The sequence below is a fragment of the Chelmon rostratus genome, chromosome 24 (genome assembly GCF_017976325.1).
Source record: "Chelmon rostratus isolate fCheRos1 chromosome 24, fCheRos1.pri, whole genome shotgun sequence".
NCBI lineage: Eukaryota > Metazoa > Chordata > Actinopteri > Chaetodontiformes > Chaetodontidae > Chelmon > Chelmon rostratus.
The window spans coordinates 9,848,034-9,969,929 of NC_055681.1; the positions used below are offsets into that span (position 1 = coordinate 9,848,034).

General features: G+C 44.7%; 6 protein-coding genes and 1 long non-coding RNA gene across 13 annotated transcripts; 3 read left to right on the forward strand and 4 right to left on the reverse strand.

The window, feature by feature from the left end:
• Positions 1–22,799: 22,799 nt before the first annotated feature.
• LOC121627331 (histone demethylase UTY-like) lies at positions 22,800–54,869 on the reverse strand. 2 transcript variants are annotated; one of them, XM_041966182.1, is made up of 30 exons: positions 54,382–54,869; positions 54,181–54,244; positions 44,201–44,309; positions 43,718–43,767; positions 43,128–43,186; positions 41,382–41,502; positions 40,968–41,022; positions 39,987–40,021; positions 39,081–39,174; positions 38,481–38,607; positions 37,811–37,909; positions 37,290–37,509; positions 35,546–35,683; positions 33,290–33,421; positions 33,105–33,176; positions 32,912–33,019; positions 31,931–32,308; positions 30,561–31,429; positions 29,524–29,653; positions 29,318–29,423; positions 29,003–29,208; positions 27,508–27,569; positions 27,272–27,346; positions 27,037–27,185; positions 26,793–26,907; positions 26,497–26,684; positions 26,208–26,349; positions 25,971–26,097; positions 24,595–24,765; positions 22,800–24,040 (listed from the first exon to the last, which is right to left on the reverse strand). In XM_041966182.1, exons 1-30 carry the CDS (start codon positions 54,558–54,560, stop codon positions 24,011–24,013), a joined length of 4,410 nt encoding a protein of 1,469 aa, XP_041822116.1. In that variant the 5' UTR covers positions 54,561–54,869; the 3' UTR covers positions 22,800–24,010. The 2 variants fall into 2 exon arrangements, with proteins under 2 accessions (XP_041822116.1, XP_041822117.1); XM_041966183.1 differs by lacking the exon at positions 35,546–35,683.
• Positions 54,870–55,104: 235 nt separating this feature from the next.
• Positions 55,105–59,343, forward strand: LOC121627332 (FUN14 domain-containing protein 1). Of its 2 annotated transcripts, none has more exons than XM_041966185.1 (5): positions 55,105–55,483; positions 55,977–56,142; positions 56,271–56,346; positions 57,413–57,547; positions 57,955–59,343. In XM_041966185.1, the coding sequence occupies exons 1-5, from the start codon at positions 55,459–55,461 to the stop codon at positions 58,030–58,032; spliced, it is 480 nt and encodes a 159-aa protein (XP_041822119.1). In that variant the 5' UTR covers positions 55,105–55,458; the 3' UTR covers positions 58,033–59,343. The 2 variants fall into 2 exon arrangements, with proteins under 2 accessions (XP_041822119.1, XP_041822120.1); XM_041966186.1 differs by having other exon boundaries at positions 55,116–55,483; positions 57,413–57,541.
• A 284-nt stretch (positions 59,344–59,627) lies between these two features.
• On the reverse strand, positions 59,628–62,396 carry cenpl (centromere protein L). Of its 4 annotated transcripts, none has more exons than XM_041966372.1 (5): positions 62,355–62,396; positions 61,343–61,505; positions 60,965–61,219; positions 60,183–60,758; positions 59,628–60,101 (listed from the first exon to the last, which is right to left on the reverse strand). In XM_041966372.1, the coding sequence occupies exons 1-5, from the start codon at positions 62,363–62,365 to the stop codon at positions 60,027–60,029; spliced, it is 1,080 nt and encodes a 359-aa protein (XP_041822306.1). In that variant the 5' UTR covers positions 62,366–62,396; the 3' UTR covers positions 59,628–60,026. The 4 variants fall into 4 exon arrangements, with proteins under 4 accessions (XP_041822306.1, XP_041822308.1, XP_041822307.1 ...); XM_041966374.1 differs by having other exon boundaries at positions 61,343–61,645; positions 62,355–62,385; XM_041966373.1 differs by having other exon boundaries at positions 61,343–61,645; positions 62,359–62,384.
• Positions 62,397–65,453: 3,057 nt separating this feature from the next.
• On the forward strand, positions 65,454–108,437 carry LOC121627235 (peripheral plasma membrane protein CASK-like). 2 transcript variants are annotated; one of them, XM_041966024.1, is made up of 27 exons: positions 65,454–66,305; positions 77,742–77,854; positions 81,811–81,916; positions 82,958–83,035; positions 83,163–83,235; positions 87,765–87,867; positions 88,736–88,911; positions 89,398–89,520; positions 90,039–90,122; positions 90,350–90,449; positions 92,879–93,000; positions 93,204–93,281; positions 93,463–93,543; positions 94,980–95,168; positions 95,807–95,885; positions 97,136–97,221; positions 98,637–98,705; positions 98,804–98,872; positions 99,136–99,171; positions 99,705–99,743; positions 100,105–100,301; positions 101,221–101,336; positions 102,448–102,528; positions 104,591–104,671; positions 104,929–105,131; positions 105,772–105,855; positions 106,677–108,437. In XM_041966024.1, exons 1-27 carry the CDS (start codon positions 66,241–66,243, stop codon positions 106,851–106,853), a joined length of 2,808 nt encoding a protein of 935 aa, XP_041821958.1. In that variant the 5' UTR covers positions 65,454–66,240; the 3' UTR covers positions 106,854–108,437. The 2 variants fall into 2 exon arrangements, with proteins under 2 accessions (XP_041821958.1, XP_041821959.1); XM_041966025.1 differs by lacking the exon at positions 99,705–99,743.
• LOC121627237 (probable G-protein coupled receptor 34) lies at positions 84,265–88,187 on the reverse strand. The gene is made up of 2 exons (XM_041966026.1): positions 86,194–88,187; positions 84,265–85,749 (listed from the first exon to the last, which is right to left on the reverse strand). The coding sequence occupies exon 2, from the start codon at positions 85,718–85,720 to the stop codon at positions 84,437–84,439; it is 1,284 nt and encodes a 427-aa protein (XP_041821960.1). The 5' UTR covers positions 85,721–85,749; positions 86,194–88,187; the 3' UTR covers positions 84,265–84,436.
• On the reverse strand, positions 88,232–121,614 carry LOC121627239. Its single transcript, XR_006008015.1, has 6 exons — positions 121,537–121,614; positions 119,200–119,335; positions 118,702–118,740; positions 101,153–101,277; positions 89,390–89,533; positions 88,232–89,061 (listed from the first exon to the last, which is right to left on the reverse strand). It is a non-coding gene; the product is annotated as an uncharacterized LOC121627239 (long non-coding RNA).
• LOC121627238 (nuclear receptor subfamily 0 group B member 1-like) lies at positions 117,031–118,157 on the forward strand. Its single transcript, XM_041966027.1, has 2 exons — positions 117,031–117,562; positions 117,765–118,157. Exons 1-2 carry the CDS (start codon positions 117,031–117,033, stop codon positions 118,004–118,006), a joined length of 774 nt encoding a protein of 257 aa, XP_041821961.1. The 3' UTR covers positions 118,007–118,157.
• Positions 121,615–121,896: the final 282 nt, after the last annotated feature.

The window sequence follows — 121,896 nt, forward strand, 5'->3', positions numbered from 1 at the left end:
AAGAGTTGGAAAGGGAAAGCAGGAATTGTAGGAAATATAGTCAGAGGAGAGGGAAATTAGCAACATTAGCTGCTAATTAGCACCAACAGGGTCTCATTTGTTTATATGAAAATATATTTTAAATGATGATTGATTGATGATGTATTGATGTTCAAAACACCACACCAGGCTGATCAATGTTGCAAAGTTTAGCTCCTTTCTTTCTTTCAACCATTTTTCATGACTTTTAGTTAATTCACCTGTTTGTTACTTTTACCAGACTGTTGTTTGTGCATTACTTTGTGCTACTATTTTTAGCCATGTATCCATTACTTTAAGCAAACGGTTTAGACGTCTCGGCTCACATCACATCGTTTTACCTCTGTATTACCTTGTACCAATTTAACTTTCACAAAATTAACGCTGATTTTTCATGAAATTATCATAATGTTCAGAAATGAATTGAAGCCAATGGAGTGCAGTCACATGTTTGCAAAAAGCTGAGCAATGACATGAAGTAAATGGACTGAAATGTGCAAAAATAAGACAATGAACGGTGTGACAAGAGCAATCCGAAATGTGCATCTTTACAGAAACGCATGCATTTTGTCCAAAGTGCTTCACCAAGTCGGACTTACTCGAGTACTTTGTCAGTGCTGATCCTGTAGACTCACTCAGCCTTCCGACATTTCGCAGACTTTCTGACTTCGCCTTTGGTCATTTACATGATAAAGTCAACCGTTCATTCATCTGACGCTTTCCCTGTTTGTTAGGTAATGTGCCAAAAGCGCCAAACGCCCCGGCATCGAATCTGATCTGAAAACAGCCGAGCAGCCTTTCTTCTTCATCACCTGCCTCCTCCTCCTCCTTTTCCTCCTCTTCACCACTTCCGCCCACGCTCAGCTTTTGTTGACTCTTGTCCTAAGTGAGTGTGTACTGCATGGGTTTTTTGTGCCATTTTATCATATTTTCCCCTTTTTTTCCATAGCCCTTGACATAGTTTGCCTGGAATGTGTCGCAGTATCCACAGTTTCTGCTCTTTGAGGCTTCTTCCATTCAAGACCTGGGAGCTGCTCAGGTACAGGAGGCGATTTGCTGCCATGTTACATCTTGCTGGCAGAAGAGCCATATACCAATATGTTGATTATCATCCTTAAAGAAACAAGAAATTGCTGCTTAGATTTGGTTCACCGGCATTCTAAATATATGTGATTTAGATGCAAATATACACTGGGAGTGGGTGTATCTCTCCTCACCCCGTCTGAGAAAACAAAAGAGGAGTTGGCAGGCTTTTAAAGTTTAAACTATAATCCATTACATGTTGCTGATTGGCATATTAAAACGGGATAAACAAAATGTTGCATTTGTCCATATCATCTTTTGGTTGCAAAATGAACGTCTACTCCAGCCCAGTTTAAGCAGGATTGTTATCATCATTAATGACTACAGTTAGCGGCTTTCTTCCCCATTCTAAATTCCCGGTGCACGCCAACAATGGAGTCCTTTTTTTTTAAGAGAATTTAATTTCTCTATCTGCACTGCGTTGGCAGCTTTTTCTCAGCAATTGCAGAAGACTCTGTGCAGGAATTAACCAACCAATTTCTGTAAAGCACAAACACTCTTCTCATCAGCGGGATTCACACTTGACTGTTGCCATGGCTCTACGAATCTGCCGATGTCTATCCGTCAAGGCCGCAGTGTTTGACAAAGATATTGTCTGGAACGATGATTCACTTTGCACTCAATAGCCAGGGTGTGTGTGTGTGTGTGTGTGTGTTGCTGCCTGTTGGTGTGTGCGTGCCAGAGCGCAGACTGTTCGGATTTGTGTTTGCCCACCCTCTCAAAGGAAACGAGCATATGAAAGTTCAACATAGTGTCTTTCTCGACAAGCAAGACCTCCAATAAAAGAGGATTAGTTCAGGATTTCTGTGATTCCTACTGTTCAACGAGGTTAACGCTCAATACAGATAATTCACCCAGTAAAACATGCATCTTCAAGCTGCAGTGAACATAATAATGCGGCAGTCCTCGGACTCGTTTCTACGGCAGTGTTGGAAATCTTCACGAACAAATAATATTCAGATTTTAGGCATTTTGAAGGAAATCCAAAAAGAACAGGTGCCGCTCGTTGTTTCTCACAAACAAATCCACCAGAAATCAGATGACTTTGTGACGGATTCATGACATTCTCAGTTTTATGTTGAGAATCTCACTGGCAGATATGAAATGTAGCGTTTCTTGTCTTTGTTGTAAAGGAGGCAATGTGGCTGTTCTTTGCCAGAGGACGCCCACACACCCCATGTGTTCTTGTTCGCTTCTCTTGTACACAAGATGCACGCGCGCACGCACGAACGCGGACACACACACACACGCAGAAATGCTTCAATATACATAAAATTTATAGTCTGCATCGAAATGAATCTGTCTCATTGTGGGAGGTGATGATGTTAAAGAATACAGTAAATACTGTGTCAGACAATCTATCTATGTAGTTTTCTTTTAAGGTGAAATATTTCCTGATATTTTCATCTTAGGAAAAAGATGACACTGTTAAAGTGTTATTAAAGTAGCCACACTTACATATATTAAATGTACTGAACGATGAAAAATACACAAAAATACAAAGTACAATACGACGCATGGCCAGTGTGACCTGCTGGGGGGCCCTTGGGCATAAAATTATAGACATGCTCCTTCGAATCCCCACCCTCCACATGTCATTATTGAAATTAGATGTTACATTTTTCTACATGTGGAACGGTGGCGAGCTGTAACCGACTGCGGGGAATTGTGACAATCTGGCCATCTGCCGTCACCATAACTAGATCCATAAAGGAAAAACTGATTAGACGCTCTCATTTCCACAATATATTGTGTAATATAATATAATATAATAATAAAGTCAATATAACACAGCATCATGGCATCAGTGTTCTTCAGCCTGGATGCAGGATTATTGAACAGGATCTGAAATCCCCTCCTGCTTTTCAACACTTTTATTAAAGGGTCTGCATCAGGCCGTTTTTGGAACTTTCCAGAACTGACAAGCTGTCTTTTCTCTCAGACTCTTTTTTCTTTCATTCTTCACACGGCGACTTTGGTCACTTTTTGTGCGTACAGCCGACGGGCGAGCCAGCACTGTCAATGCCTTCAGGGACTGTTTGAAAACTATGCGCCGTCATCTCCATTTGTCAAGATTATCACATCTCGTCCCTTCAGCTGAGGGCAGGCTCGTCACCCGCCTTTGAGCGCGACTGTTTCGTACAGCTCTTAAACTGTTTGCTTTCATATGTGTTCGGACAACATGTCCTACAGACGAGTTCATTTCAAGCATATCCTGGTCATCATCAACATTCAGAGAAGAAAATGCGGGCGACAGGCTGCACACCTCCAACTTCCGGATGAAGGAAGGAACTCCTTCTAGTTTCGCTGCATCCTGCTGTCTGCAGACTCATGCCGTGTGCAGCATAATTAAAAATATGATAATAGTTTGTTTTGCTGCCCCCAGAATTATATGACCTGCAGGATCAAACGACATTTGCTGTTGCACTTTAAAGGTATGACGAGAAAGCACCTAAGTTGCTCAGGCTATGGAAATTTTCCAGTGAGCAAAGCAGCATGGAAATTGGCAGTAGAACGTGAGGAACGGCACACATGAATAGATGATGTTATAAAATGGGAAACGGCTTTATTCATTGACTGACTGAGAGAGTAGCAAACTTTTATAGACCGGCATTATGCAGATCCTTCTTATTTTAAAAGCACTGATGTTAGGTCATGATCTTTTGTCCAAAAGCCTCTATGTCGTCTTGAAATAAACTTTTCTGTTGCTCTGCATTAAAGCTGCTTTTCATCGACAGTTATTCATGTACGTGCAGTGTTTTCAGAGCGGTTCAAACTGTTTCTAAGTGCCTCGACCCTCACAGACTATCGCCACTGCAAATCTAAATTGTTTGCTGCTTTTCAATTAACTCATTTATGCACTTCAGCATTTTTATTGTGGACCCTTAAATCCAATTAAAAGCAGAGTTTCCTACCTGTATCTCAGCACACGTGCTCATTCACTGAGGCTTATTTGCCCGAGGTGGATGGAAAATTCCAATACATTTGTGAACAGTCTGAACTTGTTCTTTTCTAATTTTGGTTAACAATCCCGCCTTTGCAAGCACAAAGGGTGATATATTTAGTGCTGGTTTATGACATGCTTTAATTCTTGGATTTCATCTCTCCTTTCTCTATCATCCAGGTTTGGTTTTTATATACAGTAGCTGCTTGTTCTAGTTGAATGCTCCATGGGGCAGCAGAATTAAAAACATCATATCCTGTGCTTTAGGAGATTTACTCTTGTTTTCAGACAGGATTAACGCTTAAGAACAATGCATGATCCACAATTCCTAATCACACAAAGTGGGTTACCTCAAAGATTATCCTGCCACATAAGTTAGTTATGAAGAACTACATTTTCTTGAAAGAATTATAAGAAAATAAGACAACACATCTTTTTCTTTGCTACAGCAAACAGATGGCACACTGTATATCTAAAGTACCACCAAGACAAGTTACATAAGACTGCCTTTCTCTCCCCAGTTATCACTGCATGCATCTGATTTATCTGCTAGATGATGAGCCATCCCTCCAAACAAAACCTCAAATTATGGAGGGAAATTTCTCGCAAACATCATTGACGAGCGGCGATTATGGGGGAGGATAGACCAGTTTTATTCTTGGGTGGGCTTCTTTGGGAAGTTGTATGTATGTATTCCCTGGGACAAGCCCAGGAGTCCTCAGCCATGTGCTGCTGTACATTAGCCCAGGGGTACTTTGAGCTAAATGCTCACATCAGAATGGTAATATGCTCACAATGCTAACATGCTTATATTTAGCAAGTTGTGTTTACCACGGTCATCATTTAGCATGTTAACATTTGGTAATTCGCACAAAACACATATATTACAAGCATTTTGTCAAAATGTTGCATTCGGAAAAACTAGAAGTTGAAAAGATGATGATGCTAGATAGAAAATCAAGTTCTGAATACTCGTTCAGGACATTTTAAACGAAACCAAAAACGTCAACCTCATGATGGCACTTGAGGAAAAGTCAGTGTTATTAGTGTTCTACCTCTGGGAACCATGAATGCCTGGACCGAATTACAGGGAAATCCATCCCGTAGTTGTCAACATGATAATCAATCAATCAATCTGGACCAAAGACAGTTTTAGAATATGCATCCGATTGTTAGCTATAGCTTTAGATTCATCCTCAAATCTCCAGCTTGACTCACCCACCCTGGGTGAAAAAGAACAGCTTCCCCTGCTGCTGCGGCGATGTGGCATTGATTTCAACAGTTCAATCTGAAAACACAGGTGAAATGGTGAAAAGTTGGAGACAGATGATTGGAAAGCTTTTGGGTATACTTAAAAACATATTTCTCCGCAGAGAACAAACAGATTTGAGTGATCTTATTTATGCTCCCGAGAACGCATGTTTGAAGCGGCTTCCTCCAAGGTCAGTGATCATTTATTCAGCGTGACTCATTTGCCTAAAGCACAAATTCCTTGAAAGTATGAACTCGTGTTAGAATGAATGTTGCTGCACTCACACTCGCGCCCCCACAGTCCTGCTGCCGCGAAGCCCACACACACGTAGACACACCGGGCATGCATGCACGTGCAAATACATGTAGTGCACACACACACACCTACACGAACACACACATGCAGACAGTGTGTGGAGGTTGTTCATGCATGTCTGGCAGAGTTGAGCTTAGTGGAGAAGATCTTTGATCTCAGCCAGGCAGCCAACCAGCTTCTCCACTATTTGCATTTAGTCTCCTGGGTCTGTTGGCTTCTTGGCCCCTCACCAGCTTCAGATGCAGGTTACAGAGGTAGCCAGAGGGAGATTCCCACACATTCCTATTTGGGAGAGAGTGTGTGAGTGTGTGTTTAAGGTTGCGTTTGTGTGATTTCACTGCATGCACGAGCCTGTGTTGTTGCAGGCTAAGAATATAGCAACGTTTTGTGTGTGTGTGGGTGTGTGTGTGGGCGTGTGCGTGTGTGTATGTGTAAGAGAGAGAATGAAGAAAGAGGCCAAGAAGCGTGAGTACCTGGGCCAGCAGCACATCAAAGTACAGCAGCCTGACAGAGAGAAAGAGTGTGTGAGAGAGGGAGAGAACGCGAAAACAAGGAGAGGAGAATAAGACACGAACAGAGGGAGAGAGTGGACAAACAGCGTGAGAGGAGAGGAACAGGGCGAGGGAGAAAGAGAGTGAGGCCTCTCCAGGAGGTCACTGAGTTTCTGGATCTCCGCTCCTTTTGTCCCACAGCACATTCCATAGCAACAATCTGACCAGTCAGCCAGGGAGCCGCAAAAATGAAAAGAAATATAGGGGGGGACTCACAGCCCACCTCGGGCTAGTATAGAAACGTTTGCAGAAGAGTTATTCTGCAGCGCAGACTTGATTTTAGCCTCTCCTTCCCCAAGGCCACGAAACAAATTATTCAAAGTTTTAATCGACTTGCTTCAGTGGCATTTAGATTACTGTGTCTTTGAATTATTTGTAGCTTCTGTTGGCCTTTCAAGGGTTGAAGATTGTTCTCACCTGATATTAACTGTTCATTACAAGTCATTTTTAAACTTAGTAGTTCATGTGATACCTAAAAACAGACATAAAACGCCGCCAAATGGCCGACATCACAGGCTGAGGCTTGTCACAGTGTATAAAGGGTTAAATCACAGACAGAAACCTTCTCTGCCGCTGTTCTGATTGACATTGATTGGCTGTATTTAGTGGTTTTGTGGACATTTCTTCCTCAGGTGTTTGGGTGGAGAGCTTTCTTGAATGCTTTGATTTCAGTCTCTAACCAGCTCTCCGCTGTGGAACTGCAACGCACGAATGCATTCTGATCGCAGCTCAGCTTCGACTCATTTCAACTGGTTGACATTATTATACAGGCACCTTCATCACAAGGACAGATCCAGCCTTCAACACATGAAGTGATTTCATTAAAGCTCACACAAAACATTCACCTTGTCGCACCGTGTGATCCTTTTAAACCAACAAAAAGATGCAGAGATATGCTGGTACATACATGGCTTTATGAATGGTAGTGTCACCCGCCATCCTTGTCCAGACTGATTGCCAAGACATTTTGTACAGACATTCACGGCCCTCAGAGGATGCATCTTAACGACTTTGTTAATCCCCAGACTTTTCCTTTAGCACCACCGTGAGGTTGATACACGTGACTCTTACTAAAATGTCTCAGATTGCTGTGAAATCTGGTATAAACATTCATGTTCCCGTCAGGATGAACTGTAAAAAAACATTCATCATGAATCAAATACCCACAAAGCTGATGTTGCTCCTGTCAACCTCAGCTGCACATTGTGTTTAATGCTAATTAGCATGCTAACACACTCAACTAAGGTGGTAAGAAATCCTGAATGTAAACATAAATGTGTTTGTTTGCTAGAAAACTCCACGGTTTCCTATTTTCCCTATTTAATTGCAACTGCGTTACCAGAAAGCCATACTTTGTAATATTTAGACTGTGTGTGACTTCCTAGTGCAGCTTTAAATTTCAGATGTGTTGGAAATGTTCTGCATCCTGTGCTTTCCTCACCGGAAGACTGACTCGCAAATCCTGAAAATAAGTCGAAATGAAATTGTGTAACACAGTTTTAGGAAGTGTCTGAAATGAGATGCAAAATAAATCTGATTTGTTGTTCAGTGAAGTGGCCCTTTAAACTGGTATTTTCAGCTATGCAAATCAGCGCTGCCTAAACACAGGAATTCTAGAAATTACCTATTGCTCACTGATTTCAGTGCTCTTAATGCATTTCCCTGCGCACCAAAGTCAGGGAGTTCGCTCTTGTTCCCATCGGTAATTTGAAATGTAATTACCCATCATTTTAGAGTGTTTCAGGAGCCTGACACCTACATCTCCCTCTCTGCCTCTCTTTCTTCCCTCCCTCTCTCTCTCTGGCTGTTTTCGTATGCTAGTGGAGGATTGTATATTTTCCACCCCCACACATTTTTGAGCACTACCCCTACCATTACCTATGTAAATGACTCGGGCTCAGACAGGCGGTTTACAGAACCACCTCTCCTACACCATGACTAAATGAGTGCTTTTACATGCGCACAGGATACCAGATCATATCTCTGCTCAGGTTATGTTGAGGAATATCTGTTTATGTGCATATTCCTATCTATATGTCCATGTGCGCATGAATGAGCATGCAGCGCATATGTAATGTGTCAACATGGTTCAAATAATATTAATGAGAAAGGGTGTTTAGGTGCATCTGTACTGTGTGTTAACACACATTAGCATGGAGCAGCTTGCATTTTGGGGTCATAATAATGTGCATATGAGCTTTTATGCTATTATAAATCACAGTATATATGATACTTCCACACTCAGACTCATCAAACATTAATGGAGAATTGTGTACTGCTTCAGTTTATGTGACTCATTACTTTGATTTGAAAACTGCTATAAAAAAATCAACCCTTTCTAAATATTTCTAATTTGTTGCTAATTGCTTATTAATGTTTGATAAATAATTCAATAATGCTTTTTAGATCAGATGTATGCCATTAAAGGGGGACTCCACTGACTTAACACATGAAGCTAATTTCACTGTATGTTAAGGTCTGAGATTAATGGCCTGGCTCCAGATGCAGAACACAGACAAACAGGCATGTGAAGCTAAAAGGAATTTATTGTCATAAAATTTGGACAATGTTCACAGGGATGTGATCCAGGTTGATCCAGGTGGGGAGCGGGCAGGAAGGTGACGTGAGTCTGTGGTTTCTTCAGGCGGCTAACCCGGAAGCAGCGAAGATCACACAAAGTGGCCAAGACTCGTTCCCAAGCAAGCAATTGCAACAATCTGGCGAAGACTGGTGAGGAGACCCGGGTTTTTATCCTATCTGGTTGATGAGTGTGGATTGGCTGCAGCTGTGGCGGCTGATTGGCACTGGGAGCAGGTGTAGGTGAGCCATGATTGCGGGGAAACGCCCAGTCAAAATGCCCCTAAATTTATATAAGACCTTCATGATATTATCACACTTTGTCACTCATGCTTTTGTGTTGAAGGAGGCAACAGATCCTTGTTTTGCACAGACCCTTTTGCCTGTCCACTTTTCAACCGTACCGCATTTTATTCTGCACTACTGTCAGCCTGCCAAGCAAAACAACCCGAAACTTCACAAGCTCGGTGTTCAAGATGAGATATATTAGTTTGGAAGGCATCCGCTGAGTATTTCAGAGTCTGCCGGTTTATTAATGAAGCAGGTCCAGCCCTGAAGACGGAGCAGGTGAGGCCAATATTATTACAATTGTTACAGTGTCCACACTAAAAAAAAAACACCAGACAATTAAATTCTTCTCCGATCACTTCCAGCACGAACACTGCCACTCCAAGTGTCTGACTGTGATCTGAATCATGGCAGAAGATGAAGTATCAGCTTTCTGTGAGGAAGACTGTCATCCAGTCCACTATCAGAGAAATTGCACAATTTATTTACTTTTCATCTTTGTCAGAGAGAATTAGAGGGGAAAATGGTATCAGAGGGACTGAAAGCAAAATGGAGAAAGAACCAGGCAAGATAAGGCCAGCGTGATTTATAGTCTGATGATTTTAGTCAAGCTCTTTTTGGCGTACGTTCAAAACATCTCTGCTTAATTGCGAAACTGGTTGACGAAGCTTATGTTGCTATCTTGTCTACAGATGTGTCCAGATGTAGTTCAGTGATAAGGCGAATGCTGCAAATGCTTTCTGATCATCTCGTCTGTCCACTGGAATGTGAGCGTGGCTGTCGCGTTTGTTTTTTTCGGATTGTCCCGTTCATCAGAGCGACACCTGGCGACACACCGTCACACGCTCCACAGGAGTGTTTTTCCATCCGTGAGCTCCAGCAGTTTGAAATTGTTTCCAGCTTGAAAAGCCGCCCACGCACCAACAGCTACCTGCGGACTACAGGCTTTTCAGAATGTCCTTGCTTTTATTTATACTTGTTTACATGCAACTGCCTCGTGCGCAGAGAGGAAGCATTATGAAATGCACGCTGTCAGTCAACTCCACCTGCCACCTCTCTCTTTGTCTGTCTCATGGTCAGATATTCTCATGAGCATAAGACTGTCGGATGGGGTAATCTAATTAAACAAAACTGACATCAATGTTATCTCTGATGATGAAATTAATCAACTGTTCCATCAATTTAAAATTAATCAGCTGCTTCTGATTCTGATAAACGGAGGGAGCCGCTCGTGCCATAGATTTCTAATCCAGAGAATTTCGGTTGCTATGCAGAAATCAGGATGCAGATGTCCAGATTATCCCACATGTGAAATCATAAATGGCTCCAGAATGCCTGAAAGATAAAATTACTGTGGTGGAAATTATCTTATTTCCTGTGAGAAACCCTTCTGTGAAAGGTGATGAGACAAACGCGTCTAACGAATAAAAAGAGGTTTACAGAGCAATTAGGCGCTAATCACGTTTCATCTGAAAGGACAGAGGTTATGCACAGAGCTGTATGAATGCTACTTTCAGTCTGTCAAAACACCAACCAGTCGTTAGGAACCTTCATCCAAGGTCGAGTGATATGAAGGCACAAGGCGGTTGCCTCCTCAGATGTGAATCACTTGGTCAAAATCTGGTTATATGATAAATTGACATTACACCGGTACCATCATCGACTAAAAATATTACAATCTGCTGCCTTTTTTTAATCCATTTTCAGCACTGCAGCTTTTTGTTGTTCGGGAGTTTTGTGTGTGCACATGCACAAGCAGCCAGTTTTTACAGTCTGCGGTGTGGAGTCGATGCTAAGAGCATTTCAAGTTAAGAAATCGCACATTTCCATTTGAAAAGACTGAATCTGAAACAGCAACCGATGCATGTGTTCACACTGCATGATGGAAATTAGCCGCCTCCTTTATAAATTGCGAGCTATACTTACACACACCAACGTGAATATGTGTGTCCCTGTGCACGTGCATGCCATGCGAATCCATTTGAGTGGCCGGCTGATGTTGCAAACCACTATACAGAGAGGAAACTAATGAGTGTATATTCATGTAATGATCATGGCTCGAGTTCAATGTTGCAAAAGTCAATGACGACTTCAAGAATTTTAGCCAAGATCAATATTTTTCCCTCATCTCAGCCAAATGTTTTAATAGCCAGGATCTAACAACATGCGTGACGCAGGATGTGAACCCGGTCGACACTGTCAGGGTCCGGAAGCAGGACCTTGAAAAAATGTTGCCAGCGGACGTAGTCCAGGCAGAGATTATGTCTTCTTCGAAACCTGTTTGCTTAACACAAATGAGTCGCACGTGGGTTCATTAGTAGGAGACGGGGTTGTGATTCAAGACTTGGGCATCAAGACGCTTTGCTGTGATTTCATTTGGTCCCACGTCTGGTGTAGACACCCACCATATCCACTGTAGTGGGGTTTTTTGAGGTGACGCGGTGGCAGCATGCAGCCTTCACACCATTAGGAGCATCCATCTTCACAGTGGCACAATTCTGTGGGTTGCAGTCTGATTTTTTGTGGCCATTTTGCACTGCTGGATACTAATACGACCGTAATTATATTAAAAGTAGCTCTGAGCTCATTTTCTCTTTTAATTTTACATCCATCTTTGTTGCTCGGCATTAAAACCTAACTATTATAACTGTGCTTTTGTCTGGCATCTGTCACCTGTCAATCAGCCTTCCTTGCCTGTTCAGCCACGGTGCCAATCACAGCTCACCACCCACTTCTTCTATTTTCTGCAGATGCACGAAACATGTATCATTTCCAGTCTGAAACCGTGTTTGCTTATTTGTTTAAATATGAATAATATATATATGTTTTATCCTTCTTTTCCATTTTAAAGCTGAAACGCTGTGTCTCTTAGCTCGCTGGCATTCGGTCGCGCTATGGGGCCTCAAACCGGTAATTTCTTTACTGTTATTAGATTTAACCCCTCGTGATGCCACTGCTGAATCGCCTGCATTCATTCTCATCTGATGGCTTCTCCGCCTCACACAGCAGCACAGGATGAATTTAGATCACTATTTATAACCCTGTTGCAGTGCAGGTTGCTCAGATTATCTTAATTCAAAATTAGCTTGAGCAGTGTCACACCTGTTTCGCTCGACTCTGCTTTATTTCGGATCTCCGAAGACTCATCAAATTAAAAAAAAAGGACTAAAAGTGAGTATTTCTGTCATGTTCTGTTACGCCGATGGCATCGCAACACGGTAAGCTGTTCACCAAAGTTGCCTCATTGCCTGTAGCTGCCTATTCTACTGCTCAGCCACCTGCTTATGCATATAATGGATGTAACTACTGCCATTACAAGCTACTCTGGGAGAATCGAGATGAGTCACAGGTGTTCAGAGCTCTTTGCTAAGGATGCTTTGCTGCCCTTCTTAAGACATGAACCCCCCCCTCGCCCAAAAAAAAAAAAAAATTACTTCAGGTGACACTGAAATGTGGGCTTTGCTTTTAATGGCCCTACTGTGTGTGTGTAGGTGTGCACACACATGCACACAATTGATGCGTAGGGGTGTGGAGTGGTCAACTGATGAGGCACTGTGGAGGCTGAGAGCTCTGGAGAGTGGTGTGTGGGTTGGAAGCCTCCTCTCCTCGCAGTCAAACACACACACACACACACGAGCTGGGGGAGGTGGAGGCAGCAGCGCTTGCTTTCGCCGGCTGTCCATTGATCAGTGGAGAGGTTGGTAGACTTAAAAGATCAGTGTAGAGACTGGTGGAGCGCAGAGAGAGGGATGGAGAGGAGGATGCTGGGGGTCCTGTAGGATACAGCAGAGACAGAGAGACACAGAAGAAGAGGAAGGGGGGGAGAGGAGAGAGAGAGAGAAAGAAAGACAGGCAGAAGCAAAGTGTGTGAAGAGACAGAGAGGAGGGCGATGGGAGAAATAAAGAGGCAGATCACGGCGTCTGGGGTTGCCCTGGGTTTTTAGCAGTCTGGAGGAAGCCTGCTGGTAAGCTCTTGATGTTTCTGTGTTTCTACGTGCCATGTATGTGCACATTCCCCTATTTGTATGCCTGTCTGTGTCTCGTGCTGCCCATGCTTCGGCGTTGAGCCACTGCAGAGAGAGAGGGGGATGCCAGGCGTTTGTCTCCACAGTGCAGCAGGCAGCGGCAGGAGGAGTACAAATCTTCCAGGGCTTGCCTTCCACTGCAGACAAAACCATTCAGTCTGTTATCTGTTCAATTAAAAACAGCGGCGCGCTCCGGGCTGCCGCCGCCGCCGCTACTGCTGCTGCTGCAGGATTCATTCAGACTCTGTGCATGTGTTAGTGTGTGTGTGTGTGTTTGGGAGGGCGTAAGGGTGGGAAAATCACACAGACACTTGCTCGCATTTTCAAGTTGTCGCCTGTGAGGAAAAAGAAGAGTGATATTCCCCAGATGCAGCTTCCGTGTGTGTCTGTGCATGAGCTGGCGTTTCGGTGTTTTCTACGAAATTGTCAGATTGGTGTGATGGAGTAGGAGGGATTGACAGACTGACTGGTGCTTTGTATTGCTCCATCACATCCAAACATGCCAAATAAATCACCATATGGGATCTTCTACATGTTGCCTGCGCTGCGGGCAATTTAAGAAAACAACCTTTTACACTGTACAAAAGCAATCACTGCAGCATTCCTACTACTCAATCTCAAGTTGAATCACAAGACATGTACTTTATGGTATCTCTGGTATCTCCTGGGGTAAACATGTTTCTTTTTTCATGACGATATTAGCATTAAATGTTGAATCTAATACAGCTCCAGCTGCAGTCGCTGGTGATGCAGTCAGTCTTATAAGCAGTGAGCTGAAGGGCTGAACCATCAGATGACCCTCACAGACCATCATTCAGAACTGCACTTGGATTTTTTATTATTTTTTTTTAAATTCTGTTTCATTGAAGAGGATTTATGAAAACACATGAGAGATCATTTGCGCACTTGTGGTTTGAAACAGTGGTGAAAGCATCAAGAAAACATGGATTTCTGTTGCTTATTCCTGATTGGCGGAGCTATTGTACACCAGCCAATAAAACGCGTGCAACTCGAGAAAGTAATATGCTGCGATTTTTGTGTGGCTTCAAATTCAGCTAATGTTCACGGCGATAAGAGAAACATTTTAAAGCAATTTCACCAAAAAAAAAACTTTTATTCCTATTAAAGAGACCAAACATAACGCCCAAAATGTATTTGAAAGTTATGTGTAAAAAAAATCAACTACATATAGGCAATATGAAGGTGTGATCCCCCTCCCCAAACTTTAGTGTCCTAGCTGATCACATATATTGCCAATTAATATAAACCTGTAAATTTCATTGGAAGCTCGGACTTGGATAATAGCCAATCAATTGCAGGGATTAGATATTATCACTCCAATGAGCCGACACTGATTTCATGCAACATTGCCTCTGAGCTCGCTTTTTAAACCACACTCACTTGTGGCTCGTTACACGACTCATCTTGCAACACACACACACACTGACACACACCCCTTGGACGTCCTCGGACCCCTGTTTGTGCACCACTGAGCCAACCAGCTGAAGAATCCCCCTTATGATATGGAGGCAACGCACGTTGACGTGTCGCGCTGCTCTTCCGACCTCTAGTATCGGTATGCGTCTTCTGCACACACACACACACACACACACACGCACATGCGCGCGCGCACACATAACGCACACCACTCTCATGGGGACATGCGGCCAGCAGACGCAGCCACGGTAAGTGGAGCCAGTTTTCTTACGGCACTTTATCTCCCGGAGGTGGGGTGGTGGGGGGGGGGTACAACAACTTTCTCCGCTCTCGGTTTGTCGTTGTTCTTGTTGCCCGTGTTGGAGAAATGGAAGTTTAACAGACTTTTTCTCGCTCGTCGGCACCGTTCCGCCGATCGCAGCCGATCCATGCAGATTGCGCAACGCGGCGTGTGATCGGAGTGAAAAACGTGAAAACAATTCGCCATTGTTGCTTTTATTCAACACTGGCGTTTTTTGCAAACGCTCACTTTGGCCGAAGTCCACCTCATCATCTCAGTTATGCTTTGCTTTGGCCATGTGGGGCTTCTCCAGGGAGCACATTTCAGTGTCTCCTCTTGGTTAAAAAGGGGATTTTCACGCACAAAGCCTGTCGTTTTTGAACCCGGAGCCACATTTGTGCTGTTGTTGAACAATCAGTTATATTTTTCTTTTTCACAACTTAAATGTTTCGCTACTTTGAGGGCTAAGTGTGCTGCTTGGTCCCCCCTGTGTGTGTGTGTGTGTGTGCGCGCGCGCGCGCGTGTGTGGAGGGGGGGGGGGGGGGGGGGGGCAATGCGCAAAGTGTGTGGTCTCCAAGCTCTCCACCCCCGCAGAGACGCACGGTTTGCGCGCACACACACATACGCGCACATGTCCGCACGCACACACAGGCTGAGTCTGTCACGGTCGGGCATGGATGTCTCTGGGTCTCAGGAATGCGCCCGGCGTTTTCTCTGTATTTTTCACATTAAGAGCAGTTTGGGAACCGCTCTCAAAGCCGCTTCTCTGAACCACTGCCACCCGCGGCAAGCGCGCGGCAATAAAACGCAACTTCCGGTTGCGTCTTTCACAATAAGGGTCGACTGGCTTGCGGTAGTCGCGCAAAGGTAGGCTAATGCTTTTCTCGTATGTTCTACACAGTAAATACTGCAATCAGAAAGTCAGTTACTGTTAAATGTAATGATTTACCAAACATTTTCAGATGTTTTTACTCATTAATTAATTAATATGCACATTTTAAAATGTCAAAAATGTTTGAAAAGTATGCGTTATTGCTATTTTTTTGGAGCTGGTGTTAATATCAACTTTGTATTTTCTGATCAACACTCCAAAATCCAACAATTATCAATATACTGTTCCGTTTAAACAAAGCAAAACAACAAAAGCTCTCCATCGAAAAGCTCCAACTAGGGAAATGTAGTTAATCGATTATCACAATAACTGCCGATCCGTTTTCTGCTGATCATCCATCAGTTGATCAACTAATTTCTTTGCGCTCTCTTGCACTAGGACTCCGACTCCAATTTTCTATACATAATTGTATTATAATTTCTGCAGGCTTCTGAGTTTTGGTAAAAAAAAAAAAAAAACAAAGTCTGAAATCGAGCAGGCATTGTGTATACATATACAATTTTAGGCCATTCAACACATTTTCAGTTTTGTGTCCATGTCACGGTTTCCGGTTTGTTCCTAACTCCAGTCAGCTTAATGCTGTAAAGGGGGGGTAGCCCCCGCCTGGAGAGGAGAGAGGGGGAAATTCTTGTGTTTTTGGTATGCGATTACCCAGCGGAGAACCCATGACTGAAGGGGAGGAGGACAAGGAGGAGGAGGAGGAGGACTGGGGTTGAGTTTAGGACACATTCCTTGCCTTCCTCTTTAAGTTAACCACATTATCGGAGCTGCTGACATGTTGCCTCCTCATATGACACCCATACGCTCCCAGCTGATGCCTTACAACAGGACAAAGTGGTCAGTTGACCTCAGTTTGATCCACTGATACCGCAGGAAAACGGGAACTCCTGGTAAAAAATACTGCAGTAATAGAAAAAATCATCAACTGGGGTTTAAAGGACCCTCTCCATGCTTAATAGTATTTGCTTTTAAACCTCACATTGACTGAGAAAAAAAGCAACACTCTTCCTCCTAATTTCCTAAAAAAATCCTCATTTCGGCACTCTATCGGCCATTTTTGTAGTTTCCTCTTGGATGCGTGCTGCTTACGGACTGGTCCCTTGTTGCTAACTTAAAGTTATTGGCTGGTAGCGGCACACAACAAACAGCGTTTTCTGTTTCCGTAAAGTTAGCTCGATTCATTTAACTTTCTTCTAGTTGTGTTTAAAAATAAAGTGAAGGCGACTGCAGGCTCGTGAAAAATGGCACGCTCTTGAAAGAGATGATGTTCAGTCCCGGCGATGAAGATCAACGTTCACTGTTTCTCAAAAACCGACTTATTGACATAAAAACCCTGTTATGGAGACGTGACACACACACGGCATGTTTTTGACACAGCTCCTTTAACAGCAAATTGTGCAAGAAAAAAGAACAAATAAAAACCCTGCATAACCCTGCCACTGTTCGGGCCCCACCCTTCCTCTGATAATTTGTATGTAGTCCCTTAAAACCTGCACCTGTGAAGCCTCAGGTGGTCAGGCACACACACACACTCAACCTAGTTTAGTGTTACCTTCAGAAATACAGCGACATTACATCTGACATATTAAATAGGGCTTGCCAGATTTGCATAAAACCAGTGGAGCTCTGCCTGTTCTTCAGCGCCTCTGTCGAAGCCGTAATCACCCACTCACTAATGACAATTACTATAATGGACTGATTGTTGGATTATACCACCAAAGTGGTTTTAGCGCACATCTGCATAATTGTTCTTAGCATATACGCGCCTGCGGGCTCCTGGCTGCCATTAGCTGTTGCAGAGAAGAGAGTGATTGAGGAGCCGTTCGATGCTTGAAGAACGGCAGCAAGCTGTGTGCCAACTGTGTGGGCGTTTTGAATGTGTGTGTCTGCGGAGTCTGTGCTGTGTGAAAAAGCACGGAGCATTGTCTAATCAAAGATTGTTTTTGCATTAGATTTGTTGTTGGCTAATGCAGGGGATGGAGCAGCTGCATGAGGGGGTCGTACCTGGGGCAAAGTTCACTTTCAGGTGTCAACTCAGGGGCCCTGAACCTGTAGCCTTCGGCTCAGTGGCTCCCAATAACCCGCACAAAAGACTGTATGAATGTATGAATCTGAAGCAGGATGTTTGAGGACGCTGAGTCAGTTTTATAAATAAATGTTCAGAAATGATGATTATACAAGTACACAAGTCATCCTCCATGAATGATGCACGCAAGCCAAGAGCCAATCAGTGACAGGATGCATCATTTTATCAAAATTGTACCAGCGAGGTTGCAGCTGTTAATAGTAGCGCCTCCAACAGGTCAGCTTTTTAAGCACATGAAAAGTTAAAAAATCATTTTTATGGCTTTTGTCTCCTCTTTGTGATATTAAATAAGCTGACTTTTTCCCATTTATAGTGACATTTTGAAAATAAAATAAGGATTCTGTATCAAAATCTAATAACTTCCCAGAAAACAGAAACTCCTCAATGACATCTTCATCAAATCTGCCTCTTCAGTTATATCGTCTTTGTTCAAATGCTGGACCTCGTCCAGCGTTCGTCAAAAATCAGATCCATGAAACTAATGCCACATGACCAACAGATGGACGGACACATCCATAGTACATGGGGGACTGTAGCAGCGTGAGCCAGATCAACAGCTGAACCCAGCTTCCCAGTTACAGTCCCTGTTTAAACATGCAGCGAGGCTTTTAGGGGGGCCAGGCTGAGCAGAGCAGCGCTGAGGAAATGTGTCGGACGTCTTCTTCGAACAAAAAGCCCTTATTTCTTCATCAGATTCAATAGTGGGGACTGAGTCAGCGTAGAGGAAGTATTTGTCTCTGCTGGTCGGTAGGACACCTGAAATCTGCACGGAGGCCACCGTCACTTCGTCTCCTCTTCTTTGCCTCTCGTTGCTCATCTCTTGAAAACAGGCCAACATCCCACACACACAAAATCATGCTCCCTCTTACTCTCCTTTTCTCTGAACAGCACTCTGTGCTAATTACTCCCCGTTTCCATAGCAATGAGTGGCACCTCTTTTTTTTTTTTTTTTGTTATCTTGGATGGCCCGTCGCAAACATGCCTCGCATCATTCAGCTGAGGCAAGGGTATACTGTTGAGTGGATTTTATTTTGCAGAGTGATCGACGTTCATCCCAAAAATATAAAAAACGTACAAATAAATGTTTTTCTTTTGTGATTCTTAAGGAACAAAACAACTGTAGTCATTTATAAAACAAATCTGTGGTTTAATTCCAGGGAGTTATTTTGTGATGAAGCGAGGTATGTTTTTGACTTTTCGACCCCAGTCAGTGTTTTCCTACATTTCCCAGAATGCCCTTTGACAGCTGGAGGTGGAAAGAGTAATAGCAACAGCAGAGTAATTGTTTTGCACCACTTACTTAAAGTGCATTCATCGACTGAGGTGACCACTGCTTTCTTTTGATGGTTCCGTGCTCTGCAATTAAAATTCAGCTTTAAACTCATTTTAGGGGACATTTTATCAAGTTATTTTGAAAGGATCTACTCAGTTCTCAGTGGATGTCACACATTAGGCTCCATAGAAGCAAGTCTGTTCAACGTAGTCACGCATAAACGTGTAACTCAACACTGAAACAAGTCAGAAATTTAGCAATTAGAGGGGGAAGAAGCAACACTGGGGTGGATTGGAGGAGTGTGTGTTTGCGCCTTTGAGTCAAACCTGAGAGAGGGATGGAGGGGCAGGAAGAGAGCGACAGCCTGACAAAACAAAAAAAAGGGTAGATTATCACAGCCTGACTGGCCCTCGGTTCATTACTCATTAAACACACGGGAATGTTGTCTCTCTGTGTCAGGGTAAATGGAGCAAGACTACAAAAGATAGGTTTAAAACTTTCATTTAAAGGATTGAACTTCATTTAAAATTCCACTAATTTAGTAGAGGAGTTTATATCAGGCCACCAGTATGCATAAATATCAGTAAGCCCATAAAACCATCACTTCTTCTTTAATCCATTTTTATGTGACATAAATTCACAACTAATTAATTTCGTTAAATTGTGCTGCGCAAGTAAAAAGTGGGTTTAGCCCTCCTCTTTGCACGTGCCTTAATACTACATTATTCTCAATGACCCTTGGTTTTATGAATGGGCAGCAGGAAGCGCTGCCATTGGCTGAGAGCGAAAGCCAATCCGGGAGGATCATTTGCAACAGAGGCGGGAGTGGATGAATGGGCGAGATTTTTGGAGGTCAGGGCCCGGTGTGTGTGCATCTGTAGGCGCGCGTGTGTGTGTGTGACCTGCTTGGTGTATTGCAGGCGTCTATACATAGCTGTGGGAAACGCAGGCAGACAATCATCCCGGTTAAAATTAGCAGTCAGGGCCACCTGTCTGCTTCTCACAAAGGCGGAAACGCCAGAGCAGGCAGGGCAGAGATGGAGGGAACAGGAAGGAAGGAGAGGGGGGAAAGAGGGACGACGGGGGGCATTGATCACACTGCTGGTTTAACTCCTTCTCTCGTGCTCTCTTTCTTTTTTTCCGTTTTTTTCCACACTGCGACACAGGGAGACATTGTTGGGAGGTCTGGATTCGAGGGTGGGGGGTGGTCGGGGGTCTGGGCCAAGCAGAGTTCACATACCTCTGTGCTGGATCACTGCCAGATTTCACAGAGCACATAGGTGGAAGATATAGGAGAGGAGTCGAAGGACTATTCCAACTTTCTGGGACTTGAGTCCATTGAACACCTTGTGTGATAGAGTTTTGGCAGCAGGCAGTTCTGCATCCTGTGCCGACACTGCAGCATACAGGATGTTAAGTAAAGTGAGAATATTATTTTTGCTACTTTTTTAAAGAATTGCAAACCCTTTTGCAACCTGCATCCCGCAGCCCCTCTCTCTCTCTTCCCCCTATAACGCCATTGTCACTGTATCACAGAACTCTGAAGTTTCCTGCCTTTGTCGTTTGAGACAGCCAACAGGAAGTCTTCATCTTCTTAACTGATGAAGACTTCCTGTTCTAAAACAAGCGTCTTGTTTCCCCGGATCACGATTTTTCAGCCCACTCTTGGTTTTGTTCCTGTGTGCCTCCGCCAGAGTAAGAGTTTGTGGGCTGGGAGTCAAAATGTGAAGTGTTGCAGAAAGACAATGCACAACAGCAGCGAAAGATACAGAACGTATCAGCTCTGCTTTATGACCATCGGAGAATTCGCTTCTTATTACTGCTTTCAAATGCTGAATAGAAAATGTTGGATTTTTAATTTCCCATCGGGGTAAACTCTGCTGTCTTGTTGTCTTACGTGCAGTTAAATCAAACTCCTCATATGATTAAAATGACTCTAACCATAACGTCTCTGTTTTTCAGGACTCCTGTCAGACCTCGAAGAGCAGATGGACGCTCCAGGAGAGGCGGTGGAAAGTCCATCTGTGGCAGTCAAAATGGACGCCGCAACAGCCGGGCTCAGGCGGCCATCTTGGTTTCAGAGTGGGAGCAGAAGGACTGGGCGGCGCTGAAAGGCAACGATGGAGACGAGGAGGGAAATCGCAGTTTAGTTTATTTGCCACATGCACCTCAACCTGAAAATACTCTTTTATTTAAAAAAAAAATAAATCTATCAATCTTTCAGCTCAGGACTTCAAATTTCAGCAAAAATCCTGATAATCATCCAAAAAGTTGAAACCTTTTAGCTGAAAATGAAAAATCAATTAACCCTCAGTCATGCTAGCACCTCAATGAGGCTGTACTGTCAGTCATGCTAACGTCAGTGTGCTAACATGCTGATGTTTAGCAAGTATTTACCAGGTTTAGCATCTTAGGTGTTGTGTGTTAGCATGCTGACATCTCCTCCAATTAGCACTAAACATAGTGTACGGCTGAGATTTATTGCTTTAGCGGATATTTGGTTCTAAACCAACGTACTGAACCAATTAAAGGTGACCTAATGATGTAAAGAATATTCGAATATCACTAAAGTCAAAAGTCCAAGTCAGTCGGACAATCTGGCTAACAGATGCTACGGCTAGAACCACACTGCTAGCTTGGCTAAAAGTCACCTGTTAACATGTTAGTCATTATCCTCGCCCAGATAATCAAACGTGCAGCTTTGCAGGACATGTGAAAAGGTTTTTAAAAGGTCCTGCAGAGCTGCTGAAGTATCTTACATGGAACATTTGAGTCCAGAAAACAAGCTTTTAACATGAGTATTTAACAGTATAGGTGCAAGTGGGAAACAGGCCTGTCTGCTGTGTCGTTAGCAACCCTTCCTCTATTTCTGTTTACATTTAAGACATTTACAGATGCAATATTATCATTTTTGGAGTATTGTTTTGTATTTGAGCTGCAGTATCACAGTATTCTGTGTTTGAAACAAACAAACAAAAAAACATTGATTACAAACTGTTTTCTTCGTCACATCCTCACCTGCATCAGACCGGCAGGGAACCTGCTTGTTTGTCATATTCTCCTCCACGTGAAGTCGTTTTCCTCCTCCTCATTTCCCCTCTTGGCTAAAAATGTGGCAGCTGGGCGGCCATTTTGGCTCCGGTGGGAGCCGCAGAGCCACGGGGCACCCAGCGGTTGCTCAGTAGTCAGTGTAGATCCTGTGGGGCTGGCAGCAGCTACATCTGGCTACTGGGTCTCCGCTGGCAGCCATGTTATTCAGGATTCACGACGGTGATGCAAGGGCTTACTGTTTTATCGAATGATCATTTGTAGCAGCTTTTCAAGTTTTGTTTGGGACTTTTGGACACAAGATGAGTGTATTATTTTCTGCGTATAGCTCCCACCCTCTGTCATCTTCTCTGCCATGCAGCTTTAACATTTCGAGAAATGTCTCGAAAGCCCACCCACTGTGAACAGAAAGGCCTTGAGCAGAGTTAATCCGAGTCTGCATGGATGGTTTTGATGACAGGATTTTTTTTTTCATACAAATGACATTTTGAGACACTGAGTTAAGTCCTGGACCTGGCATACAGTGTAGGAATCTGTGTGTGTCAGTCTACAGCTACATTGTCTGCTGGGTTTCAGGCCTATACTCACACACATCAATGGCTGCATAAAATATAAACGTATGCAAGTGTTTCTGCTGTTTTTATTATTACTTTGGGTATGTACTGTAAATGAGTTATCATGTGAATATATTAAAGCATTGTGGTGTGTTTGAGGAACCAAAAAGCATGGATAATTTGACAACTTTGTGTTTATTGACTCATAAAACATTCTTCAAACAATAAAACAATTTTAAATGTCCGTTTCTGTACAATGCTTGCTAAGCAATTTTATTTATATATAGAAAATGTAAGAGGAGTTGTGTTAAAATGACAAAACTCCTTCAAATTTAATGGCAGGTACTCTGGAAAAAATAACAGCATTCCATCAACAAATATTTTCAAGCAATAAATATGTATTTATAAATAGTGTAAATTTACATCAAGATTAGAAACATAACGAAACAAAAATCACAAATTAAACTTTATTCCATAAGTCTATGTGCAACCCATTCTCTTTGTGACTTGGCTAGTAAGTTTTTTTTTCCTAAATTTTTCTTTTTTTTTTTACCTAAGAAAAACAAAATGTCATAGTTTTGAAAAGAACAAGACAAAGATAAAACGTAAAAGCTGTAAAAAAAAAGAAGAAGAAAGAAACGACAAATAAAAGAAAGAAAATCACCTAAACTCTTCACATTACAAATTTTTTTTGGAGATTTTGCTGTCGAAACAGTCTTAAAATTACTACCATAGAAAAAGACCAGTTAGGCTAGTGCTCCTTAGAAGGAAAAACTGAAGAAAATCTGGAGGAAATTCTAGAAATCAAAGCCAACATTTCATCCTGTTACCAGAATAGAGGAAAAAAGGGGGAGAGAGAGAGCGAGAGAGAGAGAAAGGTTGTCAAGTCAGTAGTCTTTTACGGGTGGTGTTGCCAGTTGTGACAGTTAACAAGTATCTACAAAACATTTTTATCACGCATTAAGAATCCCATTCCCCCCCTCGTCCCCGTTTCCAACCGTTTTTGATTAAGTCCTCCATTAGAACAGGGCGGAACCATTGTCACTAAAGGGGTCTGGGAGGGGGGAAGGGAGAGGAGAGAAAGAAGTCCTGTTAGCGAGCTCAGTGGCGCCCCCTCCCCCCTCCTGGAAGGGCAAGGCTCCAGCACTTCAAACAGGTTGCATAGACAGACACACTCGGCCCCCCTCAGCCTCCAGCTGTCGCTATGGAGACCAGCCATGTGGTGAGGGTGGGGAGACGGCCTTGGCTTTCCTGAATATCAGAAATGGTCCGCGTATGTAGATCTTTGTTCTGTTTTTTTTTTTTTTTTCCTTTTTTTCTTAATACAAGGTCCTGTAAATGGGCTTCATGGCTCCACAGCAGAAGAAGAAAGAGGTGTCACCTAATGTCAAGATGAAGATGAATGAAGAGGAGGGGCCTGGGGAGGAAGATGATACATGAGAATTAGTCCAGTCGCTGGCTCGTCAGCTTGAGGCCTTTGCGGTCAACATGCCCACATGCCATAAACAAGAAAAGCAGCGGAACTAACTTGTGTCTGTGCTCACTGGCATTATGCGGTCTGAAAAACAACTTCCACAGGCTTCCAAGTGTTAAACATCTAGCTTTGAGCTGGTTTTATTGAAATATCTGCACTGATGCAGTGTCAACAGAAGCCACGCCCACGACCAATCAACTTAGAAACTTGCTTTTTTTTTAAAAACTTAAGTAACACCTGTTGGATCAGGACTCGGATCATCACTAGTTTTTGTTTGGTTGGAATGAAAACTCGCTGGCTACCCGACTGCACACAGGTGTCTACTAGACTTACGTCCACACTGTTGTGTTTTTAAACCACCGGACATTTTAATTAAGGTTTCAGATTTAAGCAACATTTGTTTGGTCCATTCACAGAAATGCACTGCGACGCTCTTTCGGTTTGAAAGGAGAGACAAAGTGTCTTGAGTCCACCTCTCCCTCGGTCTGGTGACTTACTAATGTGAACTGGTCATAGACCTGCATCAGGTCGTCCATCCTGTGCTGCTCCAGCACCACGAAGTCGTCCAGCGTGGCGTTGCCTTTCCGGGCGCAGTCCTGGCAGTGCACCACGTGCTGCTTCTTGGAAAGGAGTTCGCGGCGCACAAACAGCAGGTTGAACACCTCCACCTGCAGAGTATAGACACACACACACACACACACACATGCATACAAGGGGCGGTAAAAAACTTCTGTCTCCATGTCATTTCTATTATACTGCATGTCTGAGCTTTGATTTGTGAATCTGAATGAATAGGCTGAAGGATGATGTCTTCTAGAGACAAATCCTGGAGCTGCTCCACAGACAGTGAATCACAGAACAATGGCTGGGACACAATGACAGCAGAAACCACTGAAAGCCCTGCATTCAAATAGAACCCATTAGCCTACCCATTAATTAGCTCAAACAAACAGTCTGCCTTTAATTCAATGACAGGAGACCAGCTGATCACAGGTCGTGGTGCTGTCCAAAAATCACTCAAATGGCAAATTGCAGAATTGTAGCAAGAATGACTCAAGTCCCGACATCTATCATACAGTTCATTTGTGTTTTTTTAGTATTCCAAATTCTTTGATTGTTTTGTGACCACAAGGCTCACCGCTGCGGGGTACAATGTCAAAAATGTCGGGTTATTAGCCCTTTCAACGTCTCAGTCAACACTTCAGGATAATTACAGGGTTTGTGCAGCTCTTAAAGAGTGAATTTCAAGCACCGAAACCAAAAACCGTTAATGTAAATGCAACTGTGAAAAATAAAGTTTACAGAGTTCCTACACATCCAAAGCAATGCACTGTATATTCTGTCACTTTTTTGTTCTACCAGCCCTTCACGTTAACTTTCCATTATGATTTCTTCATGTTTGCTAATTTCAACACTTGGACACAACAAACAAACGCGATGAGGAATCTTAAAGGTTTACATGAGTGATTGTGCAGATAAAGCACCAGATTATGTTGAATATCAAGAAATTTACAAGGAGTGTCCTTGAATTCAAGCATTTTCTATGATTCAAGACTTTGTACGTTCCCTGTACTAAAGTGAATTATCATTTCATGCACACATGCACTGAAACATTTCCACTTTATCCTCTCATACTTCAGACATTTTGTGTAAATCTTGAACCACAAACGATGAGATTCAGACCAGCAGAGACAGAATACATTTGGTTCTAATCCAGCAAGTACGGTGTCAGCATCATTTATAATGTGAGCAGTTAAGGCGAGACTTTTTTTTTTTTTAACTAGAAGTAAGTGTGAGCTGCTTACCCACAAATGTGAAATCCTGTTAAATTTCACACCAATGATACTGAAATGTTCCCGGTGCGCTTACTGACCTCACAGATGGTGCAGTAGTGGGCCGGCTCATCCCTGGTCCTCGGCCTCAGCACCGTTTCCTTGCCGGCTGACGCCAAGGCTTCCTTCACCCACTGGCACTGCTTCAGCGTCCGCAGCAAGCAGTACCTGTGAAAAGAAGGCGCCGTGTCAGCTCTAAAAACAAACCCGGCTGCAGAGTCAAACATATAATGCAAACAAACTGCTGGGAGTTGAAAGTGACGGATTCGGTGACTCACTTGATCATCTCGAACAGCTTGTGGTCGGACACTTTGATGTTGCGTGCCATGTTCCAGGAGAGGTGCACCATGGGAACCATGGACTTGACGCTCTGGAGCTTATTCCACTCGTAGCGCTCCACAGCCAGCTTGTACTGGTGGGCTGAAAAAGCAGTGGTAAAACATACTGAAACCAGGAGACCTTTCTGAGCACTGAATGATGTCATCATAAAGAAGAGAGATCAAGAGGTAGTTGTGCATGTAAACCAGGCCATTCTGTGAACAGTGTAAACAGGTGTGATTCCCATACCGGTGAGGGGTCCTACGTTCCAGGCGATGTTGTTGCACCAGCCGATGGCCTGCACCCAGTGGACAGTGCCGGTGTTGAGCCACACCAGGTCGCCCGGACGCTGGATGAACCGATAGACGGGCACGTCTGCCTCGTACAGGTCCTCCAGGTTGGGCCACCACGAGCCCATCAGGAAGTTGATGTTGTTCCTGGAGGTGAGGAAAGGGAAGGAGAGTCGTGAGGGAATTGAGGGAAGTTGGTGACAGTGAGACAAAATGGAAAAGTATGGTGGGAGGCCCTCGTCCAGTCCTGCTTACTTTTCACAGAAGTTGCTCATCACTCCCCAGTAGGGCTCTGGTACTGCAAACCATTCACAGTCTCCTGGGCCAATGTTGATGTTGACGGCACAGAAGTTATTGTGTTCCTGGTGGCCTGGAGAGATATACACGAAAGCTCGTCAGTGCACAAATCCACACACCGAAACTGACGCACAGCTCACAGAACAAATAAAACGGTCCGGCCTGTTCCAGAGAGAAAGCATGAGCTCGAGCGTGCACTTGCCTGGTATCCTGCTCCCAGGGACCTTCATGTAGAGCTGAACGGTGTTCATACCCAGGATGGTGTGACCCACGTGGCTCAGCAGGTTGCCGGCCGACACGACTCGAGCGAAGGCCGGCAGTTTGCTGAGCTCCTGGAGTTGCTGTTTCCACCTGGTGGAGAGCGAGTGAGACAAGTGGTCACTGTGAGATCAGTTTTAAGACTGCGGCAGATGAGGCAAAATGAGGTCCATACTCACTTCCTTTCGTCCGACACGTCGATGTTGGTTCCAAACTTGATGTGCTTTAAGGGGCCCCTTCTTTTGCGTGCAACACTGAAGACAAACAAAGAATTTACTATTAGCTACACACAATAACTTTAATGTGGTCACAACCTTCCAATCTGAATTCAATTCAGTTCTGAACCAAGTATCAGAGTCCAGAGCTTTCTAAAGTAGAACAATAATCAAACTCAGAACAGAACAACGTTAGGTACCTCTCTGCTGATGCTGGCTCTGTGTCCGAGGGCTCCTTTAGTGCCTTCTTTTCGTTTTCCTCCTGAAAACAAACAGGAGACGCTTTAAGCAAACGTGCTAGCAGTGAATCTTTTTGGCAACCTCAGATGTCCTCAAACTGGACGATGGTAGCAGTCCGTGGCATTTTTGTTTTCACACATTTTGTATCTTGTCATCTAAGTGAGACACAATCCACCGGCCGTGGATTATCTGATGCCTGAAATCCAGTGATATTAGCACCTAAAATGCACTGATAGCATACATGTACTGGCTGATATTTGATTTCCACCTGCTGCTGTCGGCTCAGAGGAGAGCACAGTTCCACAGCTGAGCAGACCAGTACAGTTGCTGGCACTCCTCAGTGCAGCTGGGGGCTGAGTTGAGGCAGTGTTACGACTTTAACAGTGTCTCCCTGGAACTGCCAAAGGAGTGCAGGCAGAAATGTGTATGGGAGGGAATTCAACGGCTGTTCCCACTTTTATCAGTACGTTATTACATGTCCCACTCGAGGAGAGGGGACACGCATGCTGCTTTGGCAACGTAAAGGGTGCATTTTGGGAATGTATCCAAAACCACCACTATGTGACTCAGACCACAATGCTGTCCACCTTGGCCCATACTGGAACCCTCCAGACATGGAATGATGAATGAGTGGATTGTCTGAGAGGATGTTCTGACTGTACATCACGGGCCACCTTGATAGACACCAGTGAGAACTTGGCTGGGAACAGACTGTAAACACTTTGGTGTGGACAATGTTGTACCAAGAAAATGCATCCAGGTTTTTCCAAGATCAAGACCAATGCCTCAAGAATTTGATGAGGCAACAACTTGGCCCTGGCCAGGAAGTTATCCTAACAGCAGAGGTGGTTTCTCACACTTTTAAAAGCACGAAGAGTCACCCAAAGCTCATACAAAAGTATCTGCTGCATAGAATTTACTGTCATCTTGATGAACCAAAACAATGTCTGTGCTATGTTTAAGGACTTTTCATCTGCATTCAGTACTCTAAGACTGCATGTTTTAATGGAAAGGCTGTTGCAGTCACAAATGAAGAGCAGAATCATCAGATGGGTCGAGTCCTTCTTGACTGACATATCGCAGTGTGAGAGTAAATGCTGCAGTGTCCTCCCCTATTATCACGAACACTGGGGACCCACAAGAGAGCTTTATCTCTCCAGTCCTGTATCCTCTGATGTTTTCAATTTGAAATCTGCTGATGACACAGTGATTGTTGGTTCGATTGCTGGAGATGAAACAAACTATCGTGGATGTGCGGATGAGTTCGCTCAACGGTCACGCTAGTTTTCTTCAGCTAAATAAAAAGGATACTAAGGAAATGATCTTTGATTTCAGAGCAGGCAGAAGGACACAACAGCAAGCAGCTAATAACACAAAGACACAAAGAGAATCTGTGAAAGGATAATAACTCAACCTTCCTGACACAATGACGGCACATATTGCAGCAAAACTGACCCGTAGGGACTCCTGGAAGGAAGCAGCCTGATACTGGGCGTATTTGGCGATGGTGGTGTGGGCGCGGGCGCTCTCGCAGCGCCACATCTTCTTGATGCCGGTCGGGTCCCAGTTCTCGTCGGCGGGCTGAGAGAGCTGAGTCCAGACCTCCACCAGGTGCTCCGGGTTGGCCTCGACCAATGTCTTTGTTGAGAACAGACCCAAGTCTGCAGAGAGAACGGAGAAGGGAAACAAATCATTAAAACACTGATGTCCTTGTGACTGATATACTGAGGAAAAACACACACAGTGGACATTGTAAAACAAAGCATTTACCAAGTTTGAGTGCTCCAGCCAGTCCTCTGATGACAGTGACGGGGTTGGAGGGGTTTGTGCAGAACTGGTGCAGTGGGGGGAAGAAAGCATCCCTCTTGTTCTCCAACTGACCCAGAAACAGGAGACAGGAAGTTAAAAGCAGGTGGTCAAAGTACTGTGTGATACCCTAAGACTAATAAAGGCTCGTCATTTTGAGAAATACTCACATAGATGCTGGGTGTGGGTGGGTTGAGCTTGTCTTTGGGCAGGGCTGGCGAGGGTGGAGGGGGCAGCCGGGGTGGGGGGCACTTGTCGAGGAGGATGCTGCTGTTGGAGAGGCCGTTCCTCCCGAGGTTCCTGCGCAGAAACAACACAGAAAATGGTTTTAGCGATGCAACACAGAATATAAATCAGCCAGGGCACAACTGACTTCATAGACTTGTTCTCTGTCAGATCTGATAGAGCTCTATGTAATCTATCTTGGCAGTCCATTTAAATAAAGTCAATGCATATGCAGGGTATGATGCCACATTTAAATCTGATTAGTTTCCATTTGATGAGGGAAGTGAAACCAAATGGAGGAATGCATTCAACTGAATAATCTGTGCTGGATAATATCTGCATGGCAACAAGACTGCCCAGTAGCCTTCAGTGTTGTTTACAGTTACATAATTATCTGCCTGTGGTTCTGTAGTTACCCTGCAATTCCACTGGGAGGAGACATCTTCAAAACAAACCACACACTTCAGATCCTTCGCTCATTTGCACCATTTCGTGAACATACTTCCTGATAGTTCAGGCTTTTGATTCATTGTCATCACTGTAGAAACCAGCCTCACTTGGGCTTTTCTAACCATCTGTGAAACATTTCCAAAACTTCCAACACACAAAATAAGAAAACAAGAAAGTAGCAACCTCAAAGTTACAGCTATAACATTTTGGAAAACATGCAGGAAATATATCAAACAACGCAGCCACGCTTTTATTATAAAAACACATACTTGCTGCTTGAATATAGTAAGTCATTTAGCATTTAGATTATGTGTTTTAAATGCTGCATGCGATGTGCCATAACCACATTCCGGAGCAAGCGTGGTGTTTGCACTTTCAGGATTCATACCACATCTGTTCACACAGCGCAGACATTTTTAAACTCAGTCCTGTCCCCGTCAGAACGGATGAGCTCAGCCCGGATTTCAACCCAGCTTGAGGGTGCACAATGTTACGAGCCTGAAGTCGAGTGTAGGTGTTATTTCAGTCTCACCTGCAGGCCTTTAGCACGTCTGTGGAGCTGGGGTAGATGGATATTGAAGATGACGATGAGGAGGAGGAGCTGTGTCCATGTGGAGGCGTAGCTTTGAAACTGGTGACGGTGGGCGGCTCAGCCTTCAGCGGGCTTTGCGAGTCCTCAGAGATTCCTCCTTTGCCATTACCGTTCACAGCAGGTGCAGTCGATGTTGTGGCGGGACTGTGGGCGCCTGTTTGGGTGTGTTCTGAGGATTTGGGTGAGGGCGTGGCGGTGGACATGGCAGAGATGGGCGAGGAGGCAGCTGAGCTGCCTGGCGCATGGGGGGTGGAGGGCAGGATAGCCGGGTGGATGTTGTTGAGTTTCTTGTGGGACTCGGCCGTGGTGGATGTGGCGGTCGCTGTCCCTTCTGATGGTCCCTCGCCCTCGACGGGGCCCTTCCCCCCTGCCAGCAGGGCAGATAGTCTAGGATTGTCTGCGCTAAGGCTCGGCTTCTCGCCACCTTCTGCCACCTTGCCACCGTCCCCAGAGTGTACATGATTGGCCAGGCCATCTGCCTGCGCCATTTTGCCGCCAGCTGATGGCAGCGGCGATGGCGTCTTGCCCTCGGAGCCCCCGTTGCCGAGGGATGCGGCTGCCGTGACGAGGGCGGCGGCGGTGTTGCTATCTTTGGTAGCGGACGCTCCACCTGAGGTAGAGGAGTGGGGCAGGGAAGGTGGGGATGGGAGGTGGTTGTGAGCCTGCTGCCGTGGCGATGGGGCATTAGTGGAATGTCCAACCTGATTGTTGGGGTGCGCAGGGGCGGTGGAGTTGGGGGTCTGGGGTTGAGAGAGGGTCCCCTCATTACTGGAGCCTGTCGCATGTGGAACAGACCCCTTCTGAAGCCCCTGAAGGAAGAAGACAGGAAGTACTGTTACACAGTGAAAGCAGAGAGCACTGGTGGGATGACTCGTATAGGAAGTTACCGTGTTCACAACATTTTGCCACGTGTGCACCTGGTGATGATCCGTGTGTGGATTAACATGCTGTGACTTAACAGGAGGACGAAATACGAGCTCAACCTTTTTTCTATTTTTACGTGTGTTACGTACATCTTTTGGCTCAGCACCAGACTGTGGATGTGTACAAAAAATTCCTGCCTACTTTAATTCACACGCGTCTCATGGGAGGGATTTCACAGCTTGTTTCATGAAACCATTCGACGGATTTTCTCAGTGGTTTGAGGCAGCTATTACAACAGAGCCAAGTAGGTCAGTGGGATAAAAAAAATGGAATTATATCCATTTGCATTTCTTAGCTGAGCAACAGGGAACTTCCCAGAGGAAGAAGACAGGATGTCTGTCACAGGCACGAAAAAAAAAAAAGACAAATACCAAGCGATGTCTTACCTGAGAGGAGTTTAGGTGCAGGGCCTGGCGCGGCGTGGCGTCCTGTGTTTGCGTGCTTGTGCAGGTGTGAGGTAGCAGTGCTGCATCGCCGCTGCTGGCAGGTTGCAGGTAAGGCACGTCTCCGTTGGGTCCTGTGGCCGTGGGCCCTGACTGATTATTACTACTACTGTTACTACCCACAGGGAGGGAGTCTGAGTGTCCATGTGTCCCAGGGCCCACAGGCCCATTGGCCAGCGGCTGAGGCGGGCACAGGGGCCGGTGTGGTCCCAGGTGGGGCCGGGCGGGGTGGAGGCTGAGGTTGGGGGAGGGGAGGGAGTTGGTGGTGGGGCCGTTGGGGAGAGAGGGGCGCACCTGACCTCCCAAGGCATTCTGTCTCATCTATAAATGAAAAGAAAACACCACCACAGTTTGACGTTTAATTATGGCTTGAAAATTGGTATCTGCAAGTCATTTATGATGTTTGTTTAAACCTGCTGGAGAACCCGATGGGTGAGTCAGTCACACAAACACATTCTTACCTGTCAGTGTTGAAACTTGCACTATGTGCCAAACCCACCTGTCTAACGCTTACACGTGCCACAACTCACCATCAAAGGGCTCGGCTTAAGTCAGGTCTGAACACTACTATAGCATTTACACACAGGATTAGTGAGTGTATTTAGTCTGAGGTCATGACTGCAGTACACAAGTTTATGGGATTTTGATCTCCCACTGAACCACTGTGCACACATGTAAATATTCATGTTGTGCATGGCAGCATATATTGACTGTAAATTATTTAAAAGTTTTGATTATTAATTATTCAAACTGAATTTTGTTGTGCAAGCTTCCATGGGTACACATGTGCATCATGTATGAGGTGGCAGTGGGTCTTTCTAAGGGTAAATACATGCTGAATATTTTATCCGATGTGTGTGTGTGTGTGTGTGTGTGTGTGTGTAAGAGTGAGTGTGTCAGGGAGACCGCATTGTTTTTTTTTACCTGGTGCTGGTGCTGCTGCATCATGGCGAGCTGAGCCTCCAGCTGCCCCAACATCTGAAGCTGCGGGGGCTTCAGGCTGGCCCGATTACTCCGCAACTGTTCCAGCACCTGGAGACAGATGGCAGCAAAACCCGGGGTTCACGTAAAAGCGGAGACACCATCAAAGGACAATATGATCAGAGATATTACGAACCTGTAATTTCTGCGGGGAGAGGTACCAGTTGGGAACTGGCTGCTGTGCTGAGTTACTGGCCCATGAATCGCCCTAAAAAATATTATGAATATTGAATTTTTTAACATGTAAAGATTAAAAACACAGCACAGATTAGAAAACCTGACTTTGACTCTCTTGAATGATGCCGTGACTGTCGTATTTACCTTGGAAGGGCTGGAGGCTCTCCTCCTCTTGGCTGGGCAGGACTGGTCCTCCGCTTGGCCCAGCGAGCCCACGTGAGGGGGCAGAGACTGACCCGAGCCCCCACCCTCTGCACTGTGATTGGGCTTACAAGCCTGGAGGGGAGGGGGTGGCGGGGAGCGCAGGTGGAGGGAAGCAAAAGAAATGTAAGGAGGAAAAGAACCGAGAGGTAAATGGAGGAACGCAACAAAAGGTCATGGAAGGAAGAACGAGGGAAGCGAGCGTGGGGAAGTGAGCGGTGAAAACGGCAAAACCGAGAATGAAAGCAAAAGGAGGGGAGCAAACAAGAGGGTTTATCCGAAGCAGAAAATGTGAGAAAACAAAGTGCGGCAAAAGAGAGAGGTCATAGGGCAACGCAAAGCGAGGGATGGAGAATAAGGAAAAGAGAGAAAAGGAGAGCGATACTGTGATTCTGTGTTGCCGCTTTAACAAACAAGCAGGAGCAAAACATTCCTGTTTATCTGAGGGTGTCACTTCACGGGGGCAACAACGGCCCTGGGGCAGGAATGCTGGTGGAAATTCATCGCTAACTGCCTCCTGTCAACACCTGCAGCACTCAGCGCGGCCTAATGGCTTCTTCACAGCAATCCAGTGTCTTCCTCAATGCGCTTTCGGACGACATGAAGCAGCCGTTTTAAGGGCACAACAGCGCAGCTCAACCTTTAAAGCGAAAGGTCACGATACATTCCACACAGCGAGAGTCGTGGCACTGTCTCTGAGCCAGACGTGACGGAATTTTTTGTGTTTTGAACAGGAGCAACTTTAGTTTGTTTAGTTATGAGCTGCCTTAAAAATCAATATCCTTTAAATCATCATTTACTCCACTTCAACACCTTTGAAGTCTTGTCTTACTTAAAAAATGTTGTACTATAAGCAAATAATTTCTACCTCATTTTCATAAGTGGTACAAAAAGTGGGCAAATACAAAAATAAATTGCTATATTCTGCATATGCTTCCCTAATTTTTCCTTAATTGCATCCTATTAATCAGGTTAAAGCCATGAAGTCACATCTGACCCACTGAAAACTATACATCCAAAATCTCCCAAATCCAAACACATTCACGCTGGGACAGGTCTTAATTGACTCTCACCGAGTCAAAGCTGATAAATCAACATATTCCAATGCTGTGAAGTCGGGAACACGACAGTGATCACACACAAACATGGACAGAACACAGCTACTCGCATCTACTCTGATGGGCATGAATGAAGTGGAGATGGTAATGAAACACTAGGGGGCACTGCTGGGGCTTTTGTGAGCAGCTGCGGGACATCTAAGGTCAACTACTGAAGGGGGGGAGGAAGATGGACAGAGCCAATGGGAAGCCTCGGTGTACTGTACGGCAGCACGACCTCACCGATCACACTGGGGCGGGGTCAAAAAAAGGCCAAAAAGGCCAAACATCGCAGGTGTTCGAATTAGAAACACAGCCACTTGATTTTAGAATTAGAGCACTTTAATCTCTTCAGAAAGGCAATCTCTCCCAGTGGAAACCAAAGCAGATTAAGAGCAAACAGCGCTGTGGCGCAGGTTCAACAAGTTTGCCACCAAAAACTGGATTTGTAAAGTCAGCCTGAATACTACAATAGATTAAAAACAGGATTAACAGGAGGAGGAATTGAGCGGGAAAGAATGAACAAAAGTCTGCACAAGTGCTTCGCTGATTTGAGTTTTTGGTTTTTTTCGACTGAGCGTGATGGGTGAAGCCGAGTGACTACTGTGCCGTGGAGAAGAAAGGGAGTGCAAGGAGGTGGGTAACACTTGGCTGGGCCCATTCTCTTTCAAAACAGATGCCATCAAGATGTCACACTACATTAGAAAATATATGGTAACACATGGTGTGATGCAGGCCTTATTGTTTCAAGCACTGACAGTAAAGTCAAGGATTCCAATCTGAGTGACAGCATTCACGGTGCAGTGGAGTAAAGAACAATATTCATTGGGAGGTTTTTGGGCTTTTCTGGCTTCTTCAGACATCTGCATTCACACACACGCACACACACACAGTGTGGATGGTGGCGCTAAGCTCAAGTGTTACCCATCAGTATGTACAATCGTGCATGCGCATGTGTTGGCCTGTCTGCGTGTAAATTATGATCATGTGTTTGAGTGCCTATGTGTCTGAGTGTGCACTCAGTCAAAGGGAGGGGGTGGGGGTGGGGGGAGTAAGGGAGGAGGGAGACGAGAGGTGTAGGTTGCTCTATCTGGTCTCTCACCTGCTGTGGTGCACTGCTCAGGCCTCCCTGCCTGGAGGTTAGCTCAGCTGGGATTGGTAGACTCCATGCCTCCTCAATAAGAGGGAGCATTTTACTTTTACCCTGTAGGCTACTGAGCTGGGGGTTACTCAACTGAGCCTAGGGGAATGGAAAACGGCGTGAAAAAACAAAAAAATAATAAAACACAAGGCTTTTTTTTGTTGTTGTTGAAAAAACAAAACAAAACGATGACCTCAAAACAAGGAAATGATCAGCAATGGTAAATAGGTAGAGGTTATAACACAAGTGAAGCTAAGTTGGAAACTGCCAGCGATTTGCAAACTCGTGTCTTGGCTGGCGAATACACCTGCGACATGTACAGCATCAACCACACGAGGAGGTTTTATCACTTGAATGACATTCGGCAACAGTGATCCCAAACACAGTCACAATCCCATTAAAACAAGCCGCTGTGCTTGTCTTAATGCCATGAATTTATGCTAACGCAACTGGAAATGTAACATTCCGTCATGCATATGTAAAGGAAAATGATATTGATGGATAAATTAACACATGAGACATGGGGATTGTTAGAACCCCCTTTTGTTAAATCTATGGCAGGGGGGCTTTGAGGCGGCTAGCATTAGCTTCAGCATGATTCAGTCTCAAAGGGATAGAAAATCCTTAAAATAAGGAAAGTGAGCGTCAGGGTGCCATGTTCCTTTTTCCTTTTACCCGTATATTATGCTGCACAGCAAACGCAACAAAAGATTAAGGTGAAAAAAGTTTCCGGTAAGGACCAACTACCTATCAGCCAGGAGTTAAGGTCTTGAAAGAATGGGAGGTGTACAGCCGGGTAAGAATAAAATGCCATCAGAGATTTCTGGATTTTATTCGATTCTGGACACCGGATTCAATTTCACTGAAGGTTTTCTTTGTGCCTGATGGGACACTCTAATCACACCCCTGGGGAATAAGAAATGGACTTCATCCACAAAGTGGTGGCCACACCGGCATGCTAACAAAGACGAGTCAAGGGCAGGAGAGGGTGATGATGGTAGCACAGCTGAATCTATTAGAAAGCCCATCGTTTTCCATCCAGTTTCCTGATGAAGGTTTGCCCCGTCAGGAAATGCAGTTTCTGTTCAGCGTAAGAGTTCTGTTAATGTTGCTGCTTTGTCTACATTGTGGCACTCGCTGCGTGTCCTTTGTCTACAACACACATTAGCTTTGGAGAAACTGGTTCAAGTGGGTGAAGGCCATAGCAGCACAAGCGTCCTGCGTCAATTAGGGACGTCCCAAATTGATCCAGGTGCTGTTATATCTGCTATATATAGATCCTGATGAGTTTCTGAAACTTTTGTTTGTTAGTGTGGGCATGCCAGCCGTTACATACATCCAATTGAGCTCTGTTAAAAGACGGGAAGTTAACAGCGTTGTGAATGAGTGACCCACCGAGCACAGAAGAAGTAAACAGCAGCCAGCAGCACCAATTAATGATGTGAGCGCGAGTCAGTATGCATTTCAGTTAGGGTCGCTTTGAGAACCACCCATGGTCTTGTCAGTTTTATACAAAATATGACAGGACACTAGAAAAAACATGTGATGCAAGCTAAATGTCCTTAATTTTGCAGGTGCACCACCACCACACCTGTTGGAAGACAACTGCCTTTGAATTCTTGCATGTTTTATATTCTTCTTATGCGGGAATATCAAATTGAAGCTGCATCCAAACCACCCGCTTTGAAGTCCTCTCTCCACTCACCTGCAGGCATTTGATGCGGTGGGCGAGCGCGGGGGTGTTGGTGCAGCCCTTGCTGCGTGTGGCGTTGATGTAGCACTTGATGGCGTCGTGCGGCTGGTTGCAGGACTCGTACAACGTGCCCAGATCCATCCAGGCGGCGGCGTGGCTGTGGTCCAACTGCACGGCGCAGATGTAGGCCTGCAGAGCGTCCATGGGCTGGTTCTGCTGCTGGTATAACACCCTGAGGAGGGGGAGAGGTGAGGGGTTGGGCGGTGAGGAGAGAGGCACCGATGAGGAGGGGACAGGCGTGAAAATGATGAGGATAGAGAGCACAGGTGAAGGTTAAATTGGAAAATTGAAGGATGGATGGATGGATAGATTTGGAAAACAATAGAAGCGAAAAAGGTCAGGATACAGGTCACTCCAAAACGTCCACTCAGAAGCCTAGATGTGACAAAAATGGCTCGCATTCAAGCTTTTCTTTCTTACACTATTAGAAAGAGAATGTACCTGCAGCCTTCCCTGAACAAATTGCCCCTTACCCTATAGAGCACCAGGTGTCTGCACTGGCCTCGGATTTGTCTATGGATTGCCGATAGGAGATGAAGGCGTCCTGGACCTTCCCAATACTAGAGTAGCACCTGAAGGAGACAAAGGCTGTCAGGGTCATGCTCATGCTCAACACATGGAAAACATTTAAACAAATGAAATGTGTCAAGGAACTAATATATGAAATGCTTCTCTACACATGTTCTTCATACTTTTCCACACTGCATGCAACATAAATACTGATTCAGCCCTGATCTCAATTTGACTCAGGCTAACATTAAATATCAGAAGTCTGCCAGTATTAAAATGACTTAAACTAGTCTAGGTGTGTCTCTTAATTGGCCTTAATTGATCCTGACAGCAGCAGATTGGCTCAGGGAATCAGCATTTCATGTTAGCACTTCTGACTATTTTTCAGAAAAAAGAAGTGCATCATATCTGCACGACTGTACGAACAAAAGAGATGAAAACTTTTCAATGCCTACGAATATTTCAATTAATTTCTTACACTTTTAAAAGTTTCAAGACCTGAGCGGGACCATGCTTACAGGTAAACTTGTTGAACAAAATCCGTCAACTTTCCCTAATTACTCCAGAACACAGCGGGAGTTCCAGGACTGACAGATTTGCGCGCGCGCCTATGTGTGTGTGTGCGCAACGTACCTGCCAAGGAAGTACCAGGACTGTCCAGAGTTGGGTTCGGCCTCCAGAGATTTCTGCAGACACTGGATGGCATAGCTGTCCCTGCTGGCTCTGTCCCCGAGCTGTTCCACTGTGTGATGCATCCAGCCTGGAAAACATCACATCAAATCGATCGCTGTAGCATTCGTTGACGTTTTATTTCATGACTTATTCGGAACAACGTACATTGATCTGATAACATGTAAATGCAATTAAATGTAAGCATAGCATAAAAGGTCTTTGTGGATTGTTATATTCTACATATATGCAGAAAATACACGTGCTGTGAAGGAAATACCAAACAAACTATGAAGGAGTCTGAAACTGTGTGGGAAAGCTATGACTAAAACATAGGCTAAAATTAGAACTGAGTCCCACTGACGAAATCTTAACTAAAACAGAACAAAAAGACTAAAATGTGACTTTAAACCAAGTATAATTTTGAGAAAGAGACTAAAACTAAATTTAAACTTTCTTTTCACAATTCTAGTCACAATTCTGTCAATTAGCTTTTTATTCTTTGCTCTACCCAAAATTCCACCACACTAAACTTGACCAAAATAAGTGTGTGCACACGCTTACCTAGCTGCTGCAGGGTAGTGGCCTTCACCTGTGCAGGAAGATCCTCCGTCTGCAGGAGGCTCTCGTAGGCCTCCTTGGCAGCCCGGTATCTCTTCTGGATATGAGGAGAGGAGGGGCAGCGAGGGATGAAAGAGGGTCAAAGAGAGCAATGGGAGAGGATGTGTGCCACGGGGAGGATAATGAGGGGAGAGGAGAGGGGGAAAAAAAGCAGAAGTTTTCAGTCTGAATCTATAACTTTTGCCAGGTCATCCCTGCTGCCCGTCTTTCCATCTCTCCAATGTGCAGCATAACACACCACTCCACAACCCCCTCCTCGAAATGCAGTCACTCTTTCGCATCCAAAGATTTGCTGCTCAAAGGCAGCACACAACCCAACGCCTGAGACTTGCACTGCGGTGTTGTGTTCTGACACAGCACAAAAAAAAAAAAAAAAAAAAAAAAAAAAAAACACATTAGTGGTGGAGCGCCGCTACTCCCAGAGCTGGCGCAAGCTACTGTACTTCCCTACTGAAACCGACATAAAGAGAGAGACCACCAGCATACAAAAGAGGGGGGAGACAGACTTTCTTGTTTCCGTGGCAACCCCGTCGATCGGCTGAGAGCAATCTCTTATCCCCTCCCGCATGCCACCCACTCACGCACCCTGCTCCCTCCTCAATTTTGTCAGCACCTGGCTCAAAATACAAAGAAAAAAAAAAAAAAAAAATAGGGCTATCCCCGGCTTTTATATGAACTGTGATCACACAGTGGCAGCTGGGTTGCTGGGTTATGAGCTATCGCCTTAACGCTGGACGTTCAATCAGCATGCAGCACTTAGTTTCACAATTACAAATGACACAAAGCACACAAATGTGTGTCCTTCAAACATAACTGAAGTGCGAGATAAACAAAAGAGCGTGCACTTACCTGAATCTCATACAAATGAGCAATGTGGAACTGAACTGTGAAAGGAGAGGAGAAGAAATGTTAAATAGAGGTTATTTAGCATGAAACAAAAGGTTGCCCACCCCCTCTGAGAGTTAGTCCTCCTTATAGTCTTTTCAAGTCTTTGGAAAGTAGTGCTGCGTTGTCAGTAAATAGGTGTCAGAAACCCAAGGTTGGCCGTCTACATGAAGTGCAACAGACCAGATAGGTAGCTGTACTCCTGGCGGCACCTTCCTTTGTCTGGAGCGCTGCAGTGTCTGATCTAAGCTGCCTGAGTGACTCTCAGCAGATGGAGAGAGGGAGAGAGAGAGAGGAGGGAGGGAGAGAGAGAGAGAGAGAGAGAGAGAGAGGGGAAGAAAGACAGGGGCTGCCCTTGCAATGTGTGTGTGAGAGAGAGAGTGAGAACAGGAGTGAGGGGGGACACAACGAGGCAAAGGCAAACAGCGAGGCAACTGGGCAAAAAAATGGATATTGCTGTCGCCAAGGTAACAGGTACCGGGGCGGCAGAGATGAGATGGCAGCGGCATATCAAATAATGCCAGTGCTCAACCCCGGCGGCTGAACATAATCTTCGCACAGAAGACGGCGAACACAATGAGGCGTCTGAATTCCCCTGCTGCTATTTTTACGATGCAGAGGACTTTTCCAATCCAGCTCACATTGTTGTGAGTGGTGCAATCCAAAAATGGCTCTTGTATAATAAATCAGGCGATGTGTCACACTTAACTAAAGCAATTGAATACAAAGCATTAAATCAGAATTATTTACTGTATCTCCAACAATGTTACACTGCAGATTTTTTTAATGTTAAGTATCATTACATACATTTCATTTCTTATTAATATGTTTCTATTATCTAAAATTAAAAGACAACAATCCACAAAGAATGGAATTCATATATGCATTTTATATACGTCTCATATAAATGTGTGAATAACTAAAATAAAAAAAAAAGGTGCTTACTTTCAGCTTTGGACAAAGTGCAGGGGTTGGAGTCAATCAAAGCCAGCTGAAAATGCTGTGAGAAAAACACACACACACAAATATAATAATCAATTTCCACAGCACCACGACAACACACGTGCATGACACTGCTTTAATTATCAGCAGTTTCCAGGAGGATCAGTCAGTGAGTGGCACCGTCACACTGGGCGCCCCGTCCTTTTCTGTTCTGTTAAGCTAGCCTTGATGCATGAAGCCGCTGTTGATAATAACTCAACAGTTCCTGCACGTGTATCATAATCAATGAATTAGAAAGTGAAGGCAGCGGCACGGCTTACTGTGAAGGCAGCGGGTGAAAATGCTGTCCATGGTTAAACATCAGCTCTGAAGTATTATTGTTTGTGCTGGTGGAATAAAGCTATGGGGTGGACCTACCTTTAGGCTTGACTCATAGTCTGTGTTGACCTTGAACATGAGACCCAGGCGTAGGTGGATCTCCTTGGCCCTGGAAAACCCTGGGTCAATGTACAGCACCTCCTGGAATGCTTTGATCGCCCTGTGAGGACGAATGGAGCATGAGATGAAGAGAAGGAGACCGGGCAGCATCAAAAACAGACAGACAACATGTGAAAAGACACACGATGAGACTGGATTGTCGTAGCATTTCGTTAGCAATAAATCTGTGGGAACCCTGAACAGACCAACGCTTATTATGTGCTCTGGACCAAAGCAGCCAAACAGCAGCTAAGATGCAGTGCATTCTGTCAGTGCTCATTCAAGTCACACTGCATGTGTGCAGTGTTGAATACTGAAGACATTCCTTCCACAGTACCTGAGAAAGCAGCTCATTTGTTAACTTGTGTTGCCGTGCTTGTGCTCGCAGAAAGTTCGACAATACAAGCTATAATGCTTCACATTTTGCGGTGGCTGAAATGTCCAGATGCAACACTTGGCTAGAAAAATGTAGCAGACACCAGGGATGTCTTTGGCTCTTTCAAACTCCTGGATTTGCCTTTTGAAAACAGTTCGACTGCAGTTTGCCTGTAGCCATAGAGAACAATAGCTACATTTGCTGATGCTTGTGTCTTGGCACTTGTCGTCTAACCAGAGGATTAAGCTGGTGGATTCTTTGCGGTAATTCAATTTACCATGGCAACAACATAGGACAGCTTCACTCGCAAGCATTTTTGCAGCTGAGAACAGTAAGTACAAACATGTACAGACCACAACTGAGCTCTGTAACCCTGGTCTCGCATTCACAAATGCTCTTCTGGAAGAGATCACTGCCTTTCTACTGGTCCCAGTCAGCAGGGTGTTTAATGTGTGTTCGGCTGCATTACAAACGGGATTTCTTTGCTCTTTACAATCAAACGCACAACAGAACAAGTGATTTAAAAAAAAAAGTGAACAAATGACATGTTGTCGTTTCGCGAGGGGGGTTTTAAACGCGGTGGATAGTTTCTTGGCGGGTCGAGAAACAGTCTGGTACCATTTTAACTTTATTCCGCCGCACTGCTTTGTCAACGAAGGCCGGTAACCATACAAGCTCAAGCATGGATCGTAACTTTGATTAGCAGCCAGCAGCTAGCTTCCTCAGACCATACAAAGACTGTTACAAAGCTGTGACGGCTAGTATGGATCAGATTCCTGCGGTGGCAAAGTTTTTATTTTCGACACTGTACGGCAGAAGTGCAACTGGCTGGAAAATAAAAACAGTTAGAATTTAAGTATGAACCTGAAAGTGAGCATAATATAGCTTCTTAGCCCTGAGAAGATGCACACCTTAATTGGTACCCAATGGGTTTTGCTGTATGTGTTTGTGGTATTTGTGGCGCCCCCTATGGACCGCCTCTCAAACGCGACTGAGGTTTTGTATCCAGATTTATGATGATTGGACAAATGGTTTATTTAAAAGCTATGGACAAGTTTTTTTGGCTGGCGTCCATGTTTATTGACCGATCTGGCTAATTTATAATAAAAAAAATGTTTATTTCAGTCCCGCTATGCCGGCGCTGACACAATCAAAATCCCAAAAGTTCTAATCACATGGTGGTCTTTGATGGTCCAAGAAGCTTTTTTGTAGAGCAGACTCGGCTGGACTTGTGTGTGAAATCTGGCATGAACACAACAGGTTTCCACTCCTTCTGAGTTTGAACTCTGATGAAGATGGTTGGTACTCACCACTGAAAGGCATTATAGTGGAAGTAGACCATTCCCAGGCCATACAGAAAGGCAGCATTCTGGGTGGGATAAGAGAGAGGTGCAAGGTCATGATGACAAATAGGTAAAATAAATAAAACCACTTGTTTACCTGAACAAGTGCACCCACACAAAGAAGTGCATGTGCATTCCACCACTCATTTGGTACAGACAGCTGCTAAAATACAACAGAACGGACAGTTTTAACAAGGCCAACAAAGCGAACTGAACCAAATGGCTCTGACACTGCATGCGTTCTTGTCAACAAAAGCCGTACATATTTGCATAACCTTGGCTCAGTTCAGCAATCAGACAGAACAATAACTAGCCATCAGTCTCACCGCAAAGTATCAACTTCACTGGGAAGCTCAAAATGACATGAAACCTGAAACTGCATCTCACAGCAGCATCTAGCCCAAGGCAATACATGCTTCCTGTGTATTAGCCAGTGAATGTGTGTGAAAGCTTATGTTGTGTGTGTGTGTGTGTGTGTAACTGACAGGACTAGAGAGTATCGCTAACTGAATGAGAAAGTGAGCATGGAGGCACGTGTGTGTGTTTGCGTTTCTCACCTTCCAGTAGTCTGACTGTAAACTGTAGTACCTCTGGTATGCCGATAATGCTGTAATTAAAGGAGAGGGAAGTAGACAGTTTATCTCTGCCACCACAACACCACTGAGGAAGAGAACGCGAGCAGTCAGCATTTCTGTTGAGCTGGAATGGAGCCACGTGCACGTCTTTAGATACTCATACAGCATACCCATGGAAAACCAGCTTCACCATTGCCTTAAAATTGTAATAGCATTTTAAACTTTGCAAATATGAAAAGGATGAAGGCTTAATCTTAGGTTGAGGATAAGTATTTAGTTAAGAGTTACAAGCTCAGAAATAAATTCTGAGTCAATGGAAGGTTTTCAAAAGTACGGTAATTGAACTGTTTCTCAAAGACGAAGATTAAAGTGAACAATTGGCCGAGCATCTTCCAACAAAAACATGTGAGGACAGGACGAGTCAAGGAACTGCCCGGGTGCAGGAGAAGAGGACGGGTTGCTCACCTTTAGGGTAATCCTCCAAGAGGAGGTTGAAGTGGCCGAGCTGGCAGAATAACTCCGGCTCCACTTTTCCCTCGGCCTTCAGGATGAGCGAATCGTAGCAGCGGACAGCCTGCGGACAAGATAAAAACAAATTGGTGCGTTGCTGCATTATGCAAAGCAAAGAAGCACGGAGAGGGGGGGCGAGTGACGGAGGAGAGAAAGAAAATCATTGAGGGGTAATGTCGCGCAGAACTTTTCAAAGTCACAGCAAGGCTGACGTCAGCTCTCTAATTCCCAAAGTCGACTCGCCTTCTCTTCATCAGATGAATATCAGCCCTCGTCCAGCTGACTAGAATGAAGTTTGCTGTAGATAAGGACTTGTGGGCAAGGCTTTTTTTGGAGTTCCATTACAGATCTTCCTACCCTGATAAAAAGAGACACCAAAAGTAGCTGCTGCCTGTTGCCTGGAGTTAAAGGGAAATACCACCCTTTGTTTCACCCTTTTCGCCATGATTTGGCAAAGCGAGTGCGTTCAACGCGCCCTGGTGCAGGCTCGCGACGCCATTTATCATGACCGACAGAGAAAGTTATCGCTGCGTCATTATTTCTCATGGGGGAAATTTGTCCTGTGCATTCGACCAATTGCAGCTATTTAAAAGCGACAGCACAGGACCTTTTTTCTAATGGACGGCTAGGGAGGACAAGCTGCTAGCTGAATGGATGGCAGCGACACTAGCACCCTGAGGTGGACAAACACCGTAAAGTACAGTTTAAAACAGGGGTGGGCAAACTTTTTCACTTGTGGGCCACAAAGGGTTCTAAAATTTGACTGGGGGGCCGGACCAGGAGCAGATGGATGGAGTGTTTTGGTAATCCACCTCATAAGAGAAAATAAAATATCATGGGATATGTAGAACACATGTGCTTTAATTTCAATTGAAAATGAACAAAAGCATTACAACTAAATATCTGTCTTTGAAGTCCCACAGAACTGAGCTATTTATTGAAATGACTCTTTTTATTATTTTAAAGCACTGAAAGTTGTGTTATCCATAAGGATATTATCATCATCAGTCTCCTCCTGACTGTCTTCATTTAAAAAACGGTAGGAGATGCAGGTCTACTTGTCCTCTCCTTCTATTCAATCATCCCTAATGCCAAAACTCAACAACGAGCAGCGCGAGGATGGAACAGTGACAGTGCCAGTATGTGGAGCGCGTTATATTTGATCGCGCTGCATTTGCGCACTTGGTTTTGAGAACGTACGTGCACCTGAGCACCACATATGTGCATCCCTTAACAGACAGAACAAATTAGTTTCAAATGCATTTTTTACATAACACAACGGAGAAACGTACTTTTAATTTCAGTGGGAACAGTGTTGTTGGTCTCCCTTTTTATCCAGCGCATCAAAGTCTGGAGTCAGTTTTCTTGCTGTATCATCGTCTTTAAACACCGCCTGATCGGTGTTCAGTCAAAAATATTTAGTTGTCCACTCCTTATTAAAAACTGGACATTCTTAGCTCCGCTCATCTTTACAGAAGGGCTGAGGGTCGAAGAGTAAAGCGCAAACGTGGAGTAATACGCTTCACCTCAACAAAGCTCAATGTATCTAGAGTGCGCCATCTATTGGGAAAAAGCCAGAATTGCAGGGAAAATAAAACATTAACAAGGTTTATTGATATAATTTGTTCAAGTTCCGCGGGCCGGATTAAATTTTGTAACGGGCCGCATATGGCCCTCGGGCCGTAGTTTGCCCATGCCTGGTTTAAAAGATCAGAATTTGATGGACTTTATCAGGCATGTCAAACTGATTCCATAGAGGGCCGTGTGGCTGCAGGTTTTCGTTCCAACCAAGGAGGAGCACACCAGGCTGGAATCAATTAATCAGCTGATCAGCTGATCTCAGTCTTCAGCTGATAGTGATCCCTTGATGTTGATTGGTTGGAACGCAAACCTGCAGCCACACGGCCCTTTATGGAATCAGTTTGACATGCCTGGACTTTATGTTAGCTGACACCAATAATGTTCAAAACACACCCAAAGCTGACAGTGTGTCGCTGGTCGCCAAGCATGTTTAGCACTGAATGAGTTAGAGAGAACTGGCCATAACTTGCCATCATCGAGCAGCCTGTCCACGTCTCTTTCCACATCAACGTAAACAAACCTCAGAAAGGCGTACTCGACCGCTCGAGTTCCTCCGGTACCACATTGATCACATCAAAGACAGCTCAGCTGGTCCACAGTGCTGAGCTGCTCTGCCATTCAAAGCCAAAGAGAGACAGCTGCATGATTAAGAGAAGCTTCCAAAGCTTTGGAAGTCATATCTTGGCTTTAACCTCCAAAACACACTATTTGCCCTTGGTGGGTGGTGTTGTCATTGCCAAGAAGCACTTATATAATCAAGTATGTTTATTTTGTTATCAGGAGACTGAAAAGCAAAACTTTTGGCAGGACAACATGGAGCGGAATCACATATCATGACAGAAAGAGGGCCAACCTCACAGAAGCTGGCCGAGGAAATATGTGCTGCATGCTGCTGAAGCATGGCATTTATGGACGGTTATCACTACAGTGGGTTTACTGTGCCATTTTAAACAGAACGCATACACATCCACACGTTCTCAGTGGCAAACACTTGATGCACGACATTACGACACGAACAGAAAGGTGAATGTCAAGACGAAGCAATGCTGACATTATGCGCAATGGTGTTTTTGACGAGGTGCACGAAAGCTACAGTCTGTACACATACAACAGATCTGAAGCTGTGCCATGACACATTAACACACAAGGAGAAATCCAGCTTTACTTTGTGAAAGAGACAATACAGTTGTGAATTTACTTTAAATTAGACGTCTATTTTTCAAAATGCTTCCACAATGCAATGTTGAATTTCTGCAAAGTCGATGTTGAAAGGCTGGCTTTAGTATTCAAATTTTCGTATATGAATCTCAAGTCAGTCGTCAAAGCTTTTTATGAAATGTAGTCTAACATACATTCTATATTGTTTGAAAATTAATGTTCAAAGGAGGCCATTCCACGAATCAAGAGAGCCCTGAGAAATCATCAAATCACAACTCAAAAACATCATTAGTATGACTTTAAAGTGTACAGGTCAAGGTGCAACCTACATATCAGTGCATCAATAAAAGACTTAACTGTGTGTGGGCATTTGAATCTGATCCTACAGCACTTTTAAAATTTCTTAACAACCAGTGAGACGTTCAGCTGACACTCGTCTTCAAACTAGCCCGAAGAAGAGCATTAGCTCCAAACAGGTGACGTTTTGAGTGACATGCCACTGAATTGGACTTAAGGGAGCTACGGCTACGAGGGCTGCCTGACAGATAAGGGACACGATTTCCTAACCTTTCTGTGCTGTTTCAGCTGAGTCAAAATAACAATGAGCGTCTACGCTCATTTGTCAATCACATCTGCATTACTCATGATAAGTTCGCTTCTTGCAGTCAAGGAAAGACAAGTGTCCTTCAACGCCTTGACGTTTGTTTCCACACCCATCTCAACGCGTCGGCCTGGAAACACAATGCCTCCGGCCAAGGCTGTTGCCCACGCAAAGGTATAAAAAACAAGTCACCATGAGTGGCTAGCCACTCGATAGGGAATAAACAGTCATGCAGAACACAGCAAGCAGCTGTTCTGACAGACAGTGTCCTCAACATGTCCGTCACCGACATGAGGCCACAACCAATGGCTGAAGGTGACAGCTTCAGAGCAATGATCAACACCCTCCACCCTGGTTACAGTCTTCCCCTCAAGGACCCATCTTACTGAGCCGATGGGGAGGAAAGGTCAAGAGAGACTCCAGGAAGTCCAATGTGTGGACAAGTGGAGCCACTGAAGTCTTCCACAATGGCAACATGGAGTCAATTCGCCTGACCACCACGCCACTGCAGGACAGATATATGGAATCAAACACTGGAGAGTGGTTGGAGGAGGTAGCAGCCAGGTTTGACATTCGAGCAAAATTATCACCATTCTGTGCGACAGTGGTACATCAGCAGTACATCCATTTGTGGAGGGGCCATTGAAGTGCAGCCAGATAGCTGCCCTCAAGTCAATCCCAGCATTCCAACTCGCTGTAGCGCAGCAGCTGCAGCAGCGATGGAGGAGGAAGACTCTCTTTCTCAGGCACAGCACCAATCCCAGCGATCCTCGGATCTGCTGCTCTGGATCCAAAGTTCAAAAGACACAAGTTTCTAACGAAGAAGTGCAGACACTGTGACCACACCAGGGCCACCTCCACCACTACTACACCATTACTGCACTTAACTCAACTGAGGATCTCCACAGCCAAGTGAGGAAGTTCTCACATACTTTGGGCAGAAGCCCTTTGCCAAGAAGGAAAGTCCAGTGCATTGGTGGAAAGCTATTCCACCTTGGCCAGGCTAGCAAAGTCTTACTTATGTATCCCTGGCACCTCAACACCATCTGAGCAGCTGCTCTCTGCAGCAGGCAACACAGCTTTGAAGAACTAGCCTTAGCCGGGAGCATGTGGACATGCTAACATGTTTGCACTGCAACGAAAAGTTCCTGTAGAAAGAGAAATAGTGATATATATATATATATAGCATGTTTTATAGGATAAATTTAAATTACAATTTATTATCACCATTGTTATCAATTTTTGACCAACTAGCTCATTTCAAATGCACATTCCAGCTAAAAACTGTACAGCTCTTGGATTTAAATCAAATATTGTAAATATTGACCCCCCCCCCCCCCCATATTTTATTGTCAATTTTGTATTTTTTTCATTTATGCTTCCACCAAAACACCAAGGCAAGCTCCTTGTTCATGAAGGCCAGCTTTGCAGTCCACCTGATTCTGATCTGATGATAACAGGAATGGTGGAGGTCAAGTTAAGGTAACTGAAGAAAACTTTGAGAGAGAACTGCACGTGGGATTGTTAGAAAGTCAAATGAAAACTCCCATTTGACTGCCGAAGACCTTCAGGAAGCGGACTCTGGAGTGGCGGTGCATTGTTCTGTGCTTTGACACCTGCACAAATATGACCTTCATGAGGAGTCATCAGAACAAAACTTTCCTGAGTCTCGCCACAAAGATCGCAAAGGACACATGGAACATGGAAACAAGCCTGATGCATTCAGGAAACAAGTCCTGTTGAACTTTTGCCGCAATGGCAAAGACATGTTTAGAAAAAGGGTGCAGAATTTCATGAAAAGAACACCTCTCCAAATGTTCAGCACAGGGGTGGATCGATCATGCTCTGGGCTTGTGTTGCAGCCAGTGGCACGGGCAACATTTGGCTGGTAGAGGGAAGAATGGATTCAATTAAATGCCAACAAATTCTGGACACGAACATCAAACCGCCTGCAAAAAAAAAAAGCTGAAGATGAAAGGGGGAAAGCTTCTACAACATGACAATGATCCTAAACACCTCGAAGTCCACAACGGGCTGCCTCAAGAGGTGCAAGCTGGTTCCCCACATGGTGACCAATCCATGGCAGTCCACCAATCTTATCATCAAAAATCTGTGGACAGACCTCACAAGAGCATGTACGTGCATGCCACACTGCCCAAGAATCTCTCAGAACTAGAAGCCTTTTGCAAGGAAGAAGGCAAATGAAAGACTCTTAGCTGCCTTCAAAAAGCCGCTACAAGCTGCTGCACTTGCCAAAGGGGGCGTGGCTCAGTGCTGACCATGCAGGGTGGCCAAACTTTTGCTTCTGTCGCTTTTCCTCTTTTGTTATTTTGAAACTGTAAATGGAGATGGAAAACAAGAAGGGCACTCAGAGAGTACAGACCTCACGGAAGGCCAATAGTCCACTCTTCTATGATAGTGGTTCCAACGCCATCTTGGCAGTGCCCGACTCCCCCATACATGGACAGCGGCTATGCCCACAATTATGCAACTTTAAGCTTTAATATAATGTAAAATGAGTGAGTTATTTTAATTTAGGGTTTATGGGACTGACTAGATTTTAGAGCCAGCCTCAAGTCATTCTGCCTCTTCCACGTCAGCCTCATTTTTAAGCCCTCAAGGTTGCTGCTTGGCTTTAATACAAATGTATGGTTTATCAATACTTGGCACTGTTTTGCCACTGTGGAACTTCACAACCATCTACAGTTGTTGAAGAAGTATGGAAATACTTCATCATGTCAATGTAAGTGAAAAATTATTCCTGAATCTGCCCTGTGATTCAGAGCCGCTCAAAAATGCCCATAATACACTCTTCCACCAAATTTCATGACAATGAGGCCAGCAGTTATTTTACATAATCCTGCTGACAAACAAATAGACCAAACCAGAAACTTAACTGCTTTGGTGAAGGCAAAAAAAACAAAAAATGTTGCTTAACATATGAAAGAAAGGTGTCAACTTTAACAACTACTTTAAGCGAATGGAAATCAGGTCGCTTAGCTACAGTAACAGAAAATTTGACATGAGGTGCCCAAGCTTTTGCATGCCACTGTACAGAGAACTGTGTAAAAAATGAGTACAGTGTTTCAAAATTCTGAAATAAATAGTTCACTGTACCAAGAGAAATGCAGTAGAGCACCGTGTGGGTGGTTTTACAGTACACATTAACATAAATCAATCAAATCAACGCGTATCCATGATCCTATAGTTAGAACAATCTATTAATTACGCGCTTCCTATCCCTGCATAATAAGCTGCATATGACTTGGAAAAACTCAACACAGTGAAGCGGGCACGCAACCACATGCTACAAGGCTGAGTCGGTGTAGCAGGAAAAAAATACATAAATAAATACACGCTCCACTTCGCCTCATGTCGTGTCCGTGCCCCATACATTTCTATGGTTTCAAATGCAGCCTTAAAGTCGTCTTGTGTCGATGGTAGATAGCTTTCTGAGCTTTCTGCATGAGAGTTTCTTAAATGGTTATATGCAACTAGTGTTATTTGAGATATAAGAGTCCTCTGCAGATGACGTATCTTTACTATTTCAGAGCAGAGGTCAGTCACAGCTCGGCCAGCACCTCAGTCAAAGGCAATGCAACAGTGGTCCTGTGAGCTAACATGCATGTCTTTTGTGTGAACTCCCTGTCCTGGTGGAAACCCATGCAAACACACAGCACCAGTCAGCGCTTAATAATGACTGAACCCAAAAGCCCTTCCTGCAGCAAAGAGGGCCACTGTGTCATGCAAAAAAACCCCCCAAAAAATGTTAAAATAATAACCAAAATATAATTTCCAGATAGTTATTGGTAGTGATACAGTGACCCAGTTCTGTCACAAATGCGGAACCGACATTTATCTGCATGAAGACAGAGCAAAAGCGCAGTGATGCAGCCATTGCAAAGTGCCAGACTGGGTAGCCACTCAAATCTAATCAGCTGTAAGCAGAAACTGAGTCGTAAAACACATTAAATTTTTAAAATAAATTAAGAATACGACAAAATGAGACACTTCATGTGACTTCTGTGTTTTTTGTGAATCTTAACAGACTCAAATACAAACTGTCTGGCGCTGGAGTCAAACCGAGTTGAGTTTAATGGTTTGTGAGGCCACATTCTGGTTCATTTGCCGTTTGGTTTCCAGAGGGCATTATCAGGTGGGAGCACATGAAAACCCTTAAGATTCAAAAAGTCCAATGCAAGTATGGAATCTGTACATCTTTCATTTTATGGTCCAGTACCTGCATCAAAGCTATGCCATTTTCTCTAGTGTATGCTGGTGACGATGGATCCACCACACTTATCTCTTAATACCCATACTAGCAATAGCAGCCCTCTAAGACATTATTTCAACAGTTTTCCTTGTGTCAACATTCACTTTAACGTTGTGCACATTTGAATTATCCTGCTTACAGACGTTTGTAAAACAGTATGTGTGTAAATTGGTCACATTTTACAGATGATTGATTTAGTCAGGGTCTGCACAGATGATACATCCACTAAATCAAATTTGTATACTGTTATTTCACTCACTGGACGTGTGCGCTTGCTCTTAAATGGTCCAAACAGAGGACCCAGGCATGCTTAGACACGCTTTGCCTACTTCCAGAGTGCATCCAACTTTTCGAAGCAGTTATTGAATCAGATCGGAAAATCTTGAAAACTTTGCATTGTTCCATTCACCTGACGTGATGTCAGCCACGTTAGCCAGCTGATATATCTGTGTGGTGTTGCTGTCAGGCTACAATACCATAGCTCAGGCTGAGTTAGCTGGACAGGGCCAGTGCTTATAGAACCTGCAGGTGTTTTTCGTCCAGGTCGACACGGGTTGGACTGTAAGAGAAACGTCTGGCAATGGATGCTCGCTATGGAGAGAGATCTGGCTTATGATGACGTTAAATACTGTCATCAGCAAAAAATTGAATCGTGCGAAACACAAAATGGCAAGAGTGATATGCAAATGTTTTGCCATATTTTATATAAAGCCCCATTATATGCGCCAGTGACACCAAACCAATTCCCCAGTGTGTGCATGACAAAATAGACTTTTTTTTTTTTTTTACATGACAGCTGGGTTGTTGCAAGGCTTTTTTGATGGTGGAATTACAAAACAAAGCATAGAAAACACTTGAGTCAATTACGTTGTGTTTCAATCTTGCATGAGTAGAAATACCGTGCTGATGAGCTTGAACTGCTTTGAACATCGGAACAGGACGGTTTTATTCACAGCCTCACACACTGATTGCTCTGCACGTTGTCCACATTCTCCAACAAGTCGAGTACCAGGGCTTTCTGCTGCTTCTGTGCAGCTAATGCTACATGAGTAGCTACACTTCCTAGGTATCCCAACACCACCTAGCGAGCAGATTCGTGGATGCCCCCTCATACAAGAGCTGTCAACAGCACCATCTTCTCTACATCCTGCACGGCCCAAGATAAATCCACAACGGAGGGGCTTTGCTCTTTTGCTAGCCGACCAGTGCGTTCCGCACAGGCAGACTGTGCCTGTTTCCCACGTAGCCTTCCAGTCCGAAAGCACATGCAGAGCCAAACAGGGGCAATGAAAACTGTAAACAAAGGACCCTGACGCTACCTAGGTCAGCAAGAGGAACACATCTTTACAAAGAGCAAAGACCCGAGAGGAGACTTGAGCCTCACTTTAGCAACACACAAACGACTCAGAGCAATGTATTCAGAATCAAATTGGTTATATAGCTATCGGTGTCACTCCACCATGTCCCGCCATCTTGGACAGGCAGCCAGCCATTAACGTTACTTGTAACGCTGGTCAACTCGTTCACGCTGACTCCAAACGGAAAACGGCCAGAACACGTCCTCAAGTACGTTCCGTGGAGCAATGAAAATCCGCAAAATGAACCTAACAGAGTGTGGTCAAGACAGCAGACCACTGCAAATGCTACGGGCACTAGCTAAGCTTACCAGATAACGTAAACGGGTAAGCTGCATTTGGTGCACCCTGAAGGCTACAACGTGAACGTTACTTCCACCAACGTAATAACAGTTGTGGCCAGATGCTTGTGTGTTTAAGGTCAGATGTGAGAATCTAACGCTTGCAATGAAACAATCTCGCGGCGACATAAAACTTTCCTCATTAAAGTGCCATGTTTCCAGTCATAAATGTGCTACACAAAAACCGTGACGACGTTGTGTTGTTGGTGGTACAATTGCAAGTACACAAGGATACGCTGTATGGAATAACGTTAGCTATCCGGCTAACAGGGAAGGGCGGTTGCCTAACAAACAGTAACATATGTTAGCGTTAACAAGCTAGTTAAATCAAAATAGCCACAGCTAGACGGCTAACAGTCATCATGGCCAGCGACGCCGCGTAGCCGCAGGTGCAGGGTCGCTGTTCATCGGATGAGAGTTGCTAACTCGGAAGCTAGCTGACTGGCTAAGAGAGGGGCTGCGGCTAGCTGGCCTTGGTCTCCTCAGCGAGTGGGCCACTTGCATTCTGACTAGCTTGCTACTTTGAGAGCAAATTCACTGTAGTGCATGGTAGTTAAGAGGTTGGGGCTAGTCCCGCGGATCAGGGTGCTGCGTGATTGTGAAAGACATGCAGTAAGATCTGCTACCTTCATCAACAGGGCCTTCGTTCTGGCGCCATCTTCATGAAGCTTCTGAAATCCAAACAGTGAGCTGCAAGCAAGAAGACAACATAGGCGGCTCAGAATCACTTGCAGAGCGGCTCGGACACATTTTCGACATGCAAGGAAAAAAAACAATTATTTTTCAAACTGAGCGTTTGTGTGAGTGCACCGGGCTACTATTCCGACCTGTCGATCCCGACCAAACTGTCCCTCTCCTGGGCTGTCAGTGTCGGAAAGTCCTCCTCTGTTTCACTCGCTTTTCCCGCCGCCATTTTCTTTCCCTCATCACCACCAGAAGAAGCCGAGCCGAGACTCCGAGCAGCAGCGCAGGCAGCAACGGCGACAGACACACCGCACGATTGCATGGAAAATCGCGACGCGGGGACAAACGGCTTGCTCCACCGAATCAAAAAAGCAAAACTGAAGAAAACAAAATGATCAAAAACTTTTTTCCAGGATGAAAAGATGCGATTCGATATAGTAAATCCTTTCGGGGGGACAGAAGCGCTCTCCGGTTAGCTCCTCAAACGTCACATTTTTCATCACAAAGTGATATTGTTCCGCTATTGGAATGCGAATAACTGAATGCAATATCCAGGATGTGAGTATTTGACAATAAAATGCGTTTCGGCCGCGAAGATAAAGTTGTTATAATTGTGTCACCCAAGCGAACCCACGCGCCGCTGTAGCCACGCCCTCTCCCCCCTCTTCAGCCAATAGAAGCACCCGCATCCCACCATATGACTTCCCTGCTATATCATTCTTTTATCTCAAATGTTCATATTCTCACTGCAAAACACACATATTTTATACCACGATTATTCTGGAAGCACACTCTAAAATATTTATTCTTTGAACGTGTCTGACACCCATGGACATCAAAGTGAAAGATCTTTGTTTCCCCTGCAAATGCAATAATTTCCACATGGTAAAATATAATCTCGGATTCAATAATGTGTACTGGCACTTGGGTGTTAGTTGTCGTTTTGCTTTCCAGACTGGTTCAATGATGACTGCAATGCATCATTCGTCCCGAGCGTTTGACACCATGTAAGCTCTGTTTGCACTTTCCAAAGTACCATCCAAGATCTGTGATACTTTCCTGAAACGCAGAAAAAGTTGCAGGATTTTAGGAATAACGTTGCTAAATTGCTGAGGATAATCAAGCGAAATGAAAGCATTTTCACTGACGTGGCAAAGCATCATAATGTGGGCGGGGTTTAGTATTGTCAACATCCTGGTGACATAACCCGTTTCTCCAAAATGGCGACGGTGGACCACAGAGAAGGTTAGTTATTTTGTTTTTTAGGATACGGTGTTATTACCTGAATTAAAATAGGAGTTTTGACGTTTTTGCTTCGAAGATAGTGAAATTGGCATGCGGTCTCGACCTCGTTGCTCCTAAGAGTCCCAAAATGAAGCCTTTAATGAGGACCATATTGACATGGTAGCCATTTGACGCTAGCCAGCTAATATTAGCTTCCCAAATCATTTGCAATGAATAAACAAGCAGCCTTCAGAGCCTGTCGCAGCTGAGGTGCCCTTACAGTGATAGATGTGAAGGGTCACTTTTACGGTTTGGGCTGGAACAGCCAAATAGGGCGCTGGCAATAGCTGTTTCACACAAAATAATGTCAATAATGCAGGCGGTTATACGCGCTCGTCAGTGTGATGGAGATGTGAAGGAAAGTGAGGTAACCTTTATAGTGTCATTTATTGTGCACACACACACACACACCTTATCATCATGTCGTCGTCTTTTTGTCCTTGTGTCATATCAGGTCAGGACGACCCAGAGAGTGAAGATGAGGTTTATGAGGTGGTGGACCTGACAGAATATGCCCGCAGGCACCAGTGGTGGAGTCGGGTGTTTGGGAACAACTCCGGCCCCATTGCTGAGAAGTATTCCGTGGCCACCCAGCTCATGATGGGAGGGGTGACTGGATGGTAAGGCATGAGGATCGATCTGCTCAGAGGTCACATCTACACCAACAGACTGAAATACTGTCCAACGTTTTCTTTGGCCTTTTGACCAAAGAACATTAAATTGCATCACACCTCCTCTCAACATACAGGTGTGCTGGTTACCTCTTCCAGAGAGTCGGGAAGATAGCTGCTACCGCGGTTGGAGGAGGGTTCCTTCTTTTGCAGGCAAGAATACTGTGGCACTGTGCCCATGCACTCTCAATAAATCGATATTTACCATATATGCATTGTCTTTCAGTGACACATTCTTTGTAAATAGTCACATTTTGCCAACTTCATTGACTAGTGAGCATGTAAGATGACCAGCACGATGCTCAGCTGCTCTCCTCTCTGCAGCAGAAAGACTGGCATTGTGTGTCATCCGGCTTTAGATGGATGTAGGCCATCTGGATGCTTATTGGGTGTTGCAATGCTTCTCAGTGTAACATTTTGTCTCATGCAACCATTCTTGCAACAGTTTTGCAAGCAGATCACACCAGAGACACAGGCTGAAAGTATTTAATAGCTGTTAGCTCGTGGCTAAGCTAATAATGTGCCTTGAGCAGAACAGTGTTCTTTCACAGTCTTAAGTCTCTCTGCGTTTGTGTTGTTATTTCACCAGGGTTTCATTTGTGAAACAAAGATTTCTGTAGCCAGAAAGAAAAAAAAAAACAAAACAATTACCGCCTTTTGTTATTCACTCAGAGTTCCAGAGATTTTTTATTGTTGGCCTGGGAGGAGAATTTATATTGGGTTATTCTCCACATCAGTTGTTTTCATCAAGGTCAGAAAACAACCAATTTAGAGTTGTAAAAGGTTGTATTTTAGGGATGGAATCACATGCATCTTTTAGTGATTTTTATTATGATTATTGCTTAAAGGTTTTGTTTTGCAGAGAGATTAGATGGTCTCATTACAAGACAGATTCCCTCTCACTACAACCTGTCATAAACTGCCAGACAGTGATGTGATAAAGCACAGAAAAAAATAAAATAAGATAAGACCAGACAAGGAGTCAGTAGCGCAGTAGAGTTCACCAAAAGGTTACTTATTACTGTAGACATATAATGCTGGCGTAGCTTGTCATGTCCGGGGCAGTGTTTGACAGAATATCTCCAACAAGATTTATTGTTCTTCACAGTAGGAAGCTGGGACAAAAACAAATGCAGTGCAAAATGAAGACTCATTCAATATTTCCAAATCTCTGCAGAATCGGTTCTGAATATGGCTCTTTTTTTGCCTCTCCTCACAGATAGCCAATCACAGCGGTTACGTGCAGGTGGACTGGAAGAAGGTGGAGAAGGATGTGAACAAAGCAAAGAAGCACCTGAAGAAGAAAGCAAACAAAGCAGCTCCTGAAATAAATACATTCATTGAGGAGGTAAAGGTACCTGTAACAAAGCTTGCTCTTTCTTTCACGCTTTTGCTTGTTTTTGATGATATAATACTTATTATAATTGTTCAGCTGTCGCTAAAATTGTGTTATATACATTCTGCACTGCCAACATACCTCTTACATGTAATTGATTAGAATTAAATGCATGTCTTTTTCTTTGATGTTCTGGGTTTGGTGTGGAGGTTTATTTCCTTATCTGCAAACCAGCAGTGCCCTCTAGTGTGCAGTTTGCAGTACTACACAGACTGGACCATTTTATCATCTAGTTTTCTACTTTGCAATCCAGAATATTCTCAGCAGCACTCAAACAGTTAACACCTGTTCACTGGTTAATACAGTACGCAACTTTTAAGCTCTTGTGAACTCATTCTCCATTTTATTCCTCTCCTCCTATGAAGGCCACAGACTTCATCAAAAGGAACATCGTCTTGTCCAGCGGGTTCGTTGGTGGCTTCTTTCTGGGTCTTGCCTCCTAAAGCTGCTGCACACGCTGCAGGCTCCTTTTACTGTGAATCGCATCACTACATACTGTAGGTCACTTTCCTCGCCGCGGTTTACCTCTCTGCCCCCATGCGTGCATCGATTTCACCTTTTAACGAACTGAGAGGCGGGAGGGGGTTATGTGGAACATTATAGCATGATCTGTTGTGACAGTGGTATTAACTGTATTACTAACCCCCCCTGTTTTAAATCAACCCTGAGTTCACATTCTGAAGTCTGTGTGTGCGTGTGTGTGGCTCAGTCGGGAGTGGGGGTGCTTGGATTATAATGTGAGACTTTCTTCTGTAGGACCCTTGACAGATCTTTGCCAAAATGCTGAATATGTCAAGCTGCCACAAACAAGCACAGATTCCTCATTGCTTCTTCAACACTGATCTGAGTCTAGCTTGTCCTTGCCCTCATGCATTGGCCTGGAGGATGCTGATCTCAAATTGTTCTGAGTTGGCATGTGTGGGCGCTATTATAAATGCATAGCCAACCCCCTTTCAGCGCTGTAAATACCCACACAGGAGTAAAAATTATATAAACAACAAGGAAGGCAGCAGTGGGAAGTTAACACCATCCCCCAGTCTAGTGCTTGGAGGTATTTTTTTTATGTAGCTGTGAAGTTTGGTGAGCTTATGTGCCATTTAGGCATGTAAGCAGTCCAGTTTTTAAAGTTTGTCACGCTGGCTGGGGGGTTAAGCAGAGTTATTTTCCCACTCTGAGCAGGAGCTGGTATCGATATACAACACATATCATGAGCATAAATCACAAGTAAATGTTACATGTGTGAATGTTCTCCACTTCACACTGACAAGAGTATTGGAGAGACACATCTTTTGTTCCCATAAGCCCTCAGCTCCACAGCGCCTTTTAATGACGGGATGAGCATCTGCTGTACCCTAATTACCACCATCAACAAGCCAGACACCAGTCCTGTCATTAAAGAGCCTAATGGAGCAGCGAGTGTGACTCCTCCGCCCTCGCTATTGTTATTGTGCATTTAGCAGTGTCGGTTTAGCAGCAGCGATGCTGCCGAGTCGTGTCCTAGGCAGGTCATCCACACACAGGAGTCCACTTAAGTTGATCACAAGTTGCTTATTTTGGTTGTTTTTTTTGCCTTTTTCGACCAGTGCAATATACAGTAATGTTTCAGATGTCAGTTTTTGGAGATCTTGTTATGTCTACAGCTGGCAGTATGTATGCTCATATTCCCTCTTTGTTTCTATTTAATGTTATTTTGTTACCAGAACTGTATGAATTTTGTTGGGTGTTTGTTTTAAAATAAAGTTGCCTCATTTTGTTTTGAATTACGTTTAAAAAGTGTGTTTTTTGGGGAGGGTGGAACTGCTCTGAGTTGATTTTTGCCTTAAGTTTTGGATTTGTTTGCTCGATGGTGTGAAAAGGAAGGATCAGAACACCTGGCGACGTCTTTGTTACTGTGTATGTGGCTCGTTAACTCAACATAAACCCACAGACATAACAAGCATCACCCACAGCTGCTGGGAACAGGTTCATTTTTGAACACGTTCAGGTGTTAGGGGATTACCTCCAAAAGTTTTTTTAATCATACACAGCAAACCACACTGCAAACTTTTGCTTTTATTTACAACTATAAATGATAAAAATATATAAACAGCTGGACAAGAGTATATATACAGTATAGTATTTACAAGAGGGGGAACCTAAGCATGGTTGCCATCACAACAAAGAAAGCAGACAATCCGGTAAATCCTGGAGTCTTCCTCAATCGTCACTCATAATTATGGCCACAAGATTTCTGTGTTTTTAGACGCTGGATTTCATTACAGAGTGTACTGTGAAATATAACTTTCCATGTTTTGAAAAAAAGTAAAAATGAGATGTTTGTTGAGAAAACATTTTTTAAAAAAGCAATCTACAGGATAAAGTTGCACATTCAGTCTTTTTTAACAAATGCTGCTATTGTTGGATTTCCTGGTGGCGTTAAAAGTCTTTCCTCTGTCACTCAGATGGGCATTTTGAGGAGGGCACATTCTGTCAGCAGCGTCAGAGTGGTGATCATGTATCTGCTGTTGGAGATCTGGAACAAAAGGAAACATTAGTATAACAATCATATTTTCCCGTGTGTGTGTTGAAAGACTGTGACGCTGTCGGACGCTACCTTGATCCTGCCGCTGTACTTGGCCGAGCCCAGTGCTGTGGAGACCTGGTTCAGGCTTCCCGCTGACAGATCCAGCCTGAAGTGTCTGTAGAAGTGGCTCTTTAACTCCTGGATGAACCTCATCACCTCCTCAATATGAATACTATTCTCCATCTCCTCCTCTCCTTTCTTCTCCTCCTGTGGATCCTTCCTCACACTGCTCCACAGCTCCCAGGCGTCTTGGGGGTTAACTGTGTAGGTGACCTGCAGCGGTGGCGCCACCGGAAGCGTCCAAATCATTTTGAGGTGCTGGATGTTGCACTCAGTGTGGCAGTCAGTCCATAATGCCGACAGCCACTGGAGACTCGTGTGGCTGATTTCCAGCGGGCCAAAGCAACAGTCGAAGGTCTGCTGGAACCAGGATTTGACCGCAGCAGTGAGACCCTCAGCCCCACTGCTGCCGAAGAGCGGCAGGCAGATGAAGTCCTCTGGAAGTGAGCGCAGGTATTCCTGGTTGCCATTGATGCAGGTCAGCCAGCCGCTCCACACTGGCCGCTGCGGCTCGTCCTGCCTGACAAACAACGGCTTTGAATGGATCTGTGTTTGGAAAGGGAACAATTAGAAGGTCTCACACAGAGAACGCAAAGCACACGGTAACATTCAAGGCCACGTTTTTGTTTGTCGTCCTGACTGGTTCAAAGCAACACTTTGCTCTCATTTTAAAGAATGGAGAGATCACAAACATATTTAAGATGAACCTTACTGAGAAGCTTCTCTCTGCCTCGACAGACTCCCACGCTCACCTGTATGAGGACGGTCTCTGCATCATCTTCCTCCTCGACCAGCCCCTGCACCACAGAGAAGGAGACTCTGAAGCCGCTCTGTGGTCCTTCCACTTCCACCGCCAAACCTTGCTGCTTCTCAGCAGCAATAAACGCTGAGAGCTGCCTGGAGTAGCTCCTCAGCTGGGTGTGTCTGAACTGATGGAGGGGAGTAACATAAGACAGCTGCCACTCCGTCTTCACCAGTAAGGCCAGCTGCTCCGGATTCACCTTCTCCTTTGACAAGGAAAGGAGAGGACAGAGAAGATGACCGTTCTGTGTCTCTCCAGACATTAACATGCTCATCATTACACGACTGACTGATTACAACATGGAGAGCAATGGCCTGGTCTGACTCACAGTGATATTGTGGAACCTTGGGGCCCTTCTGCTGGTGCTGAGCCTGCGTGGCGTCAGCGCTGGAATCGAGTTGAGTCGTGAAACAGAACCGAAGCAGCTGCGTTCCGGCTGCAGGTAGCTCTTACTTCTGCTCCTCCTCTGAACGAGAGGAGCCCTCGTGACACTGGAAATCATGCACAGGTCATCACACCAGGTTCCTCTGGTGCTCAGTGTTCCAGCTCGTAATGCAGATAGTCATCGCATTGCTCTTTACGGAACCAGATTGTGCTGAAAATAATCGAGCCTAAGTCGAATGGACCATGCCTATTGGTAAAGATGGAGTAATTTAGGACACTTTCATAGCCACCTATCAATCCCACAAGGGCTGGCGTTTGATAAGTTAGATTTTGGGTGGAGTATTACTCAAAGATCTGGTCAGTTGGTCCCACTTGAATGAGAAAGACAAAAGCAGCACCAACAAGCATCCACAAACTAAAGCTCTGCTAAAGCTGCTGCTTTCTCATGCTCCTTTCTAAATAACATCGAAAACGCACCGCCCAGGTACTGTACGTGCACTTCCTTCATATTTCGAGATAACATAACGTGGAATTTAAAAGCAAACATGAGCTGAAGCCGCCGAACTGCATACAAAACAACTTCAGCACGCATGCCCTTTTATTTTATATTGCGAAGAAGACTATTGTCGGAAGAAGAGGACAAAACAATTACTAAATGTGAAATTTGCATTCGCCGAATTTAAAGGTGGAAGCCAGGGATTCGTAAAATGTCTTGTATATTATTGTGCCAGATCGGTAAATTTCATGACATGCAAGTCAACATTAAAACAATCGAGTACTGAATGTTATTTGGCGTGACTCGCCCCGTCATACGGGGAACGTTAAGTATCGGGGCTTGAGGAGCCATGACACACTGTTGACAAAATTGTGCTGTTTTTATTGTCGCGAAGGCAAGTATACTGTAGAAAACAGTATTTACAGTGAACAAAGTGACGAAATACGTAGAATTCACTTACTTACTTGCCATGATGTCGCTCCATTTCTGGCGTACCGACCGAATGAGGAATGAAACCGGAAACAAATTTGAACATCGCGCTTTCCCAGGAGTCTGCGCGGTAAGAATCAGCCAATCACATGAATCCAAACAGGAAGTGGGGATATAAATTCTTTCTTTATTTTTTTCTTTAGAGTAAATTAAGTATAAATCGTGTTATGTAATATACAAAATTAAATATCGGGAAAATGTGAGAGAAAAGCGAGAGGGGGAAGGAATAAGCACTCAAATAAAGAAAAATGTTGATCATGGAAAGGGCAGTTTGAATTGATGCAATATCATTACATTGTTCGTGTTAGAAACAAGGTTCATTAAACTGTCAAGGTACCACCAACTGCAAAACTATTTAATAAATCAAATACTATTTGTTCTGTTGCATTTCATGCATCACCCTTGTATAACCTTTTCCAATATTGTAAAAGTGATCAACCATTTGCAGTTACTGAATGAATATTGAATATCTGTGACATTTCTGACTCTCAACAAAATGAAGAAAAAATTAAAATAAAATGAAGCCATTTACATTCCTGTAAAACATAAGAATGTTGAAGGGTTTTAATTTGAAAACCATTTGTGGTAGTTAACTCTAATATTAAATGCTTGAATGTTGCTGCTAAGGAAGCCCCAAGCTTGAAACACATTGCAACACATGGCAATGACTGACAGTAGCTGTCAGTCATTGCCTTTTTTCCCATTTTTTCTTCTTTGTGGGGGTAATTGCACAGAAATTGAGGAGATTAAATGTCTCATTTTTTCCCCACTGATGGGCTCCCCACCATTTTTCTTTGTGTGTTCTTGTGGTGCTGCCAGTTGTCACCTACGTCAGATTATACCTCAATATCAGAGAACAAAGAAAGATCGAATTTGCAGTAAATTGTAAAGTCATTGTTGAGAAATCTATACCAGCCTGGAAAAGCTGCAAATGTTCAATGGCAGAACAGCAAAGACTCAAAGTATAACAATTTGGACTGATTCCAACTAGCTGGCAAGGAAAGAGGAAACAAATGAAGGAAGGAAAAATTGTGCAGATACACGTGTGTGTGTGTACTTGTGTTACTCGCATTATGTGAACTCACATTCCAGAACAAAATGATTGTGATCCCCACAACACCGACATTATATTTTTTGGGTTAAGACTTGGTTTTTGGTTCAGGTAAGTGGTGCGAGTTCGGTTTGTGGTGGTTATGGTTAAGGTTAGGGGAATGAATTCAATGCAACATCCTCCAAAGTGACAAAAACAAGAGTGTGTATTTGTATTGGTGTGTGTGTGTGTGCATGTTTCACTAGCTGCCTGTTTCACAAGCAACCACCAAAACCGTTCCCCTCCCTGTTACCATGGAAACTGTGCCCTTTCCTTTTTTCTCCCCATGTGCGGTGCTGCCCATTTTTTCCATCTGTCCTTTCCTTTTCTCCTTTTCTAGCATATACATTGCTCCATATTTATTGTTTCATTTGCCTGCACCCTTCATGCACATATGTATGTGCAAGCCACTGTCTCAGCGTTTGTGCAAATGCATCAGTATGTTTTGCAATTGCCTGTGTGTTGAATGGAGTACTGCTCAATAGCACATACACAGCCATACATACAGTATGATGACCACATCAACAGCCAATCGGATTATCGTTAGCTTGCTGGTGGGCTTCAACCAATGGGGGAAGCTCGCAGATGATGTGTGAGCAGAAGGGATGCAGCGCCATGGAAACTGCAGAGGGTGCCATGAGAGAACAGCGCGCTCTAGTGGCACCAGATGTCTTTGTTTATCCCCGCGTGCATGGATGAGTTCACCTTTCTGCTTGAGAGGACTTCTGTCGCCTTGTGGTACTTATTTACTCGTCTCCCAGCTCAAACTTATGCTTTCGTTATTTATATATTTATCTGTCTGTTTTCTCTAAAGGCCACTGGAGAAAGGGCTGACTGACTTTTCCTCATTATTCAATGCTATTTCATTAAATTCGTTTGTTTTAGCCTGGGATATGGAATAGATAGGGTTTAAATCATAACCTCAAAACTTTACATTTAACCACCGCAGGAAAACCTTTTCTGACTGTTTCTATTTTTTGTCAAACATATTTTATGGAGATTTTTTTAGGTAGTGAAAAATTTGGGTTCCCCAAATGAACGATAATTGTTTGTTTGATCAATTTTGTGGAGAATTGCTTGCAGAAAATAAAACATTTGTAAAAAGATTTAAAGAGGGTAACCACTGTTCTGTTAGACATTTATGTTATTCCTGTTTGCATCCTCCAGCAAATATGCTGTACTTCATCAGAGGATGTTCAAAATGGGGCGGTGAGAGATATATGATTCCTTTTATCACCTCCAGGGGGCATCAAACAGCAAATCTCAGGACTTGTCTTCCCACACCTGAGACGATTCCACCTGCGTCCCTCCACCTGCCGCCCGCAGCAGAGGCACCTGCACAAAGATTACATGACAGTAAATTGACTTAATGCTGACATTATTGCACGGCACTCCAGAGCCTTTGGCCAAAATGTTACCCATTTGATATGAGAACAGGTTTGAGATTTGCTGGATAATTGCACAAATCCCAATGAGCAGAGGTGAAAATGATGCCACAATCACCTGTGTGACTGTGCTGTTGTCAGCATCAAATTTATGAAGACACTAAACTGTCCCTCATTTTGCTGAGGAACCTCCCTAAGGACCCATGGGAGTTTGGGAATCACTGGAAATCACAATCTTCTTGTATATGAGAAAATACATCAGTGTAATCGTGCAGCTGATAGAAATACGTTCTTACCGTCGGAGGAGACCATTTCTAGAGGGATATATTGCATGTTAAAAGGATGGAGATAAGAAGGGGGGAAGGCTGACGTAAGGTGATGGGGGTTTGATGGTCGACGCTTGCGCGGGACACACTGGATGCAACCGTTGGAGGAGATTAGGAAACTGCGCCTAAATCGGAACCCCACCGCGCGCCATCTTGGCTCGAGCGCCTCGAACACACAGATCCAGGCCCGCTCTCCCGGGCCATTCCGGCTCTGGCCGCGCCAGTTTCCTGCACGATAGAGGGAGGAGCCTGGCATTTCTGGAAGTCGGAGGAGCAGCCAGTCAAAGCCAGCCAGCATCTAAGCCAGCGTAGGAACTGGAGCAACGGTGGACGAAGGGTCGACTGGTTTGGAATACGATATAATTTCAATATTCATAAGTACAGACGGTGTATGCAACAGACGACTCGTCGACATGCATGTGAGGGTCTTTCGTTTGGGCTCGGGAAGCTGAAGCATATTGCAGCCCGGTCACATTACGTTTTCGGTGGGATAAGCCATCTGTGATACACTGGGTGTGCACAGCGCAATAACGGCGCGAGCCAACCGGTTATTCCATCGACAGCTAGCTCGCATTAACCCAGCTAGCAAACCATTTTCGAGAGCCCCGTTAGCTTGCGGCGAAGGGAGCATCTTGGTCCGTCCGTGGATGCTGCCGAGGGAGACCTGACACGACCCAACAGCAAGATTCAAACCCGAGGCATGCGAAGAGAGGTGTTTTTCTGCGAACGAGCGAGGAAATCTCCACGCCCCGGGGTCTGGTCTGTGGTTACTGTTTAGCTAGCTCGCTGGCTAGCCAGCCTACCGGGAGACTAGCTCAAGTGAAGGTGGGGCCGCGGACTGACAGGCTTGGACGCCAGCTAATGTGGCTAGCCGGCTAACTTGGACTCTCGAGTGGCCATTGGTTTTCCTGTCACTGACATTGGGGGGTTTCAGCTACCAAGTGTGTGCAGTCTGGCACAATTGTGACCGCACTCGGCAAGTAAAGACGTTGTCATTGATTCCTCCAAAGCCCGTGTGGGTGGGATATCTCGAGGAGAGCATCCTCGATTACCTGTATGACCATGGCGGACGACGACGTGCTGTTCGAGGATGTCTACGAGCTGTGCGAGGTGATTGGCAAGTAAGTACCGTCATTAACCACTCGCCTTATGAGCTCGATGGGACTGTTTTGGGTGTTTTACAGTATCCCATCCCTTTGCCATACAGTGTAGCAGCAAGGGCCGTGCTCAGCTTGGCTGGGTGCTGCTCTTGTGTGCATGTCCGCAGGTTTTTCAAGGGGAAGGTTCACTGGGTGGGTGAGGTGAGGACGCTGCTCAAAGTGCAGTGCCATTTAACTTTACCTTGGGTTTAATATCAAGCCCATCATTTCCTAATTTAAGAGCTGCAGACTATGCAGTGACAGTGAATTTACATGACTGAGTAGGAACGTGGAGTAGACATTAACTTCTTTGATTACAGGTTTAGAACAGATCCGGATGTCCTTCTGCCTTTAAATATACTGTATTGTTGGAAAAACTTCAAGGCTTGACCATACGGCCACACTAATGCCGTGTATTGCAGTCGGTGACGAAATAAATTCTAATTTTTAGCTGACAGGCAGGTTTTTAACATGTGGAAGGATCATCTAGCTGCACATCTTTAATATCTGCAGGCATGACTGGGTCCAAATTCCCCTGCTTGACAGTAGCAATACCTGAATGCGGTTACAGGCAGATCGGTAGGCCGGTTAAACATTCATTGAAGTTGTCAGAGGAAGCACAGCTTTTTTTTATTGCCACAATGAGGTGGTTCTGTCTTCATGTAAACCAGGAGACTGACAGAGGCACGTTGAAACCGTGAGGTGCAAAGGTTCAAGGTGCTATTAAAATTGAAAGTTGCCCCAGCATGCGCGTTACTTGGTCAGAGATGCCTTCACAACTCCTGCTGGAAGTGATGCAGGAAGGCTGACTGGCCCATCACAGTCCTGGGCGACCAGTCACTCCCCTCCCCCCCTGCAAGCTTCACTCACTGGAGGTCTTAGGGTCCATTAAGTTTGTTCTAAGAGAAAGAGACACACACTCCAGACCCTCAGGCCCTGTCCTTTATCCTGAGTTACTAATTGATGGTTGGTCCCGGACCACTACCTAGGAATCCCATCAACTAATACAAGGAGCCACTTTGGTACAAAAACAGTGCAAACCATCAGGAAGTTTGTATTGTTTAATTTGACAGTACAAATCTACTAGGGCAGTAAATACAGGCCAGTGGGAAGATTGTTTTGAATCCACAGTAATGGTGGGCAATATGGCCCAAAAATAATATCACAGTATTGAAGGGTATTTCTGTGATTATGGTATTATTCGTGATTTGACAAAAATACTGAAAAATCTTTTATCATTAATTTCAAAAACGTACAGTTGCAACAGAACAAGTGTTTTAGTTTTATGTGTCAGCTTAAACATAACAGTTGCCATTCAGTAAAACTGGAACAAAAAAGTTTTTGAAGCCACAGCAGCTGTTGAGCTCTTCTTGTCAGATTTTTGGCTCCCGTCCTGCTCAGGTGAATGTTTCTGTTTGAGCTGGTGAAATAAGTTTGTTGTATGGCCTGCTTCTGTTGTTAGTTGTCTTGCACTTCTTACATAATACTGTGGATTGTTGTACATGTGATCTTTTGTAACCAAACCACTTACACACCAGTGTATTCGCTCCCCACCACAGTGGAGCCAGTAACAATTTTACTTTCGCTTTCAGCCATGCTTGTTGTTGATGTGCGTAACGGTATGACCTCATTACCTCAGCGAGTTGCAATTATTGCCTTTATCATGACATAACCCTCTTTTCTGTCATTGAAAATCTTACAGATATTTTCATGAACAAAATGATATGCACACCCCAAATCCACAGGCCCTTGTGAAAGACAGATGAAAAAGTGTGTTTCTGCATTTTAAATTACTTTGCTTGACCCCAGGCCTGGGTAAAACTACAGACAGACAGACAGACAGACAGATGAGTGGAGTTTGCCACAAAAGCTGTGCAATCGATGCCAGCTTTCACATAATCATAATGTCTGTTCTGCAAATATCAACCTAGACGGCAGTACCTGCATAGCCTACATGGAGTACCACATTTTGGGATTTTTTTAAGCCTCTGCCAGTTTGGTTCTAGTACTGCAGCCGTAAGCAACCACAGTATTTGCAAATAATTGGTGAGTGTGCTGAGCAGTTGCTCACAGGTCAGTAGAAGAGTAATGCATGAGTGAACAGCAGTCCAAAGCGCATCTTAAGCTTCAGTAAAGAAGTGAGATGGCACATTTATGTCACAGAAATGACCAGAAAATCCCTCTTATCCTGTCAGTTCTTTTGTGAAACTAGAGTCGATGGATCAAGTGCGTTGCGTCCCGGTGTCTTGGGATGTGTTGCAGGAAGAAGGGGAGGATCATTTTTCCTCAGCCCCGTGGCGGGAGGGGAAGGGAGGCAGGAGCAGATCAATGGAGACAAGTGGAGTTGGGAATGGGATGGCCCTGAGGCTAAGGATATAAATAATGCCGGCAGACATTGACTGCAGCACTCTGCCATCTCCCACTTTGTTTTTAACCTCATGTTTTACTGTCAGCACTACTGTAGGTAGTGGACAACATGGCAGACAGCTGAAACCTGAGGATGTGAATTAATTAAAATCTGAAATGGAAAGGCTGTATAGCCACAGGAAACCATCATAAAAAACGTATTCCATGCTATCTTTTTTGGTTAGAGGATATTCCTGCTCCTACGTTTTAGCAGAAGTATGTTTTGTAACAGAAGCAAGGCCATTTTGGCACATGAGAAGGACAGCCAGATTTATCTTCACATAAAATGGATTGAAGGCAGGATGATAATTTGGCTGTTCATTTGGTTAAATGGATTGGCAATGCTGTGTCCATGAAGACCTCCTCTAGGCTTTCATTACTTTGTTTTTTCATCGTCTTCCAGCTTAAATTAAATTCAGGAGGTTTTTTTTGACTAAGTATTTCTGGCAAAATCTGAGACTTGTAAAACTAGTAGGTGATTTATGTATTTATTGAACAACCTGGCACTGAGATGAGCATTTCATCAATAGTGTCTGATAAGGGTACACTAATTGAAAGGCACTATTATTGAGAGTGGGTGAAATGAACTGATCCCAGTAAGTTTAATGTAATTAGTTTACCTCCTGCCATACAACGTAAGAGCTGTCACGGTGATTAATTTGTTGCATTATTGGATGAACTCGGTGCTATTGGATACTTGCGTGTCTTTTGCTGACCTTAGACCTCGGTTCCTTTCAAACTTGGACATAAACCCTATTATCCAGTCCGTCCCTCCTTCAGGCTTCTATTGTTGCTGAGAGAAGTCGTCTATTATTGTCCCTGATCCGCTTGTGTCGGAGAGGAGCGGCCTGGCTGGGTGGGATTGAGAGCGTTTGGGATGCTGTCCAGTAATCATCTCCTCTCAACTGGGATTGTGAAGAGAACCATGTTTAGGATAATTTCTACTGAAAGTGTGTACTGTTAGTACTTTAATTGTTGTTTGAAGTCATGGACTTTGTATTCGCAGTATCCCTTGACCTTGTTTTCCTTGTAGTTGCATTCAGATGAGCTTTTTCAAGATGTATCTGCACTCGGTTATAGCGTAGAACTTTGAGTTTGCATTGTGCTCATGGCACCGTGTGAATGCATGCAGAAGCACCAAGATGGGCTCATTGTCCACCGGGATCCTCCCCTTTCAGTGCCGCCTTCTTCTGACCATTTTCATTGGAAAGATGTGATTTTGCATTGCTGGCATCACCGAGAGCTTATCAAGGTTTCAGAACTGAGAGCCAAAGAACAAAAAGTCCAAAGTATTTGACTTTTAGCAAGTCGGACCCCTGATTTCGTCTGGGCTTATAGTTGCATGGCAACAGCAAGAGCTGCATATGTCTATGTAGCGTTGCTTTAAAGAGGCACGTGGACCGTCTGATTTTACAGCTCATGCATGTAAATGTTCATTCACGTCCCCTGTGGTTATGCTAGCCTTTTTTCAATAGAGGAAGATCAGACAGGTCAGGTGTCAATTCGACTTCAGACTGGATTAACTCTGGTGAAAGATGACACGAGCTATTGAGCAGGCGTAGGCAGTGCAGGCCGTGCTCATTATGTGCTCATTTATTTGTAGTTTACATAGTAAATATGTGATGATGATGTGATGTGAACAAAATGCAGTGACCACAGGCCTGTTTTTGAGATTTCAGCTCTAGTTGAAGTGTTGGCAAAGCGTTGAAGCAATTTAATGCATTTTTGTCTGTAATGATTCTGTTTGAATAGGACTTTGGTTGTTGAGAAGCACTACTGGAGTCACAGCGCTCTTTATTTCAGCCCTGGGGTGCTCATTAGAGCCAAGAATATTGGGATGTGCAACTCAGTCTAAACCAATGAAGTGATCAGTCCTCTGGCTTATTCTGGGTTGGTTAATTAAATTGCCTGTACATTTAGGTCTGCAATGCATTTAAATCTCAAATTTTCATTGATTGTTTCATAGTTTTTAATGGTTTAATGAAAGTTCCTCCCCAGACAGATGCGATCTTTAGAAAGAAATCTGACACAAAGTGCTTTGCTGCAGGAAGGACAATTTTTTTTATTTTTTTTTTAATCAGCATGAACTGTGCTGTATCTATTTTTCTGGTATAACCAGCATAATAGATAAAACACAGTTGTACAGGAACATGTCTAATATTCCCATTTCAGCTTGATTTTGCCCTCATTGTGTTCACTGATTTTTTAGATGTGTGTCAGCATCTTCTTGTCACAGTATCTTGTGAACTTATTTCAAGTCTGATGTAATTTGCAGTCAGCAGTGTGAAGAGTAATACTCCAATTTCATCAGTGCATTTTCAGATCTTAATCAATGAGTCCTTTTAGTCTGTAAAAAGTAGAGCTGTACCAAATAGTTAGAAGCTTCATGGCTTCTTTTACAATGTCAGCATTTAAATTTTTATCAACACGGTTTTGTTATTTTTATTATTCATTCTGTTTAAACAGCCTGGTTTCATTCCCAGGTCGTCAAATACCAACGTTTTGTCACGCCCCTCGGCATCTCATTCAGACATACAGGATACCCTTGGCGTCTGAATGAGACACACAGGGCTTTTAACAAACTCAAATGGAAACTCATCCGTGTAAATTTCCAAAATCCAAATCTAACCAAGTAGCTCCGGTGCCTAAACTGAACCAAATACCGAGCATTGCACCGCAGGAACCACGTGTTGGAAAGGTTTTTTTGGCAGGGAGGCTTTGCGCGTCTCACACGAGATGACGAGCAGTGTGACAAAGTGGTGTATGTATTTGACGACATGGGATGGGAACGTGTTTTATGTAAATCCAGTATGTCTGTAAAGATTAGGCTACACTCATATCATCAGAGTTAGACTAATTGTAGAATTAGATTGTGTCTGCGTTGGATTGTTGTCGATGTCGTCATTATAAGAATTCATTCAGTTATTTTTATGGAAGGAAATCTTCTGCCACAATCCATTTGTTGCCACGTAGCCTTTCAAACAGCAAATGTTTGCTCTCCTTTTTGCTGAATACAAAGAGGGGCACTCACCTGTATTAACAGGGCATGAATAAGCCTCGGGGTAAGATTATTATTTCATCATTATTTTATGCCTTTATTGGATTAGTCTGCCACCTACGTGTATTTATGTTGACCAAACTGAAGAGTTATAGTCATTGAAGAAAGTTGATGTAATCAAAATCCCTATAATCCCATGAATCACTTTATTCAAATTGAGGATTTTGCTCGAGGATTTAAATGTTTTTTGGGGGTGATAATGTTATAAAACATGATCACAGACATTTGAAGCTCCGTTAGAAAACCTGATTCCAAACTTCCAATGTAAAGAAAAAATGACGGCACAGCCCCAGTAAAAAGTCAGAAAATAGCAAAATACAGGCATCATAATTTCCCAAAACCAAGCTCTCGTCTTCAAAACCCTTTTTGTTGGTCAACCAACAGTTCAAAACCGAAAGATATTGAATTTACGGCAAGGAAAAGCAAGCTGCAAATCCTCACATTGGAGAAGCTCAAACTGGGGAATGTGTGGCATTTTTTTAAGTAATTGTTTAATTGACCCTGAGCTAATACATGTAACTAACCACAACTCATGGGGATGATTCTGCGCTGAGTTACCTATTAGGTAAACCTGTATATAGTGTAAAGCAAACCCTTTAAATTGCAAGCAGCAAATCCTGTCTTAGTGAAGCATTATTATGTGGAGGTTTTGTTTAGTCAGACTCGTATAAAATCATCTCTGCAGTGATTTGGCCAGAGCTCGTGTTTACATTTTTTTGGACTGAATGTGAAGATATCTTTCCAGTATACTATGCCCTCATTTATATAAATGGGATTGATGGAAAGCTAAAGGTTCAAGCCCCCAGCTTGGCAAACATCCACTCGGATGAAGTGTCCTGAAGCACGACACTGGTCTCCTGCTGGGATCAATAAAGTATCACATTATTGAATGTGTCATCTTCCCATCTGTTCTGTAGAGGAAGATGTCAGGAGGGACTAATGTTTGTGTCATTTAAAAGTAATGTTGTTTTCAGGCTGTCTTTGACTTTAACAGTAAAATGTGTTGACAGTGATACCTGTGCCAGCTTGTGGTGCTGTGTAGACTTGCACACTGTATACAGTATAGTAATCTAAATAGTTGTCTTTCACAAAAGCATTTCTTCTATTTTTCTTTTGAACTTTCCTCTCCAAGCACAGAATATGCTGCTTTGAGCTGCCCACACACAGCAGATCAATAGTTGTGAATGGTTGGTGTAAAGTTGAAGCTCTCTTGCAGACGAACCTGGATCCCTTTCCGGCTTATGTAGAGGCAAGGATTTTCTTCCAAAGCTTTAGACCCTCCGGAGGGTATCTCTGCTCTAAATCTCAGCTCGCAACGCAGAATACTAATTTCCCTGCTAATATTCAAAGGGTTGTTTCTCTAATTTGCATAAGGAAGCACTCTAGATTATTGTTGCTTAGAGATTCACAGACTACCGTTAAACAGCACTGAACTTTGCTGAACTTGTTAAATTAGCAGCTTTGCACTTGAGCTCGGTTTGGGCAGCAGGGCAAACAACACTTACCCGAGAAGCCTTCTGTTTGAATCAGTTTTTATGTAATTGTCTTCTCTTTCAAAGCACATGCCTCTGCACACATTTCTGAATAGACACTCGCCACCTCTGTGTATCTATAAGCATCACCAATAGCTCAGCTATTTTTAAAGGTCTATAAAATTATATCACAGGGTTTGTCATACATTTATGCATTTGTGGCTGTCCATAAACACTGCTTGCCACATATTAATGATTGATAAGGATTTTTGGAGCTGTGAGCCCTGCTCTCACTCTCTCTCTCTCTCTCTCTCTCTCACTCTCTCTCAAACACATGACAGTGTTTAGACTGAACTTAGGCCGGCCCCCAGGTACATTAACAGCCACCAAAATATATTTGTCCAACCATTTTAGCTTCATTTTTGTTCTTTTTCATCCGAAACAACGACGTCATCTGCAACCGATTAACGAGCTGAACCCAGGAACAGCAGAAAATCATAGAAAATATGTTTCCATGAGGGGGACTGTACAGCTGTTCAAGCCCTCACCCCAACACGCAGACACACACACACACACACACACACACACACACACACACACACACACACACACACACACACACACACACACACACACTAACAAGGGACAGACTAACCAAGTGAATTATGCTAGCTGCTTGCCACAGCTAAAGAGCAAAATGCTGCTTTAAGCAAAGATGGTTTCTCTCAGGAGAGCAGTACTGGTGATGTTGACTCTGCAGCTACAGATGTGTCCCTGCTGGGGAGAGAGAAAACCTGAGAGGAAATTTGGCTCGTAGCCAGCCTGGATGTTAAAAATGCACCTAACATCCAGTCTTTGATTGCCACAGAGCAGAGAGTAGAAATGAGCCAAGGAGCAGTCGGTAAAGATTGCCACTTTGGGCTAATGTTTGATGACTGCCGCTGTCGGATGTGAGCCATGTGTGGGCGTTTTGTATGAGCCCACTCAGCACAGCTGCGGTGATGTCAGTACAGAATGCGGCCTCTCCACTTCCTCACACTCAGGCGCTCTCTCTCTCTCTCTCGCTCTCTCTCACTCTCTCTCTCTCACTCTCTTATATTGCCTCTATAATAGCTACTGTACACGGCTGAATGGTCATTTAGTTTTTTTTTTATTCCAGATGATGAGATGAATTGCAATCTAATTTATTAAATTAAATAGCGGCCCCAACCCCCTTTCACTTGCAATACACAACTGTTGTAGAAACAACCCCCGTTTGGGAATTGATTCTCCATGCAGCTCCCTTGAATTGACAGTCAAGATTACAAATGGGGCTGATGCATAAAATCTGGCAGGTTCACCCAACCCCACCTCATTGCTTAATGGCGGTAATGAGTTTTATTGACACACATTAGATCAGTGCCAAGATGGCCTTACCCTTACTGCATCATTTGTTTCCCTGTGGTTGCAGCCTCTGACTTACCTCTCCCAAACCTTCACCAGTCAAGCACAGATCTGAAGCTCTTTTAAGGCTGGAATGGGGTTCCATCGTGCATTCAAGAGGCACCCCACACCTCTGAGGCTCTGGTTTTAATAGGAAACACAGCTGCTACAGCGCATCATTTCAGGAGGGCAAAGGTCAGCGGGGTTGTCAGATCAGCAGCAGGATCCCTGCCGACTCTGAAGGGAAGACCGTCACATTTTACGGTTCTCTCGGCACCGAGCACGCACACGCTGGCCGTGTTTGTTTGTATGGGTTAATCATTGCAGCAGATGTTGGAGACAAATGTGAGAGCAAATTAGCTGCGGCTCCCATAATCACAACATACAGACGCTTAAACTGGATCGCTTTTACTGTTGATTTGACACTGACATTATCAGTCAAGTTTATTTGCTAGTTCAGTTAAACCGGCCCGTGTTAATCCACCACTTTGTGTGTGTGTGTGTGTGTGTGTGTGTGTGTGTGTGTGTGTGTGTGTGTGTGTGTTTTTTCTGTTTGCATATGCGTGTGTCTCCAGTAGCATTGGTGCCGCCTCTGAGGAGTGTAGACTTTGGAGATGTTGAGACAGCTGTGTGTGTGTGTGAGTGTGAGAGAGTGTAAGTCTTGGTGGGCTGGGAGGAGACACAATCTGTGCAAATGTCTCAGTTTTCTGTGCCTGTTCCCACCACTTTGTTACTGATTTAGTCTCATGCTTTGGCATAATGACAAAGAATTACCATATACATCTGTGAGACTATTGAAATGAAAGGTATTAGAGTTTCAACAATGCCTTGACCTGTGTGTTCATGTGAGGAGGCCCATAGTGGTATATAATAAATGAATATGTTCTTTTAAAAGTAGTCTTGTAATCAATTGAGTGACTATTTGATCCATGAATGAACAGACAGTGAAAAGAACAATAAAGAATATCTGGTTAGTAGTGTATATGTTTATTACGTGAAAAGCATATGTCAGTACTTTTACATGATTCATTAATAGAAAAAATAAAAAGTATTGTTCGTTGAAGCTGTAATTGTAAGTATTGCAGGGTTTTGGGTGGACTTTTGGACACTGGACAATACTCTCAGCTAGAAGTTGAAATATAATTTGTGTATAATTTGTGGTCTGACATCCAACACTTCACAGCCCACTACAAAACTGCAGCTGTTACAGCCTGACTTCTGATAGGAAATTAGAAAAGTCATGTTCCCAATCTATGTTACATATTTCTGCACAGTCCTGACAGGCTGTGTATAAATACTCACACATTTCCAGACAGATTTCCAAAAGAAAGATCAGACACTGTCAGACACAACGGAAATGACTTTTTGGGTGGTGGCAAATCTGTTAGAGTTCCTCACCCTCAAAAACTGTATGTATGGGAAACACTTGAGACAATACAATAGCTGATACTCAGGGAATGACCCCGTACTGCTTGAATTTACCCAATGAATACAGATTATTTGATCAACCTCTTATTCCCAACCAAGAAATTGAAACTACATTTCTGGCACCTTGACATAGTTTGAACTATGGAGAAATGTAAGTCCCATAAGTCATACTTCATATTAAAACTTACAAGAACAAGGAAACTGTTAATCAGAGCACAGATCCAACTTCCAACCACATCAATAAAGAAGTCATATATCATGTTGCTGTTTGTTCTTATATGCTGTATTTATTCATCTTGACCCACAGTGTTTTGAGAAAATACATCCAATAAGATCACATCATGCGGTATATTTTGCTTTATGGGATTACAGATGTTAATATCCCAGTCAAGATATTGAACTGTGTTGTTTCAGTTGTCTAATAATGTTTCACGTTCTGTGCGGTGTTTCAAAAAGGTCTGTTCATTTCTGGGAAGTTTGGACGCGATGTAAAATCTAAATAAAAGCAATGTGATGATGAGGAAAACACTGAAATCCCATATTGAATGGGGAAATAGCACAGAGTCAACATATCAGATGTTGAAATGGAGAAATGTCATTGTGTTTTAAAAATTTCATTGTCATTTGGATTATGATGCCAGCAACACTTTTCAAAAAAGCTGCGACAGTGGCACCAAAAGACTGGAAAAGCTGTGAAAGTCTCAAAGAAAACACCTGGTGGAACAGCTCACAGTTAATTAGGTGAACTGGCAACAGGTTCGTAACACAATTGGGTCTGAAAAGAGCCTCCCAGAGAGACTGGGAGGGGTTCATCACTCTGTGACAGACTGTGCTGGCAAATATTGCAACAAATTGAGAATAATGTTTCTCAACGTAAAATTGCAAAGAACTTACAATTGAGTGTTTTTGAAAGATGTGTGAAAAAGAGAGTGGGATTTCAAGTGTTTTCACATAATGTTTTAATTCACATCAGATTTACATTAATAATGTTATCTACATTACATTGTTTACATGGTGTTCCAACTTTATTGGAAATGGAGTTGTCAGAAATACAATAGAAAACTTCTACTAGAAATCTCAAATGTGCCACACAGACCTTTAGTGTAGCTAACGGCTGGATTATTTCACAATGGGACGACTTTGTTTGCCTTTTGATACAAAATCTAGAGAATTACTTGTGTCCTATTGGACAAAGGACAGGAAAACATAGCTTATAGCTTCCGTATGTTAGTCTCATCGCAGTTATATTAGGAAACACAACCTTACAATGTCTGCCACCTCATTTGCCCAGAAATAAACCTTTTAGGGGAGGCCACCCTTGCTCAGGTCTCTATAATAAAGCTTTTTATTTTAGCTTTTACAGCTGTGCTGCACACCACTGCTCTATAATTCCCACTGGCACAAGCGCAGAGGCTACGATGCATATTCTCAAAAATGGTTGTGTGTCTGCCCATTGCACTGGGCTGGTGTGTGTGTGTGTGTGGTTGCGTGTGTACATGTATTTCGGGTAAGTGCCAGCTGAATCCACGGCTCTTCCTCTGTTTGAATGTGAAAAAGAAACAAGTTTTAGATTTGTCTGCATTTTCTGTCGGTGTCTATAACTATCTCAGCATTTGTGTGTGTGTGTTGCAGGGGTCCCTTCAGCGTGGTGAGGCGCTGCATCAACAGGGACACGGGCCAGCAGTTTGCCGTGAAGATCGTCGATGTGGCCAGCTTCACCTCCAGCCCTGGACTCAGCACAGAAGGTGAGAAATGTAGCAGGCCTGGTTCAGACTGTGGCTTAAATCTTAGTGTTTGTTTTCGTGCACTTGTGGCACCAGATGGGTGGGGTTAATGGAATCAGGACAAGAGAGGATAGTTGTCGCGGATGTTGTCAGTCACAGAGAATTACTATTTTAAACAGAAAGACTTACATCTTTAAAAAGTTGAATGAACTTGTGAGTCATTTTCTGTGCTCTAATGCAAACCCACCCACCTTGTTCTCCTTGTGGGTTAAAACAAATGTTGGGAATAGTCTGCAAATACTGTTTGGCTCAGACATCAAACAGCTAGGCACACACACTGAGTGTACAATGGCATTCTTGCACACAAATAAATGAGGCATGATGTCACACAAGCAGCACCCAAATGAATAATGTGTTGGAACATCATTTCTGTGCGCGTGTCTGTGCGTGCGCATATGTGTCTTGGTTACATTATGGTGGGGAGTATGCGTGAGATATTGAAGCATGCCATGTCTCACCATGTGTTTTTGTGCTTCGTCATGCTGAGGTCTGCGTGTGTGTCTGAGAGAGAGAGAGAGAGAGAGAAAGAGAGGCAAAGTGTGTGTGTGTGCGTTCATGGGTGTGCGTGTTGGTGTTAATGTTGGCGTTCACAATGTGCCATCTGTGATGGCCCAGTCAGAGATTAGCCTGATAGCCAATAACAGCAAGACAAGGAAATGACCCAGGGGAGGAGAAACACAGACGCAGAGATTTACACCAGTGTTTCCCCAAACAAAGTCAGTGTCCCAGATAATTTGGGTTATGAGTATGTGATTATTATCTTGAGACTAAATTTATTTTCCTGAAAATTAGAACAAACCTGAAGGTTTTTTCTTACCTTGAAAACGTACAATGATTTGGCATCATGTCGTCGGTCTCCACGGTCTCTTCCAGGTCGCATCACCCCTGTGGTCAGTCGCACAGAAACTGGTAAACTACAGCTTGTCCACGGTATATGTGATGATCAGAATGCGTATGGGTGTCACATTTCTCCAAATCCATGATTTGCTTTGACCTTTTTTGTTAAGGTCACGATTTGATTTTCAATTTTAACCATTTATTTTTCAGCCCTGACGGCTGTGCCATTGTTAGACTATCAAGCCTTGATTTGTAAAGAGCAACAGATCATTGCTCAGTGCTATTCTAATTTGTTTCATGTCATTGTTGACAAATTAGTTATTTGGCACTTTATTGGAATTGAATGGTTCCAAGGACCATATGTAATGAGCATTGTTGTGACATTTTATATACAATAATTCATTGTGTAGAACTGTTACTGCTGCATCCATGTGTACATGTGTCTACAGAAAGAAATGTCTCTCTTTTTCTGGCAGCGTTTTAGCTACGGAAATATGGTTGTTAAGAGACAATGAAAGATGTTCACCACAGCAGCAAACTTTCTGACAATACTTATTTTTCATAACATCTTTTCATGTGGCACTAACTGAAATGGCACTAACATTGACTATCCTAAATATCGAGTATTCCCGCACGTCTAAATGGCACCGGAAAGAGCGAAAGAAACACAGTAAAAGTTTCACCGAAGGCCAGAAGAATTTAGGTTTCAGACACCCTCATTTCTGACATTTTAAAAAGTCACAGGAGAGGAAAGAGGCAAGGGGGCACTCAAACTGTCAAGATAGAGAACTGGAGTGCAGCCAGATTTGGAAAGTGGTTTCCTGAGACCACATACCTTAGCTTATTAAGAAAGACTCTGCGTCAGCATAAATGTGAGTGAAAAGGAAAAGGAGACGGCTGCTGCTACAAGCTGTGTAACAAACATTCACAGCTACATCTGCGTGTGAGCACATGAGGGAGTCGGACGTACAAATGACTAACGGTGTAATTAAGAGTTTGGGAGTAACGGACAAAAGCAGAATGAGCGAGCGTGTGGATTTGTAGAAATTAATAAAGATGAATACAGGGAGCGAACTGGCGAGCGTCCTCAATGAACATCCAAGCTTTACGGGTATTCCGAGAAGAATGCAACACAGCAATTTGCACTATTGTTAGCTAGATGTGTATTGTAAATTGAGGTCATGAACATATTGGAAATGTAATCCATGAATACCCCTTACAAACTAACACCAGTGCGCGACCGAGGCTGCGATTCCTCTCAGCTACGAGGAGTACATCAGATGCAAACGGAAAGGCATTTTCCTCCAAATGGATTGAAATTATTTAACATAGCATCACAAAACCTTGCATGTAAGAACTGGTTTGGAATAGGCCCAGCGAATCGCATTGATTTCATTCAGGCCGTTCCAGGCCTCTCTGGCTCCCTCCCTCTGTCCGAGCGGTTTCCTCGTTACCACGCCGACACTGGGCGGCATTGTTAAGTTAAAGAATAGATACTCGACGAGACGGGCCGAGGAGGAGCGTAAAGAGGAGAGGAGAGACATAATGAAAGCAAAGGAACAGTAGAATGGGGGCTCTGTAGTGGGGACAGAGCATCATTTCTCTCTGTTGCATAATGATACTGGTCTGTCACGACACAATGAGCGCGCACGCACACACACGCATGCAGAAAGATCAGTAGACTTGCAGATGGGGAGCAGAGTGTGTAAATGAGGTTTTTATGGAGCGAGGAGCTCAACAACAGCACATTATGTCTGTCAGCCTGCCTCCGCAGGCTGCAACTGTATCTTACAGCTTGTCTCGACAGTTGACGGTCACCCCGTTCAATATTGTGCATTTCCTTTTCTGTAAAGAGAGAGGACGGTAGCGTTTTTCCATCTGTTTTGTTTTCTATAACGAGGTGGTCAAAAGACGAGGAAGGCCACAGCGTCATGTCCTATTTGTATTTGCAGTGTGGACCCGTGGTGGTGATAATGAGAGGGGATGAGTGCAAGCCAGATGTGCATTTGTATGTGCAATTAAAATGTTCTTCAAGTGTTAAAACAACATGTGAAAAAAGTCATCTTGTTTGCTCAGTATCAATACAGAATGGAAACCCTTGTGTCTGTAAATTAGAGGCTCTCTATCTCCCTCTGGCGGTGAAGCTGAGGCGAGGCAGGTCCGTCGAGGCCCCATAGGACGAGGGCGGCGTGCCAGGCACGTCCTCTCTGCTTTTCATCTGCTTAACTCGTCACAGAGAGACACCAAATGATTTAAGAAAGCACCGGCCAAGCGCAAACGAGCATCTGGGCAGAGTAGCTGTCTGTCTTTCTCACCCAAAGGTCATCTGATGTCTTCTAAATTATGGATTATTCTTTGTACAATGCATTCTCATCATAGCACATTGAATGTTCAAGTCCAGATAACAACAAAATAAAGCTAAAATTTAGATTAAACCACTCCTGTTGTGGGTGCCTTTGGTCAGCAGTTGTTATGTCTCTAACACTATTTTGTACCACAACATCATCTTCATGAAATCTTTTTGAGCTGTAGAACAACAGGACAGCCTTCTTCTTTTTCTGTTCATACCACTGCATGTTGTGCCTGGGGGGAAATGGCACAAAGCCATATCTGTTCACCAGAAGTACCGATACCACTAATTTCATAAAGTCCTGGAATGAGTCTGCAGAGGACCATTACAGTGAAATTAGCACTGAGAAATTAAAGGGATAAATCACATTGTTTCAGCATACACTGGACAAATCGTGACTTTCAGTTCGCAAGTTTCTTCAGCCAGCCAGCACACGATTAGGTTCACGTCTATTTCCAAATTGGGGATTAAGGTCACCGCAACAAAAGCACGGCCGCATTGCAGCCATATCTTAAAATTGCAGTTACTGTTAATACTACCGGTGAACAAAACTGGTTAACAGTGGGTGTGAAAAGATGGGGATTGACCTGAATCATTTCAAACAATTCAGATAAAACTGAATGATCATCTTTTCTCCCAAACTGTAGCAGAACGACCATCACGTCGGAATGCCTATTGTTGCATGAGAACAGTATCTCACCACACCTTCTGACTAATTTCTACCTGCCAGATCTGAAGCGGGAGGCCAGTATCTGCCACATGCTGAAGCACCCTCACATCGTGGAGCTGCTGGAGACCTACAGCTCTGATGGCATGCTCTACATGGTCTTTGAATTGTAAGTCTGTGCTGCACACTCTCTGCATTTCACACCATTTTAGGCTTTGCTTTTTTTATCCTTTACTTGGTCTTACCAGGGCAGGAAACACCTGTCTTATCCACCGCCACAGCTGCTGATCAGTGCCACATCCACATGTTTTTTCAAAAGTAAAACAATATATGGCATGTAGCATGTGGTTACTGGCTGAAGTTGCTGGAAAATGGACAAACCTAACAGCCACAGACTAAATTTAGCAACAGTTGGCAGATGGTTGTCGCTGCTAATGTCACACTTTATCACCGACATTATCAGCTTCCTCATTTTAGCAGTTACCGACTGATTAGATAGGGGCCCTGACGGCGAGTGAGGCTGTAAGGCTCAGAAAGTCGACACGAGTTTCCTTTTGGTTTACAGCGGCGTACATCTTAAGATCTATGCCTGGGTAAAATATCAAATGTTCATGGTATATTTGGTTCTGTTTTGTTGGAGAGGAATTAATAAAGAGATTTTTGTATGATATATCAACATCAAAAAAAGATAAGAAACATTGGGATATATATATTTAAAGCTCTTTATTTATACCCAGCAGTGCATTTTTTAGTATGAGCTCAATTGATTGATTGGCAAGTGCTGAAATGAGAGACAGTTCGTGTTCATGTGATGTAAATCATCAGCGTTCAATATGAAATCCACAGAAGTCACCGGAGAAACGGCTCTCCGCTTCTCCCCGCTCCTTTACTGTAACTGTACATGCCATAATCAACTCGCCCTGTTAATTTTATTTCCTCTGTGTGGATTTCATGTTGTAAACTCGTACTTAATCTCGTATCCTTCTGAAAGCTTCACCTGGGATTGTTCTGGCTGAAAAGTGACAAAATGAAAATGCCGTGCCTCTGTGTTTCTGCCAGTGACAGCAGGTCATAAAATAGCTCCCAGATGGACGCAGATTTCTGCTCTCCATTGGAAATACTATTTTGAGAGTTGCTAGTTCATCTGCTCTTGTGTAAAGTGCTATCTATAACCCCAACTTCTACTTCCTCTTTCTTTGCCTCTCGTCAGCATGGACGGAGCGGACCTGTGTTTCGAAATTGTGAAGAGAGCAGATGCGGGTTTCGTGTACAGCGAAGCGGTGGCCAGGTAGGACACAGAGTCTGGGAATTGTGGGAAGAACCTTGTAAATATTGACAAAGCTCGAAATAACCAACAATGTGCGAACGCCCTAAATGACGTTCCCTTCATCCGTTTCACCTTTGTGTCCACGCAGCCACTACATGAGGCAGATTTTGGAGGCGCTTCGGTACTGCCACGACAACAATGTGATTCATCGTGATGTAAAGGTGAGATCTGTCCCGCTTGTGCCCATACTAAGCCAATGAAACCAGCAAACATGTCACTTGACTGACAGCAGTTAATGGTGTTGTTCACCTTTGTCTTAACAAGCACAATAGAATTGTTTTTTTTTTTGTTATGCCATCTCTCGTGTGCGTTTGTTCAACTCGAAGCAGATGGTTATCTATACTGTTTGTGAGTGGATAGAGGCTAAAGGCATTCCACCAGGAAAACACTGTCAGCGACCTCTGCTCTTTGTACTAATTTCTAAGTATTGTGCAGCATTTTGCGCTAACATATTTTCAGTTGAAGCACCTCCGCACCCTCTGATTTGCAAATCACGCCGGGTCGCACGTTTACTGCGAGGCCAGCACTTTAAGAGTTCTTATAGTCAGATTAGCTCCAACCAGCAATTCCAGCAGGATTAGCGCTGTAACGCAGGCCACAAAAACCACCAGAGCAGATGGAGCAGTCCCAAACCAGGCTGTTATTGATAAAACAGCCCCCAGAGGGATCAACGCGGTCCGGTTTGAAGTGTCGAACTAATAGCCGTGTGCGCTGACGGGTCGAGCCTGTGTGGCTGCGCATTACTGCCACCGTTTTTTTGAAATGCACGGAGCGCCAGATTGGGTGCCTTTTAACACAATGCAGACTATTCAAAAAGAGTCGAGTCGGTCTATATTTTTGTCGGTCTGTGTGTCTATTATCTTCCAAAGAGACAAGATTGTATTTTTACCACAAAATGTTTATTTTTCTCTCTCAACAAAAGAAGGCAAAATGTGCTTGTTTTAACATTATTCACAGATACACTCAACCCATTCTTGCCAATATATACGCTTTGACTTGTTTCAGAAACATTGTCGCAATTCTCATGGCATGTATTATTAGAAGAGCAGCAATCAAAGTCATCACTGGAGTGCATCTCCTCAGACGTTGCTTTTTTGTCTGTCGCTCATTCAGGCATTAAAGTCGAATTGAAACAATAATCTCGATTGACACAGATGTTTAGAAGCCAATACTGTGAGAATAGTTCAGTAGGTAAAGAACAGATTTATACAATTATTATTTATATTTTTTTTTTTTACAAAAGAAGTAAGTCTGTGTAGAAATGTTTTGCTCAGTGTCACAGAGAACTTGCTACCAGTCCAGGCCTATGTTGGAAATGTCAGATCTGTATTTCCCCAGTGTTCAGGCTTACATTCTTTGCAGTCACTGACAGCCAGTAGGTGGAAGCACAGTCAATCCTGTACGGCGGAGGGTGGCGTTGATGGCACAGATGCTCGTTCTGGGGGTGACCGAGGGGGTTTCGGGTAAAGCCACCGGCACAGACGGTCGTCTGAACTCTGTCGTCGAGCTGTTTGACGTCGCGTCGTTTAGGAAGAGAAGCCGGTTGCCGAGTCGGCGTCCGAGCGTTTGGACGGCGGTTTTGCGCACAGAGCCAGATAACAGAAAGTACATGACAGGATCTAAACAGCTGTTGAAAGCGGAAAATAACAGCATCACCTCATTAGTACGGTCCACCATTTGCAAGTAGTCACATGTTGCCGTTTGGTCGAGCTGGGTGAGGATGTAGACCGGACGGAAGGCGTGGTAGGGCCCGAAGCAGACGGTGAACAGGAAGAGGACGAAGAAGGATTTCTTGGCGGTCCGTTTGTATCTCTGTGCGTTGGGAAGGTCCGGCTTGTCCCGCGACACCCTCAGCAACCGCGAAGCAATCTTGGCGTAGGAGACCACCAGCACGATGAAGACGAGCCAGAACAACACCACCAGAACCGCGTTGAAGTAGGCTTTCCCTTTGGCTTTGCTGCTACGCGGCTTGTACTGGAAGCATTTGCCATCGTCCTCTCTGTCCTCCGCCGTGGCGATCATGGGCACCAGCGCCACCACTGACAAACCCCACAGAGCCCCGCACGCCAAGCAGCTCCAAGGCCGACTGCGCCCCCACAGCGTCAGGCTCAAGCCTCTGCGTGCTCTGCCTTTCCCCTGTAACCTCAAGTATCTGTCCAAGCTGATGAGCCCCAGCAATGTGATGCTGATGTACATGTTCATGTAAAACAGGTTCCCCACCATTTTGCAGGCCACAGATCCCAGCACCCACTTGTTTCCATTAACATGGTAGAAAATCCTGAAGGGCAGACACGCCAGGAGGACCAAATCAGCCACAGCACAGTTGATGAGGAAGACCCGCACGGAGTTTTGGCTGGAATGTAGGAAGACAAAGACCCACAGGGCAAAGAGGTTACCCACGAGTCCAAAGAGGAAGAACAGGGAGTACAGGACTGCCAGCGGCAGACGGAGGGCCTCGTCATCGAACGAACACACGTTTTGGTTCGGAGAGACAGAGGTGGAGTCGAAGTGAGGAGAGGAGGGAGGGAAAAGAGAGGTGAAGGAGAAAGAGGGTGACATGGAAACGGGCAGGGGTGAAGCAGACATAGGAAGAGAGGAGTTGGACGATGCGGAGGGGAAAGAAGAGGCAGTGGAGAAGGCGATCATGGCGTCTGAGGGTCGTCAACCATAAGGCCCTGGGAAAGATGGGGGGGGGAGGTTTGGTCAGTTCATTGTTTGTCACTGAACAAATGTAAAAAAACAAGCAGATTTTAACCTGCTAGAATGTGAGCGTAGTCACTGTGAAACTGCAGTTCCACATTGTATGAGTAACGCACAGACAGGTGAGTAATATGTGGGTTGTAGTTTTAAAGGTCACACGTCATGCTCTGCGTGAAAAGAAAATGCTCGTAAAAATAAATTTCCCCCTGAACAACAGTTCTGTCGGCGTGGGTCTTCGGCGGTAGCCGGAGTCATGACAAATTAAAACTTTGGTGCCTATTTAACACATAAATTCCAGTCCCACGGTACTACAATGACGGCAGGAAGTGCGAGTGCAGCGCACGTTCGTTCGCGAACACTCACGCAAAGTGGCTCTGTGACTGCTACGCACACATGTTTGGATTAAAGGAAACACTTACCACCAGTATTCCTTCTGTAGAAGATTCGGCACAGGTGTAATTTAAATGCGTGAGATGGTGCAGAGAGGTGTGATAGCGCCACAGTCTGCTGTGTATTTTTCCTCCATCAAACTGCAGTTCATTTCAAAACTGGAGGTACACATGCAAGACGGTATTATAGAACCGCAGTCCTTGAACACTTCTTCCGTTGCTATCTGTACCTTTCTCCTCAGCCTCTGAACGGGTCATAAATCCTGAAGAGTCCTTTTATCACATCCTTTTGAGAGCCCCGTCCTCCTCACAGCTCTCCGCCCGCCTTCTGCCTTTTTTCGTCCTCGTCCTCCCTGTCTTAATCCTTCTTCCCCTCTTAACTCTGCTGTGCTCACGGATACGACCGCCTCATCTGCCGCTCTCCTCGTCTCTGCCTCTCGTTTTCTCTCTCTCTCTCTCTCTCTCTCTCTCTCTCTCTCTCTCTCTCTCTCCATCCCCGTCACCGCGTGTCTGCAAACCCACACCGCCTCGGTTGACATTCTCCACACCCCTCAAGTTCCCCATTAGGAGAGGTACAAAAAGGACAGGAAGCGAGCCCACCGCTGTGGCTGAGCTTCATCTGTCACACAGCTCGACTCATTATTGCCCTGTACTGTCTCGTTCAGAAGGAAAGGACTTCAATTTACCAAAATACTAAATTAAAATTGAATTTATCCCTTTAAGGGAGCTGGGGCGTTTGTAAAATGTCACGCACAGATCAGTGACATTTATCTGCCGTGGAGCTCGTTGGCTGTATTTCAGTGTGGATGACAGCGTGGCAAGCTTGTTTTTCAGCACGACCGGCGGTCCGAGGCCGCAGTTTGTCTTTGAAACTGCACTCTGAGGCTTTGCTCGAAATATCAGCTCAGTTTGAAATGTGTGCTGGAGGTTTTTGCTGACCTGACAGATGCCATTGTATTGTTACCAATTGTACCAGTAAAGATTTGTTGTTCTTGTGTTGTTGAGTCATTGAAGTGTTTGGAAAGTGTCTGTTCAAATGAGCTGATATGATCAAAAACTAAGGCTGTGACCAACAGCATCTTTCTTTCTAACTTGTCTTGTAGTTTTCAATTAAATTCAATTTTTACAGCACTCCCTCGAAAGCAATTTGCCGAAAAAAACAGTTCTAATGTGCGTTGCAATGAATACGTGCTCTCTGAAAACCAGAATCATTCTGATCTCAAAGCATCTCACAAAACGCTTTTTATCCCATATATACTTGTTTCCTGCCTCTATCGGCATCATCATGAAATTGTGGTTGTCGTTCTTTGAGTTGGCTTGTCATTGTGAAACCGAGGTGAACAAACCAGCATATGGGATTCTGCACTGTTGCACAGCGAGAGCAAAGCATCAGTGTGCACAGTTCCTGCATCTAGCAAAGAAATGTTTTCCCTTCGTGTCACACTTGTTGGAGAATAGATTTTGCACAGTGCCCGGTACAGTTCAATAAGCGAACGTAGTTGAAGGCTCACGAGGACGGCCCCCCATGGAAGATGTTAAAATATACCGACCAGAAATATATTTAATCCACTGTTTGACCCGTCTCCGTTTTTCCTCCGCAGCCTCACTGCGTGCTGTTGGCGTCAAAGGAGAATTCTGCTCCAGTCAAGCTGGGAGGTTTCGGAGTGGCAATCCAGCTGGGAGAGTCTGGTTTAGTAGCCGGAGGTACGGTACAGAAGCTTTGTTTCACCTCTGCTTCGAGAGACTGAGAAAACACTCACTCACGCACACACATACACACACACACACACACACACACACTGAAAGAACCTGACAGTGAGTTCAAGGATAGAAATTGAACAGGACTTTTGATCACTGCTTAATCATTCTGTTTATTTAAGATGAGCTTGCTTATTTCAATGTCCAATATGTTATGAGCAAATATGGATCCTTTGGCTTTGATTGAGAAAACCTGTGACCGTGATAAGGAGATGAGCAGTATATCAGACAGGAAAATTTGTCCGTTTGATTCCAGCCAGCAAGTGTCTCGCATATCATAAAGCCCCCCCCCCCCCTCCCTACTTCCTGTCTGCCCATTCACGTCACTCTCAAATAGTGGCAAGAATGGCCTATTGACCATTTGTACATAATGGCAAAGGAGATAGAAATGAGCATCCTGCATTGGCCCCTGGGTGTCTAGGTTGTGCCTTTCTCCCAGTGGAAGATGGAGATCCAGGGCTTTGCAGCCCTAAGCAGCACAAACTGAATGAGTAGGATTTTCCACAGTTCATGATGAAGTTGACAAGATTTCTTTCTATTTTCCCTAATCTTTAGTGTAATATTTTGGTTCCCAGAAGTCATTTGATTGTTTAAGCCATGTGAGGAAAAATAGAACCCACATAAAGAAAATAAGCTTCTCAGATCAAAACATTTAATATTTTTTTCTCTGTTACATGTCAGCCTAACTTTATATCTTTTCACCATTTTCAGACATTTTCGAGACTGAACAATCCTGCAAGAATCCCCCAAAATCTGTCAGTTAGTCCAAGTAGCGAAGGACTGTTCAAATCGCCTCTCTGCCCACTCTCCTCAGGTCGAGTCGGTACCCCCCACTTCATGGCCCCAGAGGTTGTCAAGAGGGAGCCATACGGCAAACCTGTGGACGTGTGGGGATGCGGAGTCATCCTCTTTATCCTCCTGTCTGGCTGCCTTCCTTTCTACGGCACCAAAGAGCGTTTGTTTGAGGCCATCATTAAGGGGAAATACAAGGTAGGAGCCAATCTACCAGAGTATACGATGAACAAGTTCATCACGGCACCAGAGCCGGTCCAACAGTGAGCTCCTCTTTGTCGATGCGACTTACGGAGGAGCTCTGAAGGAACGGAGCACACCTGCTCGCCAGCGTTAATGTATTTGAACCTGTTGAAAAAAAGAAAAGCAAGCGTCGGCAAAAGATACTTGGATAAAGGAGTATGAATTTCCCGCTCGATGCGCAAATCTATGGCAGACGCAGTCACGTCAGGCAGGTTGACAGACGACACCAACAAGCTGCTAATGCTGCTGCCGACAAAAAAAGCTACAGCTAAATTCCCAAAATTGAATTAGAAAAAAAATCTTACAGGGACCTTCTGTCCAAAAATTTCTAGACCATCGATCATAAAATAAATGATGTTGGCTGCCACTGTTCCACATCTTCTGAAAGTGTGTTTGTGTTTTTCTTGTCATGCACGCGTGTTTGTGCACGCACCTGTCCAGATGAACCCGCGCCAGTGGGCCCACATCTCGGAGAGCGCCAAGGATCTAGTGAGACGCATGCTGATGCTGGACCCTGCTGAGAGAATCACCGTGTACGAGGCCCTCAACCACCCTTGGCTGAAGGCAAGATCTCTCTCTGTCACACAGACAGACAGACACACACACACACCCTCAACTTACTTTTTGTCAGAGTATTTAGTTGACACACAACCGCTTGTCATAAATGTACTCCCGGTTCAGAGCTGTCACTGTAAATAGAGCAGACTTTTGCAGGTTATAGTCAGTAAACTTTCACTTTTGAGACCTTGTGTAATCTTTAAAAGCCAAAAAGTGGAGAGTGATGTGGATTTGGTGTTTGAATGAAATGAGCTTTGATAAGTCAAAGTAACCTTTTAGCCACAGGCCTGACTGATGCTGACTCAAAAACACTTCCTTCTGCTTTGAACCACAGCTTCGCTTTCACATCCGTTCTGTGACTGCTCTAGTGTGTATGTGTGAGTGAGTGTGTGCGCAAGTGTGCGCAAGCGTGTGTGTGTGTATCCGTGTGCACATATGCGAGAATGCGCTTTCATACTCACTGTTGTGTTTCTAGTTTCTACTTACGTTCACATGGACGTCTGTGTGTTTTGCTGTGTGTGCAGGAGAGGGATAGGTACGCTTACAAGATCCACCTGCCCGAAACAGTGGAGCAGCTGAGGAAGTTCAACGCCAGGAGGAAGCTGAAGGTCAGCGTGACGCTAATGCTAAAGTTCCAAATACGATGTCAGTGCGATAAGTTTGGAGGAAGCGCGTGCAGCTGCTTCAGATGTCAGAGCCAGATCAATGTCTTGTCAAATGTTTTCTAACATTGTCAACAGGCCTGTCCTCTTTAGGCCTCACAGACAGTCCAAAGCCCACTTATACACACTGAGACTTTATATAACAGCTGCGTTATCCCTACTCTGTGTCCCAGGGTGCAGTGCTGGCTGCTGTTTCCAGCCACAAGTTTAATTCATACTACGGCGATCCCCCAGAGGAGCTTCACGACTTCTCAGATGACCCCACTTCCTCAGGTAACTCACGCAACAGAGCACTATCCCGCTACGGTCAGGACACTGAGAACGGAGAGATGAAGTCAATAGTGCGCGCAGGTAGGATGAAGTGAAAACACACCTAACGGTTGGATAGTAGAAGCTAAACGACAATATAATTGCGTCACGTAGAATCAAACGGCGTTGCGGTCCAGTAACTCTGTAGTTCACGTCTAGACCGACACCTACCTCGAGATCTAGTTCACAACGGGCCATCTGGGTCACGAAAGGTCAAAGACGAGACACAGCAATACGGCAGCTTTTTTCTATTCTAGCGTCTCGATGCCATCTCCAACCATCTGCGTGGAACTTCCTCCGTTTGGACGAAGACAGACGTTGCCCAACGGCCTCACTTCCCCGTCTCGGCCACCGACTTTCACTTCCTTCGATAAGAAGACGGCAGGCCGCATCTGTCAATAGTTACGGGCCTAAACGTAAACATCATCGGTCAGAAACAGACGTAAACGAGCGGCGGCCGCAACTAGTTAAGCTCCTCACACAGTCCGCCCGGGTTTAGGCGTAGCCACCGCAGCCAGATAAAGTCAAAGTGACACGTACACGTTTTCTTCCGGAGTCACGCTTCCAGGTGACCAATGGTCTACAAGGTTTACGTAAAGCAGACACATTGCAGGTCACAGGCTAGGTCGCAGCACGTTGGCAGACGATTGACAGGCTTTTCTGCTATTGCTGATTTTCTCTGTGTGTTGCTCCTCTTTCCTGCATTTCTCCTCTGCCTCCTTTTCTTTCCCACCTGCCCTCACGCCTCCTCCTCCTGCCAGCTCTCTAACTGTTTGTTTTATGGCCTTTTTTTCCCTCTCAGTGTGAGGCGTAAACCCAACCTCATAGTTGATGTAAACGTCCTCTAATCTCAGCCTCTCTTTCTTTGGTGTTGTTTTTCTTCTACCGTGCTGTCTGTAGGACTGCTAGCTGCTGAAAGTACGTATCCCTCTCCCCACCCGTCGAATCCAAAACACATTTGGTTCGACGAGTGCGCTTTTCTTCCAAATGCTTTCTCTTGACCTGTATAGACGATCTTCTGTTTACATGCATCTTCATTATTCCAGCCACAGGAAGCTGCGGAAGCACTCGGATAAAATGAATTCCAAACATTCCGACGGTTATACGACGAGACGAAGAAACCAAAAACAAAGGCGACGGCCACACACTTTGGCGTCCCTACAAACGATGCATATTTGTACGGCAGCGCAATTGTGGCGAACGCTTTTCTTAAGCACTGCGCAGAGCACAGTCTCCGTCACACTATTATTTTTGAGAAATAGCACATATTTGATATTTCTCGAGCTTTTCGTGACAAAGCAAATGTCGGCGCATAGGTCTGAAAATCCAAGAAGCAATCGGTTGAAAATTGGTCTCTCTATTTAGAGCGCTACGATGCATGTAAACAGACGTGTAACAAGGTTTTCCCAAAGTGCTCCACAGCTTAGATAGCATGTTGTTTTTTTTTGCCATATGTCTTTCATGCCTCACCGTAATAGGGGAATCTCAAATCTATTACGTTCTTTAGTCCAAAGCCATTCTCGGGTCAGAATGCACCATGTTTGGAATAGGGATTTGTTTCTGCATATCCATCTTTCGCGTAGCATTCCAGGGCTAGTTTTTCAAGTGTTGTTAATAATTTTTAACGCTATGAATGGAAGCCGGACAAAATCACCTCGGCCAGCCCTCCCAAATTCACCGGTCAGTCGACGAACGGCCCGAAGGTTCAGAAGCACCGTAGAGTCGAGGCTCACCTGGAAATAGTTTAAGAAGGGAACGATGACAGTTCCTCGTGAGGAGTTTGAATTTGATGTATTACGATTTCCTACGAATGTATCACTGGTGGAAAGGATCCACTTTCGACGTGACACCAATGTCTGGGCTTCAAAGTAATGCATCAGATTCAAATTCTTTCTTTTCACGTTCCAGCGCATCGTCTTTTTGTTTTTCAATGTAGTGTGTTAATGTGTTGAGAGGCTTTTATTTCTGGGGCGTATCCTAACCCATCATCCACACTGTGACTTTCTGAAGTGACTTTCTTCTGATGTTGTATTGATGCCATGTACCGCTGTTTCTCTGGTTTTGCTGCATGTGTGGGCGATGCAGCAGGTACTTGGGGTTACATCGTTCTGAGTGTTTGTACGTGTTCCGTGTCGTCTGTGGCGATGTGTGTCATTGTCCAGTTTTTTGGTGTCGTACGTGGTATTTGTGGTTTTCTTTCCGTTGTGTTTGCCTGTTTACGTATGCGTAAGAGGTAGCGTGTTTGCGTACGTCACGTTCTGTGTTTGTTTGCATTTTTTGCATCGCCGTGTGGAATGTTTGCAGAGACTGCTCGGTGGATGTACTCGTGAGCGTACGTGTGTCCTGGCGATGGAGTGTATTTGTGTGTTTAACTCGTTGGTGTGCGCGTACAGGGGCAGTGTCCCAGGTCTTGGACAGTCTGGAGGAGATTCACGCATTGACGGACTGCAGCGAGAAAGACATGGACTTCCTCCACAGCGTGTTCCAGGATCAGCACCTCCACACCCTGTTAGACGTGAGTCCAACACACCGTCAGAACCCCGTTGCTCTGTCCCGGCAAAGCGGCCGCTAAGAGTCAGCCCCACGCAGTACACGTCCTCCACGTGGCTCGTGACTGTCCCACACCACGGTTTGGTTGTTTGAACCGGGATTGCGGTGAAACGGCGTAACGGTACGATCGGCGAGGGCCTAACAATACATTGTGATTTTTCATTTCAGCTGTACGACAAAATCAACACCAGGTCGTCCCCCCAGATCAGAAATCCTCCAAGCGACGGAGTGCAGAGAGCCAAAGAGGTGAGGAAGCGACCGTTCACGGTCACAAAAGCAAAAGGCCAATTAGAGATAAGAACAGACCTTCACAGCCCGGGGTGTCCTTGACGCGGCTTTGAAGAGAATCACTCATGCCACATTGAGTACAAACGTACCGCAGGAGCAGAATCCAAATTCACACCTGTTGTTTGCTTTTCTCGACCAGGTCCTGGAAACCATCTCGTGTTATCCGGAGAACATGGAGGCCAAGGAGCTCCGAAGGATCCTCACACAACCACACTTTATGGTGGGTGGCATATTTAAAGACGACACAGCAACACGGCCAGTTTTCATCCAGATCCTTTGGGCCCCACGCACAGAGAGCGCGCTCACGGGCGTGGGAGAGTTTAGCAGCTAAGGCGACAGAAGTCGGGTTCTTCAAACAATCCGCACGAACCCCTCGGCCACAAAGCCGCTTAACACCCGGGGCTGGGACGAGCACGCGCAGAGGAAGAAGAAGGGACACAGAAGCGTTAGAGCGGGCGGGAGAGACAATGAGGAAAGGTGCACGGGGGGTGCTTCGGCCTGCATTCAGCGACTTTTGGGTTCACTGTCCACAGCAATGCATTTGTCAGAGAGTTGCGGGACCCTAGACGAGAAGAATAATTAGGAAGGACATCACGCACGAATAACCACAGAAACCATTCGGCCAGTGGACATAACACGGTGGGAGCTTTGCAGCTGCAGTTTCATTTTCAGTGAAGTCAAGTAGTTTTGTTCTTTAGCTGTCTCGTTGCTTTCTCAGCGTAGGGTGACAGAAGTCAGATGTGGGGGGGAAAAAAAGCCAAGGCTTCTCCCTACGCCGACACAGCGAGTGGTGCCGTCACGTCTCAGGTTCAGTTTAATCCAATTATCCCGCGTCGCTCCCTGACCTGACCGGCCGGATTAGTCCTGCCGCGCAGCCGTTTGCCGAGCACACGGGAAGAAAGGCACGTCAATTCCGTCACCGCAAATGTTTTCCGGCATAGCGCACGGCTTCATTTACGAGGTAGCGACGAGGAAGCGTTGTTTGTTTTGGTAGTTGTGAACGAGGCACATGGTCCTTTCTGTGTACGTATTCCATGCAAAATGCTCATTAGAGTCCATTGCGGATGCCTTTTTGAAGCTCTTTTGTGTGCAGTTCTTGTTTTCAGTTGTTCACCGTAAGCCTCAAGCAGCAGCAGTTTACAGAGTCCACGACTGTCAGGCACGATCAGGGAAGACGTCGCCGTCCGCAGACGCATCATTTGGCAAACGCGGCAGTGGACGAGTTAGCACAAACACACTGTGTCAGTAACACGATTAGCGGCGAAAGAGGATTAACGTAAGCCACACTCTTTCTAACACGGGAGCCGCGGGCTGTCACACAAACACACAGATCCCGCACGTTCAGCTCCAGGCGTTCAGGTAGTAAGAGTTTGCGGGACGTCGGAGCGCTTCACACGGGAGATGTTTGTCGTCTAGTTTTTGCAGGTCTGTCAGAGAAGGCGGTCAAGAGTCCGAGCGCGTTTTGTCAACATTTCAGCCAGTCAAAACAAGCGCGGACTGCGGTCAATGCCTCTAAAAAGCGCGGTCCCGGTGGGTAGGAAGGTGTTGAGGGGCTCGTTTCCTAGCAGTTTCCCACGGAGATGGAACAGGGACGCAGGAGATGAAGTGCCGCTCGATGTGGGATTTGACACGGGCGACTGTGTGTGTTTACTGTAGGCTCTGCTGCAGACCCACGACGTGGTGGCACACGAGGTGTACAGCGATGAGGCGCTGAGGGTGACCCCACCTCCCACTTCGCCATATCTAAACGGAGACTCCCCAGACAGCACCAACGGAGACATGGACTTGGAGAACGTGACCAGGGTTCGCCTGGTCCAGTTTCAGAAGAACACAGACGAGCCGATGGTGCGTCGATAGAAATGGAATCTGTATCTGTCTGGATTAGTAAATATGTCGCTGTTGCTCTCTCTCTCTCTCATGTATATAGCAACCTATGTGTGTGTTTGTGTGTGTGTGTGTGTGTGTGTGTACATATGTATGTGTGTGTGTGTGTGTGTGTGTGTGATATACATATAGAAACACACATATATGACATTAATGTGTTCTGTTGCATATAGTTCCACTATATTGTTGTTAGGGTTGAAGAGATGTGCTGACTGTGTTGTTTTGTGAAAGTAGTTTAATTGTTGATATATGTTCCATGACAGTGTTTTGAAGTTGTTCAAGAAAATGCTGTGAAATGCAGATGTAAATTGATTCACCACTTCTTGTCAGTGCTTCATAGTGAAGGTGATTGATAGGAAATTGTGGTGAAGCAGCAGAACACAGCATTCCTTTTAGCAAGAACATGAATACAGAGGTAAAGTGAGAACGGTGTTAGACATGCGCATTGTAAAGTACAAGAGAAACTGAAGTGAAGTAAAAGAGAAGAGCAGGGCTAGCATTTTCCTCAATCTTTCTGCGCAGTAAGTAGCAAGAGCAGAGTAGGAAAGCTGATGCGGTTGGAGTAAGGGTGTGACAGCACCTGTGTGTTTGTCTTCTAGGGCATCACTCTGAAAATGAATGACCTGAACCACTGCATCGTGGCCCGAATCATGCACGGTGGAATGATTCATCGACAAGGTACGCATCCATGTTAAAAACGGTCTAGAAAGCCAAGGTAAACGTACGTGGAGCGACTGACCACAGCGGGACAGTACAGCCGGATCCCCATCGAGGCCCGATCGTAGGAGCGAACGCGTTAAAGAGTTTTCGCACTAGAAGAGCGCGGAACATGTCGTTTCTGAATTTGAAGACAGTCCAAACGAACAAGTCCATGGCAAAAGCGTATGCCGGTAGGCTGTCGTGTCTGGTGAATAATAGAGTCCAAAGTTCAGTCAGACCAGAACCAAATCTGTCACGGTAAGGTGCGCGAGTGCGCATGCATGTGCAAGTATGTGTATATTGTCACAATGTGTGAAATCCCACGTTCTATTTGCGTCGCTCCAGGTGAAATAAAGTAAGTCGAGCAGTAGGTCACAGGCGCGTAGAACGAGAGAGCCTTAGGATTGGTGTATTTCACTTTACGCGGTCCTACAATTAGAGCAGAGTAACGAATCAAGGAATGTGCATACGTTAGGAAAAGAGACCACGTATGAGCGCGTGACATTTTTGTTCAATGTGCAGGCGTACAGGAATAAATTTTGCGCATAAGTTATAGTGAGCGAACTGCCACAAGGACAACGTAAATGGCCAGACACGTGTTTACAGTACACAATTGCCGTATGTGTGTAATCATAAGGGCACCCGAATTGACACTTCTAACAATAGATCAGATCGGTTTGTCTTTAGTCTACAGACGTAACCTGGCATCTGAACGTCCAGAAGTGTCGGCGGAGTAGTTCAGACGACTAGTTTAGCCGTACGCAGAAAAGGCTACCAGATAACGTGCTACGCTGTTGCTCGAAGTCAGCAGAGATAGACATTTGAGAGGAGGGATTTGAAGTGAAATCCAAACCCCTTGACATCCAAACGATCTTTGTGAGTTGTGTTCAGGAAAACAGATGAAAACAACAGAGTTGTCACGTCATAGAACTTTGCAGAAGATACGTCCCGTTTAGATGACCAAAGAGGGTACAAACGCACTTTGAGTAGATGGGCACTTTGTTTCGCTCGGTCCGCTTACGGGGTCTCACAGCGTAAGCGGACCAAGCGAAACATCCTTTGACAAGGGTCGCACTGTGTCTGGCGCACATCGAACGTAGACACGATTTGAGCGAAGGCGAGCAGATAGCGAAGCAGGCTTGGAGACGGCAACGGAACCAGACCGATCACGAGTCAGTTTCACAGGACTTCCTCCACAGCGTTTACGAATTGACATTTGTCCTCCACAGGTACTCTGCACGTAGGAGACGAGATCCGAGAGATCAACGGCATCAGCGTGGCCAATCAGACGGTGGAACAGCTTCAAAAGATGCTGGTAAGCGACTCAGATGCGACTTAATCCTTTCTAGACTTTCCATTTTTCGGAGCGTGCGGCGAGGCGCTCTGCCATTTACGGTATCCCAGCTGTTGGGGATTTAAGGTTCTTACTGGAGCCACACAGACCACACAGGAACAAAGTGGCACTCAAATTTTTAGTTTATTTTCCGTTGCAGGAATTGGGAATCTGTGACAGCTGGACGATTGCTAATGATGGCTACCAATGGTTCTGTAAAGGCAGAAAACAGAAGTCCAACATCTTGTCTAATGTAAAATATATCCCAAAAAAACCTTCCAGCAATAACTTGTGAAATGTGTACGATTCAAATAATATTTAGTCAAACTTTGAATTAGCGTGACAATAAACAAGTGAAATCCAGTCATCATCCACTTACCTTATTAGCTTAGTCAATAAATCTAATCCTCATCAATAAATAAAACTTGAATTGAAACAATTCCAAACACACGGTCGCATTTGTTTAAGGACAAAGAGAAGAAAAAAAACAGAAGAAGCTCAGTCCACGTCACCAACAGCAGCTATACTGCCGAGGTAGCATCCCCACTCCCGAGGCCCTAAACGCGACTCAAAAAACCACTCCAAATAACATGTGCGATTGCTCAAAAAAACACCCCAAATAACATGTGCGATCGGGTTATAATGATCTTGCAAAACAATAGATATCCATGCCTGTACTTATAGGGGAGGTAGCGATTGACAGGTAGTGGACCTGTCAATCACTGCCCTTTAAACCAACTTGTGGAGCAGAGGGGAAATGAACTCTTTAGTTTCTAACACCACCCGTATCGAGGGCACGATTTCCCCATGTCATTTTTGTCGCTTGGCCCTAAAGACAGCGCTACGTGCGACACGTGAAACACGTGGTAGCAAAGAATGCGGATCAGGTGCAAAAGCACAGATTTGGTGTCACGATCCAGCTCACGCAGTCACCACCAGAAAGGGAGACAAGAGCATTGTGCACTGTTTGAACCACATTTTATTAATCAGAGAGTAAATTCCAATTGAACGAGTAAACAAAATAATGAAGCACGGGGTGCGTTAATGAGTCAAACAAATGGTGTGTGATGCGCAAGGGTGAAATGTGTGTATTGTAAGTTTGCAAATATAAGCAAAAGGGAAGTCAAGAAAACACGATCATAGGAAGCTGAACAGCGGTGCCCTCACAGAGGCCGGTGAGGAGAAGAGAAGCTTGCTTGCCGCAGAGGGCCTTAAGTCACCTCAGCACAGTCGGCAGGTGTGCCGATTTTCCAATCAGTTGAGCTTCAAAGAGGCTTCCAACGAGACTCGGGCCAGACTGCTCATCACATCATGGGGGCACCACAGCGGCTATTCTTTTTTGGTACGGTTTCCACGTGACACCGGCATAACACGGCCGTGTTTTGTTTGTTTCACAGAGGGAGATGAGGGGTAGCATCACGTTCAAGATAGTACCCAGCTACCGGTCACAGTCCATGTCGTGCGAGGTAAGGACCCCTGGCACCCCAGCAATGCATTGATTGTAGCTAAGAGTATAGGAAGGTGAAGGGGGGTTCAATTGTTGACATTGTCTGTCGTTTTGCAGAAAGAGTCACCGGATTTGTCCCGACAGTCCCCCGCCAATGGTCACGCTAGCGTCACGAGCTCCATCTTGGTAAGTTTGCGCTCGCGTCTTCATCGCATTCACTGTGACACAGTGTAGTTGAGGGTAAAAGCGACGTACGCAGGTTGACCTGAAATGCGGTGTGTTTGATGTCAATACGAAGCAGTATCAGTTGTGATGTTGCTAATGTGCTAAGTAGGGTCAGTCAGTTAGTTAGTTAGTAAGTAAGTAAGTGTGAAAAGAGCCCCAAGCAACTTAATTCCAAAGGAAGTGGAAGCTAATGGCTGTACTGTTGATTGTGTCATTCCAATTAGGACCTGCCATCAACGATCCAGCCCAAAGGACGCCTGGTAAGATGTTTTTGTGTTTTCTGTCCCAAGGTGGACTTTGACAGTACGCTCTTCCCTCTGCCTCTGGATGAGACAAAGTAAGCCCGAACACACAGCGTGACTGGAACGGACACAAAGTCCGAACGTCGAATGTGCCGCTGTATGTTTGGACTGCTTCGGTCCCACCGGAACAAGGGAAAGAAATTCAGCGTAGCAGTAGATAACACAGCAGACACGGGTAGCTAAAGAGGTGACATTTTCCCAGTCCCGAGAGCTACACCATGTTAGCGCAGTGCAGTTTTGCGGACAGGTTTACTTAGTTTGTGCGAAAATGTGAGGGCCCTCACAAGGCCCTCTTTCGTGTGTCTGACGTAGGTGTGTTTGACAGCGTGTTTGTTGCGCTCTGAGACGTTCCACGTGTGCACACAGAAAGTGCATTGCAAGCATGCTAAAGATAGATTGAGCATGGGTGTTTTGTTTGTGCTCCCCAATGTTTTGTAATGCATGATATATGTGTAAGGGTGTGTGTGTGTGTGATGCTCTCAACTCCATAGATCTCAAGATGTGCTATCAAGGAGAAATTGTCCATGAAGGTAAGATGTGTTGCAGTGCTCCCTTTGTAGAAGTGTACCCCCCCCCCCCCCGAAAAAAGGACAGGACAGGATAGGATAGAATGTGGGCATTTGGCACGAAGACGTCATTGTTCCGAATTCAGTCCCCAATTTGAGGCTTTTCCTGTGTTGGAATGTATGCTGGCTTTTCCCTGTACTGTGTTTGTGTGTTTTGTACAGTGTAGATGAGATCCATCCACAGCATTGCTTGTGTCAGTACTTGGTTTAGTTGCAGTCAGTGTCTTGTAGCAGCTGGACCCATCTTATTGAACCCCATGTAATGCGTTTGGCTAAGTTCGTGTTTGTTTGTTTGTCTGAACATGTTTTGTGTGCCCCTCTCCAGATATATGTGCGTGCCCAGTTTGAGTATGACCCGGCCAAAGATGACCTGATCCCGTGCAAGGAGGCTGGCATTCGCTTCCGAGTGGGCGACATCATTCAGATCATTTCCAAGGACGACCACAACTGGTGGCAGGGGAAGCTGGAGAACACAAAGAATGGCACAGCGGGACTCATCCCCTCCCCCGAGCTGCAGGAGTGGCGAGTAGAATGGATGAGCAAGAGTGGTTGTGTGCGCAGCTGTGTTCCAAGGCCTTAGCCGGCGTGGGCGGGTTCGGCGACGCGCGGTCGAGCGCGGGGTGGTCTCAGCGGGGGCGCCGCCGAGACCACCCCGTGCTCTACCTGCCCGCCGGCGCCACGCTGCGCTCCCCGCCCACGCCGGCTGCGCAGGAAGTGAAGCTTTTCAAAATACAATTACCAAAGCCATCTACCCCACTCTTGATGTGCCTAATCACCTCTCTTATTCAAACATGTGACCAGGCTCACTTTGGACACTCCCTATACACACACACACGTATTAGGGTTCACACTTTGCACTAACACCAAGCCCAATGACCTACTAATCATGACCACTGACATGGTCAACTCAACCATGTCCCTGGATGTGTGCACCAAAGCAAGATTCTAAATCATCTTTATTGTCACTGAGCATAACATAACATGTCTAGGACATTTGCATTGCAACCCCCATGTTAAAAACATTAAGAAATATAAGAAACATAATACAAGGGTTAGACACTAGAATAAAATAGACTAACATGCAGATGAAAAACACATACATGCGCTAAAAATATACCTGAAATTAAAATATACTAATACCATAAACAATTACATCTACCAACAGCAGCTGAAATATACAAAAATGTAAATAGTGAGTGCAAATGACTGAGCTTTTAGTTAAGCATATCTGTACTTAAATGTTACAAACACAGAAGGTGCAGGTGAAAGTGGAGGGGAAGGTGGACAGTGCTAACAAACAAACAACCAGGCACACATGCATGCATGTAGACACACACACACACAGAGAGAGAGAGAGACCAAGGCACTCATACCTATAGCAATGCTCAATCTTCTGTGCCACACCCTGTCAGTGACTGATGGGCAAACTTCTTCTTTGCAGGCGTGTGGCCTGTATAGCCATGGAGAAGACCAAGCAGGAACAGCAGGCCAGTTGTACCTGGTTTGGCAAAAAGAAGAAACAGTATAAAGACAAGTATCTGGCCAAGCACAATGCAGGTAAGCCCACGACCGAGCCCGACCCCTGCTAATGTTACTTTCAACAGCTCGCCTAGTACGTGCTCTCCCAAACGTGGGAAAAGACCAAAGTAAGAAAGCAACAAATCAGTTCTCAAATGACTGCTCGACACGGGGCTGCCACATTTGAATCGCCTTACTGCCCATTCGGGAAGGCTGTTGCTTTTGGAGCCTCGTGGCGTCAAATTGTTGTGCTTAAAGCCTGGGAAAAAGCAGCAGGCTTTCTTGCAATGTTTCTTGTGTCCTTTGTGTTAAAGTGCCGCATGTCTCGGTCTCTCTCTTTCTCTCTCTCTCCTCGCACACCTCTCCTGCCACCGTCTCCGTTGGCCTCCTGTTTTGCTAACTAACAGCGGTGCCTGTTTGTGTTGACCCGTCTTCTGATGTGCTTTCACTTCAATGTGTCTTTTTAATGCTGTCTATTGATTAACCCTTACGCTCCCACCCTTTGTCCCGATTTCATGCTGTCTCTTACCCAATGACATGGCTGCATGTAAGTAACTCCAGACAGCTGCCGTCCGGCTTCTGGCCTTTTTCCTCCTCCTCCTCCTAATAGCTCCTTCGCTGTAACGTGACTGCCCGCTACTCACCTTCGCTTCACCCTGTTTGTCCAGCTGCACCTGCTTCATGCCAACACCCTACTTCCAATGCATCCTCAACCTGCTCCACTTTCCACCGGCACATGAACATTATAGCATCATCTTCCAACAACTCGCCTCCAAACAAACATCCCAAATGCATCAGATTAAAGCCACGGAAACTGAATGTTGAAACTAGTGCTCATCTCATTTCCCTTGCCGTTGCTCACCTCCCCTCTCGTTCAACCTTAGCTCAGCTTTGATGGATCGATGTAGTCTTTGCATTAGTATGATGATATAGGCGTGTGGATGCTCGCTTGAAACTAAGACGCGCAGATACAACGGCCCAACACTCATCTTACGACATAAGCACATCATTGCCTTGAAAAACACACTTAGTAAACTACTGCACTTATCATTAACACTCCCGTGTAAGACGCGCACACACACACGCGGTCTGCCGTGTCAGCCCCTTCACGGCTCATTCCTCGCTAACTTTGCCCTTCTCTCTTTTGCAGTGTTTGACCAACTAGATCTGGTGACGTACGAAGAAGTCGTCAAACTGCCGTCGTTCAAGAGGAAAACGCTGGTTTTGCTCGGTGAGTCTGCCGGTCCTAGGCCTGCGTGGCCCGAGGACAGATGACAGCCCGACCGCTTTGCTCCCTAACCCGGATCGCTACGCCGTCTCCTCTTGCGCTGTTGGATTAATTGGATTGACCGGAAAAACAGACGCTCTGTGCCGTTATCTGTCTTACTGTTTGCCTCGGTCCTCTGTGGCACGATTACACGACCTACTTCGGAGGACACCTTTAAAGGGACTTATTTCAATTGGCAAACTCCTCCTTGGATCCGCACCGTTTCATAGTACGCTTCCGTTGTCCTTCGCTGGAACTATTCGTGTGTCGCTTATTGCGCCTCTATATCGTGACGCTTAGACAACAGTCAAACTTCACTGGGATTAAATCCAAGTGGGCTACAATGACACTACTTCAAGTACGCTTTGCGATTCAAACGTAGACCTCGTATTTTGTATCAAATGTGCTAATGTTCCGTTCAACGTACAAGTGAAATCAAACACAATTTTCATACAAGTTTCACTTTGACTCCACGCTGGGTACGGCCTTCTCCCGGTTGGATCTTAACATCTGTTACCAAACAACTACTAGGTAGGCACACGCGCTGGCCGTTGCTGTGAGAAAACTGGGGAAAAAAACTCAATGATGACGTATGCCTTGGATAGATGTGCTTTGCTGTACCCAGATGTGCTACGCTCAAATGGCTAATTCCCTAACCCTAACACCTGCAAATAAACACTTGGCCTATGTCCCGACGGCAAACAATATACACGAGTACCTCGCGGCACTTGCTGTCCAATAGAGCTTCCTAAACTCTACTTCACTTTTACTCCAAACATGTCTTTTTTTTTTCTTTTATTAATCGTGTTGTTACTATTATTATTTTTACTAATTCAAACTATGATTTGAATCCACTTGGAAATACTTCACCTTTACACACATACCAAAGTGCATTCTACTGTACTTTTCTGCTCTAATACACACGCTTACTAAGAACCGATGGACCGTCGAGGCATCTCTGCGTGCCCTGTCGTAGCTGTGAAGGCACATGCACGCGTGCTAACTCTGTGGAATGTCAACAACACACCTGAAAATGAGGAGAAATTATCACCAAATTGATAGCGTGAGGTGACCTTTGTGACCGCTGTCGCACAAGAAGGACAATGCCGCTAGTTCCCCAGGGATGGAAGATCAGACGAAGACCGCTTTGGAGAACGCTTATGAACGCTTTCGCATTATCGATTCGACAAAAAAAAAACACCCTAGCGACGCCTTTTCGGCATTTCGACCGCTTTAAAACATGTGACAGACTGAAACTGTTGTACTCGATCCTTAGAAACTATTCCTCCTAAATTTGGATTCTTATGGTAAACCCCATTACAGATTTTAACATCCTTGCAGACTGTCAATTTCCTGTTGTTTTTTCAACTGACCAAACTCAAAGTGTATTATCTTTGAACTTCAACAGAGTATGGAAAACAATGTCTACAGGACACGCGCACACAAAACAATCTCCACTTAAAATTCACCGTCAAATACAGAAAACATCAGGAGCGCAACAGAGGACGAGTAGGAGGATAGGCAAAGGAAACTCAAAGACAATTGGATGACAGCAATACGCCGCTGTGACCGCCTTGGACGCCGCTAAATCCGTAGTCGGCAACTCCGCTCTTTTAAAGTGCAACTTTACAGTGGTTTTGTGACAATCTCTTATGCATTAAGAACATTGATTGAGTTCTGCTTCTCCTTTCACGCTGTCAAACATCGCAGCCGTGGACAGTCTGCTAGAACAAACGGAGGACTAAATTCACACTTTTCACATCCAAAAACACATTTCAAACTTCATCCGCAGCTCTGAAGCACTAAGCGCTCTGACTGACACCAAACTCCTGTCTTCCTTTGTTCTGGTGGTCCTGCGGAAGGTTATTGCCGCTGTTCTCTCAACTCCTACGCTCGTATGCTTCCGCCGCAGCTCCGCGACGCAAACATTTCAGAGGACAAACGCCACATAATCCTCGAGGCGTGTGTCGAGCGGCTCCGTCAAATTTGACATGTTGTCTAATTCTCTGTCTCTCCTTTCATTCAGGTGCCCATGGAGTTGGCAGGAGGCACATCAAGAACACGCTCATTACCAAACATCCTGACCGCTTCGCCTACCCCATCCCTCGTAAGTACGCGCTCGCTGGTGTGACGACGCAGCTTCGGCTGCCTGCGTGTGTCGCTCTGAAAAATCTGTACACCCCGGCCTTACAAAGACAACCTTACTTTCGTTACGTAACGTGGTCGGAAGACAGACGTCGCCGAAACTCGACAGGTCTCCTTCTAAGGGTTGATGGATGTGGCCGCTTTGTCATGTGAATCTCGCTTTGATGCCTTTTTTTTTTGTCTCTGTCCCTCTTCCCGACTGTCCCTCTCTCCGCTCAGACACGACTCGGCCTCCTAAGAAGGACGAGGAGAACGGCAAGAACTACTACTTTGTGTCTCACGACCAGATGATGCAGGACATCAGCAACAACGACTACCTGGAGTACGGCAGCCACGAGGACGCCATGTACGGAACCAGGCTGGAGACCATCAGGCAGATTCATTCTCAGGGCATGATCTCCATCTTGGATGTTGAACCGCAGGTAACAAAGGATTTAGGGGGTTGAAAAAGTCCTTTTCAAACATGCCCTTACTTTTGCACCGCTATTTCCAGCTTACTAAATTCACCAAACATATTCGTCCAAACATATTTAGCCACATTCGCAAACACGAGTCGCAATGTACAAAAGTCCATTAGAGAGCATCTGTTACATACGCAGATATAAGAATAATGGAAGACTGCTAACCGCACGGGTTTCGTGTGTGAAAAACAAGTCACGACCTTCTGTCTTTTCAAATTTGCGCGCTGTTGGACGCAATCAAAACCAGAAAGAACGACGGTCGTTCACTGCAACCAACGTTTTCTAATGCGTCGCTCGTGCCCCCGTTGACGTCGACTCTGTTCTACTCATTGTTGTCACTCTGATAACGATGTGAGGGGTGATTTACAAATGTGAATTATTTTCTGGTTTCTTAGTTGGCGGAAACAATTTACATTGTGTGAAAAATTCTTCTATTTTTTTCTCTATGTAGATCATGGTGTTGTGCACCTCACTTCTGGTTGAAACACTTCATTTCCTTATTACTGTACTTTTGCACACATTTCAAGTATTTCCTTCCAGTTGGCTGGCCGGTGGGGATCCGAAAACTGCTGAAATTAAATACTCCTGTCTCTCTCCTCAGGCGCTGAAGATCCTCAGGACGGCAGAGTTTGCTCCCTACGTCGTCTTCATCGCGGCTCCCACCGTCGCCCCGGGCATGACCGAGGTACCGTTGCCGCTGCTTTTCTCATTTCGTCCGGCTTGTGCAGCTTGTTCCGCTCTGCTGTATATGCACGTACTGACTCTCGTTCAGTTTGTTTCTGTTTCTGTCTTCCTTTTGGTTTGGCGCAACGTTTCTCTCGCTGCATGTGCCCTGTATGCTTTAAGCATGTTTCTGTTTCCTTTGCCGTGCCTATGCTCGTTCACGCTCAAGGTTCCAAAGTGGTGCAGAAAACTGCCTGTAAGTACTGCTTCAGTGGTGTGACGTGAGCTTGTTTGGAAAGTGTAGAAAGGTGCTTCTGCCCTCTGTGTTTGTGTAGCACCAGTAGTAGTAGTAGTAGTGCAGCTCTGTCCGCTCTCGTTCCTCTTCATTCCCCTTTAAATCCTCTAATCCCTCTAATAATCCTCTTCGTTGTGTGCTCTCTCAATGGTCCGTCTTCATTTGTGATGCTACCTCGTGCGTGCGCCCTCATCTCTGTTGCCTCCGCTCTGCCTCTTTCGTTCTCTTTCCCTCTCCTTCCTGTATCCTGGACAGTTTGGGGCCGTCAACCTAACGCCTGCATTGGCTGCCTATTTAGTATTAAAAGACATAGAAATTCAGTTTTTCTCAATAGTTGTCTAAATACAAGGTATGAAAGTGGCGCTGCATTTTTGCTCGTTCGGCCGCTGACAGCTGCCCAGCTAGCTACCGACTGTTGCGTGACAATAACGTCACGAAACGAAAAAACAAAGATTGTGTTCAGGCTTTGTTTCAAACACGCACGTAATGCAGAGCGGGCGCAAAACTCTCACTGAAACCAGTCTCTTTTTCCTCCGTCGCACCCTCAGGATGACTCTCTTCAGCGGCTCCAGAAGGAATCGGAGATGCTGCAGCGGACCTACGCTCACTACTTCGACCAGACCGTCGTCAACAATGAGATCGACGACACCATCCGGCTGCTGGAGGAGGCCGTGGACCTGGTGTCCACCTCTCCTCAGTGGGTGCCCGTCTCCTGGGTCTACTGACGTACCCTCGACGGCTCGGCGCCCCGACCCCTTTGCCTCCGATCCGGCGCGGATGCTGCGCTTTGGTCGGGATCCCCTCGAATCGCGTCTCTCTCGTCGGATTCGTCCGTTTCTGTACATAAACTGCTGTTGAAAAAGAGGGAAATGAAGAAGCTCGACTGACTGACGGACGGACAGGCGCTTCGTCCTGCCCCTACCCCCTTTTTTGCAACAGCCTCAAAGGCATATTGTTGTGTACATATATACATATATATATAAATGATTCAAAAAATAGTGAATATGGTTCTGTCCTTACATAGTTCAAGGGTGGGGAGTGGAGGGGCAGCGTGGTAGATATTTTGTACTTTTCTTTTGTAATCGACGGATGGGTGGTAACGTTGGAAAGGCAATAGCGAGCATGACCGTAAAGCAGTCTCGTGTGGGTGCCTGTGTGTGTGTGTGTGTGTGTGTGTTGACCTTTCAAGGCACTCGTGGTACTCTGCGTCCTCCCCTCAAACGTCCCCTCGGCCCCCGTGACAAACGGGCCGAACTCTGAAGCACATTAGAAGCTGCCGCGGTGGCGAAGAGCGTCTCCCTCGGCTCCCGACGAGAGTTGGAGTGAAGCAAAAAGCACAGGAAACTCGGCAGTTTCTTTCTCCCTCGTCCACCCCTCCCTTCCTTGATTTCGCTGGCCCTCCGTGCCTGTCAGTTTGTTGAAGGAGCACACTGCATCCCTCTACGCTGTCTTTCTGTGTGTCGCTGTAGCCCGTTGTACCGTGCTTCCCTTCTCAACCTCTGACAGTCTTTGTTTACATCTCAGTTTGCACAAAATGGACAATGAAGGAGAGGTGCGCCGCATCTCGTCACCTCGCCCTTTGCTTTTGGTCTGCCTGCTCTCTTCTGGCCGTACCCCTCTGCCTCCGTACATCGTTCTTGGAGCGCGATCGGCTCTGAAAAAGCACTTGGGGCGCCGCCGAATGTGGTTCCTGAACTGGAAGGCAAAAAAAAAAGAACAACAAAAAAAAAATCACAAAGACAAGACAAAAACCAGAAAGGAGCAAAAAAAAGAAAAAAGACAAAAAAACTGCCTCGTCAGAGCCTCGGGGAGGAAGTTGGTAACACCTATGCACACCCCTGGTTTCTGCCAGGCAGACAACCACGACAACCGTTTTCCTCTTTCCTCGCACTCAAACGGCGAGCCGCGCTCGTTCCGGTGTTCGTGGGAATGTCTGTGGAAGGCGAGGGCCTCGCGGAGGTGGGACGAATCCGATCCTAGAGCCACCGTTTTGGAACTGTTAACTGTTGTCTATAAAAATATCGACGAGTATTCTTGTTTTGAGGGAGAGAAAATAACTCTAAATTTTGTGTGTAAATGTTTCAATGGTGCGTCATACGAGTGAATTACCAAGAGCCAGTGTATATTAATCCTCAAAAGAAGCTCTGTATGTGACATAACCTCTTCATGCTTTACCTAAAGTGGTACAATGTTGCCCCGCCGACAGTAACTCCGTATGCAGGCACATTGCTTGAAGGGTCTTGGGGGGACAAAAAAAAAAAAAAAAAAAAAAACACAACAACGAATGACAGAGGAAAGTCGTCCATCCTTTCTACCGTCTGGTGTGGCTGCTGTTGTTCCACTTCAGGTATAGTGTTTTCATTTCTAGTCCTGTGTAAATTACAAAATGACAAAAGCAGCTCTTCTGTATGACATGTTGTTCTTTTTTGTTATTTCATTTTTAAAAAAATATATATTTCCTTTTACGTGTTTAAAGTAAACTGCCTCGTCCTCCTTCCCTTTCTTCTCTGATGGGTGTGTGTGTGTGTGTCGGTTTGCGGGTGTGCTATTCATATGTGGCCATAATACTTTTGGACTACAAGTCCTACGGGGTTCTCACACACAGCGGAACTGCTTTCAAAAAAAGACTGTTGGCAAAACAAAGTCTGGACATTTTTGCATCTGTCTCGTTTTAACGAGTGAACGTTGGTCTGTCGGTTTTCTTGATGATCTGAAATTTAATGAGACGCTCGCGTAGACGCGCCTGTGAAAATGTACTCGATATTCAATGTCGTGGCCGCGGGCAAAGCGTAATGAAGGTCTATAGAAAATCACATTCCCCTCATAAATAATACAACATTGCATTGTTTGTAGTCACAAGTGCACTTTGTACACCGGCCTCCTTTGAAAACACATTTATATCCTCGTGTCAAAATAGAGCTCAAACGGCCGCCGGGCCCCGGTTAAGTAGCGCGGGAAAGCCTAATAAACCGATTTCTTTCTGCATCTGTATTGATTTGAGATACTTTTCAAGGAGACGCGAGTGTCTGGTCATTAAAAGAGGATTGCAAAGCCTCGGTAGAATCTGTTCAAACTGGAGAGCGCAAAGACCAAAAATAAGTCCGCTTTTAAAAACAGGCACACAAACAATGTCAGACTCGCACCGAGATCGAAAGACTGAGGTCTGCTCAACCATGACACATTGACTATCTGCCCGCAGGCCAGCGCCTCAGACCGTGACGTGATGTGCTGAAAGAACCTGCACGACAAGGGCCGTGTAGTGTGCAACATTTCAACTGTCTCGTTTAAACAGGACACCGCGATCAGGAAGCGCAACCACAAGCCAAAACACCCTTACACCCTGCAAGCCGCAAGGTTTCTAGGGTGAAAAAAACATTTACAATACATAATCACACAAGCTAAACAACCCTTTGTCACTTACTTCTAGTGACAGCCACCTCAGAGGGGAAAGAAATTTCATTGGTGGTGCTGAAAGCATGAGAAATGACGTTAACATATCTATAATAACAACTGTCCCGACTTCTCTGGACAATCCACAGACCTCGCTGTCAACAGTTTATTATTTTCTGTCTAATTACTGAATGCTGCACAAACTACATTCTGCTGTCCAGCCCTATAAATGACATCAAATGTGTTTCTCTGCCATTTAGGTGCACTGAACAACAACAATGGATGAACTGGTTTCTATATTGGTTTTTCTTTCGCAACTCTGAGATCAAACGGTCAGATGTCGAGCAGTGGCGGTAAACTGTGGTTTATTTGGTTAGTGTTTGAGAAACAGGGCGGCGACAAGCAGCCTGACAGTCGGAGATAGTCGTGATCACAACAGGCTGGGAAGGCAGGTGGCAACAGAAACTGACAGAGACCGAGAGGGCGCAGATGTAGGCCGCACTGTTCATACAACACTCATTTCAATAAAGTTGGGACGCTGCGTGAAACATTAATGAAACACAGTGTGATAACTTGCTAATCCTTTTTCACATACACTCAACTGAAAACAGTACAAAGCCAATAGATTTCATGTTTCTCCTCATCAACTTAGTTCATTTTTGTAAATATCTTTTTATGCTGACTTGATGCCAGCAACATATTTCAAACAGGTTGGGACGGGGGCAACAACGGATCTGGTGCTGGGGAGCGGCAGCTGTAGATGATGGAGGATCAACCTCAGAGTTAAATAAAAAAAAAAAAAAAAAGACAATCGAAAGAAAGCGCGCTTCTTGGCTAATTCGCGTGGTTCCACGTGGGAGCCGGCACCTCAGTGAGCCTGGTGAAAAATAATGACGAGGACATAGTAGTGAGGGCTGGCGATGCCCAGATGAGACTGGGATGTTTCATTTTGCTGTGGTGTGGACTTCAAAGCGGAACACAGAGGCGTAAAATGTCCAAATGGGGAGCACAGACACATGCTAGACGATCAGACTGGACTGACAGTCCACTTATCCACCGTTATGCAATGATCTGACCGGCTGCTTTTCATAAATAACACGAGCGCGAATCCAATTGTTCTTTGCAATTACGCGTCTCACATGGCAAGAACCCAGCAGCATTTCTTGTTCCAGAGACAATTCAGACTCCTGGATCTATTCCTAGTTTCTCCAAGGTCATTGTCGCTCTTAAAACATGGTCATCGGTTAAAACGGGACATTTTTCAACAATCCTGAACAGCTGGCAGTTTGGAGATGAACGCCTTCCCCTGACAGCTGCGACGTGCTGCCTGCTGTCCTTGTGTCCGAAGCTGAACCGATCGGTCTCGTGAGGTGCGTCGAGCTGATGGGTGACTGATGTTTTACCTCAAGAGACAGATGCACGGGCCTGACGGAATGACTTGGCGCTAAATGGACCAGGCAGTTTGCTGGCTCCTCTCGGGGCTTCGCTTCACGGCAAACCGTTGTTTTTTCTTGTGGTGTGTTTGTGCTCTGGCTCTGAAGCCCAGATAAGTCACTGCTTGCTCCAACAGTTATGAATTGGTTGCTCTTAGCTGAGAGAGCAGGAAATCCTGCGATATGATGAGAGGTCGGCAGCCGCTCGTGAACCTCTGTCTGGTGGTTGTGTTGTTTTGATTCACTGGATGTTGGAAGCATTCTCTTCACTCTGGTGTCTGAGCTACAATAATAATAACGCCTGTAACGCAAAAACACATCTAATCCTTCCTTTAGAGTACATGTCATCGTTTTGGATGTTAAGCTGGTGGGAGACATTTACATTATTACATACATACATACATCCTTCTAACTCTCCTCCAGAAAGAATTTCATTCAATGTCCGTGACATTAAAAAGAAACTTTTTTTTTTAAGCTTTTATCCCCACTAAATGTCACATGAAACAAGCACTTAAAATGCAGGCAACTTCTAAGGCAACATGTGAACTAAAACCAAACTACATAATGTATAGGGAGCTATAGGCTCCTCTATTTTGTCCATAAGAGCATTCCCAGGCCAATAAAATATGTCCTAATGCAAAAATGACACGAGCTATCATACAGAGTGAACTACTGAATAACAAAGACTGAAACATCTACGCGCAAAAACAATACTGAAGTCAAGTCATAACTGAGAACGCCTCTCCAAAGACTGTGGCTGCTAAATAAGCTGTTGGTTATTTATCAAAGGCCTCATTTCACACAAACCCTCTGGGGACAAGCTGGTGAAAAGTCAGAGAAAACAAATCTGCCATACCTCTTAAACATAATTAACCAGGCTGTTGGCTAAAGCTAAAACTGTAAATCTGTTCTGGCAAGCATCAGACCAGTTGAAACACGGTATACTCCATGGTCTAAATGAAGATAATTACCTATACCATGATGCATTCTTATTTACGTACTTTCCATGTTTACGTCTGTCATACATTCTGTCATACTAGCTCCTTCTGGTCATATTCTCTGCCATTTTGTCCATTTCTATTTATTGTTACATGGACTGAGGAACAATTCATCACACTACATGCATCAGAAACCAGAACAAATTGTAAATCCAAATCTATGAATCAATGCATATTTTCCTAAAGATTTGAGCAATTATGAATGGAATATATGTATATGTACGTATGTGTATATAGAAATATATTTTCTGCATTATACAGCTGGGGGATTTTGCAAGTATCATTTGTTATTATTATTTTTCCCTCCCAAGCGGTTTTTAAGAAGAGCAAAGGGAGTCAAAGATGACCCGATTTCCAAAAGTCATTCAGTAAAAAATGGCACATTTCATCACTATTTTTTTAAATTCTACTTTTGTATTTCCATCTTTTAACAGTTCCCACATAACAAAAAGGGAAAACGGTCAAATTCTATGATTAAGTACCTAACCTAACCATTATCACCAAAAGTATATTTTTTATCTGGCTTTTTTTTTTTTTTTAAGTATATTTTTTGGGCTTTTTGGCCGTTAATTGACAGAACTGTTGAGAGAGAGACAGGAAACGGGAGGCAGAAAGAGGGCGAATGACATGCAAGATAGGATTGCTCTACCAACTGAGCTAAACACCATCCCTTTATCTAACATTTGGGATCAACCAATCACAGCGTTTGAAATGATGACTCATCCCTAGCAACGGGCGTCAACCTCACTAAGATAGGAGTTTCTGTCCGCTCCTTGCTCAGAGTTCTCTGAGAGTGTTCTGGAATCACTCCTAAGCTAAGACTCCTTGCTTGGAATTTTTAGGTTAAGATAGGAGCTCTCTGAAAGGATTCTTAGAATCTTTAGGAATACGGGCCCTGATCATCCTGACGATGTTTCGGTCGGGGGGACTGTGAGGACCCCTGCAAAACCTTGAGGTAGTGCATTATGGATTTGGTGGCGTGTTTGGATCGTGAGCCTGTTGTGCGGGCCACTGTAAACATGAACTTTTTAGAGGGTTGCAGCAGGATTTCCACCCACGTGTCCTGAAAGATTTCAGCATCCTCTCAGTCGCTGCTGTTTGCCGTTATGGTGCTGCGGCAGGGTACGGCGTTCGATCCGAGCGCGCTTTAGGAAAAAAATTAAGCCACGGTGAAACAAACGTACATACAAATGACCAAAAAAAGATTAGTTTTTTCTTTAATGCTATGTATGAGCACATCACATTTTAGCCAATGTTAATGCATTGAGGGAATTGCTTTCATGGGACATTAAAGACCTGACCTATTTAAATGTGACACATTTGAGAATACTTCCTCTGTAAATGAACAGTAAGTACCGGATAACCTAAACCCTGGTTTGCAGCTGCTGAATCGAGGCTGTTTTTGAGTTCAATGCTGTGCAAAAATCAGCTCAGAAAAAAAACACAGATGTGATGATATGAGTATTTCTTTTCTTCCACAACTTCTGTCCTCCACATTTTAATAGAGTCCACTACTTTGAACAGACTGACGAAAAGAAGGTACCAAAAACTGCTGAGGAGCCTTTGCAATTAACGGTAATGTCTCACGTTGCAGTCTACTTGTCTACATGCACATACCGAGTGTGTTTGCAGCGCACAAAGTAGGTAATGCAATATATCAGCGAGCAGATCAGTCACAGCAGCTCTGGTGGTAAGCCACAATTGTCTCAGATTGGGCTGCATCATACATTTCTCTCTTAGTTTGAGCACTGCGTGTTTCAACACAAGGTCCTGTTCTCACAAACTGAATATAAAGACAAAACTGTAACAAAAGGAGATCTCGCTCTCTCTCTGTTATGACTCAAGGCTTTTCTCGGCATTGGAGCTTGTTTAAGTGCAACTGAAAAGGTGTGAAAGGCCCTGGCGGTGAATGAAACTCTTTATAAACAACCCTGAGAAATACAGTAAAGGATCATTAGCAAAAAGTTTGATGAAAAGCGTCTCAGTCCTTCAGAATTCTGCATTAAATTTATCCCTTTTATGTCCTGGAATGACCTTTGGAGAATCATCACGATTTGTTCTTGGGCTGAATTGACACGCGTGTTTTCTGCAACAATTTGTTACTATAGAAACAGTTTCCCCACAAGGAGAAACGTCTGGCCTTGTCAGGTAATTACACGCTGGGGGAAGCTTTCCTTTTATGCTCGTGTCACTCTCCTGCTTTGAAACCTATGGCTGAGGAAACGGATTTCAACTCAACACTGTATGAGAAAAAAAACGACTCATCGGATGTGATTACGTTCAGTGCCAGAAAACTTTGCTGTCCAACGATTTCACAAAAAGTAGACAATTCTGTTGCTAAACACCAGACAATAATCTCACATTTCTTCAGTTTTTTCTCAAACATTTCTGCTTGACTTGACGTTCCCTTCAAATTCATGTTATTTCCTACCAGGCCGTGCATGGTCACACTCCAGCAGGCATTTCTGAACCACTGCCTGATCACACACCAGCTAAATGTTATCATGTATTTCTTTCTAGCACTGAATATGAGCATGCTACGTTAATGAACCTTTACGACTTTCACAGACGGAATAAGTAGATTATTGAATTTAGAATTGACATTCTCGCTGCTGGCTGAACCTTGACGCCTTTCACAAAACCACAAAAACAAACCACAGGTGAACTTTTCAAAGGCTTTCACGAGCCCAGACTATCAGCAGACGAGATGATTTCACCTCAACTGAAGCTAAACTGAAACTAACGAGACAACACTGCGTCACTCAAACGGCACAAAAATTCCCTTTCTTTCGTACTAACATTTCAACGAAAATTAAGAAGTAACAAATCTGCTCGTTAACCACTTGAAAACAAGCTCCAGAGTATGTTTCCTATGGTTCCTTTTGGTATTTCATTAACTGTGAATTAACAGGTCATTTCTTACTCAGATTGGAGCAGTTAGAAAAAGCACATGAAATTTAGTTTCAGACATCTGAAACATTCATGAGAAACTTTTGGATTACAACCGTACAATCTAACAACAGTCGATGAGCCTTTCTGCACAAGGGTACTCTGACAGACACTGGTGACTTGTAACAAGGGGTCTGACACATATCATTCACCATAATTTGTATAATATAAAAAAAACTAAAAACATATTGTGATAAAGGCAATGTTCCAACGACGAGTGTGGCTAAAAGCCAGCGTAACACGAGGGAGCTACTACAGGAGTACAAACATGATTTGGTTGCAAAGGTCAGACCCTATATGTGAGAAGAGTGACTCAACTGTAACAACAGAAGGGGGCTCTAAAACGAACTCATTTCACCACCACAAGCAGAAGCACCCCCCAATTGAGTGCAAGGGGATCTCAGCAGCTATTGTGAGCTCTGAACCGAACACACAAACTCCACTGTTTCAGTGCAGCATCACAGAAGTTCTGAAGTTCTATTCAGACTTCATATCTTGTGATATCGTTCAGATAGAACAATATCATTATTACGGAAATACTGAGCTATCATGAGATTATTTCAGGGCCGTATTGCCCCCACTTGTGACCTGTGGGCAAGATTACTCGAACTGTAAAAGCTGCTAGCATGTAATCCATTTGTGGCTCTAACAGGCAACAGGCAAGCAGAGACAGGCTGAAGTCAACCTGTGCAAAGAATTTAAAAGCAGTCCGTAGGATTTAGTGCCATATATGAGTGATGTTGCAACACTTCCCCACCGTGGTCACTAAAAATGTCAACGGTGCTCTCTCAGAAACAAGGTGGTGCAACGCACTCGTTCTAAGGTAACGATAGCACGATTCTGATTTTCAGAAGTGGAAACATGCTTCCACTTCTTCAACAGGAGTATGCCCTGCTTTCTGAAACCCACCTGCTGGACGAGACAAACAGGACTTTGCCTACCCGCCGCTCTCTTCCTCTGATAACATGCCAAACTCATTCCAAATATCTCAAATTAGACCTCTGAGATTCCCTCACTCCCTCACTCAGCTCCGTTGTGGTCTGCTGCAGTCATTAGAAACAAACACATGGTGCTCCTGTGCAAAACACACAGGCGATTGATGTTTCATGCATATACACAATGAGGCAAGGGCCCCCAAAAAAGTCTTGCTCAGGGCCCCTCTGTGTCTTGGGCAAGCCCTGATTTGCCTTATTAGCCTACAATAAGCCGATTTGGAGGTTGCATCAAGCTAGCAACAGACAGCCAGAGTGAAACTGGATGTTCTCTGATTCTGCTTTCAAAATTAAGGCTTCGGCTCTACCGCATTTCAAAATGCTCAGTGACATCAACAAATGTCATGAAAATTGAAATTAAGTGAAACGCGGATGCAACAAGACATGTTTGCAGAGATGTATTCCAGGTGAATCTGATACCAGTTGTTTTCATTTCATCATTTTCTGGATGGGTAGTTCTCCAGTCACTCTGGGCTTCTGCGACATTGACACCATCTTGAAACAGTTGTGTTTAACAAGGCAAACACAGTCTACACTCTACGTTTACATCAGACTCTTCGTCACACTCACAACTGCACCCCATCAAACAACAGCAGGGAGGAACCAGCATTACCCTGAGGCAAGGGGACATGAATATATGTGAAATATAATAACCCTTGTTTGACATATTATTATTATTATTAGCATTAGTGTCTTCAGCAACAGTCCAGCATGATACGAGTGGAATCATTCCAAGTGAAATATAAAATTTACCAGTCTATTGCACAGCTTAGTTACTGAAATAAGTCATTTTAAGTCTTAAAATAAACCAAGCCATTATGTGTAAAGTAACCATAGTTATATATTCACAAAATATGGTTTTATTTCTGCACATCAAGTTTCACTGCTTCATATTTCAGAGATTTAGGATGTGACTACATTCTGAAAAGAAATATCCGCGCACACTTTCATATTCTTTTTTCAAAAATGTGACTGCTCCTACGATTTACTGCTGCACATTTACTTGCTACTGACTGGTTATGCTTTTATTATGAAAATATTGACCGGACGTATGTTTCTGGTGGCCCGAGTCTAGTCTATAAAAAAGATGATTTTCGCCAAAATAAGCTCAGAATCAATGGGGCGGCTGTGAGATGCGCCATGTCGTGCTGCAAGTGCAGAGACCGGGAGGACGCGGCACGGGGGAGCATCCTCTACAGCATCCTGAACAGAGGCGCTCAGTGCCCGCAGGGACACCTGGAGACGGCCGCTGCGCAACAGCTTTGCACCTGCGCGTCCAAGAGAAAACTGGTGGCGATTCGGGCTCCGCGGCTCATTTTCAAAGCAGCCTCGCAGGTGCTTGTGAAAACTTTCCGGTTCGTGAAAAAGGTACCGTGTTTTCGGGGTTTGCCGGCGGAAGACCAGCTCCGGCTTGTGCGCAACAGCTGGGCGCCGCTGCTGGTTTTGGGCATGGTGCAGGACGCCGTGGACTTCGACACGGTGGAGACGCAGCAGCCGAGTCTGCTGCACATGATTTTAACGCACAGCCGAGCGGCACCGGCCGACGTCCGAGACCCAGGGGTTCCCGTCGGGGATGCAGAGGGGATCAAGATGTGTCTGGTCAGGTGTAGAGGTCTGAGGATCAGCGTCAAAGAATACGCGTTTCTGAAAGGAGCGATTCTGTTCACCCCGGGTAAGAAACAACACTGTCACTTTGTTTACCACACGACACCTTGAAAAGTTTGTCATTTAAGCACATTTCTTTTGTTTTGGAGAACAATCTCACGGCTCTTTATTGGGCCATACTGTTGTGGATTCACGGTAACCGGAACAAGTGCGTAATTTCCCCGTCTGTTTCTGTTTTTCTCTCCCTGTCTGTCTGTCTCTGGCTGCAGTGGTGACGGAGTTAGAGTGTCGGGAGTACATCCAGGCGCTCCAGAGGGAGGCTGAGCGCGCGCTTTACGAGCACGTGAGGACGGTGCACCGGGGTAAAGCGGGCCGGCTCGCCAGACTGCGCGGCGTCCTGAACGCGCTGCGCTCCGTGGACCCGGACGCGGTGGCGGGGCTCTTCTTCAGACCCGTGATGGGCACGAGCAGCGTAGACGAACTCGTGCTCGCGATGTTTTATGAGAGGTAGAATCGTGAAGAACGAAAGACTTTTAGGGCTGAAATCATGTATTTACACATCTGTCTAGATTTTGAATTTCCTGTCAGCTTTTATTGATCAAAGCATCACCTGCACATTATGAATTCTCCAGGATGAAAACTGCTGCACATCATGCCTTTTCTATTTTTTTTTATAAAGGACACTCCAGCCATGATGCCCTCAATAAAAGACTGAGTGAGACTGAGAATGACCTCTGTGCCGTTACTCTGGCAGACCCAAGTCTTCATGCTTGCAGCTGTCAGGAAAGGCCAGTCAGACTTTCCTGGCAGTCCAAATGAACCCCCGACTGATCCTGCAGAGATCCGACTGACACTACATGAGACTCCAGGAGCCATTTAGCAGTGTGACAATAGCAGACTAAATAAGTGTTATACCAACATCCTCAACTCACTCACAAGCTCCTCCTCTCTCCTTCAACATATCCATCAATCCTGTCTCTCAGCAAATCACAAACCACCCACAGCTGGAAGATGTCAGCCGAGCTTCTGCTTCCACAAAACGACTGGCATCAAAGCTCACACGGCGATGAGACAGCAACCACCAAGTTCAGTGTGAATCAAAAAGCATAAGCAGCAGGCAGTGGTGTTTGAGAAGCTACAATCAGAAAACAAAGCAGGGGAATCGCTGCTTTAGAAAGCAAAATAGAAGAATGTAGGAGTTCCTACCTTTGAAGTTTGGTCTGACTGGTGGAGACCCATCGCTTTCTGAAAAAGATAGCATATAAAGAGATTTTAAAACTAGTCAAAAAAAGTTAAAAAAAAAAAAATCTGATAAAAATTGGTGATAAAAGGTGCCTTCATCCTTTAATTTTACAAGCAAGGTTGAAAAGCCACAAATCTCAACTCTCGGCCAAGTCATTGTTGGATCAGATGCTGTTTATTGGTAAATAAATCAGCAGTTTGAATTAAACTCCTGCTGATATATTGTGGGCACTGTAGGGCTGTAAAATCCAACTTACTGCCCCTTAAACCCTTTGAAAGCAGGCCTCATATTCATTACCGCTCCGATGTATTTTTCAGAGCTCTTAAATTACTTTATGCAGTTAAACCTGAGTGCACACATCTACAGATGTACACACTCTTCATCACCAATCAGACAGCTGCAAAGACAAAGTTATGGGTGTTGGTTAAAACAGCTGCTAGACAAGCTATAGTGTAACACACCAGTGGTTTGGGCTCCATGTCTCCGTTCAGACGGCTTCAGTAAATACACCTCCGCTCGGCGAGCCTCGCTCCATTAATGTCGTCTGGAGCCGACGCTGAGCTGTTTCTCTTCTTCCTCCAGCTCCCCGGGTGTTACCTGGGAAATACCGAATTAAACCACACGAAGTGATGCTGCAGATTATCCCTCCTGATGCAACGGGATGCTCTGTGTTCATAATGTGAATTAACATTTCATGCTGAATCACCTCCCGTGATGCACACTTATTTCCCATCTTTGTCTTAACTGTGTGATATGCTGGATGTTATTTAAAGTCCTAATACTGGCTGTGATTATAGCACCATACTCGCATACACACTTTTTCAGCTTTTTAAAAACTGGTTTTCATTTTGCATTATGACACAAAGTGTCCTGATTGCTGCAACTAAAAAGTGTTTTCATCTTCAATTTGACTGGCAAATAAAGCCATCCAACACACTGATTTCACCAGGTTAAAACAAGTTAACACACATGACATAGCCCTGATCTATTAGTCCAGCTACTGGCAGCTCAAAACATTATGTATCACTGCTGTAGTGGCTTGAGGAAGACAGTCTTACTCCATACAACCAGGGAAAACACAGATACTAGACTCTTTAAGCATCAAAATAAATTGATATGGCAGATGTTCAGCACACACAATCACTGCAGCATTGGAATCGCAATGACCACTTCACATTTCTCATACTTCTGCACTGGAAGCTTTTCAATCGTCCCTCAAGGCTACCGGCTCTACGTCGCTGGAAGTCGGGTATCAAAGTCCTAAAAGTTACCGGCTTCACAATTCTGCTGCTTATGACAATGAGTAAATGCTGAGCACAAGTTCTGAGCTCGTTCTCTCGGGGCTTTTCTTTCCTCTGGATGCAGCCTTTCAAGGCAGCCACAGACATTCAAGCTTAGCCTTGAGTATTAGCGCCACAATCTTCCAAGCATTTGCATTAATGCCCCCCCCCCCTCTCAGCTACCGGGTCTAACACCAGCTAAGCTTTGCTCAGATTACTGCGGCTTCCTTTCGGTGAAGAATCTCACATTGCAAACAACGCAGGCGGTGGGGCTTCAACACAAAATGTCAGGAATATAGACTGATCCCTGCGCACACACATTTTCCACTAAATGTGGCCTTCCCACACTGGCACACATGAACGCTAAACTATAATAAACACAGCGTTATCACCTATGATGCACAAGTCTGGAGCTTAAATTAGTATTTGTTTGGTGGGAAATGTGAAACTATTTGGATATTGTTTAAAGACATATATTAAGCTGAAAGGGCAATGCAATGTTACAGCTTTCTCACATGTTTTTGCTGCTTTTCTTAATCTTGTGTGACATTAAACTGAGTATCTTTGCATTTTGGAGTGCTGCTCAAAAAACAAAACAAGACTTCAGGTGGATTTTATGATGCTGCCATTGTGAGAAAATGTATTATCACCATTTCCTGAATGAATCTATAACGACAATAATCATCACTTGCAGGCCCACATGAGTCAGGAGTAGTCCTGACGATGCATTTGATGTTATTATGGAGTCGTCATCATTCATGGCTATTGAGCTACAAGTATATAGCCTGGCTCTGAAATAATGCGTCCATCAGGCCTATTTCTGCTGGAAAATGTTCAAAACGTCTGACACAACCAGCTGTATTGTTCAGGCCATTGTCATCATTATGATTAAACAACCAATAGTCATGCCAACTGAGTGATGCTCAACTATAGCGCTGCCTCCTGGCAAAACCTAACTTCACAATAAAGCCTGCCTGTCAACACTAATATTTAGATCGTCTTTTTTTCTGAGTGTTACAATCTCATTTCAGCTGCATGTCACTTTGTCATGTGAATAACGGCTTTACAGCTGTGTTTACTCAGCCGCGCCGCCCCCGTTAACTGAACAAACAGACATTAAATGCACCACCGCTAGCATCACAGGACGGTGAAGCTAACCCAGCGCCCCCGTGCGCTGCGTGTTCATGAGCCGGCCAGGTAAGGCTATGACAGCCCGCACACCTGGCGTCTGCTCCGTCTTAATTAGGGACAACAAATTAAACGTCTTTTGTCGAAGTAAACAGAGAGCTAGTTTAATGCTGTGTTTGTCAATTAGTTGTACTCTGGAGCGGCGACTCTTTCCGAGAGCGTTTGTTTGATTTGACAGATAAACTCCACACGCTGCAGGCTTGTTTGTCTCAACAACAAACGGGTTGTTTCAGCAAATAAACCGACCACACAGTGTAATTCGGAAGTTCAAGCTAAACTGTCAAGCAGGAGGAGACAGTAGAAAGTTTGGAGTTCAGAGTTTGTGCTTACCTGGTCAGAGGTTTGACCCAAACATCCCCCAAAAAAATCCCGAAATCTAGGCTGATGTGAAGTAAACAGGTTCTCCGCCCTACCCAGAATTCATTGCAAACACACCTTGCTTCACACTCTCTTTTTTTTCAACAAAATCAAGTGAATGCACCATCAGGTAATAGAGCATGATGGGATGCCTAACTTACTATATTTAAAGCTGTTTTAGTGTCATTTATATCTCATCAGACAGGACGAAGTTTCAGGTTCAAGTTTGGAAAGTAGTCAGTCTGTAAAATATTGAAGTGCGATAAATTGAGCCAAGACTTTCTCTGAATCCTGCAGCCGCTGTCCCATCAGAATAACATCATTTGCAGCCTC

Excerpts from the sequence above, each read along its gene's own strand:
- cenpl (XM_041966370.1), bottom strand. The coding sequence starts at position 62,378 with ATGGAGCGACATCATGGCAA. Across the intron at positions 61,220-61,342 it reads CAAGGTTCCACAATATCACT|GAGAAGGTGAATCCGGAGCA; the intron begins GTGAGTCAGACC and ends TCCTTGTCAAAG. Across the intron at positions 60,102-60,182 it reads AGTACAGCGGCAGGATCAAG|ATCTCCAACAGCAGATACAT; the intron begins GTAGCGTCCGAC and ends CTTTTGTTCCAG.
- LOC121627332 (XM_041966185.1), top strand. The coding sequence starts at position 55,459 with ATGGCGACGGTGGACCACAGAGAAG. Across the intron at positions 55,484-55,976 it reads GACGGTGGACCACAGAGAAG|GTCAGGACGACCCAGAGAGT; the intron begins GTTAGTTATTTT and ends GTGTCATATCAG. Across the intron at positions 57,548-57,954 it reads CATTCATTGAGGAGGTAAAG|GCCACAGACTTCATCAAAAG; the intron begins GTACCTGTAACA and ends CCTCCTATGAAG.
- LOC121627237 (XM_041966026.1), bottom strand. The coding sequence starts at position 85,720 with ATGATCGCCTTCTCCACTGCCTCTTCTTTCCCCTCCGCATCGTCCAAC.
- LOC121627238 (XM_041966027.1), top strand. The coding sequence starts at position 117,031 with ATGTCGTGCTGCAAGTGCAGAGACCGGGAGGACGCGGCACGGGGGAGC. Across the intron at positions 117,563-117,764 it reads AGCGATTCTGTTCACCCCGG|TGGTGACGGAGTTAGAGTGT; the intron begins GTAAGAAACAAC and ends CTCTGGCTGCAG.
- LOC121627235 (XM_041966024.1), top strand. The coding sequence starts at position 66,241 with ATGACCATGGCGGACGACGACGTGCTGTTCGAGGATGTCTACGAGCTG. Across the intron at positions 95,169-95,806 it reads AGAACACAGACGAGCCGATG|GGCATCACTCTGAAAATGAA; the intron begins GTGCGTCGATAG and ends TTTGTCTTCTAG. Across the intron at positions 104,672-104,928 it reads CTTCGCCTACCCCATCCCTC|ACACGACTCGGCCTCCTAAG; the intron begins GTAAGTACGCGC and ends CTCTCCGCTCAG.
- LOC121627331 (XM_041966182.1), bottom strand. The coding sequence starts at position 54,560 with ATGCAATCGTGCGGTGTGTCTGTCGCCGTTGCTGCCTGCGCTGCTGCT. Across the intron at positions 29,654-30,560 it reads GACGTGCTAAAGGCCTGCAG|GAACCTCGGGAGGAACGGCC; the intron begins GTGAGACTGAAA and ends GTTTCTGCGCAG. Across the intron at positions 27,186-27,271 it reads GACGTGTCGGACGAAAGGAA|GTGGAAACAGCAACTCCAGG; the intron begins GTGAGTATGGAC and ends GCTCTCCACCAG.